We start from the raw sequence: 140,858 nt of genomic DNA, 5'->3' as shown, positions 1-140,858 counted from the left end.
GGTTTGCATGATAATGGGATCAGCCAGACACAAAAACCAGCTGCAGCAGCAATAGCTTTCCAGTTTCTCAGTCTGAGTTGCCAAGGTGGAAGGAGAATGCTCATGGGAAATCTCAGGTGTCCAGGCACTGTGTGACTTGGCAGGATGATGGCCTGGGAGATGATGCATTGCTCCATCCAAACCCAACATGAGATTTTGGGTTTCAACCAGATTTGCTTGTCTTTCTAACCCTGGACTTCTGGGTGTGACCTTCCTACATGCTGCTCTCTCTCTCTTCAGCAGCCATAGGGAAACCTAACCTGTCATGGACAGCATCAGCACTAGTCTTCATCCCAAGGACAGGAGAGCCGATGCTGCTCAGGGTATCACGAGTGTCCATTCAAGGCCCCTTGCCAGCCTGCCCATGTTTCTGAGTGCTGGTAGGATTTCTGGCAAGGCTGGCTGATGCAGGATGTCCTCTGGCTCCACTCTTTGTATTTCCCTGAGAAATGAACCAGGCCAACCTAACCTGCCACCTGGCTGGGACATCAGGCAGTTTTGTGCATCCTTTGGATACAAACAATGTACAAAGCTTCATGTGCTCTCCTGGCTCTCACAGCAGGTTTTGAGACAGGTGTTTGCACTGTTATCATTTTCCTGTGGTTTTTTAGGCAAGAACATATAAAAAGTCTCACTAGCTCAGTGCAATGACCCCTCCAGCCCAGCACCCTGTCCTCTGCAGTGACTACAGGAGATGGCATTTTGAGTGGACTCATGGACAGGGATCACCACCTGATGCCCATTCTCCTGGTATTCCCTAAGCACCTACAGCTGTCATCTTGGGGCATTGAAGGGCACACCCATAGGGAATCAGAGCCTTTTAGAAGCAGCAACAACTTTTACAACTGGAACAAGGGTTGCAGCCTGGCCCCTGTAAAGCATGTGTCACTTCACACTGACTGCTTTGTGCTTTAATTGTAGCCCATTCTTTCCAACAAGCCTGGCTTTGAAGATTCCCATGATGGAGAACAGTAGTATCTCCTGCTAAGTTCTTGCAAAGATTATTTATCTTCACCACTAGTGTTTTTATCATATTTTCAGACTGAATAATTTTCCTGCGTGAGCTTCTGAATTCAGAAAGTCATTGTGCTTTCCCTCACCGAGCTGGGACAGTCTCTGCCATCACAGACTTTCTCCATGTGAAGACCCAGTTTTTGCCCAAAACTCCTCCACCAAACCCAATAGACAGGTAGTGTTTCTTTTGCAAAGCACTTTTCTTGCCCAAGGTCACGTCACTCTTGCAGCTTCTCTGTGCATTTTCTCTACCTCCTCCTCCTCTCTTCTTGACCCTGATCTGCTTCTCACCATCAATGAGTACAGAACAAAGAGACATCAGGGTGCTCTGGTTACAAGCATGACCTGTCCACTCCTTTGGGTCTCAATTCCACACCTCCACTTTGCTTGCAGGGCAGATTTAACACCAGTGCAGCTACAAGGAAGCCAGAGCTGCCTGTGAGCATGGAGGAGAATCACAGATCTCCCCCAAAAATGGAGGGTGGTACTCCCTCCTCTCATCTTCTTGGGTGACTACAGTGAAGGGAGGTGAGAATATAAGCAGATTTTTTTCCTGTTATTTAATAAACATCTGTCTTTTTTCAAAAGCATAGTGTTGTCAGAAGGTGGTTGCTTTACCAAAGTTCTTTATCTGTGGTGAATTATTTTGTCAAATAGGTTTTCAGAAATCCATTTTGACTCCATTCATTGACATAAGCAATAGCTACACTGGAATTGTATGCACGCTTTAAGCAGAAACTGATCCTAAATGCCTCAACAGTTTTTCTTTTCTCAGAAGAACAGCTTTCATTGGGCAAGAATTATCAAAAGCAGCCTTTTAAGCAGCTAAATATCACACCAATTAAGATATCAGTGATAAATGCCACAGACAATCTTACAAAATTTGGGAGAAAAGAGAATTTGCTGAACTGTAACCAATTTTGCAGTTCTGAGGTTCTTCCCAGTATTTCCTGAGCCGTTCTGCTCCTTCTGAGCAGGGTCACTGCCCTCAGAGCTGCTTTTCAGCACTGCAATCCAACACCATCACTGGAATAACTGGGGATGCATGCTGCCATGTTTTACACACTTGGGCCACGTCTCCCCCATCTGTCACAGAGCAAAAGTCATTTCTGCACCCCTTGGCCACCTGCAGAGCATCATCACTGCACAGCTGCTGAGCTGGTCTGCTCCCTGGTAATCTTTCCTTCCACAGAAACTCAGATTTCTCGCTGGTATTGGAGAGCACTGACATAGCAAGATGTGTTTTTCTTTTATTCCTTTCAAAGCCATCCTTCCTATATTAATATTAGCACTACATGAGTTTCCTCGTTGTTGGGTCAAGAGGGAAATTCTTCATTTCTCCTTGGGGTACATCTGCTGCCGAGGGAAAAATGTTGCTGCTTCTACAATCTTAATTTTGTCCTTTCACACAGCTGCATTAGGTATTCTCTGCCTTCCTCTGCTCGCTTATTAACGGGGGAGTTTATGGCAGTATCTCATGCCACTTCTCTGCAAATGTTATACCCGAGAGAGCACCTCCTCTAACTCTCACCAGCAAGCCAGCAGCTCAATAAAGGCACTTCACATTTTCCTGCTGTTCCTGGATGAAGCAGCTGCCATCATTTCCTATTCACAGCGCTTGCCTGGTGCCCCCATTACCATAAAGACCTATTGCTCTCAATTGCCAGCCTAACAGCTCAGAGGAGGCTCCAGCAGCCCTGGGCCTGCCTCAGCCACCCTCTGCTGGAGAGAGAATCTCCTGGAGCCAGGAGTGATGGATGGACGAGGCTGCTTCTCCTGGAGCCCTGATGGACCAGGCACTGCTGCTCCTGACTCCCCCACTAAGGAGAAGGGCATGGAGAAAAAGAGGTGGAGGGCTGCATCCAAACAGCAAGACAGAATGCTGAGTCCCTGCTCTTCTGGGCCAAAAGAATGACAAATTATTCAGGCTGGGAATGGTTGGACAAGTGTCTAAATTTCAAACCACTTTTCATGCCAGTCTCTAGGACAGATTACAGCAGTATCTTCCCTTGTGGTGCTGGTGAGACCAGGGGCCACCTTTGCTATCAGAGGGTCTCACCAGCATCCTGCTCACAGATCCACAGATGACACTGGCCAAGAGGCACATGCAGCCTTTCCAAATCTGTATTTAGTAATTTGAAAAATGTGCCTGCCAAAGCCAGTGTTTCTGAGGCTTTGCTGCAAAGCTCAATTAGCTAATGGCACAGAGACTGGGGAGCAATGAGCATGAGAGGCAGTGCTCAGTGCCAAGTGCTGTTAAGATGATTGCCATGTCCCAGCATGTCACCAGAAGTGCCCATCCTGCACGAGCTGCACCCAGGAACAGCTTGCTTGGAATGTGTCCTTTCACATCTGCACAAGTACCAAAGGCATCCTGGCAGCTGGTGGCATTTTTCCAGCCTACAGATAGCTTAGGTTGAGCCCACAGAGGTCAGAGATGCTGCAGGGACTCATCTACCCAGAAACTGTTCACAAAAAAAAGATACTGAAGAAGAAGGGCCTCACATGGAGGACCAGATCCTCTTCCTGTGCTCACATGTGGTGCTCCCATGAAACCAGTGGCATCTGTAGGCAGCTATCTAATGGCAAAATTTCACTCTAAGACTATTTATTTCACCCTCAGGATAATCTTAGGAGGAAAAAACCAAGGTGGCTCCCCTCTGAAATAAATTCTGGATCTGTCCTTCAGGTCAATATTCCCTTGTGATTATGCTGAATGGAGATGAAGCAGACCAGTAACTGCCATCACCCAGGACAGTGAAAGCCACCCAGCTTCCTCTGAGCTACATCCTGCAGGGACTGTGTCTTCCTGTGCTCCTGGATCAGCATCTCACAAGTCATCCACAGGCTGAGGTGTCCAGGATCCACAACACACAGCCCATCTGGCCTTGGATAACGTAGCAAATGCCACAGAGGGAAATGCTGGGGAGGGTTTTCCAAAGATGACCTCTTTTTACCTCTGCTTTGCATCCCAGGGGAAAGAGCAATGCTGTGCTGTGCTTTGGGCATGGCTGGAATCATGGACAGGGCAAAGGATGTTGGTAAAGCAGTGGAGAGAGGCAGAAGATGGGAGTTAGGGGGGCAGGAATTCTGCCTATAAATAATTCACTTTCCTTGTGTGGTAGCAGGAGATATATCTGGAGTTATTAAACTTGCTTATAAACCCTTAATTCACTATTTCTGTGGAGCAAGACAGCACAACTTCCCTTTGTGCTGGTGGGCATGTCACCCAGAGTCCCTGTGGGCAGGTAATTCCTCACCATTATAGGCTTTCAACAGTGCTTGAAGTAAATTTAAAATATGTAGCACTGGAAATGACAACAACCAAATGAATACTTGCAGCCACATCACATTCTTGGTTTCCCTGGGGAGAGCAGTTTCAATACTGACAGTGTTGCCTGGTTTGGGGCACAGCCACATGACAGACCTTATTGCTTTTCTTCCTGTGTTTGTAAATTTAACTAAATTAATTTGATTTATATAGTCAATAAACAGGTGCTTCTGCCCCATGCTGTCAGACACAATTGTCAAGTGGACTGCTCCTGCAGCCACTTCCCCACCAATAGTAACAACATCTTTTAGTGGACAATAATAATTTTAAGGGGCACTGGTCCTAATTGCATAATGTCTTGATGGTGGCTCTGTTTTCCAGAGAACAACGGATGTTTTTCACAATGTGATCAGTTATCATCCCTGGGGATACAGCCACCTCCTCCCTGGAATGCTTTTGGATGCTCATTGAAACCGAGGGCGATACTGTCAGCGCAGCACGCGCTCCTGGCTGTGACACAGCCAGCTCCCCAGGGGTGAGCAGAGCCTGGCCTTGGGCAGCCAGCAGACACCCAGGCTGAAAGCTCCCAGCCTGGGGTATGGCTCTGCTGCTTTCTGCTGGAGGAGGATTCCCAGAGCCTGCTCTCCAAGGCTTTTCCAGCAGAGCGACTCCTTCGAGTGAAATGTCTCGATGTGCAAACTTCCCTCTGCTGGCAGAAACAGCTGAGGGAGCCTTCCCAGTGTGATCTGTGTGCAGGAGCACTGGGACAAGAGCTATGTGTGTTATTCCTCATGGCACACCACACTCAGGCAGTAATTCAAAGCCTGATTTCCTTTCTTTGGGGACTCAGCGCTTCAGCTGCTTTTCTTACCAGAAATCAAAACCCTCAGTAAAACTGAGCATCCAGGTGGCTCAACACAAAACCCTAACGCAAGTTCTCAAGACTATCCTGGCTCTGTCTTGACCTCCTGCAGATCTCTTGCCAGTAATTAGCCAGCAGACACCAACCTGCTCCTCAAGCCCCTGCAGCTCTGCCCCTTTCCCCTGCCCTGTCGCCCTCAATCAGGGAAAGCCTCTGTGAGCAGATGAGCCCTGACCTCTGGCCTTGGGGTCACCGTGCTCCAGCTCAGGGTCTCTCGGGAGGCTTCCTTCCAGGATCCACATCAGTTTGCATTTTAAATGGCAATTGAAAAACCGTGATACAGCCAGCACTGAAAACACGACTTGTTTGCAAGCAGTCCCTGTCACACAGCATAACAATGGCATGCCTCAGGGCTTGCCTTGTTCTCTCTTTTTCTTTTAATGTAAAGATATTAAATGATCAGCTGACTCTCATGGTGTTATTTCACCTCTCCATATGAAGCAAGCCCATCAAACACACTTTTCTTAATTACTCGGCAATCCCACTGAGATTCATTTATCTCCAAGGTTAAAATATGCCAGGCATTTAAAGTATGAACCAAATGATTGTATTAAAAGTTTGCCAGAAGGAGTATCAGCCTTTTATGGGTGTAAACTTCCCTGTTTGAATGATTCAGAAAGGTGGCTGTGATATATTCGGTTTAATTATTTCTTTCAATGGCTTTATAAATGTCTTCTCTACTATCTACAAGCAGTGTACATCTCAATTATATATGACATGTTTGTTTTTAACCAAAAGCAAATCAATAAAGGGACTCCACTTTTTATTTAATGTTACTGTTGGATGGCTGCACACAACCAAAAACCCCATGAATACAAGTTGAATCATAAAAATCCAAACAGCTACTTAACAAAGCATAAAAAATAGATGCCAAGCCTTTGTTTTTTTTTGGAATTGGGTTATAAACCATGTCCCTGCATCTGAAATGCAAAGTAGCAGAAGTGGAAGATAAGGCATGAAGCAGCATCTTCCTGGCATGGTGGCTTTGAATCAGAGTCCAAGAGGAGTCACTGCCTCAGAGAGCACCTACCAGCTGTCCTGGCCCATGGCCCATCATAAGAAAGGAGGAGCTGGGGTGAATTGTAGTCTCAAAGTTCAGATTGGGAATTTTTTTTCCCTTGAATTTTTATTTTTAATTTTTTTAAAATCCCAATACAATTCAGTCCCTGATCCAGTGTGCAGCCCTGGGAGGTTGCCACCTTGTCTGCATTCTGCTGTACTGCTGAGGGTGAGATGTTCCAGTGCACAAGAACAAGTGGGACAAAGTCATGAGGGAGAGCCTCACTCGCTTGGTGACCTTGGCTCCTGAATACATTTCCTTTTAGCAAAGAAAATAAACATATTTTTGTTCCTCCACTGGAGCAGGCTTGGCCACCCTGTCTCCCTTGGCCCTTTGGTGCCTGGCTGAGCCTGCCTGGGCTGGAGCCATTCAGCAGGAGGGCAGAGCTGAGGGCTTGGGGACAGCACGGTCACATCCCCATGACAAGACTTGCATGGAGCGAGTCTGGGTGCTCCAGGGTGAGGCAGGGGTGGGAGGCACCCAGGGCACCCTAATCTCACCTGCAGGAGCACTCAGGCCACACACAGGTGTCCTCAAGCCCCCTGGGAACTGCAACTTTTCCCAGCCTGTGTGTTTTTCCTATCACAGTCCCCTCCATCTCCTACTGCCAGTCCTGGAGTGGTGATTTCTTGTTTCCTGTCGCTTGTCTGGCTGTGGCCACATCCATGGGTGAGAGGGGCTTCTCTACCTCAAAGGCCAGGGCAGGAGGAGCACAGCACCCAGATTAATTCACACTTAGCAGCTGTTGATAGTATTATTGGTTTCCATCATGAGAAAGGTGAGCAAAGAACTTCAATGGCTTTTGCTTCTTGTACATCTGATTTTTCCACTGTTTGCAGATCCCATAAACTAATTTTTCCTGAAGAAGAGAAAGTCCTTATAGATGGTTTTCCAAGGCTTTGTTATTAATGTAATCGGAGCCCCGACGAGTTGATTTGTTAGAATATTAATCTCATTTGCTGGTAACCTGGGACAGACCCACTCCACTTCACTTTGCTGGGCTGTAGCACAGTCAGATCTGCTCGAGATGCATTTTGTTACTGGCAGAGGTGCCCTCAGGCCACTACATCTATTCGCAAGTACTTAGTCACTGCTCCCTCTTAACCCTCTGACTACCAGGACAGTTGCACGTTGTAAGTTAAATAAACTGCATTCAGTGGCTGACTGGGGTAAAAAGCTATTTCTTTAGCTAGTGGATCCTAATCAACCAGGTGCTCTATTCCCGTCTCCAGCTCCAGCCTTCTCCTCCTTCCTAGAGTCGACTGACCCTTGGACCACAGCACCATTCCTGTTGCTGGCAGAGAGGGAGAGGGGCATCTGGAATTGGCATTGGAAGGAGGCAAAACAAATGGAAATGAAACAGGGAGCTGAGGCTTATGTGTGACTAGATCTGCCAACGTGGTGAAGAAAATTGTCCCTGATGTTTCCCAGTGAAAAACAGCTTTTGCACTCAATACATGTTTTCTAGTACATGATTACTTTAATGATTTTTCATGGTCTGAGAAGTTTTGATTGCCAAGAAACTCCCAAATGTTTCCGTTTTGTAATCTATGGGTTGCTCACGGAGAAACATGAAAATCAGCACAGACAAAAAAAGTCTTTAATTCCATGGGGAAAAACGACCCCCATCAGCTCTGGCTGCAGCCTAGAATCAGCCCTGCAGACAGTACCCAGGGACAAGCTCCCATCCTATTAGCTCAAGTCAGTGTCAAGGAAAACCTTTCCCTTGTTTAGGGCTGCAGAGCAGAGTTCCTCCTGCCTCAGCACAAGAGGGAGGAGCTGCTACAGCACTAGCAAAGGGAAGGGGCAATGACACCATGTCCTATGTCAAGGTCAGCCTTCTTTTAGACTCTTACAGAAAATATTGGAAGAGGAGAGAAATGGACTCCCCTTGCAAGAGCTTTCAACCCATTTTTCTGCTTGAATCACATTTCCATGACAGTTGGGTCAGGAAAAGCCCAGAAGAGGGGGGCAGTAAAACTGGGATGTGTAGCAAATCCCAACAAGAGAGCACATTAAGAGGGTTTAAATGGGCAGCTTACACACAAAGCGTTTTAAATCCGATGGTAAATGGCAACTGTGTTCCTTTGTGCCTAATTATTAAATCGTGTTGGATTAATTCCACATTAAGTGATATTTCTGTCTCTGCATCATTCCAGTGAAACACTGCTTCACTTGTGCCTCAACAAGCAGAGTGGGACTAGCTCCTGTTTGCAGAGGTAAGAAGTGGTTTCCTCTTCCCACTGCTCTCATGGACTGTTTTTCTTGATACTATATGGTGAAAAAAGAAGTCTGCAAAATGGGGATATTGACTATTCAGATTCAGCTTCTGTTCTTCCTAATCAAAATCTGACTATCTTGGAGAAATATTCTCATATTCTGCTCATGAAGATTGCAGTGTGCTGTTACCAGGGAGAATAATGATGCTCCACCTTGGAGAGCACAACAATTAAGAGACAGCTCTTCAGGACACATTTTCTCAGGGATGTCTTGGTATATAAGGAATGATGGGCCTCAGCTGCTCACAGAAAGAAATGTCCCTTAAGAAAGTCCACTTTTATTAGAGCCACACTGAAGAGTGAAAGGACCAGCCCTGAGAGCTGTGTTGCTCCTTTGAAAGTGGCCCTGGGACTGTAAACCAAAAGTTATGGGTTCCCTGCAAAATTTTCCATTCATCTCAGTGATTTGGACAACTTTCAATTGTTCTGTTCTAGACCTCAAAGCTGGACTAAAATTAATAATAAAAAAAAGAAAGTTAAAATAGCAGCAATTCCTGGAAATTCTCCTGAGCTTTCTGGTATGGTCCTAGTAACATGTATCAGGAAGCAGAGAACAACTGCATAAAGCACTTGACATTGATTGAATATATAGATTGGTGGTGTCTCAACCCCTGTTTTAATCTTTCCATTACCTACGACATTTTTTTACAGAGAAAGTCTTATTATTTAGAAAACAATTTCTTGTAGCTTTCAAATGGACGAGAAGCTGCAGCATCTTAATGGAAGGTAAATTACTGGTGCTTTCACAGCCAGAGCCTCTCCCTGGTCTGATGGAAAGGTTAACCATTTAGCACTTCCTCTGCCTGAACATTACTCTCCATGATCACGAATTTGGCAGAATTTGTCACAGTGTATTCCGTGCTGGGGAAAGCTTCTCCACTTTTCTGTGAGGGGTAGTTATTTCGTGCCAAAGGGAACTAAATTTTTAGCAGTGGGGAAATCCCATATGGGGAGAGCATCAGCTAAGGGAACAACTTGCAGGGAGCCAATAGCCCCAGTCCCATGGTTGCCAGATGACCACTCAAATTCAGGTGTGCCCTCCCCATCTCCCTCCCTGAAGCAAGTGAGCAATCACACTTGAGCGCCAAAATCGGATTCCAGCCGAGGTGTCTAGGTAGGGAAGGCAATTCCTCTAATCCACTAAGCTACTTTAGCTCCCTGTCTTTATCTGAAACTCACAGACAGAAAGAGTCACTGGGAACTTGTGGACTGAACTACTTAATGCAATCAGCATTTCGGGGTGCAAATTGGGGGTTCTTGGTTACCTCGTTAAAAGGAAAACAGCCAAAAAAAAAAAAAAAAAGAAAAACATTTTCCTACAACACTCCACTGGAGGTTGGAGGCAGATTGGAACCAAATGGTTGAGGATTTTGGAACCAAATCCTCATCAGACAATCTGTGCAGGTCAAAAATGCATTTCAGTATAGGATTTCCACATGAAAGTCACAGAGGTACTAATGAGAGCTTGGGAAAGGATGAGGAGCTGGCACTAAAAGGGGCAGGGGGCTCTCAGCTGAAACTGCTGCAGCAGCACCCTGACTCCAGGGCTGAGCCCTGGGATGTCACATTCCCCCCCCAGGCCCCTGCTCAAAGACATCTCAAAGCCTTGGCCCAATGTCCCAAAGCCCCCCTTTCCCACCCCCACCACACCAGTCAGCTTGATACAAAACTTAAAATGCTTCATTACCCTTCATGAGGTTATTAAAGGCAATAAAGTGGGGAACTCTGGGAGGAGAAGGTTACTTGCAATGCCTCTAAAGCAGGGAGGGGTGTAAGAGCTGAACAACGTGCCCTCATAAGGCTTTCAAAGACAAAGGGGCACCAGGAAGATTTGTTGTTATATTTGCACTTGCAATCCACTGAGGCATTTTAATCCATAAATAATCCATTCTACATTTTGCTCTGACACCCTGACCATGGGGAGCCAGGGCTCCCCATTCTTTCTCTTTCTCAGGATGAGAGACCACAACCATTGGAGAGCAATTTCCTGGTTTTGGAGCCCTGAGTCTGGCTCCAGACCTGAGGACAGCACAGCTCTCCCTGTGCTTCTCTCCTCACCCTTACAGGGGTCTCCAGCTGTTTCCTAACCTTGTGGCTTGTTACAGTCATCCCCCCAAAACTGAGATGTACCACAGTTTAGAGGGACTTCATTCCACAGCCCTTCCCAGGGGATGCAGGGCACTGCTGACTGATGGTTAATGGCAACAGCCATTCACCCTGGGTGAGAACAAGGAGTAAATTGAAGGCCCCCTTGAAAACAGGGGAAACAGATGTTTGGAAGGCTCACACTCCTCATCATCAGCTTCAGAATGTAAATGCCTGATAATTCCTCTTTTTATTGCCCAGCCTCGTGCTTAGTGTCAGGGGATTTTACAGGGATGCTTCATCCATCAGTTCTGAAGGTCACAGCAGTTCTGGGAGAGGGAAAAGGGAGCAGGGGACCACTATTGCAGTGGTTGGGCTGTGGTTGGAAACAAGAGCAACAAGAGTGTCCTGAGCAACTGAGAAAATGAAATATCAAGGTCTGAAAGCAGAGGGAAAGGGGGAGGCCTGTCCTGGACAAACAGGGCTACTGGAATTGAAGATTATCCTCAGCTGGACTCCTAATCATGGTGTTCAGATTTTTATCAGTCAAAAGACACACCATTTTTTTGCTTAAAAAGAATCTTGTAAAAGACAAGTCCCTGAATCCAACATGACTTTGTTGGGAGCTAGGTCTGTGGTGGAAAACAAATTATTTTTCTCTGCATAGATTTTTACTACCTGATGAATAGAAATTTCACAATATCTGCTCTATAATTTTCTAATGCTTCCTTTTTTCTGACATTTGTTTGTACTCTTGTTACTTGTTTTTCCTTTTCATCTTCCCTATTCTCTCTTCCCAAGCACTTTCACTGTTCAGACCCAGCTGACAGTGGTTAGGATCACATGTTAGGATGTGGTGGTGAGCTGGGAGGGGTGAGGATGACAAGTCTCTCTAACCTTGTCACTTAGACCCCCACACTGAAGCTCACACTCTCTTGGGATCTAACTCCTTCTGTACAGAAAAGATCCTGCAAGAATAACATTGATAAGGAGATTTTACTGAGGACAATTTTGTGGTGCTGTGTCTGGAAGGTTTCTGCACTTAGTGCAGCAGCTCAGCTGGCCTCCACTGCAGAGAGGGACCTGGTATTGCTCATGGAAGAAGATGCACTGGAAGGCAAGAGCCTAGAAGACACAGGACATGCAACGGGTCCCACAGCCCACAGCATGAAGGAGTGGCTTACTGGACCTTGATGCACAGTGGGAAACACTGGACCTTGGTGCACAGCTGGAAGAAGATCTGCTGATAATATTAAAGCTGGATTTACAATGCAAAGGCTTAACTAGTGAGCTGTATTTCCATGCAAATGGATTTCTATGGATGCATGTATGGAAGAACAGCAGCATGGGTGAGTGGAGTGGAGCTGAGGCAGGCAGGCACATCCAGCAGGAGCAATTTACATTGTTAGCTGGGAGACCAGTGCAAACTCCTCTCATGTTCTCTTAATGTCCAGAGTTTTGCTTAATAAGCATAGAAAACATGCATATTTATTCTAACCTTCAGCAGTGCTTGCTGAGGATAGGTCAAATATATCTTTGAAGACAGCATGACCACAGCAGTATTCCTCAGGGATCTGAGTAATACGAAGGCACCTCTAAGTTTTCCACTTAACAGACCTCTGTACATCACCATGGACACTTGTCCACACTTGAAATGTGGCCGTTTAATAACCATGAAGCAACTGGAGATAATAAATGAGAAAATGTCTGACTAGAGCAATATTAATTATTTGTAACAAACCCAATGTTTGCATTGCAGACAATATGATGTTGTACGTGTAACATTAGCTTTGGTTACTGCATTAAAAGGTCAGCATGAAATGAGGGGTAGAAAAACATCTCTGCTTTGTGAACATGTGCTGTAGACAGTCAGGAGTGAGTTATTACAGCCCTCATCCTGATGTTTAAAAAAGCACAGGGGTATGTTATTCTAATCACTCACCATTTATGCATTTCAGCTCAAACTGACCAAACAGAAATCATGTGCACATGTACAGACTACTTTTGATTAACAGCTAAGGCCCATTCCCAAAAAGACCACAGGCACAGAGAGACTGCAGCTGTGCCTACAACCAGGATAATGTCTTGGCTGGGAAGAAACCTCCATTATCCTTGAGGAATAAAATACACACAGTAATCAGGCCAAGGGAGATGTCCAATGTACAGTTAATTTTGGTGAGGCATATTGATCATTTTGCAGTAGTAATGAAGTGAGGCAATATTTAGAGGTCTCCAAGGGTTTGCTAATCAAGAAGGTTTTGCCTTGGTGCTTCAATGTGATGCATTAGAGACAACACAGACAACAGAGAGAAACCAGGCCACGGACCACTAAGCAATGATCTCTGCTGTGACCACATTCCCAAAGTGCAAGACTCTTATCAGTATTCAAGTGTGCCTGGCAAAAGACCAAGAAAGAAACCTGTGAGATGTCAAAGGCTGATCACAGAGGAGTCAGGCACACAAGGATTTTGTCTCTCCTAGACACGCCCAGGCTTTGCCAAGGGAGTGTGTGCAGTATATTAAACACGAAGCCAGCGAGAATTCAGGCAAGATAAAACCCAAACATCAAAAACAGGTGTGCATGAATGCATTTTTGTCATATTGCCACTTTCATGTAATGAATTCTCTGCCTAGTCCTTTTTGAGATCATTTCATACAAAACAAATGTAATCACATATTGAGTGTGATATTCAGATCGTGGGATGCAGGCACACACAGAGTCAACACCTCTGAGTGGGGAAGTGACTCTAGTGACAGACTGATATCCTTTCTGAATTACTAACACCAGATATTCAAGGACAAATTATTCCTTTCAAACCTTTCTTTTATGGAATATTTCTCTTCTCCCACAAGATGCAACGTGTGTGTTAAAAGGGAGCTCAAGGCAGTAGGTAACTTCTCATGCAGGGAATTATAATGCCTTCCAAAACAAATGTTTAATATTAAGTATGGGCACCTTGCTCCATGGCTAAAACCTGAGCATTCACTGCTAAAAATGCTGTGAAGCACAAGGGCAATCTGGTCACACTGCCTTTTACTGTGGCATCAAATTGCATCAAGCAGAGGGTTTATCCAGTTCATTAATATGAAGAGATTTTTGATCTTGTTTGTCTTTTTAGGATAAGCAGATGACATTAGAGTTTGTGTCAGATTCTGCCTTCCTGATCAGCAGAACCTGCCTCCTTCAGATAAGTGTGACAAGTTTAATTTATGCCACAACAGAACAGTGATGAAAAACACTGAATCTAAATAAGATTTTTGACAAAGCTTTCTTACCAGAAGAGGAAAGAGCACAGTAATTCATACACACACATACACTCAGTCCTACATGCACAGCTACTGAATCTTACAGCATTATTAATGGAGATGTTTGGCTTTGTTATTTTTAATGCCTGAAATATCTTCTTTGTTGGATGGCTAACTTTAATGTCATATTGGCCTCAGATTTCCCCACAAGGGAACTTGCAATCTGTACTAACAACCCAGTTCAACAGAGAGGCCCATTTAACATTCTTATTAGCTCAGTACAAAGATTAATTAAGCAATGATCTCTTCCAAACAGCTCCTCATCAGTGGTTAATAACATGTTTGTTAGTTAACTTCCTAAGGCTAGATCTATGATGGGGAATGTTCTAGTGTGCTGTTTTTAACTGTTTTAGCAATTTTTAAGGGTTTTATTGTCAATGTAAATTGTACTTCAGGATTTGTAACAGGAGCAGCGTTCATAAATTTTTATCTGGAAAAAAAAAAAAAAAGTAAATTTAACCATGTAGATAGAAAGTCAGTCATTTAACCAGTAGGGGTCTAAGACGCAATTAGAAGGAAAGCCATATTGAAGATAACTATATCTCTATAATGGTCTTTGCAATATTCTTTACCATGTATTTTAAGACATGCTAAGACTTCTGCTGGCTTTTTGAGTGTTTTTGTTTACAATAGCTTTCCATTGCCATCTAATAACCCTTCCATGACTCCTTTTCCAGCAAGCTTCTGTGCAGCTGCCAACCCACAAACAGCACTGGAGGGATAGAGCAGGCCAGTGGTGACAGCTAAGAAATAATTGGAATCGGGCTACATATTGCTCTGTCCACCACTAATCCAGGTCAAGAGCTGCAGGAAATTTAATTTTGTAAGCCTGGAAAGAAAGTTTCACAAAGCTACCCTAGTCCTGAAAAAGGAAGAGATAAAAAATCCCAACAATTCAAATTAATTTAGGGTTACATTGATTTCTCTTCCATCCCTTTATGGGGCCATGTCAGCATTTATCAGATGAATGTCTGCAGATAAAATATTTCTTTTGTAGCTGCAGACCTTGTCCTTTTGTGCAGTGCTTACAAACAGTGACATCACATGAATCCTGCTAAAGATGCTGATTGCAAACACGTTTAGGATACCTCTGCCCAAAGGCAGCACAGGTGTGACAGTCCCCTGGGGCCATGGCCAACATGTTGGTGCTCCTCATGGGAGTGTGCATGGCCAGGAGCAGCACACTGAGCCCACCCAGACCACCACAGGAGCATCCCACAGGCTCAGGCATGATGGCAGTAACTCCACTGCTGTGTCCCACAGCCAGATCAGACAAACTACCTCTGGAAACTGCAGTTAAAAATATATATATATTCCAGTAACAATCAGTGGCAAAAGCCAAGAAAACTCCTGCTCTTTAAACTAATATTCCTTTTTGATATAGAAATCAATACTGCTGTGATTAGGCACTTTCAGAGCAACACAAAATACTTCTAATGAAAAAAATAACCCCACGTGATAAATCCTCCTCTGCTGTTCTCAGCTGAAGAGCTGAAAACCAATTTCTACGGTTCAGAAGCAAGCAGGGAAGGAAAACATCTTTCCAGATATTGGATTTATCACTTTGGTAGTACATCAATTTTATCATGTCATTCTCTTCACACTTCACATTGGTTTATACAGGTGAAAATTACAGTTGAATCTCCCATACATAAATGTGATATTTCCTTTCTACCTAGATGTGCATGGTTGAGCTGAGCCTAAAACTGATATATGCCTGTTGCCAGTAAAAAAGTCTGACTCTCAAACTCTATCCAGTAGCCTTATTTATTAACTACCCAATACATTTTGTTATAGGCATATTGTTATATAGCAATTTAGGCAAAAGCAGGCAGATTTATTCTCTCATTGAATTTGAGCAGGATTAAATTGCTTTTCCTAAAACAATGATGAAGTGGGACCCTAATTTGAGCATTTTCTTATGAACAAATCTTGTGGTTATGTTGCCCTCTCATGATGACATTTCAGTGTAAATGGTGATGCCACTGGTCCTGTGCTCCAGGAAAAGGCTCATGTGTCCATTCAAACCTGTTCAAGAGAGAGAACAGCAGAACAACTCTGTTTTTCACAGGTTTAGAAATGTTTTTAAAGCATTGTTTATCCCTCTGCTTCTTTTCTTTTGTCTTTTTTTCTTTTCTTTTTTTTTTTTTTCTTTTTGGTGGGGGGCATCTGGTTTTTTGGTTTTGGGTTTTTTGGGGGTTTTTTTGGTTTGTTTTTTTGGTTTTTTTTGTTTTTTGTTTTTTTTTTGGTGGTTTGTTTTTTTTTTTTCTTTTTTGATTTTTTTTTTTTTTGTTTGTTTGTTTGTTTTGTTTTAAGCTTCAGATCTGCTAAGGTTCCATGCTTCCACTTTGGCCAGAGGATGTCATGATTTACACCAAGCTGTCATCAGGCAGCACTCCCATTTTTTATGTGTAGTTATGAATGCAGCATTAACTACACCAAACAACAAGACAGGATTGTGCATCACACACTGCATGCACTTTAGACTCTACTGATGAATAGGCAAGGCCATATTCATAATTTGTGAACTAAGAAAGAAAAAAAAATAAGTGGGTGAGATTATAGCAATAAAAATGGAAATTAAAGGCATGAATACAGCAAATAGATTATGCTATCATTCCAGAGCAGACAGTAGAGAAGTCACAGTTGTCCATTTATGTTTTGACAGTTCATGCATCAGATGAGATTTTTAAAGAGGGGTACCACTGTTTAGGGAAGTGGAGAACAGAACAGTTGCTGCTAACTGTGGATCTAACAGTGCATTTATTATTTACACAACTTGCTTTTGGATAAGCTGGCAAAAAAAAAAAGCCATTTCCCTAAAGAAAAAATATAGAAATTCAGATCATGCAGGAAGAATGTCACAGTCAGGCACGTTATCTTTCAATTTATCTCTCTCTTACAGTGGTCCTAACCAGACACCTCAAAGGGAAATTCAAAAGCCATCAGGCAGAGTCTCCTGTTTTCTACCAGAGTTAGACACAGGCTGACATAGCCTGCTCAGCAGCTCTCACAGCCTCCAAGAGATGAGCTGTTTGAGCCCCCTCATGTGACATCCTGAAAGATTCAAACATGCCCAGGATGGTTTCCAAGCACAGGAACGTCTGACTCTGAATGACTGTGTGATGGAATCTGGCTCACCCCAACATGAATTTTTCCCAAGTAAATGTCCTATGTGATTTGGCAGCTGGGTCAGGGACTTTTCCCAACAGGCAGTTATCCCATTTCAGGAGTTAGGACAGCTTGCTCACACAGAGACAAACTGCTGGATACCAGGAGCTCACAACTCCTGACAGCCTTCCCCACTTTGTAAAAGTCCATGTAATAGGAGATGGTTTAGATACAGTCTTAGTTTACCTCCCAGAAACAGCTGTATATGCTCACAGCATGCTTAGACCTTTTGAAAATTTTGGTAAGTTTTAGCTTCTGCCACGTCCTACAGCTGGAACTCTAAATCCAATTAGGTACTGTGAGGAAAACAAGAATTTCTATTTCATTGTGCAGTTCTGCCAGTCTTCATTTTTACTGAATGTCAACTGAGCTTTGTCATAAGGAGCAGAAAAAAAAGTAACTTCCATGCTTCTTTTTCTGGACCACTACTTCACATAATTTAATAATATCTACTATTACTCCTTTCCTTTCTAAGGACACAGTCCCAAGAATTTTAATATCCTTGATCTTTCATGCCTTCCCCAAGTTCTCACCTGCTTTGCAATAAACTTTCTTACATTATAAACCTACTCATTGGGCAGTTTCTACCTCTGCATACATAATTTTTTCTGTATATTATTCTGTTTCTGGATTTACACATATCTCTCTACAGCAGACTGAAGTTTTCTGTGAACTGCAAGTTTCCTTCTGGCACCAATACCATAAAGTCATGGCAATAAGAGGTAGAGACATTGATTAAATTTTCTGCTTCAGTGTTATGTCAATATGGTGGGTTGACCCTGGCTGGACACCAGGTGCCCACCAAAGCCACTCAGTTCACTTCCCTCAGCTGGACAGCAGAGAGGAAATACAATGAAAGGCTTGTGGGACAAGATAATTACAGAGAGATCACTCACCCATTCCTGTCATGGGCAAAACAGGCTCAAGTTGGAGAAATTTATTTAACCTACTATCAGAGTAGAGTAATGAGAAATAAAGCCAAAGTCTTAAAACACTTTTCCCTTGCTCTTCCCTTCATCCTGGGCTTAACTTTACTCCTGAATTTTCTATCTCCCCCACCTCAGTGGCACCAATGAATGGAGAATGGGAGCTGTGGTCAGTTCATCACTTGTTGTCTCTGCTGCTTCTTCCTCCTCCTCTTCAGGACTCACATTCTTCCCCTGCTCCAGTGTGAGGCCCTCCTATGGAAGACAGTCCTCTATGAATTCCTCCCTGAGAACTTCCCATGGGTGTGGGTGCCCACAAGGTCACAAGCCTGCAAGCCTGTTCCAGTGTGGGCTCCTTTCTGCACAGAACCTGCCAGGAGGCTGCTCCAGCATGGACTTCCCACAGGATCACAGCCTTCTTTGGGCATGCCTTGGCTCTAGTGTGGGTTCTTCCACAGGCTGCAAGTGGATCTCTGCATCCCCATGGATCCTGCATGGGCTGCACCAGGGGCTGCAGGGGAATCCCAGCTCTGGCACCTGGAGCACCTCCTGCCCCTCCTTCCTCACTGATATTGGTGACTGCAGAGTTGCTCCTCTCACATATTCCCACTCCACTCTCCATCTACAAAAGTACAGACTTTGTTATTCCAGGGGCTCTACCACTGTCACTGCTGGGCTCAGCCTTGGCCAGCAGAGGGTCAGCCCTGGAGTCAGCTGGCACTGGCTCTGCTGGATACAGGGGAAGCTTCTGGCTGCTTCTCACAGAACCCATCCCTGTGGCCCCTTGTGACCAAACTATGCCGAGCAAGCGAGCTAAAGTCACTTTTGGGCATCTTGATGCTGATTGGCAGAAGGACTTGAAATGAGCTGAAAGAAAAGACCTTCAGTTTTTTCTCCTCATTTCTCACTTTCTCAATTTTTCAGAAGTCAGAATTCATATTCCATGCTTCTCCTCATTTTCACAGCTCTTTGAGTCTGTAGGTTGAATTCAGCTTCTGAAAGCACAGGGAAGCAGACCAGGGCATACCAGGTGAGAACCTGCAGGTACTACAGAGTAGTAAAACCACTCCTCCTGCTGGAAACACCCATCTGGAACCATGTTACAGCCCCACAGCCTGTTTCCAGAGCTTTTTCAGTGCTCCATGTACTCACTTAGCACACCTAGATCCTAATGCCTCCATCATTCTGATGAGTGAGCTCTGGGTTCTTGGAGTGTGAAACCACACTCTCAGGCTGAAAACTACAACCTATGCTACTCAAATTGTGCCCCTTTCTGTTACTCCCTTCCTCAAGTACTTTCCAGGCAGTGCCCCACTCCTCATACCCATAATATATCCAAACAACGACCTGAATCATTAATTTGATGAAAAAGAACGGTTTCTGTTCCACCCAAAGCTGTGAGCTTTCTTCAAATCCTCATCCAAAACCCGTTGCTTCAGTCTTCCCTGTTAAGGAACTGCATGCTTGCAACCATCACAGCCCTTTTACACATGAACATACACTTAAAATTGGCAGCACATTGCTTTGTGCCTCAGCAGTTTGTGCTAACATTTATTCTGACACTTCAGTCTTTATAGGTAATACCTCAACTTCTGCACTAATGAGAGCAAGCAAGCCTGTGGTAGATGCATCCCCAGCAGTGAAAGCAGATATTAAGAAAATAAGCTTTCCCAGAAGATGTTTATCTTCCCCCTTTCATCAATTGATCCCTGCTGTTAGGGCAGAGGCAATACTAGTGGCTGTTCAGTATGCAAACAGTCTTCTTTCATAAGACTCTGGGCATTTGGTCACTACATTTTAGCACTCATCTCTCCCACATGATTGGTCTTCTTTATAGAGTTTGATGGGACAAATTTTCAAATTTTCTAGAGGCTAGTTGTTGAAGAAACTCCTCACATCTTGATGTTTGGTCATACTGCTTTACTTTGGAGTTTAGGGCTTTGTTCAGAGCTTTTAATTATTATTTTTATAATTAATTTGCCATTTTCAATTGCATCCAAATGCAAATTGCATCCAAAAACACCTTGGACACCCATACTGCCCACAATCCCTTATTCACTTTACAATGTGTGCATCGAGACAAACATTTGGTACTATATCTTTGGGCCTCCAATTGGCATTAAAGCAAAGACCTGTACAGTAAAAACACCTGCTTTGTAAAAGGACCCTTTGAAAAACAGACTTTGACTGCTACTGTGAAACAAGAGGCTCCTGGACTCTTTTAGCTGGTAGCAAATTCTGGAATTGAACACACAGGCTGTGTCCAGCTCCAGCCAGCCTGTTCCCTGCTGAAGGGCATCCCTACAGCAGGAAAAGGAGAATGCAACTGTGTCAAGGCAATTCAAATAAAAGCCTTAATCTAGCAAAATTGTTTAAACTCTGCCTTTTGAGCAAGCTGTGCAGATGGCCCACTGTCAAAATCCCTATCTCCCTCCACGAGCTGAAGCAGCAATAGCCCTAAAGTACTGTTTGGGATAATGAATGTGACACTACCCCAAGACATAGCTCAAAGTCCCGTTTGTGCCTCGAGGCTCTAAAAATCTGCTCTGCCTGTGAATCTGTTCCGGTTGCAGGAGCTGGGCCCAGCATTTCACTGGGACAAAAGCCTGGTTCATCCACCAGCACAGGCTCAGCTCGTTGTTCTGCAGAGCCACGTGCCAGTGGCACCTCAGGGATGCTTAAAACTAATTTATCATCCAACTAGGCACAGCATGGGCTTAGCAGCAGAGAGGGCAGACGTCTCTAATCTGGTTCAGGGACTGCTTTAAAGTCACTGCCATAGCTCAAAAGGAGAAATTGAGCAGGGAAAGATGCCTCTCCATGTTTTCAGACTTGAAGCCAGAGCACCAAAGGGCACCCAAGGCACACACAGCCCCACTGCCCAAAACATTACAGGCTCTTGTGTATCCTCCTGCAGCCTTGCAAAATGTGAAATGGACTAAAATTCTTCCACCCATTCTTTTTCCACACAAAATCAAGCTAGGAGAGAAATGCGAAGGAAAAGATGCAAGAAGACCCATCACAGAAATGATGATCAACACAGAGAAGGTGTGGAGGGTCCAAAGATGGGAGGTCCTAAAGCAAGGTCTGCATTTCAGAGAAGTTTCATGCCTTTTCTCTGAAATTGGGATGTGGGCAATTCTTTTCTTAAAGCTATTGTAAAACTACCTGATGACAGTTTTAAACTCATATTCCCTGCAAACTAAACATTACTTTTAGTTGAAATTATGGAGACAAAAATACTCATACACAGGAACTTTACACTTACTGGACTCTACCTGTACAGTAATTCCTGTCAGGTGAAGGGAAATGCTTGAAAAAAAATCTAGTGCTTTCCACAGGAGCACGTTTTCTGCCAGTACTGTAACACACTTCTACATAAGTGCTGCAAATTGAATTAAAGCAAAGGTGAGTAAGAGGAAATATCATCACTGTTCTTTGTATAATCCCAACAAATGATGGCACTGGCTCTAATGGGACACTATCACTTCAGGAGATACTCATTGTACCCATCAAACCTACTTCATTTTGCATTTCCTAGGCTAATGTGAAATACTTTTCTCCAAACTAAGTACATATATACACCTTGACTGTTTTATAGGAAGATGGTTTAAAGCACAGTGTAATTAAATGCCGTACCATTAATCTACTTTGTGTACTGTGGTCTTAGATAAGGCTGTTTCTAGCTATCAAACATTTTTATGTCTTTTAGACACAGAGGTTAAAATAGGATTTAACATAATTGGCAGCAATGATCTAACACTTTCAGCTTAAGGGCAGCATTATTGTAGCTATAAAACAGGAGAGAATGCATTTAAATGCCAAACAGAATTGGTTTGTTAACTCTTGCTCAGGCACTACAGTGTTTAAAACACTTTTTTTAGTAAATGTATGTAAAATCATCAATGACACCACAAATAATAGTTAGCAAGCTAAAAATGTCCAGCAAGTGAAAAACATAAAATGCAGTTTTGCCTGAGTCACATAGTTTAATAAGAATAAAAAAAAAATAATGGCAGAGATTTCTGACATAATTTATATTTGATACGAGTACTATATACTGCTGTGTGGGCACTTAAAAATAGAACTAAAAACAGAAATAAAAACTTCTTCATGCCTTCTTCAACAATTTTTTAAATGTAGTGTAAGAACATTTTACTGAACCCTAAGGTACTAGGTGTTACAGAAAGCATTATAGTAAGAAATTTCTGTATTTGAACTGCATTGCTGTTCATAGTTGAGCCTGTGCCTGAAGCCAATACAACTGTCAGCAATCACAGGAGATGAGACACAGACCTGCTGCTAGCACACTCAACATCCCACCACAGTGTGCTGGTTCCAAGTGGAGAAAAAGGATAAGAAACTGATACAAACCAACTTGTCAAAAAATTCAGTGGTTCCTAACTCATTTTCAACCTGAGTGAGAACAATGAAAGCAAGTTGCTCTGCAGCAACCCAGTATCAAGTTATGGATTTTTTTTTTTTTCAATCCTCTATGAGCAGAATTCAAAGAAACAGTTCAAGTTTTAACACCAGGAAAAGTATAGAGGTGTACACAGAGACTTAGTCTGAGGTTTTAAAAGTCTTTCATATGGAGGACAACACAGACTACCTAAAGTTACCTTACTGGTATGATCCAAAAATCCCTCACCAATTTTGTAACAAAACAATTCTTAAAAATTGAGCCCAGGCTTTGACAAGTCCCAAATATGCCTCTGAAATTTTAATAACCAGCAAAAATATCATTGGTTACTGCCTCCACAGCTAACATACAAAACCTCCTGAAATTCAGCAACTGTGAAACACCCTCAGGCTGCTGCATGAGATTAATCTGCCCTGATAATTAACAGAATTGTCAAATTCATCACAGAACCTCCTCAGTTGGAAGGCACTCACAGGAATCATCAAAGTCGGACCCCTGGCCCTGCAGAGAACACCCAGGAATCACACTATATGCCTGAAAGCATTGTCCAAATGCTTCTTGAATTCTGTCATGCTAGTGCTGTGACCACTTTCCTGGGGAGCTGTTCAGTGCCCAAACACCCTCTGGCTGAAGAACCTCTCCCTGATATCCAACCTACACCTCTCCTGACTCAGCTTCATACTGTTTTCTCTGGTCCTGTCAGTGGTCACCACAGAAAAGAGATCAGTATCTGCCCCTCCTCTTCCCCTTGTGAGGATGTTGAAGACAACAATGAGGTCTCTGCTCTCCTCCAGACTGAACAGACCAAGTGACCTCAGCTGCTCCTCCTATGGCATCCCCTCAAGTCCCTTCACTATCCTCACTGCCCTCTTTTGGACACTCTCAAACAGTTAAATGTCTTGTTTATATTGTGGCACCCAAAACTGTGCCCAGCACTCGAGGTGCCTCAGCTCAGAGCACTGCAGGACAATCCCCTCCCTTGTCTAGCTGTGATGCTGTGTCCAATGCAACCCAGGACAGGGCTGGCCCTCATGGCTGCCAGGTCACTCATGTTGAATTTGCCATTGACCAAGACCCTCAGGTCGCTTTCCATGGGACTCCTTTTAAACCTCTCATTCCTTAGTCTGTACATACATCCAGGGTTGTCCCATCCCAATTGCAGAATCTGGCACTTGCCCTTGTTGAACCTCAACAAAAAAAACCTCTGGTTTTTTTTTTTTTTTTTTTTTTTTTTTCTGTTTTTGTTGCTGTTTTTTAAACTTTCTCTTTAATCAGCAAGAAAGGAAGCCTTAACTGATCGGACTAGGCTTTTGTGTTCAGAAATAACATTAAAGGAAATCTAGTTAAAGATGGAAAAGAGCTAGAGTTTGATCCAAATCCACACCAGACACTACTGTGATAAGAAAGGGATTTAGAAAAAAGAAGGCAAACAGACTCACAGCTATTTAACAAATTTCAGAAGTGTACTGAGGTACCAAGGTGGGGGTGGAAATACCCATTCAAAATAAGGAAAAAGATACATAGACGGTTTTCCTCAGTTTAATATCAGTCGATGTTATAAACTGCTAAACCAAAACATCTTCACATTATTACACTTGATGCACCATAAAACAGGTTTATGTTACAATGTAAGGTTCAATATTATAAAAGTTGCAGAGACCCCCACACAGAAGTCTTAATTTTTCATTCCTATACACATCTAAAACAAATATTCTTAACTGTGTACAAATGGAGTATTGCCTTTCATCTTCTAGAGCTGCTTTACAACCACCAAACAGCAACACCAACACTGGTAGCGAGAAATCAACTCAAAATCAAGGAAGTGCTACAGCAGCCATCTCCTCAAGTCACACACACTTCTTGCTGGAGAGCTGGCTGTGGAATTTTGCTGTCCTCTGTCTTTTCCTGCCCAGGAACTTGGCACACAGTCTTTCGTTTGAATAACCGTAGACTCAACCGTAACAAGTCGCTGTCCATTGCTGCGGAATTTGTGTAAGTTTGTTTTGTTGCACCCTGTTGAAATTGGAAATGGAATTTTAAAAAGGAAGAACTGAAAACAATGTCTTTTAACATGCAAGCTGGGAAATTAACCTTAAGTACTCTCAGTAATTAGAGCTTTAATCATACTAATCATACCACTAAAAAAGACTTGAGAATGATTTTTCTACAAGCATACAGAATTATAAAACGTACTGCAGAAGTTTTAGTTCTAACTTGGATTCTTACAATTCTTATAAAAGCACATGGAATCCTAAGCAGGAAAGTTATTTAACAGTTACCTTTGAAATAATATTTTACCTAATTATTTTTATTATGCATTCTCTAAATATATAAAATGTATCTCCAGAATTTAAACCCCAAAATTGTAAGAAACAGGACCTAGCTCTGGTCTCAAAAATAAACACCCTACAACCTCTCTAAATAAAAGTCAGTTTGTTATTCAAAGGACCAGATCTGCCTCAGAACAACAAACACCAAAATTATCTCCCAAGACAAAAGCTCTGCTTAGGGGCATCTGTGTTTGCACACTTTGACCCAGCTCTGTAAGCAGACCACTTGCCTTTTCATTCTTCATGAGCTGCTTACGAATTGCAGAATCCCTGCGGAAGCACAGCGCTTTGCAGCAAGGGCCCAGATTGCTGAGAAGACCTGCTCTCTCCTCCTTCCGCCGAAGGGCAGCCATGTTCAGTGCTCCCAGCTCGTGCTCAAAAAGGTTTTCTGCATCTAGAAAGAATTGAGATTTGCAGAGATCAATATATACATGGTATTTTTGAACAGCAACATACAGTTATATGAATTTTCTTAACGTTTTACTATTTGTATTTCCACCTTCTAAACAATATCTAGGTTTGGGGGAAAAAAAGAGTATTTGAGTTTATAAAATAACATGAATAAATCCTTCACCATTCAATGAGAAGGATGGATACCCTAGCATTTAGTTTCAGCACTGGAAAGCAACATTGAGACAGCAATCACTGGGAAGCCTAAAAATCAAGTGACAGCTTTGGACAGAAGACAGGGTATGATTTATGGTCAGACATGTGATGAACAAAAGGTGTTTGTTTACCACTTGCATTAATCATAAAGTAGCCCAAGTTTAACTTCTTTGCAAGATATCAGGTAACCATGCCATGTATTGTATGGCATGCAGAAGTGAAATGCAACTATCCAGAATAACTTTTTCATTTGTGGTGGATGAACCTGGAGAACAAGACAGCAGTTGCCAATGGACTACCCCTGCCTACTGGCTCACCTAAAGGATTTACAGAACTCAAAGTGACAGGGCCAGTCCTTCAATACATTTACCAGAAGAAACAGTGAGCAGAAAGAACACTTTTAGAAAAGATGGATTCTGAGGTGAATCTTGTTCTGCAACAAGTCTGTTTCTATGAAATACAAAGGCAAAAAGAGCACAGAGAGCTCACTGATTTATAACCCTCTTGCAATAAATAGGAAGATTATCCTGTAACAGAAAAAAACCTGGAAAGATACGTGGCTGAGTTCAATCCAGCTGCCTCTATATAGCAAAGCTGGGTGCTCAGCAGAGAATTTAACATCTCATTCAAGATGTGAAGAGCCTTGGGGAAAACAGCATTTAAAAAGCAAAGACTGCTCCAGTAGTTTGGCAGTATGAACACAGAAGAGGACAAAGATGCATTTTTTAAGCCACTCAGAACTTGGATGAAATTCAGTAGTTTTTAAACAAGTTTTTAAACAACGTGAAAAGACACAAGAAATTTACATGAAATGAAGGGCAGATTAAAGAGAACTGCACTAAAGTCAAAGACAATCTCAATGGACAATCAAAAAATGGAAATAAGTGACAAGACACAAAAAGGCCACTTCAAAGGTAACATGGACAGCTTGCAGAGTTTTCTCAGGTGCCAGATGCTTGCTGAGCATATCTGGCAAGTAAGCAAGTTCCTTCTTAGAGGAACAACTGTATATAATAGAGGGCAAGTCAGCTAAAAATCTCAATACCATCACATACTACAGATTTTCGAAAGAAAAAATAATTTAAAAGAGCACACCCTGAAACAAGGTATAATTTCCCTACTTTCTGCATTTAATAGCATACCAGAAATATTTCCATTTGTTCCTCAGCAAGAACAAAGACTTGAACACCAACATCAAGACTAAGACAGGGAAACAAATTATACCACCATGAAGTCCAGAGTGAAAATGCTACTTTTTCACTGTTACACACACTGAGTACATGTATCTCAGATTCATTCAGTTTTCATATTTGTATTTGTGCCTTTCTTTAGAATATATGTGCTGTGGCACAAACACAGAGAACATTCACCTGGCAGACTGCAGAGGAAGTGCATACACTTGAAAGCCTACTGGCAGTGTAGGAACTCTTATGTGTGAGAGAACTGCTCACACACACCAAAGGAAAATCAAGAGGCACTTCAAATCCCCTGTCCCCTCCAGAGCAAGGTTCTGCTGAATCCAAGTATACTTAAGACTGTCCAGAGGCAGTGCTGGAGAGCCTCCTATTATCACTAAGGACTTTATTTCTAGGGAAGCATGCAAGGAGTGCTGAGATTATTTCAGGTATCATTTTACACAGCCTGGTGGAATGATCCTGCAGTGCAGTTGCTATTGCAAGGAATCTCTGGTAAGAACTGTTGAAGTATACAGTAAAATTAAAGCTCACAGGGAGAGAGACACAGTTCACACCTTGACTATATCAGTTTGTACTCAGGAATACTCAATATTTTATTTGACTCAAAAAAAAAAGTAAGAGCAGTAGTAACAGCTCACAATTCATACAATTTAAATGGCTCAAGCAAACAGAGACACTGATGGAGATTAGCATAACTAAAAGAAGTTCTGGAATTTTTTCCCCCCCAGTTATCTGAGACTGTGAGGTTAACAAGACAATTGCATAAAGAATAATATAAAGTGAAAGGTATTGTTTCAAATTAAGAACTAGAATTTACAGAGTAAAAAAAACATGAGCTCCACAGATGCTATTATTCATAAGCCACAATTTTCTAACATTTGCATCCTGCAAAAATTTCAATAGAGGTCTTAGAGAAAGCAAATGTTTCATAGTCCCAAAAGAATCATTCTACCACACAAGTTGTTACAAAGAGTTCGACTGGATCCTGGGATGTGAAAGAGAAAAATTAGCATTCTTTCTCAGGGAAAACCCTGCTAACACTCAGAACTGTAGTAAACAGCACAAGTACCATTGATCCCATTTATCATGCATGTCTTATGACATTTACTTTCTCCAAATTCCAAACCTGTAAATTATTATATTTCCCACTTTTAGTAGAGATATAATATATATATTTCACTTAGTGCCTTCATTCTGATCCAAACCCCCTATCTATGAATTCTAGAAAGGATCCTTAGAATGAAAATAAGAAATCTTATTTCTTTCTCGAAATACTACTTCTAGTTCACTGGAAAAGATTCTAGCTAGGAACTGCTAACACATTTTAGGCTAGGACAGCATGAATGGTCTCATCAAAAGAATATTCCATTAAGATAAAAGCAATTTTGTTTTGTTTATTAGTCTAGACCTCCTCACCATTGCTGGAATCAAAACACTAATCTGACTAACATGCTGCTGTATCACACTTCTGTAATTTTCACACAATACTCATTATATACTTCCTGTGGTCTTTGAAACCTAAAACAATGAACTAAAGCACATTGCATAAGGACTTTTTCACTACACACAAAAGACAGTTTAATCCCTGCACAAGTTACCTTTAGGTTTTTCTAACACTCTCTGGCATGTCTCTTTTATTTTGGTGAAGAGCTCTGGTCCCGCCAATCGCTTGGAAATGCCAACTCTCAACATAACAGCACCTGGTGTGAATTTTAAGAGCGCAGCCCCAGGCTCACGTGGTTCTTTTGGCTGCTTTGGCATAAGACTGGACCAGTCCACATCTATAACATCCACTGGATCTGCAAAAACATTGACAGAGAATGAGTTTTCACATCAGCACCCTCACACACCACATTACCATCACATGCTGTGCACACGGCTGTCTCCTGAGAGCAATATATATATATATATATATATATATATTAGATGAATATTGCTCTGCAATCCTCTTGGACCCTTCAAGTAAGAATGTCAAAACTCACTTGGTTGGGTGGAAAACAGGAGAAATACAAAAAGAAATATAAATAAAAAACTATATGGATTTAAAAAACCAACCCATACCTAATATTCTGCTTTATTTTTATTGCAATCCCTTTGTGAAAGGTCCTGCTTAGCCAATAGGTTTGGACACATTACTTATGCATTCAGAAAAGTCACAGTACAACTGAACATGCTAAGAGGGATTCAAATTAAATGCTCAGAAAGCTAGTTCACAAAGTTCAGATTACCCAACTGAACTTAGGACAATTAGGCAATTCCATTCTTCCCAATGCACTTGGAAAGCATTCAAGCACAGACAGAATCTGTCACAGACTGCACTCCTAATTCAGAAACACTGTTAACATCACAACAGCATTATATGCACACTGCTCTAATCTTTATATTCAAATAATCACAAAGGGGGGTTGCTATACTTTTACCAGGCATCTTCTCATCCTCCTGTTGGTCCTCACGCTTTTCAGCATCACCTGCCAGAATTTCATCCAGTTCATCATCACTGATTGGCTCGTATTCTCCAGCACCAGACCCCAGTGACTGCACGTCATTAGTCTTTGTTTCATCCTCTCCTCCTACAGAGACAGATACAAACTGTAGCTTTAAAGCAATCATGTTTGTTTTCTAAACATGCTCTATACTGCCTAAAGACAAAATGGTTTAACAAACTAAAGTGCTAGCTTTTAGGAACAAGTATATTCAACATAAAAACTGGTATTAACCCACAGAAACAGAGAAGTTATTCCTCCCATACACAATGTGGCAGTTAAGAATTTTACATACACTGGTCAATATTTTGGTGCAGTATTAGTCAAACTGCTCAGAGAAGGCCATTTTCACAACATACGTGTTGATTATCTGATATCTGACACGTAGTTTATAATAATAAATAGTTTATAAAAATCTAAGTTAATGCTACAGAGTCTTTCAGATGCTTTAGCACATTAATCTATAATCTGGATTCAGACCAAAGGTCCTAAAAGAAGTAACAAAACTCCGAAATAGAAAAAGGTAACAGGTATCCTGAATGAAAGAATTATGTACAGAATTTTAGACTCCTTGAAGCAGTCACAAGAAGAGCTTTTAGAAAACCATTACCTCCGATCCACCCACATACTATCTGCGTACACAAATACACGTGCTGTATGTGGAAACATATTCCTTAGGACACAAGACGATCAAACACTGAATTTTACAGCTCACAAAAGACTGACAGATCTGACTTAAGCATTTAAAAATGTCATTGCTCTAAACTCAGGCTTTATTACAGCTCTCGACCACGGGTACCAGCAATGAATTGTGTCACACAAAATGGACAGAATTTACAGGGATCCTCCTCTGTGGATGACTACTCTGATACCTTCCAGCTCCCTCAGCCAGAGTGAAACTGCGACCATTTTAAATTTCCCCCCTGTTCTTTTGGGTTTTTCTTTTGGCTTGCCTTTGCCGGGGAAGAAAAAATAATCACCTCAACTAACCTAAAAATCAGCCAGGAAAAAGCAAGGAAAAGACAAGCCAGTAGAGCATAAACAAACTACTCAGACTATCTGGCAATGTTTTGGAAGAAGCATATAGCATCTTAGGCATTATTAAAGCCCACTCCTAAAGAAAACATATTATGTTCAAAACATTAAGATAATTTAATAATATCCTGACATATTATGTTATGAAAATAAACAACAGCAATTTACTCAAGTAAATACCAGATACCTCCCTAACATCATCACATCTGGAAATTGTACTTAAGTTTTCTAACACGTTTTTCCTTTTTAGAAAGGAGAATGGGGTGATCTGTACTAGATTTCATTTTGTGTCTTCCAACCTTAAATATTCACTGCCTCTAAGCTCCATCTGCTGCATCCACACTGATGTACCAGATACATTAGTTCACCAGTACTCCATGCCTGGACCCATTAAAAACTTACTGTATTAAGAAATTTAAAATAATACAATTCATAGTTATCAATACATAATTTAAAAATTGCTTTATTTTTGAATTTTGAGTAAAAATTAGATAATTTCTAGACTATCTTTCACCACTCTTATGTGAAAGTGTACTTTTATATTAATTCTGCATTAAAAACTAAACACACTCATCAGCTGAGTGGACCAATGTAGAGGAGTTACAAAGTAATGAAAGACAATTAAGTATACTAAACCTTAGAAAATCATAACCATGCTATATAGAGTATGCTTTAATAAAACAGAATGCCATCTAATATTTTACAAAATAGATTTTTCCTAAAAAAATTAAGAAATCCTAAATATGCCTTAACTCCCTACAGATGATAACCTGCAGGGAATTTACAACACAACCTCTGAAAAACAGGCAAGAAAATACTCATTAAAACAAATATGCTGAAAGTCTAGACCTAAGAACACATTTAACATGCACAGTCTGTATGTTTATAGGTGCCCTGTTGGAAACAGGCAATGTACCCAAGTATGGCCTTTCATTATCTCTTTTCTCAAGTTACCACATGGTAGTCTGAGATTTATTGCACCATGCTTTTCCCATCGTTTAAAAATAGTTCATTCTGTCTATTGTAGGAAAAACTGACTTTTCCAGGTTCACTTCAAATACTATCTTTGTCAAGTGCTTCCACTTGACAATCTCTTTAAATGAAACTTTCCCAATAGGATCTCTCAACTCTAAAAAACACTTTGTGAGTAATCAGGTAGGAGATGTAAGTACTAAATATTCCTCACCACCCTCTTGAGACAGCATTTGATTTAGCTGCTCAAATTAACAATGAACACTACAAGCAATTCTTAGTAAGAATGGCAAACACAATGAGCACAACCATAACACACACCAGTTACTCTGGACTTAGACTCTTGTTCCTTTCATATAAAAGCACTTATCAATTCCATATTCTTGCAAAGATCAAGCTTCCATCCATGTGACCAACTGTTAGGAGTTTGTCAGTGTTTGCCACTTACTGACTTTACAAACTCTAAGCACGCTTCCCCCATTAGGAGGGCACCATTAGGGCCATCAAAATGAAGCTGGATTTTCAGCTGATACTACTGAGATCACATCAGATAAGGTAAGATCAGGAAAGACTCATAAGATTACCTCAGGAAAGCTATTTCTGGACTAATGTGTCAAGCCATACATATGTTACACCTACTAATCAGACAAACAGTTCTATGATAATTGGGCTCTGGCAGAAAAAAATCCCAAGAAACAGTTCCAAGTCCACACTTTTTTTTTTTCACTCATTACCTGTCACTCCCAAAATAAGAAATAGATCTTACAATGATATAACAAGGCAATCAAATGTTGGTGTTATCTTTTAGTAACTGCCTATTCAGAAACACTGCATTTTGGTGAAATTATCTCAGATTAATTATGTTTCTTTGCCTCAAGACTTCTCTACAAATTAAGAAACAGCACTAACACAGTTAACAATAAGGAAGATGCTAATCAGATTTTTCACATTGTCTGCTTCCACAGCAGAGAAGCTGAAGCCAATAAGCCTTTCAGTAGAAAATTACTCCAATACAGCTCAGTTCAGCACTATGCTACAAGAGAAAGAATAAAATACTTGTTAGTCCAGATTGTTTCCCAGAATAGCTCACCTTCCAAACTGTCTACCTTTTCGGCTTCATTTCCATCTTCAAAGCCTTGTAAGGGTCCTAAATCTTTGTCTGTTTTTTCCTTCTCTGAAGCCGCTGAGTCCCGGCAAACACCTTCCAACTCCTTTTCGTGATCTCTGTCCAGTTTTGTTTCACTGTGCTTTGCTGATTCCTTTTGAGAGCTGTCAAGCGCTCTCTCTCTGTCTCTCTCTCTCTCAGCAGTATCAGGCAGCTGTCGGTCTCTCTCTCTCTCCAGCTCCCGTCTTTTCTCCCGCTCCCTCTCTCGCTCCCTGAGTCTCTCCCGCTCCCGGCTCCTGGGCCAGTCTTTGTCCACATCTCGGTCCCAGTCTCTCTGCCTCCCCTCTCTCCTGTCTCTCTCTCGCTCTCGATCGTGTTCATGCCGATCTCTCTCCTGAAGCCTTTCCCTGCTGTCGAAGGACCCGGATCTGGAATGAACCTGACGATCTGACTCAGGGGAACTTCTTCTTGAACTGTGGCTTCTTGAATCTTGACGATCTGGATAAAAGATTATATATATAAGCATGACTATGACACATAAATGTAATACCATTTTATTAGACCAAGGCACTTTAACATTCAAGTATGAAAATATACTTCTCAAAAGCATCATCTTCTAATTAATAATGCTTTCAGATTACCTTAGAAAAAATGTGTCTATTCTGGTTTGCAATGAAGATGATTTCCATGTGCATTAAAAGTATGCCCAACAGGTACCATAAAAAATTTACCTCATTTTGCATAATTTCAGGAATTTCCATACCAAAATTAACACTAATAATGAATTTAAGAACATTATTTAGATGATAAAAACTACCTCAATGTTCTGTTTGCACAAGCATTTTCTCTATGAGGTTTTTCTGTCCTTTATATTACTTTATTCCCCAGACAGCACAAACCAAATCCAACTGAATGTTTTGGTGTAAACAAAATGAGAGTCCTGTCCATTGAGAATCAGGTTTTCAAACATGTTAGCATGTGCAGGAATCTTAATTCATTCTGGTTTTACAATGAAAGGCAGAAAGCACCTCCCTCTCCTGCCACACTAATTAGAGCCATGAAGAACAATGTGGGACTTGTACACAGAACGATGGGTCAGTCACACTAAAACAGATCTTATTACCTGAAGATGTGCTGCGACTGGGTTCCCCTCGTTTCAACTGATCAATTCGGGACTTCCTTTCAGTAATTTCCAAGCTTTTCTTCTCCCTGTCCCTGTCCCTATCCCTGTCCCTAGAGCTACTGTGCAGGATCCTCTTCCGCCCAGTCTGATCATCTCCACTGCGATGTGCTGAGTCATTGGAGGGGGATCTAAGCCTGCTGGAGGCATGGCTCCGATTGCTACCGAGGCTGCTACTGCGCTTCTGGTCCACAGGCTTACGGTGTGGTCCATCCTCTATAGTGACATGAGGGGCTTCCACCTTTTCTCCCCTCGTCCTGTGACTTTTTCTATGGGAATCCTCAGTGGCTCTTTCTGGAACAACAATGTCACCACGCTCAGGAACATCTTCATCTGACCAGTCACTAAACGTTGTATCTTCTCTTTTTGTGGGGACTTCTGCCACTGCTTTCTCAGGTGGTGCTTCAACCAATTCTTCTTTAGTTACAGGAGGGGTTCTTGGGCCTTTTTTCTTCTTATGATGTGGAACAATTTCTTCATCAGAAACTTCAGAATCACCCTTGGATCTCTTCCGCTTTTTCTCCACATTTTTCCTTTTTTGACCTTTCTTAGGGGAAAAGACCTGGCTTTCCTCAGTTGCTGGCTCATTAGTGTACCTTTCCACCCCAGTGTCATCATCTTTCTTCTTCTTCGTGGCCTTTTTCTGTATCTTAGATTTCTTTTTGCTATCATCATGCATTCTATCAGAAGCATCTCTTTCTTCAGAAGGACGGTGTCCAAGATTTTCCTGAACTCTGGACCGAGAACCTTCTGAAGCCTCTGGCTGCTCTCTTTGCTTATCTGCTGAAGAAACCCTCTCTTTAAACTCTGGCTCTTCATAGCGCCGGGAACTTTCCTTCCTGTCCGATTTGCGCTCTTCTTCCTTCCAGCGGCTCTGCCGCTCCTCTGTGACGTGAGAAGGGCTCAGTGACCGGGATTCCTGCGGCCGCACAACCTGGCTCAGGAGTCTGTGCTTTTCATCTGCAAAATGCAAAAAGTAACGTGCCTTATTGTGTAGGAAGGGGAAGGTGTGAGCATTCACGGTCTTCTGCATGCCAAAAAAAGTGTCCATTAAAACACATAACTCGTTACTTCAGTTAGATTTCTTAGGTTTTTCTATTGCTGAAACAGCAAAAGACAATTTCCAATCTAGTAAACATGCATCTTAAACAGGAGATGTGGAAGTCACTATCACTTGGCAGACATAATACACAGCGACAAAACAAAGATAAACAATAAAGATGAAGAAAAACAGTAGTGCTCGTAAAAATATGGAGAACACTTACAAAACTTTCCCCATGCTTTTTCTATTTAAAATTGCAAGTTATTTTCCACAGACAGGATAATCTGAGTCCAGCTGCAGAGATAGCCCACTCCCACTTACTTTTGTCATCTCCACTGTTGTAAGCATCACTGTCAGGAGAATGATCACGGCGGCGTTTGGGTGACTGACGGGGACTTGGACTGCTTTCATTTCTGTGACGCTTCCTGCAAAAGGAACATGCACCATCGAATTTCTTCAGGATGCTTTGAGTTTATCATCAATACAATCCCGGAAGTCTAAGTACCTCACACAGAAGACATTTAAAGGTGTCATGAAGTTCTGCAGTTTTCTAAGCTGCCATTCCAAGTAACAGCTATGCACTTAATGGAAGCACATACATACTGGGATATTTTTCATGCCTTCACTGGTACCCGTCTGGTGCTGGAAATTTGGTAGTGCAAAGGGTAATGCATGTTCCAAAGAAATTTAATTTAAAAAGTCAAAAACCCTGATCTAGATAGCTGCTATTTGAATTTCAGACTTCATAATGTACCACAATTTTCTATTATGTTTCCATTAATGACTGTATTATTAAAGGCAAGACAATGTAAGCATACATAAAAGGGAAAATTACATCCTCCCACTCAACTCAGCTCATGAGTAGTTCCATGATTCAACACCAACAAAACACTGGAATAACTTCACCACCACAGAAAAAATTTGGGGGCTACCAGCATGTACCACAGAGATGCAGAAGAGACAGCCCCAGACCAAGCCTACGTATAAACAGGATGTCTTCTTCCTTAAGATCCTCCCCTGCCTACTAACTTACCAAATTCAACAGTAAAAGACTCCCTTTTTTTTCTTTTTTTTTCTCTGACTGAAGTAACATTTAGATCCACTCACTTGGATTTTCTTTCCTCGTGGACATCTCTTGAGCTTCTTTCTTCTCGAATATCTTCTCTCTTATCCCGGCGGTCTTCCCTTCCTTTGTCTTTGTCATCCCAGTCTCTCTGGCGCTCTCTTTCTTTGTCTCTGTCCCGGCCTCTCTCCCTTTCGCGCTCCCGCTCCCGATCTCTCTCTCGTTCTCGCTCCCTTTCTCGTTCCTCCCGCTCTCGCTCCCGCTCCTTCTCCCTCTCCCTCTCTCGCTCCCTCTCCCTGTCGTGGTCTCTGTCTCGGTCCCGCTCACGGTCCCTGTCTTTGTCCCGCTCTCTGTCCCTCTCCCGTTCCCGAGCACGATCTCGTTCCAGCTCTCTCTCTTTCTCTCTCTCTCTTTCCCGGTCTCTCTCTCTTTCTCTCTCCCGGTCCCTCTCCCTTTCCCGCTCTCTCTCCCGGGCCCTGTCATCCCTCCTGTCATCAGACCGATCCACCCTTCGCTCCTCTCTCCTCTCATCCCGCTCGAGATCATCACTCCGTCCTTGGTGTCGTACCGGTGAGCTTGCTCTCTGATCTGCAAACACAAGAGGCTTGATTACCAATTGCTAAATAGATATACACTGCTTCCACTACACTAATAAAAAAAGAGCCTTTGTCTTGACAATTTAGATTTTGGTTTGCACTACATGAAAAGCAACTCCCTGCAGAAACTTGAATATTCCCTTTGGGCAGAAAGGAAGACAAAAAGCAGAACTAACTTCGAAAGAATTTTTCAACATTCAGGAAGTGGGCTTTCCTTACTTAACCAAAAGTTGCCAAAAACTTCTTTCATTTTCTACCAGATTTTTCTGAATGGCTTCAAAAGACAAATGTATGCCTCACAATGTAGCTATTTCTATTGCATTACCCAGTGATTCCAAATCTGGTATAAAATCTTAAAAATCTGGGAATGGCATGCAAAAAAAATGTTAAGACTTTTGTACAAAGGTTTTACTTCCTAAATCTACTAGGAGTCAAGTGCTTTACAAGGACTCAAGCTATTTACAACACAGAGTAAAAGCTTCTGCAAAATTAGAAATGTTGGCCTGTCTCATCACAGCTATGCACTTAACACAGGAACATATAACCAAATCTACAAGACAGAGAGAGGAAAGGATGAGATAGAGGAAGCAGAGCTGCCAGAAGTTTTCATTTGTGTTCATTGCAGAGTTCACAGTCTAGAATCTGAGTTTATTGTTGTTGTTCAGACAGTGGATTAGAGACAAGGGAAAACTAAACATGTAGAAAATGAATGATCCAGAAGGACAGTGAAATCTGATTTATCCCATTATATTTATTCTCCACAGACTTATCTAAATATTCCTCATTGTATTTTGGATATTTTTTGAGTATTTGTATGTTTTGACTACTTCATAGCAATTTCTATGCTCATGTTAGTAGTATTTAAGCTACAACAAATCAATAAAACTATTTTCCTACAACATATATATAAACATACTATACAAAAGAGAAAAAAAATGGTATAAACATAGGTTGGTATTTTTCAGTCCATTACTCTGAGGCTAAGTGCGCTTGGCTGTAAATTGAGACAATGTCCAGTAGGCATCAGCAGGCAGAATTCGGACAGAACTAAATCAATAAAATGTGCATTTCCATCAGTTTAATCAATTTTCATTTCTGAGTGAATTAGCAATGATTTAGTGCTCCCCTGCTCCCATGTAAAATTAAAAGCAAAGCTGAGTGACATTTTTGCCTTTTTAAAAAGGTAAACCATCAATCCATGCAATTGGTCCGTGAACAGGTTTCACATTCCTTTAATGGGGCCTACAACACTGTAATATGATTTACTGTGCATACCAAATATTAGATTTTATAAAGAAGTTCTGTAACTCCTATTTCTTATGTCAGTTTTGGTGACAAAACATCCACATGAAAGTCTTATGTAAATCAAATACTGCAAGTGTATTAGACAATTAAATGCGGACAGTCAGCACTTCTTAGATGTGATTTCATTTTTGAAGTACTGTTCCAGTGGTTGTTTGGAACACCCCCATATTTGCCTTAGCTGAATAAAGACAGCTCAAATTTGCAAGCTTTGAATGCTTTGCATTCTAAAATCATACTCCTTGCATATCACAGCACCAAAATCTATCTCAATTTTACTCAGAATGACAGATACTAAAACCGTAGTCTATTACAAAAAGTGATCTAAATTTTTAAGGAAGAAGACAATAAATCTCGAATTCACACTCTATATTTTCCCCCCAAAGGGAAACACAACCCATTCAAAGCAACTTCCCTCCTAGAAATCAATTTTGTTGTGATTACATGATTTTATTTCCAAGGTATTATATTATATTATATTATATTATATTATATTATATTATATTATATTATATTATATTATATTATATTATATTATATTATATTATATTATATTATATTATATTATATTATATTATATTATATTATATTATATTATATTATATTATATTATATTAATTTGGGCTGGGGAATTGAAAGACATGAAAGCTAGACTGCAAAAGCCAACCTCTAAGACACATTCAGTCTTCAGGATTTTTCATCTGACATGAAAAAGGAAGCCTGGAGTTTAGGTTTGTTGAAATCCTGCCTTGAAGATGAGAAAGAACCCAAAGGAGCCTTTCACAAGAACAAGCAACAACAGATCTGTTTCAATAGACTAAAAAGTATCTTTCGAAGTGGCATACAAAATATCTCTTAGAAAAACTGAAATTACAGAGTAGCTAGAATGTATCTGTCACCAGTAAATCAAAACTCAGACAGAAAAGAACCCACTGTAATTTTATGTTTAGTTTTCACAGCTTCTCTTTTAATTTTCATGCTATTTTCATTTCCCTGAGTCCTGTTCTCTTAATTGGTGAGCAGTACAAACACATTCCAGAGTGTAAGCTGGTACTAAGTTCCTTCAAACCAACACAGTACACTTTCTGGTACAGAAGCCTGACATCTTGCATACTATGTCAAAATAAGTCTTGAATGCTGTTTTCATGATCACTGGTATCTTATCAATGCTTACTAGTTAATTAATATTGACAATAGCAAAGCACTCATCACTATTAAACTCCCTAGACAATAAATTTTTGAATTAAGCATAAATTTAAACTGTCACTTATTTTAGTGACAGTCTGTAACTGTCAGTCTAGTTTAGGCCTTCCCCAAAACACACTTAAGCAATTTACAGTAGAAAAGCATAATGTTTCTACACAGACAAATAGAACCAGTAAAGAAAGACAATCATGACTCTAAGCTTATATGGACTCCAAGCTTAACATGCTTATGTACCATGAAGTGGAGAAGGAGGCAAAAACATTTTACAATGAAGTTGCACAATGAAATCCCTTGAAGTTTAGCTTGTTTAAATAATACTTGTATGAATAAACAGAAGATGCCAGAACCTAGCCATAGGGCTGAAGAAAAGCTGACAGCATTTTTGCATACAATGCCAACGAATGATCTTTCAAGATATCAAGGATAGGAGTAATGTCAGTGTGTAGTGTCAGATGAGCTATTTATGAATTGGTGTGGGGGCAGAACAAGGTAGAAAAAGGAGGAACACACACACATTCATGCATTTGAGTATAGATGTATGAGTAAAAATAGACATTAAAATACCTCTTTCTCTATTGTCACGTCTATCCCGTTCACCGTGTCTTCTTTCAAAGGAGGAATCCCTTGCTTGATCCCGACTGTCATAGCGGTCCCGATCAGCGTAGCTGCTCCTTGATTCCCAGCTGTCATGGTAGTTTCCACTACTGCTGTGACCATCCACCTGGGATCCTCTAGTCCCTCGACTTCCTAAAGGAGATGTAGCAACACAAAACATGAGCTTCCACAAGTAAGGAAATCCACTGATATTTTATACCAACTGATATATTAACATCTAATAAATGCGAATTAGCCCTTCATGGGCTTAAGACTGCAACATCGAACTCTACTTAACCAACAACTCAAATTTCATATGTTTTTAACTGTAAAGTTATTTATTATTTGCAAACTGCAAAATCAAGACTTTCTAAATCCTCAGCTTCTGGTCATAGTATGAGGTCTTCTGACTGGAAATATCAGTCCAAAAGCAGTTCATAACTGTTCTGAGTAGGCTGTAAGCTAATAAACAGTGCAACAAGAATAGGCAGAGAAAGCAGAGATCATTCTCCTTGTAAAAACTGTATGTAATTTCCCTAACAAAAATGTCACAATAAGCCTGAAAAAGCAAAAGAAATTACAGATTATTTAAAGTTAAGTATTATTATTATTAATGCATCAGACTTCAAAAACCATTTTAAAGTCACACTTTTTGGAAATCAGATGGGACGGGGTGGTGAGGCAGGGAGAGATGGGTGTGTGTGAAAGATGGTTTTCAGGCACCTAAGACTTGCAGTTGTTTTTGAAAGAGCATAAGAAACCTGCTGCCAATGCTTTGAGACACACTACCCACTATGAATTTTCCACTACACATCAGCCTCTTATTGTGTTTGTAGCAAATGGAAAATCTAGAGTTGGAGAAACATCAGGGTGATGTAAGGGTTAGGCTTTGTTTTAAAATGGGATGGCAGAATACCAATGTTATGCCACTTTAATGAATGCAGAACACCAAAGTGCTATAAATTTCAACAACAGTTTTAATTTAACGACAATAGAATTGAACACAGCTTTAAAAGAATGAACTATTTGGCAGTACTTGCACATCAAATATCAAACAAGGCAGTATGAATGCAAATATTCTATCTTCAACGATAAAGACACATGAATTTTTAAAATTACACAATACCTTTGTCAGATAATTCTGGACCTCTGCCTCGACTTCTGCCAGTTCTATCACTCCTGCTCTCATTTCTGGAGTCACTTCTGGAGTCATTCCTTGTTTCCGTACGAGAGCTCTCCTCTCTGCCGTGGGACCTTCCATAGCTGCGCAAGTCATCTTGGTACTGGTCATCCTTTTTATGGGTGTCACGACTCTCTCTGTCTCTGTAGTCATGGGAGTCCCGTGTGGAACGTGAGTCTCTCTGGTCACGACTGTCTTTGTTATCCCTGCTATAATCCCGGGTGTCTCTGGAGTCTCGAGTATCTCTGGATTCCCGTGGCTCCCGCCGATCTCTGGTGTCTCTCGTGTCCCTCCGGTCTCTTCCATCACGAGACTCTCTGTCATCCCTATGGTCCCTGGAGCTACTCTGCTCTTGGTCATAATCACGATCATCTCTTGTTTCTCTTTCTTTTTCTCTTTTCCCTCTTGTTTCTGTAAAATGTTCACAAGAATGTTATATACCTCGCTTAATCAGAGCAAGCAAACATTTAGCACACAAGCAACACTAAACTAACATACTCAAAATACACTTAGTGCATCAAAATTAATACATAAGTAGGACAAGATCGTGTTGAATTATCTATCTATACATTTTCTAAGTTTAAAGATCCTATTCTGAGTACAAATCTCTACAGATATTTACCTGTTCAAAACACAGTAAGTATAATAAAAATAAATGTCAAATATACTAAAGAGTAAGCCCACTTCAATAATTTTAAGGTAGGGTCATTACTCCTCCAATCACAGATTCCTCTTATTTTCTACACACACTTCCAAAACATCTGTGGTATATATTCAGACCACTTGTAAGGCCCCAATGCCCTGCTAAAATCTGTTGGTTTGAGTTTGGGGGTCTGTTTTGTTTAGGGGTTTTTCTATTACATATTTATAATATTACTGCTACGGAAGGTAAGTTTACAGCCAGTCTAAAATAGAGCTGACATATGTACTCTTTGTAATCTGTCTCTCGAGGCAAACAGCATGTTTGCTCATCACGTACTGCCAAACAGAGGGAATGACTGTTTCTTTGCACACACCTCACTTAATGTCAATTACAAAGACAACAGACAGCAATCAGTGGGGACTGGATTTGGGCATTTTACAGGAAAGAGTAATAGTTACTTAGGTGTAGCCTGCTGTGAAAATCACTTTCCTCCTGACACCACCATTGCATTACACAAAGAACACCTACACAGAAACCTACAAGCACCTTTCACAATCAGATGAGCCTACATAAGCAGTTCTGCCAGAGGTACTCTAATACACACTATCTGCAAACAGCACCACCAGCACAGGCAGAGTAAACACCGCCAGCATTTTCTTCCCCACCAGCCATTTGGATGGGTGCACACACACAATGCCACAATTTGAAAATCAAGTTTCATAATGCAATTTGCAAAAAAACTAAAAATGGTTCCCAAGTGCTATATTCACCCATACCGTCCCGCCTCTCGTGGCGCCTGTCATGAGACTGTGAAGTGCGGTCACGATCGTGCCTTCCCTTGTCTCTTCCAGGAGATCGGTGTCTCGACGGACTTCGCTTCCTCTGAGCTGGAGAGGAAGAGTGTGGGGGATAGGGGGAAGATGACCGCCTGGCAGGCGGGGAAGCTGTCCTTTGGTAGGATGGAGAAGGAGTTCTTTTGCGGTGTGGGGAAGGAGAATGTCTTTGAACAGAGGAGCCTGACTGCGAGGAGGAGGAGTGATGCCTGGAGGATATGGGAGAATGATGCTGACCTGATGGAGAAGCAGATCTGCAAGGAAGAGTTAAAACAGGCACATGTATAATAATTCGGCTTGGAAGGTTCTTAACATACCAGACAGAAAAGCAATTAAAATAATTTTTGTATTCTCTACCCACTGACTGCTAAAATTATGTGCTGTTTCTATAAAGCATCAAACTTGGCTTCCCTCCAGGGTGCCAAGTATATGTTTTCAAAATGCGCTTATCTTTAAATGATTATTATTTATTTAAAGCCCAAGAAATTGTTTTCTGATCAAAACTGTATTACATAGCTACCAGAACGTAGGAGAAGGGAAGGAAGAGTCAGAAAAAAAATCATTATCTTCTCTCCCATCCCCAAATGAGAACCATTGTTTTCTTCAATATAAAATCATTTTTGGAGTTCACAATAAAATTACACAGATAATTTTTACAAGGTGTAACTAAGATTTTTTGTTTACAACAATAATGAATTTTTTTACAAAGCAATAGTGTCTCCTTCTTATACACTTCTAACACCTTTTATTGTAAGGATTGGTCTTTAAACAATTCTTGGATCCAGAAAAACCATGCCTACTTAAAATGTTAGCAAATGTGAATGTTTACACAAACATGGAAAACTCACATCTGAGAGAATAAGAAAACGTATACAAAATATTTCTGATCTTCAGAATTCTATCACCAACTAAAGGTAATTTACCCAACAGTAAAAATGACCTAATATGACTAATGTGGACAGAAACACACTTCGTCTTTAGTCTCAGTAGAGGGGTGTTTTTCCCCTTATCAGCATTAAAATAACTTGCAAGTATCTTTTTTCATGAAATATGTACTGTCCTTAACTCCCGACTTCCTTCTACTTCACGAAACTCCAGAGATGACAAGGAAAAGAGTGGGAGTCAAAATGACACACTTGGACAACGTATCTTCAAAAATCTCACTGTTCCTGAGGAAACAAGCAACCTGCATGCCTCTAAGATGACAATTCACACACAAACGAAACAGATGACCTGGAATTAGCAGCAAAATTTCCAAAGCATTCAATGTAAAATTCTGTCAGGGCTAGATACGACTGACAGAATTCAAAAGACTTTCATGACTCTCTGTCTTTAAGCTAAGACTACATTTATTTTTCCCTGTGAAACCATTATTTTGAAACACAGGGTTACCAAAATTGGCTTGCATGGAAGGCTTCAATGGAATGGAGACAAAATATTTCAAATATCCTGCCCTGCTTCTAGTAGAAGGCCAATTTATCTTCCTTGCTTAACATTCCCTTGCACAACATTTGATACAAGCAGACAATGATGAGCAAAAGACTGGATGCCATGCTTTAACCCAGCCAGCAACTAAATAGCACACAGCTGCTTGCTTACCCTACACCCACCCCCAGAAGGGTGGGGAGGAGAATGGGAAAAAGTAAAGTCTGTGGGTTGAGATAAGAACAGTATAAAAACTGAAATAAAGTAAAATATAATCATGATGGTAACAATGATAGAGATGAAAAGGGACATAAAAAGAGAGAGAAAAAGAAAAAAAACAAAATAAATGGTGATGCACAACATACATGCCCACCTCAGCTAATGCCCAGCCTGTCCTGAGCAGCCATTGGATGCTCCTGGCCAACTCTCCCAGTTTATACACTGAACATGATGTTCTATGGTATGGAATGCCTTTTGGCCAGTTCAGGTCAGCTATCCTGGCCATGCTCCCTCCCAGTGTTTTGTGCACCTGCTCACTGGCAGGCTGTGGGAAACTGTGGTAAGCATTACTTAGCCATAACTAAAACATCTGTGGGTTATCAGTATTATTCTCATGCTAAATCCAAAACACAGCACTGCAGTAGCTACTAGAAAGAAAATTAACTCTATCCCAGGTGAAACCAGGACACTGGAGTAAGTTGAAAAACAGGGAAGAGTACAGAAGAGGTATTTTGCAGACTCTGTACTACTGCTCCAGGAGGAACTCTCTTCCCTATGAAGAATCCAATATAGCAAAAATGTTCATCAATGACATCTACCATAAAACAATCCTATGTTGTTCCAGCTGAATTGAGTCACCACAAAAGTTTTGCATACAGCTCTTTGGATTGCTGAATGGATTAATTTGCTTGTTTTATGAGCATGCAGAAATATGTATGACATCTGGAACTTCACCCACCCTTCAACAGAGGTGCAGAAAATAAGAATGCCTTGCTTTCCATTATACAAACATGGGACTTACCTGAGCTTACACTCTTTCAGACCAAAATAAGGAGCCTAATTCATTTCTAATGAGCGGTAAGACATTTTTTTCAAAGCCTCAAGAGCTAAGAGATACGATACCTTCCCTAAAGCTTCCTGCAAGAAGCTTTGTACAGCCTTGTTTAGCCAGTTGTGCCTGCTTCTCAAGAAGGATGTGCAGAACCAGAACCTGTGTATCCCTTTACTCATTCTAGAATGGAGAAACCATGCCCTTTTCCTATCTCAAATATAAAAGATTTTTCGATGTTCCACTTTCTAAAAAGGGAAAGGTTAGGGCAGAAGAAAGTTCCTGAAGGCTCACAGACTGACTGTATCTCATACGAGATTTCTGAGGTTCTACTTGAAAAAACATTTGAGAGGAACTGATAAACAGAAACTTCTACTGTGACTTGTGTTCTTGATGTGACAGGTACCCTCAATGTTGTAACTTGGGACAAAAATAGTCTCAGAGCCCACGTGTTTGAGGCACAAACATATTCACAACAGACACATTAACAAGTAGTCAATCCAAGAGAGGAAGTTTTCAAACTAGAACTATTGAAGAATTGCCCTCCCACCTGCGAGAGGGTGAGAAGTTATGTTTGTGAGTGGTTGACTTGGCTGGAGCTCGGGAGGTTTGCCTTCGCCTTGCAGCAGGCGGTGAGTACTCCCTGGACGGGGAAGAATTACTGCCAGAGTGATCTGCAGGACTAGGAGAGCGTTTCTGTCTACGGGAGCTTTCTGATGGATCCCTAGGAAACACAAACAACAGCTTGTTTAACAGGGCTAATATGGCATTAGCACATTTCTAAGAAATTGCAAAGACCTCCAAGACAGAATCTGTGATTACTATATTAAGAGCTATGTCATACAATCATTTGTTCCACCTATGATTTCACATATGAAATTACCTTAAGCTAGCAAAACTCAAGAATGCAAGATATGCACTAAATTTCTTGCTACACTGGACTGTAAAAACTAGAACATGGTAAAACCAAGAAGACCTTCTTGTAATTTTACCTAACATTTCATGTGGTGGGAAAACAGAATTCTTATCAATGGAGAAATATTTTCCTACCTTATAAAAAATTTCTGTAATATCAAAACTTTATTTAAGCAGCTTCAAACTCAGATACATTTTTAAAAGCTAATCCCAGAAGCAAGTGTATGAAAGTAATCTGTCAAAACCTTCAACTATTTCACTGACTGTACCTCACAGAGATTTGACATTACAACTTCATTTTTATTATGTAGAGAAAAAAAGAGACAAAAATCCAATAGTGAAATATAGGCCTGTAGTCATGACAGCAATACCTGGTTATAGTACAATAAGACAAGTACTGTCTTGATCTTTTCAGCACTACCTAGAATGTTCTTTTCCGCTCCTTACAACTTCCTCCCAGTAATAGAGTGTACAACCATGAGGGAAATAAAATATTTTCAAATAAATATGGTGGAATTTATTTAATGAGTTAAAAATTATTAACTGCTCTTCCAATCCTTAGTCTGCTATGCCAGTTACAAAGACATAACATGTACCCAACTTTCATCAATACAGGACATAAAAATGCAGATCATGTATCTTTCAGCTTAAGTGGATATGTATGCTCCAGGAAATAACAGTCACAGTAGTCCACCATTTTTTTAATACATAAATATGTATATATGCAAAAGTGAAGCAATTCTAAAATGTCAGTAGTCTTTGACTACTTCAAAAACATTTTAACCTATTGAAGGTTACGGAGAGTTTAAATGCACACTACCACCTTATAAAGGCATTAGTCCTTTAAGCTTTCAAAAAAGAATGCAATCAGAGTAGTGACTGACTTCAATAAAGATTTTGGCAAACAACCTGTTCCACTGGTGAGGATCCAAATTCTTGAGAAGTAATGAATCTTTCAAAGGGGCATTTTACAAACTTAATAAGTTATGCAATTAAAACCTACCAATCTGTTAGTTATAGTCTATCAATCCATCTGTATAAAACATTGAAAATACTTCATTAAGTACTGAAAAGGTTGTTGGCAAAGAAATACCACCCTTATTATTCCGTGTTCTATAAAAGATAACTTTAAAAGCAAGATTATGGTTAAAAGCTAATAATACAACATAACTTACCTCTGCTTCTCTTTTTTCTCCTTGTGCCTTTCAAAGTCACGCCCTCTCTCTTTCACCTCCCTTGCCTTTTCTTCTGAACGTTCTTTTGCTTTATGTTTTTCTTTGTGTTTTTTCCCCAGGGGAGTTTCCTCTTGTACTGGAGGAGGAGGGCTAGGGGTACGAGGACCTTTCTTTTTGCTCTGGTTACTTTTAGAACTCCTAGAGAGAAATTAACAGGGGGAAGGGGGGGGGGGGGAGGTATAAAAATGAAGAGTTGACAACTCTGTCAAACAATGACTTCTCAGACGTTGTCAGGAAAGTTGTAACATAAAAGGCCTTGAAGCTTTTAGGATGGGATTTACCAACTCCCTTAGCAAGCACCATTCAGTACCAGAACTTGACAGAAAGGTGAATAGAGATGGTAAAATTTTATGTTGAGCTCTTCAATTTATAGCCTTTTTTCTGAAGGAAGTGAACAAAAATAGGAATTCCTATTGCTCAGGCAGAACCATTTTCAAAGATAAAATGCCCTTACATGAACTGTGTACATCTTAAGACAAAAACCATACAATACCTTGTCTGTTTAGGCTCCCATTTCTACAATGCAATACCCCAATCATAAACATGAAATTACTTGAACTACTCATGTTCTCAATTTAATGTTAACTACCTGACAGGATGAAGCATCTAAACATTTTTGAATATTTTCCACATAATTTACCACTAAGATAAATCCTATCAACTAGGTATCACTGCATATGTCAGCATACCAGCATATGCTATACCATTCCTGTAGTAGAAACAATGTTGCTCTGCCCATATTTTAAAGGGGATTTTAACAAACAGGTTAAATAGGGGATTTTAGCAAACACAGATGTGTCTGGCTGCACTGCTGCTTTCCTATCTAAAAGCTGCAAACAACAATTCAAAATATCTTGTGACCAGCAAGAACTTTAGAAGTAGGTTTTGAAGATTGACTTTGGTGGCACTGTACCCACACAGTTAAAATCCCATTATTTTTACGTATTTTTTCCTTAATTCTTCCCTGCCCCCCACATCCCTCACTTCTTATTCTCTCCTGAAATCTGAGAAATTCCCTTCTCGAAAGTCACGCATAATATAATGAACAGTAATATGCAATACCAATAGAATGTGCAGTTGGTCAAATTTTAAACACTTCAGTTTAGACAGGCTGCTTCACAGGCTGCAGCATTTCAAACAAAAGTGTTTTCCACTTTCCAATGGTTTATATTTTCTCACCACTTCACAAAGATCTGCTTGTAAACCATGAAAATACTCAACTTACAACTACATCCATATAATATTTTCTGCATAACATGATTCACAACACACAATCTAGAGATCTTCTCCTGAATTTATATAATCAAGGAAAATGGAAAACATTATTTATGAAAACTCCAGAAATGAATGTAAATGTGGTTCTCTGTTCTCACTCTCTTGCAAAATGCATCTACATACTGACCTCTGCTGCTCCAAAAGTGGTGAAGAGACAGTAGAAGTTTTCTTGTCTTTCTTACTAGCTGAAGATGATGATTTTGGACTGGATCTTCGTTTTGGAGATTTGCTAGACTTTCGTGGTGATGGCGATGGTGATAATTTAGATCTAACCACCTCTGGAGAAATCTTGAGGGAAAGAACACAAACAATAAGATTTTGATGCTCAAAAGTGCAACTGTATGCCGATATGTGTGTCAAATAAGTAAACTGAACAAGTGAGAATGAGAACCATGCACATCTCTACTTCAACCTCATCACATTGTTTGCAAAGAACACCATAAAAAGAAGACAATAGATAAAGTGTGGAGGAAGATATGGTGATGCACTCTGCAATACATTACAAAAACCATAACTTAAAAGTTTAGAATCAGTATGCTCACAATTAACACTCACATTTGTCTGAAAGACATCCTTAGAGGATTTTTTTTTAATCTTTCCCAAAATTTTAGAGTTTCTAACACCTACAGCTTTGTCACTCTACTCTGTTACTACAAGGCAAGCTGAAAAATGAGATTGGGAAATGCCTTGTGTTCTCTTTTACGTATCTTTTCTGTTACAGATATTACTAGTTCTGTATCACTAAAATACATTAAATCCTACTAATTTAATAGCTGACTTCACAGAGGAGAAAACTTGGTCACGGTGCTGGATGACTGATCAGATACTCACTTCTAATACTCAAGTCACATACTATAATTACATAGGTGCCAGTTTTTATTATCATGTAACACAATGGTGCACTTGTAGCCCAAAAACTTTAAGTCTTCTGGTAAACAATTAGAAGCCTATGAAGTGGCTGATGACTTGTCTTTTTTATTTCACATTTATATAATACAAACCTCTTTTTTAATTACTATTTCTTCTCGTTTCTCCATGTTTTCCTGTTCCAATTTCATGAGTTCTCTCTGAATCTTTTGGCGCTTCATTTCCAAAGACAGCTCATGATCATAATCATAATTAACATCTCCATTATCAGAGTCTTTATTTGAAGAAAAAAAAAGGGAAGTGGATTAGTAGACAATTTCTTATGAAAAATATAACAATAGCATTTAGCATACCAGATGCCAACCACAAATATTTCCATTATTTTTAAGCAAAATTCCAAAGAAAGAATGAATGCCAAATTTCTTCTCCAATTATGTGTGCAAACCTGAAGCAATTTCAGTTAGTTCCTGAAGTTGAACCTGAAGCTCAACTCTTAAACCCTATTAAAAAGAACATCTTAACTTCTTTGGTGGACTTTCATCTGAGGTAGTAAAGGAAACACAGTTAACCACTTATTTATATTTAAATAACAAAAGAAATTAAAACTGTGTGTCTTCACAAGAAGCAAAAATATGTAGAGCACTACTTAACTGGGGAACTCACATGAAACAGATTCATATATTGATGCATGATACTAGAGGGGTTTATTTAATACAGCATCTTACAAATAAATTTATACACTTAATTACATGTAAACATTGATTTTAAAATAAGAATTCTGTATGAACCCTTTCATTGGATAAAGATACACTTCAAGAGTTTACGTCTGATTTTACAGCATCATCACTGTTTGGTTTTCACATTAGAAAAAGTGCTATTTCTCTCACTTTTTCATTAAGTCATGGACAGATAATATCTTAAGCTCCCAACCTGGCAACTGAAACCTTACTGAAAATTGAGTTTACTTACTCTGTTTATACTCATTTCATTTATGGCTATTAAGTCTAATACTCAAAAGGCATTTTGGAAAAATATATGTCAGAGACAAGACCACTTCATTAAAAAGTTATTAGTTTACACTCCCTTCCTACATATAGGAACTATATAAAAGGTTTTACAATAACTACACTCAGTCTACAAATCACCTTCATGTCTCATGAATGCATGGGAACAGTTCAGAGAAAGATGCAGTTCCTAACAGCATAAGTTCTTTCCCAGTCTATCCATCTACTTATGGAGCACTGACTAGAAATTAACAGACAGTAATTCTCCTTCATCCATATACTGACAATTGGCACTATCTTGAAAAAAAAGCTGAATTCTTTGAGATGAAAATCTCAGTGTCTAATACTTAAGACATTCATACCATATGTTTATATAGACCTTGTGGTTTCTATTCCAAACCTTTTTGAGTCAGGCTTTATTTCCATGTATACATGTCAATTTTCATGATCAATTTTTTAGAAGTGTGTAAAACACAAAAAAAAAAGTCTACAAAAGAGTGAATATATATAATGACTACTTTTCCACTCCACAATACATTCCATTTATTGTGCTTAAGATGCAGCAAAAGAGGACCTGCAACACTTTCAGCAAACAGTATTGAAAAATTCTGTAGCTATTGACATTTCCAAGGAGCTCCATCCTACAACTTGCAGTGAACTTCATTGCAAATACATTAATTATATCTGAATTCCCTCAGATGGGATCAGAATTGCCATTTTTTTCTTGCAACGCTGTAACTAATTCTGAAACACAGACGCTTAGAAAACTACAGAAACACTACAGTTCAGTAGAAGCTCCTGTAACACCACAATCAGGTGAACTTGGACTCTAACAAAAGTGAAACTTAGGAGAGAAGAAAACTGCCCACAGCAACAGTGAAACCACCTAGTAAGTACTAAAAAACCTCCAAACCCAAAAACTCACATCCACCAACTCATATAGAAGTGACTACAGAAGCTATTGGAAGACACTTAGCATTTCAAGTATTTTTGGAACATAAATATTTCACCAATGTCGACCTTTAACTGCTGTTATTCTAATGGAGACCTTGTCAATGACAGTTTACACTATTACAAATTATGCAACAAAAATGGCTGACTGAATTCAAAGGAGTTACACTTCCTTATCAGACTGACAAGTTCCAAAATTACTTTAGATGCAACTTGGATTCATCTAGTGACCTTAATGTAAAAGATTCACCATGGAGTAGACTGTACCTAAATTCCTTGTCGCCTGAGTAGTCAAAAAAGAAAATAAAAAGTCTGTGTTTTTAAAGCTAGTTGATTTAACCACTGTAGCAGTCCAACTCAGGTAACTTCTTAGCTCTCCTCATAAAAAAATTAATGGCTACTGCATTCTAAGAAAGTATTCTGCTTAGAAACCAAATCTTGAAGCATTCCACTTGACACACAGGCCAGAAATCTCACAGTTCTTTGAGGCATCAGGGGATTGTCAGTTCAATACCTTATACATACCTTCTCTATTTGTTTCCCAACCCCCATTTTCCTCTTCACTTTCTGGTGTTCGCTCCTTTGTAATTTTGATATCCTCCTTTTCTCTATGTCTTCCTCGTGAAGACTCTTTCTATAAAGGGAAAAATGCCACATTAGAGTAAACAACTTTACTTTAAAAGAAGCCTGAAGAAGCAGGTGTATTTTACATGGCATTTTGGCTGGGGTTTTTTCATAGCACAAAAAGCATTTTCCCTTTTAGCCTGTTAGACAAATACCTTTCTAAACAAGCAGAGATTCCACAGGCTACATGTTCTAATGCAATTTCATATAATCAGAATGCACATAGCAGATGAGGAAAAGAGAAGAAAGGATTCATAAAATGAGAAGGCTTAACGGCAGGGCAAGAGTCAAGCACACATCAGAGAATAAAGTTTAAAATAGGCACTAAAAGAAGATATTAAGTTCTAAAGACCAGAAGTTTAATGAACATTTAAAGAGTGTAATTTTAACAGTCTGAGCAAGAATTCTCAGCTGTAAATAAGAATATTTATAAGCAAGGCAGATGAGCCTCAGAAGTGGAACCATTTAACTCTTCAGAGGATAAAGAATGTGGAGAGGGAGGACAGTAAAATGAATAAACCTAGAGACCCCTGGCTGGCAGAAGGGGAAAAAATTCTAAAGCAAAACAATCAAATTAAGTTCCATTAGCCTTGTGTTTGACTTTCACTGTCTCCAAGACAAGCCTAACTACTGCAGTAGCACCCATTTCCCATGTGGCAGATGGTCCTGTGAACACTTAAGAAAGCCAGAGTCATCTTTACAAGAAAAAAGATAATTTCAGGTCAATTGATGCTGTGCTGTTCTTATGCCCCTGCTAAATTCCAGTATAAAGCTAAATAGTTTCGCCTCTGCATCTGCTGAAGCAACATTCACTTAATGATCTACCTGGGCTCAAGTGGAATACAGGACAAAGTTTCTCCACTACTAGCAAAAGAAGAAAATTCAAGCTTAGAAGTATCTCAGGTTAATTTGTTAAACAGGAAACCAGAACAGCAAAGTCCATCCCATAGCCCTGTTGTTCTCACCTCACACAGCGCCCTCTTTTATTTTTTGGGGGATTCTTTCATGTTGGTATGTGGGAAAAACACCAAGAAAAGGAGATGCCTTAGAATTTCACTAGCTATTCCTTATCAAGACCTAGATCTTGATTTAATTTAAAACCTTAACATCACCTTAGAAACACTTTATGGAAGCAACATAAAATTGCAGACAGTTACCCAAAAATGAGTGAAATTCAACTACTTCTTTTTATTCAGTAACAATGTTAAAAACCTATCTCTAGTTTAATGACGTAAATCTCTAAAATGATGCAGAAGGTCATAATTTACTGAGTCATGTTGGTTGCTGACATCCACTACACCATCGTCTCAACATGTACTAAAGGCATTCAGTCCAAGAGCCAGAAATCTACTATGCCCCAAAGCAAATTACTTTAAAAGAAAACTACTCTAATGAGATCTAAAAATCTCTAAGTATAACAAGCCTTCTCTGCAACCATTCTTTTCTTGTATAACACTGTTCTTATGTTTCTAGCCCACCCTCCATGAAGGCCACATCCGTTCCACTAAGCTGTATATTTCTGCTATATACTTCAACTAAGTCCTACAACATAAACTAACAAAACCATAATCTCTTAAATATTATTTTAGAATAGAAACTAGAATGCTAGTTTCTATTAATTCAACACTGCCTATTACTAGCAAACTGAAATATAAACACTAGGACAATCTCTCTATGCCAATTAAAAAAAAAACTTCTCAAAGACAATTCATCAAATAACTTGTCATCAAAGAACGTGCAGCAAGTCAATGCTTCAAGTCCAATTTAATAACCCATGTTAATAATACTACAAAACCTGTATGTATCATGCCTACCTCCTCAAACTTACAAGCCAATACAAGCATCTTGAAAGAGCATATATTTTTCTCCTTTCAGGGGAAAGATTCGGTAGTGACAATCATATCTCTACAGAAGAACTGAGAACAAAAACAGCTATCAAACTGAAATGTGGAACACAGGGGAAGCATGGTATTTTACACTAATGTTGTTTAGTTGTCAAAGAAAAAGATTTTGACAACATTGCATCTTGAAAAAAAAAATCAGTTTAGAAATTGAGTATTATTTTTCCTGAGCCATGCAAATCAAGAATTTAAGTTATAATGGTTTAGAACACATACTTAATTTTTCTCACTGAAAAATCTTCAACATATTCCTTTTATTTTAGTTGTTACATATGTAACATTTGATTCCCTCATACTATGGGAATGAAATACTTTCCTTCATATCCTTACAGACTTTTTTTGCCTCTCCCTTGACAAGCCAAGAATAAAGTAAGTTAAGTGCCTAAAAGCCAATAGCATGTCTTTCACTTGGACTTGAAGATGCTGTATACCCACTTAAGTCACTCTTGTTAACTATGCCTCTGCAGACGCTGAAAAATACCACTACTAGATGAGAAACATTACACTCTCATAATTACTTATTTATTTACTAAAAAAATTATTGTAGCTTGTCCTAAGAGGAAACAACTGTTTAGTAGATTTTGTCTACACTGTTTTCAGGTACATGTTCACAGCTAAACATAGGTGTTGGATAGATGTTTAGTTTCATGCTGATGTTCAGGAGAGATGTCACACAAGAAAGGGAAAAACAGATGACATTATTGCTGACTTCTGTGAGATTTTATTTAATTTAATGTCTATTCAGGTTGAAGTTCTATATCCCATGTGCTCAGCACTCTACAGCCCGAGACTTGATGTCTACTTGAATAAATTTCTCACTACTGCCAGAAAAGCCTGGCCAAGCACAAAACGACTCATCCAATCTGTAAAACATGCTTCTAGCCAAGAAGTGTTACTTTGTCAACACCAATGGAAAGAATAGAAGACTCATACAACCTACAATTCTTGCATTGCAGAATACTTGGTTTCAACCTTATCAGGTTGCACACATACATGCAGCAGCAAAATAAACCCATTCAAAGCACAGATTCCTTTAAACCTACAGTAATCTATGTGTATTACAGCTACAACCTTTTGGGCAGGCACAGTACTACTGTGGTCTAGGTACAATATCTTTATAGTGTAAACTACTACCACGCTACAGAAACATAAGAAAATGAATCTGAAGTTCCCCTGACACTAAGAGGTATTTGTTTCCATTTCAGAGATGGAAGACAATGCTGAGTCCTATTTCCAGTGGAAATAGTTAAAAACTACAGTGACAAAACCCACAGATATGAAACAAGTGATACACATTCCTTACAAAAACCTTCCAAAATGTACATTAAGTTCCTCCCACTGTTTCTCCCAAATCATACACACCTTCCAGGTTAAGACTTCATACACACCAATAACTGTCTTCTCATAAAACGGTGAAAAACTCAAAATAAAAATTTCCAACTGAATACAGTAACAGCAGGAACCTCATCTAATTATTTGTATAATAATTCATACGCTAACGTACAGTGCTGAAGTAATTCCAAAAACAAATCCAAGAAACACAAAAACAACTGAGTTCAATGTAGGTGTCCACATAACACAGCGTATTGTCTCTCCAAATAATAGTACAAAGCATGAAAAAAATAAAAATGGATATAGTCTAAAAACTGCCCATATACGAAGTTTCTTCCTGAATACATACAGATTGTACTAGTTATGTCTCCAAAGAAAAAAAAAAAAATCTCTTCTGAAAAGATTTTATACTAGTTATACTGTCTTAGCTTCTTGTGGAACTTATTCAGCTTCATGTGTCTATTTCCTGGCAACCAGGTAGAATTGTTATATATAATGTAAATAGCATTTCCCCTTGTCATTTTGAAATTTGCCACTCTTTCTACAGGGATAAAGTATGAATATGGCGCATCTAACTTACATTCTCTCAAACATACATTATATGCATTCATCCCATGTCCTTTCTTCTCTCCAGTTTATTTCTCACCTCTTTGCCCACTTCAAGAAGACCTTTGACTGTATTTTCTTGCATACAGATGATGATAACCAAACAGCATTCCAAATTAATTTCTACAGCATATTATTGATCATTTTCTATTTCATTTTTATACACCTGAATGTTTCCTTCTACAACTGTGACTTCACTTTGAACACATGGTTTCATTGAGCTGTCCACAACAACTTATTTTTCTACTGCATGGTTTCATTTACTTAAAAAATAATTCATTTTTTGTTTTATTTTACATACTTTCTTCATTGTGCATTACCTTGCACTTGCCAACACAAAGCTTCATCTGCCATTGTACTATCTTTCCCAACCTCTGTAGCATAGCATTCCTCAGACTTCAGTAATCTTAAGTACTGTCTTCAAATCTTCTGCGAAGTTTGACATTTGGGATGTCCAACATTTTTTCTACATTCTTTAAAGTTATTGTTCTTTAAATGAATTACAATAGCATTCTGTGTAATTCAATTGCAAATTAACCTAAAATTTTCTCATTAGCTGGCTTCTAAACCTAAAATATTATATCTGCTATTCTTTGACTATCTATACATACGCATTGAAAGCCTTGCTTCAAAACAAGGTTTAACCTATGTAAGGCAGTTGTCTCTTAACCCCTACTCTCCATCAAAGCTTCGGTCTAGGAGTCTGGTGAAGCACAGATTTTGTCTGCAGGAATGTTTCTTTTTGGTTTCTTTCTTTTTTTATTTAATTTTTAATCAAAATTATGAAACTTCTTATGGAACAAACTACCTTTATTTCAAAGTTTTCTTATCGAGCTCTGCTGTTACCCCAAAAGCTTTAATAAAATATTGAAACATCACATATTAGATCTCCACATAACAGCAGCTCTACTGATGGAGCAAGATTTTTCTTAGCAGTTCAGTCACTTCAGTCTTCTGTCCTTTTAGATATCCTGGTTCTTTGCAAAGCAACTCTTGACGACTGTCCCTCTTCATCTACTTGTTCCAGAATATTTTCTTTGATATCCTCTATTTTGAGAGTTGCCTCCATGGAACTAAAACGAAAGTTCAGCTGTTTCCTCAATCTTCCATTTTATGAGACTGAAGCAGAGCATTTTTTACTCTGCTGTGTGCTTAATCTATAAATAATTGATACTTTAACACTAATTCTCCAATTGCTTTAGATTCTTGCTTCCAGTTCACTTTCACTTGGGTTTTAGTTGTTTAAGAGTATTTTATTATTATATTAAGAGAACACTATAAAAAGCAAAGTTAACTAACCAAAAGTAAGAATTACATCAAAATTAGAGTTGCATCAGGACAGAAGTTACATCAAATTTTTAATGACGGTTGGAAAAAAAAATTTTCCCACCAACCATGTACTCAATAACTGAACAGTTTATTCAAACTATTAGAAAATAAGAGAAACACATTTCAGTAAAAAGACTGAGAGTTTACACAAATTAACAGCAACTGAAAACATGATTGGAAGGTAAGCCATTCTGTTAAATTTAATGATAGCAGCTGCTGCTGATTTATTTACAGCTGACATAAAAAAATTCATTTTACACAGCAAGTAGGAACAGACCAAGAGGAAATGATAGAACATTGTTAATACCTGCAGAAGCAAAACTGATTTTTTACAAATAAAGCCTTTAAAAAATTATTCATATGAAGATGGTCTTAAACATGGTGCAGGAACACAGTGGTGCTATTACTACACAGGGTCACACTACGAACTCTATCCCTATTTGTTTGTAACATTAGAAATGGGTAACACAATTTAAAAATAAAATTCCAGTATTTGAGGGCCACAGGGGTGAAAAAGATGTTTACAAAACAAGAACAATAATGAATTTTTTGCAAAATCCATAAAGTGAGGAGTTGGGGTGCCTGATGAGTATATGAGGAGGAAGGCAAAATGAACCAGCACAATAGTAACTGCATGGTTTCATCAAAAGCAAATTTGGGGTGAACAACTTAAGTCAGGATGCATGTATACAAGGGATATGAATAAGTGTTGGGGAAAAATAGTGGATGACTGAAACAATGGTTAATATACTTTCTTGGTAATAATCAATTATGTTATTAAATACCTGTTTATCAGTATTTATGACACATTTTAAGTCTGTGGGATTTATAAAATCTTTGGGAACCACAAGACCAGAAAGCACTATAAAATTGCAAAACAGTACAAATGTTAAGACACTTCATAACAAAAAATGTGATATGCTATGTACAAAATCATCAGCTCCTTAAAACATTTTCAATATTACAAGTCACAACAATAAGATTTCTAGGACACACTGCCCAATTGCTACTGAGGGATTCTGGAGTTCTGCAAACTCCACTCTTACCCTAACAGGAGAGGATGATTCCTCTGTACTTCGTTTCTGTGGCTCTGCCTCAACATCTTGACGTTTGTTCTTCATTCTTTCCCGAAGATCTCCAGTGGGTCTTTCTGGTGACCTGTGTAATACAGAAACATAATATAACCAGCTCTATGGGACTTTTTTAAAGGAATATTATCTGTCTTTTAATTATTATTTTATTAGTATATCCAGAAAAATCTAAACCTCCCACCCAGAGGCAAGGTGGACTAGTAAGAAAATATTCCGTTCTAAAGGGCTTAAGCATTACAAAAACCCCAATTCTTTCAGAAAGCCAAGGAAGACTTGACTCTAAGAAGAAAAATTACTTCTATGTATATATATGGCATGACTCAGTTACTACTCTATATCAGCTTCAGGTGATCCCATCCAGAATAAATAACCTTTTTTCTGACCAGCATGCAAATGTGCTTCACAATCACTCCTACCAAATATTTCAAGGTAAGATGTAACAATTTTCATAGATATTACATAAATACAAATGTCTCTTTCTATATATTACATATATATATATATATATATATTTAAAACCACAATTAATGCAGAATCAAACTACTGTAGAGTAGCAATGACAGTCACAGAGAAGCACAACTCTGAATGTGGATGAAGTCTGCAAGCAGAGAGAACATAACCTAGGCACCATCCTCCCACAGTCTAGGTGAGGCTGCCACATAGGAAAACACTGCTGCAAGACCATGAACCAGAAATGAACTCTTGGAGGCATCTTCCATTTTCCATCTTGCAGTAATACAATTATTTCACTACCTAATTACAAAATTCTGGATGAACTTTACTAGTCGTGCACCTTTATGATACAATTTCTGTAAAAGATATTACTGTGATGTGGAATGAGAGGAGGAACATCCTGTACTACACTACAATTTTGTCACCTCTTAGTATGGATTAATGAGTTCATTCACCCCTAAAGGGTTAAAAGAGAACAACCACTGCATCGGTGGGCATTGTCACAGGTTGCCCAGAGAAGCTGTGGATACCCCATCCCTGGCAGTGTTCCAGGCCAGGCTGGATGGGGCTCTGAGCTACCTGGTGTAGTGGAAGGTGTCCCTGCCTATGGCAGGGGCTTGGAACCTGATGGTCTTTAAGGTCCCTTCCAACCCAAAGCATTCTGTGATTCTATGATTTAAACAAATTCCAAAGCTAAGGGAATGCAAATTTTCTCTTCATACGCATTTGGCCTGATACTGAGTTTAGTACTTCTGTGATGGCTTAGTTGTACTTATAGACTCTTCTGAAATGGCTCTATATAAGTACTACATCGGTGCCTATCATAAAAAGATTCTAATGCTGTCTTTTGATTAGAAAACTTATATGTAATATATGAAAAATGAAATTGGCATTTCTCTTTTTTCAGATTGAAAGTTTCCATTGAGAAAGTAATTTCTCCCAAACTTCCTGTCACATTATACGTAAAGGGTAAGACTGTCTTTCACAGTCAATGCATACAAAAATTTAATTTAATACCACTACATTTTCAATCTGCACATATTTGAAAGTAATTTTTTCCATTTTGTCCTCTGCACTGTTTCCTATATTTAATTCTCTAAACTGTATCACAGGGTTAAATGTATGAGGACCTACAAAGACCAGTGACTGCTCTCATTTTTTAATGCATTGAATTCTCCAAGAAATTATAAGTACATGTCAATCTAAATCAGAGGAAATGTACAGAAGAGTAGAGCTCTGCATTTTTCATTGCTAAGGATCAAATAATAGCCAGCATACAAGTATAAATAAGTTATCTTCTTTGCATGCATGACTATATGATCTTTAAAGTGTCTGGATTTAGCAAAGGTTATGATTCAAAGAATTTTTCCGCTCCCCCACATTAAAAGGGTAATTCTTCACATTACCATAACTCTCTGAAGCATTCCAACCATCAGCTACCTCAACAAATAAATTGTGTTTCAGCATTAAAGTACAAATCAACATCTTAATTTTTAATAATATTTAAGCTACAAATACAAAGGACTTGGATTAGTGAAACTGAAAATTAAGTTAAAAGGCAGAAAGATTATCAATAATGTATTTGTAAGATTGTTCCTTGAGAGGAATATTTTCAGGAAAAAATCCCAATAGCTGAAGAAGGCAAGAGAACTTGCACTGAATGCATGCAGCTCATGTACCTTACAGAGCGACACCTGATATTTTATTATTTCTTTTTCTAAAGTTATAGGCTGGAGTAATAAACGAAAATATCCAAGCCATTTTTCCCTCCCTCCACACTGAGAAAAGGTATTTTGCTAAAGCAATACCCAAATTACTTAAATATTATAAAAGTTATGAAAAAGCTACAGAAATTTAAAAGCTACACATTCAGGGCTGGGGTTTTTTGGTCAATTTTTTCTTTTTCTTTTTTATTTCTTGGTTTTGCTGTTGCTGGGTCGGCTTTTTTCAGCTTTAGAACACCAAAGCAAAGTCATGGTACTCACCCTATCTCTCCTTCCCCAAAGACATCATAACCCTCCAAAAACTCTTAACAAAATAACACTGACAATTAGTCAAATTTTAAGAAATAATTATTCAGGAAGCCATGACTGTTTTCAGATGCCTTGGCTAAATGAACAGAAAAACAAGCTGATCTACTAGCTGATTTTTCTTTTACGTGTATCACAGCTTCATTTCTACATAACTTTCCCCCAGCCCTCTCCAAAATGGATTTTTGGTTATTCCACATCATGCCCACTGTTGAACTTCAACAGATCATGACAACTGACCTCTGCAATTTAAGATGATGTGGCTAAACTGCAACTTCCAGAACCTTTCAACAAAAGGCATTTTGCAATTTCTTTTTCAATATTTTGAGCTGGACTCATCTTCTAAATAAGGCCTAAAATGCAGAATTTCCTCCTTTCAAATTTGAAGGCAGTTAAGTGATTTTAAACAGCATTACTTTCTGCAACAGTTCAGTTCTCCATGTACAACAGCATTTAAGAAATGCACACTCATAATAGTGCCTTCATTTGCCCCTGTACTTACTTACAGTATCAGGAACAAGTATCCAGCAACAGGCACAGCTTGCAACACACCTACCTGAGAATATCTCTGTGTACCTGTGTGAGAGCACATGTAGGCACAGAGGCAGATGACCAGTATTTGTGTATTGTGTACACATTATAACTGCTCAAGAAACACTGTCCCATTTTCCAGTTTCCCATATTACAATATTTGAAACTTTCAAAATCCATACATTCTTTCTTAATGAGTGCTGACTTGGTTGGGTTTTTAAATGCAATGTGATGATCCCAAATATAGAGGATCAGTCAGACTAAGAAAAGGGCCCAGCAATGGAATAGATCCTGACAATCACATGAAAGAGCCAAACAGGAAGATGCCAGGCAGCTAACCAATAATCTACAAGTGCAGAAAGAGCAAAACTCCTCAAGGGATAGCATATTTACAGACAGCTCTTAGCTTTTCCTTAATTCTGATGCTGGGAAGACTGGCAGGCCTAATACTGAATTCCTCATGCTATCATCAGCTAAGCTTCATGTAAAAACATGTTGGGTTTTATTTCTATAACAAGATTCAAATTCATGGTGTAAGAGGCAGCATTAGTGCTAAAATGGAACAACCTTTTTCACACTTTAGAGTCAAGTTTTCCTACTGTCTGGTGGTGTTTTGAACTATGGGAGGCATTATGGTCAGATAAAACCATTAGCAGGATTTACTGCAGACATGTATGGAACTTGAGGCAGAAGGTATGCAGACAGAAAAGCAGCAAGACATGCTTTGTCCTACCCAACTCCTTGCAAAGTATATGAGACTTCCTTGGTAGGCATGGCTGAACGTGTGCAGACACACTGCCATTTTGTTATCCCAGATATTTGAAAAAGAGAATTGTTTTAACTGAACTGATGTGGAAGCAGCATTAGTTTGGGTTGCCTGAAGCTACTAAAATTGCATTTGAAGTGCTGGGATAACATTTGTGAAAAATTCTCTAATGTTAAATGGCATGAAAATGCCAACATTTTATCATGTATATATTATGTACTAGCTTTTTCTATGCCTGGCCAAGAGCTATTAGTGGAAACTTTTGAAGATAGGCACAGTTCTTTCATTTGTCTGTTTTGGGGGGCGTGTGGGGGTGGAGGGCTTCCTCCCCTATTTTACTTTTAAGAATACATTTATAAAATGCTGAATGTGCCAAGCAAATAAGCAGGAAGATTTTCCTAGGACTATATGAAAAGTCAAAGGACAAAAGTTAGCAATAAGAAGAAAGAAATCAACGCTTTTCTTAAATGTCAAGTGGTGACAGTGAAGCAGAAACACAGCCTTAATCATTAAAAGAAATGTCACTTTGACCAAGCAGAACTACACACTGAGTGTTCCAAACACTGAAAGCAAGGAGAAAGTGACATTATAACAGTTTTAAAATTTAATCTTTAACAGTAAATCACTAACTTTATTCATTTAGAACATTCAGTGCAGAACAGAGTAAAATCTTTTACACACCAAAAGAAACATTAAACTCAGTGATGTATTTTGTATCCCAACTGTTACCACCTTAGAAGCAATGGAAGATCAAACAAGCAAAGTCAAGATCATTCCAAGAGCATGTCACAAGAATAGGAAAAAGAACCAGACATAGAACCCTAACCTCATGCCAACCTTCCTGTTGTTGCTTTACTCTTTGATTCTTCATTGTGTCCATTCATAATCTATAGGTAACATTTGCATCATGAAGGACCGCTGTTTGTAAATTGTGAAGCCTTCACAGAAACACATAGATACTATGCTAAAACCATAAAATACTTCTGTCCTTTATAGCAAGAATACTACAAGAAGGACAGTTGAAAAAAATAAATTAAATTTTATTAACATATAAAGAGACATACAATAAAAAACATTCTATTTTGAAAAATGAGGTATCTTTTTGCATCTCCCCCTATGGTATAGGACATTTTTCTGACAGATAAAGTCACAAAGCCATGTTCTGAGGAGAAGTATTTTCTCACAACAGGAGAGAAAGGACAAACATTCATCAAGCAACACAGCAAAGGCAGAAGGGCTGTGAGTATGAGCACTGCTGTAAGTAATTGCAAACCAGCATTTTAGCACAGGACAGAAAAGTATACCAGAAAGCTGCAGTGACACTATGCCAAAACAAAAAAAGTACTAAGGTACTTGAACTTCCCATTTCAAGTAATATATATTTAATCTGCAACCAGTCGACTCTACTCATTTTTTAAAGCTATATACACACAAAAATCCTGCACATTGCCAAAATAATTGTTTTAAGCAGCTTCATAAGGCAATTGGTTATTGATACAACATACAACTAGGCACACCACAGCATTTCACTTTAAAAAAAAACCAACAAAACAAAAGACAGAGTTGCAAAAGCTATTTTCCTACAGCATGTGAAGAATTCAAAGTGAGTTCTTGATTTACCTTCTATAACTGCTGCTATAGCCTTTACCTCGTGGTGAAGGGCCATGTACGAATCTACATGTGTTCCCATAGAGGCAGTTGCCAGTCTTCAGCCAGTTACGGCACTGTGTCTAAGAGACAGACATTACTGGGTGAATTTCACACTCCTTTCTGGAAATACCATTGGTGTGAGTGTGGCAGAACAAACAAATGACTCCACATTAAGTCCCATTTATCTATAATTTCTGTCCACCAGTAATATAATCGATTAAAAAAATAATTAACAAAGAGCATCAGGCCTGGCAGACAAAATTTTAGGTTGGTGGAAATATTAATATTCATAGTACTACTGCTCCATCCAGAAGCTGGCACAACACACGGTATTTGAAAATTCTAGTATTAGCATGTTGAACAGCCATGCGTTAAAGAGTTCTTTTCACCTTTACTTAACCTCAATAACATCTGAGCATTTGGTGCTTGTGAACTACTCTTTCCCACCACATAAATCCTGGAAAAGAAGATGCTGGGGTGGGGAGGAAAAGAAGAACACTTTTACAACTCACCTCTGCAGTACTTCCAGTGCTGGGTCCAAGCCTTTCAAACACACTGGGTCTTCTGGATGTGCTATCGGATATGGTCTTGGTATTTTCCACTGTGACCTTCCTTCTAATTTTTGACATTTTGTACTACTTCAACCAAAAAAAAAAGCAAAACTGTAAAATCCTTCAGTTTGGGGCTATTGACACTGAACTCACATGAATAAAATAGTATGATATACGTTGCAAGAGTTGCTGCAGAGGCGATGAAGAAAGAAAAGAAGTCATAAATGAGTGAAATGTATCTAATAACACAGACTGCTTCTCACTTGAACTAGTCAGCTGAACACCAGTAATGATAAGTTTTCATTTTATTTCATAACCTGCTTTGCATTCTTCAGCTTCCCCTTGGGAAAGATCATATGACATGTTATTCATTTAGGCAGCAAACACCACACAGGACAGATGCTTTCTTTCATCATGTATTTTTGACGCACAAACTCAAGTGACTTAAAATGAACGGAACCTTTAATGTTATTTCACCAACCTCTCAGAAACCAGTTCCAACCACTAAAAATGCCTCCCACTTTTGAAACAAGTTTCAAGAAATGAGAGCTTTATCTTTTTTCTCCTCTTGTTGTGTTTGACAACCTACTGAAAAACATCTTGCTACTATCCACAGGCTGTGTTTGTTACCAGTCTGATTCCTACAACTATTTGGAATTACATGACTTTAGGAGAAAGAAAAACCAAACAACTCCATAATGATGATGCACCTCCTAAGCTGATCAAAAAGTAGTTCCTTCTCATTAAGAAAAACTGGTTTAACTGTTTAGTATAACTTTGATAAACAAGAAGCCACAATTTATCTCACCTGAGAAAGGAAGGAGTTATAAAAAATAATAAAAACCTATTTAAAGAAAAAAAATATATTCGACACTACAGATAGATTGTACAAAAAGGGGAAAATGAGCCTTAAAAACTATTGTCCATTCTTTACATTCTTTTACATTCTACTTGATCTACGAAAAAAAAAAAAAAAAAGAAGTTTGGGAACACCTGCCAGGTGCTCAACCATTTATTATACCTCTTTGTTGTACTGCAATGTGCCATCACCCTCATTAATCAGTGGATCATGATTAGCCAAACACTAATCTCCTACCCTTCTGCTGCTGTCTCTTCTGCTCCTAAGCACGTCACCGCATTTACAACACACACACACACTTAAACTATCTCACACGCAAACAGGTTACAAATGACAAAGTTTGTCCATAAAGCCAGAATAATACACATTTAAACTAACATCCAGCCAGAGAGGATTAATACATTTTCACTCTTTGATCAGTAATATGTTCCCACTGTATCCATATGGTAAGGTTACATTTCACAGAAACAAAATATTATAATGTGTAGACATGAGACACTTCATTATCTGAACCCTACAGTTATTTCCACAACAAGAGTTCCTAGGAGTCTGACACCTGTGCATTTTCTACAAACAAAATGCTGTGCTGAAGCTCCTGTGAAGCATTTTTGCTCCATTATAAACAATGGAAGAAAGAAAGCTTACATTGTGTATTTGAGATTTCTCAGCAGACCTCTGCTGTACTGACTCCTTCTCCAAACCTCTGATTATCTGAAGAATTTTATCTCAAAAATAAGGTTCAGATAATCAAGACATTAATCAAGACGTTCAGGGAGGGTAGAAGTTAACCATATGGTGTATACCAAACATTAAAAACAATGGTTAACATCAATTAGTGGAAGCAGACAGTCAAACAGTAGAATTTCCAGTAGTATGAAATTATTTGCGTTAGTGAGAACTGTGGAGAATAGAGATTTCCAGAAAGATCTAATCGAGTTAAGAGAATTGAGTAATAATACAACAGCAGATGAAATGCAAATAAGTATAATGCAATGCACACAAGGAGAAATGATTTTGTCTAAATATTTGATGAGACCAAATTAGTCCAGTCTTCTGAGAAAAATAATTAGGAGTCATTGTGGACAGCTCAATGTGCAGCAATAGTTAAAAAGTCTGATAGGATAAACCATTAAAGTTAGAAAGCAAAACAATACCACATCTCACCTAGCTGAGTACCCTTCCATTTCAGGATTCTCACAGAATTTCAGAAAAAAAGTACTAAATTTCTACAGCTTCACGCAGTCACACCCTTTCAATAGGAGATATAAAAATCACACATGCAAAAGCATTTTTAATAAGACAATAATATAACAAATGCCTAATTTGGATTAAACATTTACAGCTAAAAAAGTTGTATCTGAAATAAAAATGGTTAAATAAACGACACTGGCAATGGCAGAGGGAGAGGGTTCAACACATGAAGGACAGATGAGTCTATCTAATACGCAAGTACAGTACACACTGACATCGTAGCAGCATACAGAAAAATCATGTTCATTCTGCCTCAATTCCAATGTAGTTTTATTTTCAAGGAAACAGAGGCAAAACTTTCATTTTAAATGTTAATTTTTACCCAACACTTAGTACCTTTTTGGAATTAACTCGTATAGAAATTATGATGATGACTAGGTTTAAAAGGATAGTTATAAACATGGAGAGGATGAAGGCGGCATCATCATCATAACTGAACAGATAATTTAATTCCAACTGCCTTTTTCCCTGGATTTTGGCATAAGGAAATTAAGAATATAATTCAACCCTTAATTTTCTAAGGTTTGTAAAACCCCCTATTTAAAAAAGCCAAAACAACAACTTACAATGAGAAACAAAAACCTGTGCTATTTCAGGTAGCAATCTGTCACTTCCATCCTCATAGGCTGGCCCATATCTACCAGTTTGTAATTGAGAACAGATCCTTTACTAACAGAAGAGATATTTCATGATAAATTACTCTAAGGAAACAAACCCAGCATGTTATGAGTGCACAGCATATTACTTTCTGCATGCACATATAATCACGAGGGCCTCGCTCATGTAACAAGGATTGCAAGACATTCCAATGCTAAGTGAAGTTATACATACATATACATATGTATGCATATATATACACACATATGTATATATGTATATGTTATCAAAGGCTGCAGGATTAGAGTCCAGACACATTATTCTGAGGCAAACTGAGGAATTTCACTTTGTCCAACATTGCATTTGAGAGGCTGCGTTTGCAAACACAGTCAGTCCCATTTTCATTCTTTAAAGACCAAGTCAGTTGGAAAAATAAAGAGACTATTAAAACAGTATTGAAAAATCTCAGATAGATAATGGGCAGGTTTGGTGTTTCTAAGAAGGTTCCTTGCTCATAAACAAGCACCATAAGGGGAAAAAGTTATGTGTTTTATTTCCAAATTTCTCAGATTGCACATTAATGGACAACCAAGAACAATTTAAACAGAATATCCCATAAAGATTCCCCTTCTCAAACATTTTCACCTTCTGCTGTTTTACCACTGATGACCACAGTCCTGCTATCAATCCCATGCTGATGGCCAGTGCAGTGACTTTCCATCAGATGTCTGTGCCTCTGAATTACCATCTCCTTATCAAACACTAATGTGGGATTAGACAGCCGTGGGTACCAGTGTGGACTGAGCCTTAAGCACTCCTAACATTTTAAATAATTACTACCAGGATTTAAAAAAAAAAAAAAAATTTCTAAGCAGAATATTAAGTACTTCTCTTTTTCAGATATATGACATTGAATTCCTGACTCAGGGGCACTGAGCTTTCTTCTACTTCTGAAACAGAATGAAGTTTCTGAAACTAAGCAAAGTTAACTTCATCCTCCTAAAATAAATTCTATACCTAATATTTTAACTGTAAATTATTACTTTTACACACATAAATAAGATTCATGGCAACCTTTACAATAAATTAGAAATATTATAACGCTAGTATAAGTCATTCACGGATGCATCTACATTATTCTTTAAATGCAGTAACTTTCCCAGGGTGAGAGACAACCTGTTAATGACACTGGTTACACTACCAGTTGAAGGAGAACATATCACAGAGTGTTATTTACATGAATCATCTAAAATGACAGACTTGAGAGGAGTGCACCTAGCATCACTGACCAATGAACTGAAATCAATGAGGCATGATATGATTGACACAGCATTCACTGAATTTCTCTATTTTTTTATTACCAGCATTCCTATGTTTTGTTGTCAAGCACACTTAACGTTTTTCTTCAAAATCAGTGTGATACTACATAAGTCATAATAAAGAGATCTGAAATGCCTGGTTTTCTGTTAGAAAAACCTAATCCAGCCCCCAGAAAAAACGAATCCTGACGGATTCTACAGCAAAACTTGAAACTGAGATGTGACAGAACAAAAGCAAAAGTCAAAACCAAGGAAACATTTAAGGAGATAAAAATCTCTTTAGGAAGTCCAAGACATCACTCATGAGCATGTCAATGTCTGCGCATGCACACCACACACAAGCTAAGCATAACATCACTTCAGAAAATCCTACCTGTGAAGAGATAAATAATATGCCATTTCAAATAACAAGCAAAACAACTTCAAAGTCCTACAGAAGTTCAGATACAAACTCATTATTAACACTTCTTGATAAACTAAATACGTGTTGAAAACTAAGTAACAGCTTTACAAATGGTTCCCTTCACTTTTTAAAATGAAGATCTTTTACCTGAAAACATTTCGGGACCTAGTACAATGTTAACACTTCCATGTCACATTGCTAATAAAATAGCAATATATGAAGAAGTTCCATGGGTATAATACCTAAAAATATTACTAGAAATCGTAAAATGCATTCATAATGAACCTTGCAAAAGAGCAGCCAAATACACAGCCTGTCTGACACAAAACTAGAAATTAATCCAAATTTAAAAACTCCTTGTTGATAACCCATCACCATAGGAACTTGAACCTATCTCTCTAATTTCACATATGGTACTTCTCCACTAGTGGCAAGAAGCAACTGCTAATTATGTTTGCACAAGTACAAAATCATGGTTGGCTTTCTACGGGCAAATAAAAACATCAGGCCCCAGAATGCTATCAGGAAGGATAGAGTATTCCATGCCTTGTCTAACAAAGTCTTCATACTCAAAGAAGATGATTCCCCAGACTAAGGGACAGTCTGTGCAGACTGGCGTGGACAGGTTCAGGTTCACTCTGTCTTAGAGTGAACTCTAATTACCTCTAATCGGTGAGCTGGATCAGCACATTAGCGTGCTGCCACTCTCAGCAAACACGTTGAGAAGCAGGGTGTATTATCTGGGGCACAGCCACATAAAGCCACACTTCTTTAGTTTTCAGGGACGTTGGCTGAGTCTGTCCACTCCCGTCTGCACAGAGGAGCTCACAGTGCGCTTCATCAGCAGCCCAAGATCCCTCAAAGCGCTGGCTGCTAACACACTGAGAGCCAAACACCTGATCTTCAAACAGTCTTGCAGAAGGTTGACAAGAAATCAATGGTGGAGTGAGAATCCATGGAGAAGTCCAAGGCCAGGCCCTCAGCAGACCACCCACAGCACACTAACCCAACCTGCCGGCTACAAGTTCTGGAAGGGATTGCAGTGAGCTTAGCTGCTACCTGAAGAAATGGTGATGACTGAATTTGTACAAGAGAAATTAGCATTCCCTCTTGAGCACATAAAGCAGAAACTATTCTACTGCCAGAAAGTGGGAGAAGAGCACTACAGAAGTGGGAGAAAAAAATCCCAAACAAACCCAAAATACGCCCACGAGCAGGGAATATCCGAGTACACGGGAAGCAGACTGCAGCCCGACCAGCGCCCGACGGAACGGCACCCCGGGCACACGGCGGGCTGGGCTCACCCCCTCTCCTCGGGGCGCCCCCCGTGCGCCCCGGCCCTTCCCCGCCGCTGCGGCCCTTCCCCGCCGCAGCGCCCCGCAGGCCGCGGGCCAGCACCGGGGCCGGGCGGGGGGAAGGGAACGCGGCGGCCCGGCCCGGCCCGCCTCTCCGGCCCATCCTCCGCGCCCGCGGCCGCCCCGCCGCACTCACCTGCTCCTTGCGCTGCCGCGCCGCTCCCCGCCGCCTCCTCCGCCGCCGCCCGGGGCGGAGAGGGTGGGAGGGGGCGAGGGGGGGGTCCGTCCTCCCGGGCCTGAGCGCGGAGCGGCGCGGGCAGGAGGGGGAGGAGCGCGCGGAGCGGCGCGCGCCCCCGCGGACCCGCCGCTCCCGCCCCGCGCGCCGGGACAGCCGTCGTGGGAGCGCCGCCGCCGCCACCGCCTCCGCGCGCCCTTCCCGGCGGCCCTCGCGCCGCCCGCGCCGCCGCCGATGATGACGGCGGTGACGACAGCGGTGACGTCGCAGTTGGGAGGGCGGTGGCGGGAAGGGCGGAAGCGGCGGCGCCGCCATCTTGGGGAGGGCGGGGTAGGGCCCGGCTCCGCCTCCCGGGCGGGGCAATGGGGCTGGCGGGGGCTCTGCAGGAGAAATTCCGTGGGGAGCGGCTGACGGAGCTGGGGGTGTTCAGCTCGGGGGTGACCTAATCGCTGCCTACAAGCACCTGAAAGGAGATTTAGCTACGTGCGGCCCGCCTGATCTCCCTGGCAACAACTGACGGGACGAGAAGACCTAGGATCAAGCTTCACCAATGGAGGTTCAAGTTGAACATTAGCAAGAAATTCTTCTCAGAAATGTGCTAATTGATAAAAGATTGGTGTTAATCATGGAAGTTTTGCAGTTTGTGTAAACCAGAATACTTAGAAAAAATCAGACTTCCCACTTCTTCTGTTTTTTATCTACCAAGACCAGATGATTACTTGACCAATTGTCCGAAGAGCTGTCCCATGGAAGTTTGGAAGTTTCTTTGACCACTGCTGCTTACTTGGCAGAATTATGACAACAAAAAAATAACAATTATTGATTACTACAAGGAAAACCATACTATAAAAAGGGAGCTGCAAACCAGGTTCAGTAGAAGCGTGGAGTGGGCGGTGACCCCCTCACGTTTTCCCCAGCGCACTGTTTCTCTGTCTGTATAAAATAAAGCAATCTAAATTTTGCTGAATATTGAGACTTTTATTTCTCATTTATAACTGAAAGGATGATTAAACATTGGAATGGATGCCTAGGGGGGTGGTGGAATCACTGTAGCTGGAGGTGTTTAAGGAAATACTGTACATGACACTCAGTGCCCTGGTCTAATTGACACGGTGGTGTTGGGGTGTGGATTGGAATCAGTGATCTCAGAGGTCTTTTCCTGCCTCAATGAATCTGTGTTTCCTTGATCTTCAACTCAACAAGGTTACACAGAGCCCTATCCAACCCATCTATAAATGTTTCCAGGGATGGAGAATGAATAAATGTTTCCAGGGACGTTTCCATCCACCACCTCTCTGGGCACCCTGTGCCAGTGCTGCATCTACTGGGATGTGTACTTTTTTCGCCATTTATACTGTGCTCTCTCTATTATACTTGTAGTGCAGTGAGCTACCACTCACTGTGGATATAGGTATAAAAGTATGGCTGGAAAAAAACAATGTGTTCTAAAATGCAGGAGGTGCAGTCATTCTGGGCTTTTGCCTATGTGGAAAGAATTTCAATAAAGGACCAAAGTTTTTTTATTACATTTTTGTAAGTGCAGTCATGCTGGAATAAATTACATTCAACATCACAAATTTTGTAGAACATGTTTAGCTATCTCTTTGACAGCAGAAAGTGCCTCTAAGCACGTTGGCTTGATTTCTCGAGAAGGAAGCAGAAATCCATGGGTTCCTGTGTCACGAAGCTCAAAGGTAAAAGAATACTTAATGCCAAGATCATAAGCCCAGTCATCAGACCCTCCAGGAGCTAGATCTATGTGAGGAAGGAAAAACAGAAAAATTTCCTGAAACCAGAACATTTTCTGATCAAAAGCTGTCTTCTGATGCTAGCAAGGATATACTGTCATGCCTTTCATTGCAGTCAAGTCATACTTACAGATTGTTTGTGCACCAGCACCAGGTTTGTAAGTTTTCCAAGTTGTCCTCTTTATAGCTTTAGCTGCTTTCTGTGCCAGACTTTCCTGAAATTAAATAAAACATTGTTACCTTTAAGGCCTTGTGACTGTAGATAATATGTATGCAGTTGGAATTTACTTACAGTGTGCTCAAAATTTCACTTTAGTTAAATAATCATATAAAAGGTTCTAGAAACCCACTGAATGTGGTACAAGTTTTCAGCATATGCCCATGCTACAGAGTGCATTTCTGCTGTAGCAGATAAAAAGTATAGATGGGACCTTATCCCCACTTTCAGCAGTAAACTATTGTTAAACCATTTGTTCTCATTCATCTCATATTCTTTTCTTTTCTGCCAGAGTATTTAAATTACTCTTTATTTGAGTAATATTGACAAATATGGCAGAAAAATATTTTAATTGAGAGAACCCTACTCTTAAGTCATGAAGAAGGCTGAAATTCCCAGAATCAGTGCACCTCTCTCTGCTTTACAGAGAAAGAGTAACTGTTCTGTTTAGAACTTTGCTCTTTTCAGTGAGAGTTTGTACTGTGTCATTTGGTGGCTCAAGAAAGTAAATTCCACATATGCATGATATATTTTCCATCCTGCCACTAAGACAATTTTAAAAAAGTATCCCAAGCAAAAGCCTTAATAAAAATATTAAGTGTCCACCAGAATAACTCATTGCTTAGATATTGTAAAGGGTGTTTACAAGAGTAACACACCCAATTAATTTCAGAGTTTATATAAACCATACAACATAATGAAGAATTTGCATATATATATCTTTTCAAGATGTCCAGAACAATAGGACTGCTCTTTTAGCAGGAGCTTCAACACATTAGGTGTTGTTGATGTATAATCAATCTGGAATAAATATTTTCATTTTTCTGTAGCCTTCAGAAGCAGCTTGCTGATTTACACACTACTAGACCATCCCAGACTTTTTAAAGTTGTTAAGAACATCAACAAACATTTCCTAATTCTTGATCCTCACAGCACAGTGATTCCCTCATTATCAGACTAACCAGGCTGGGTGAATAGCTCTGAAATGTGTGAAACTTCAGGAGGTGGGAAGACTTACCAGTTCCTCATGGTCTTTGCTTTTGTTCATGGTGTAAGAATATGGAAACAGCACCAACTGGGAGTAGGAGTGCATGGTTACGTAGGCTTTAATGATGTCTTTGTGGTCTCTGACAAAGCGAGCCACTGCTTTCACTTCAGGCTCAGACTCTGGGTAGGGTCCACAGTATGTCTCCTGACATTCAAAGTGAGATGCTCCTGGACCTTTAGCCAAAAAAAAGTGCACAGTTTTACTCCTTTACTTCTTTCCTTCTGCATTTCTGTTCATGAAAAATTAAAGAGTTTAAAATGAAAGAGCAGACTATGATGCTAATACACAAGAAATCATGGATTCCACCATGCTATGGAAAGAACTTGCATGCTTGTAGAAATCTCTGCAAGCCTACCAGGATTTCTCACCTATTATGCTCTTAAAAACAATCAACGAGATGCAGGAAAAGAGTATTCAAAGACTAGATAAGAAGTCTTAGAGGAGAGGATTAATATGCTTAATTTAAAATCATCACATGATTGTGAGGTCACGTCTTAAAATCTAAAAGTACTACAGAAAAAAGGCAATTCTATATGATTTTTTTATCTTGTGGGAAAGCAAACTCCCAATGGGAAGCTGAGGAAACAAATTAAAATGAAATTTTTTAAGAAAAATTGACCCTGGAACAAATTATCAAGAAGATAAATAGGATTCACCACTTCTGTCTTCAGAATAAGATCAAATAACTTTCTAGAATCAGTCAGGATCTTTGGTGTGTAAGAAAAAAAATGTATCTTTTTCATGCATGGTGTGCATGATATAACAGCCATGGATGGTTTAGCAATGGGCTAGAATGATTGAAATCCATGTAAGACTCAGTGTCTGCCCTGAGTGAAGTCAGATCTGGTCTTCAGGGTAACATTTTAAGGCAGCTATTCTGCAGATACAAAAAAAAACTTGTCAAGTTCTAAAGTGCCTGCAGTAATTAAATATATAGTCTTCATAAGAATCACTGAGGGCCAAACAATCTTGGTCAGCTAGGCATTGTGGTAGGATGACTGAGCTGATCAGTTTGTACACCACAGTGGAGCATCTACTCAGCTGGGTAGTGCAACAGGCCTTGGGTGGCATGGGAAGGGCCACCTCTTCCCTCATTCTTTCTTCCCACCAACAGCCTCCCCCAGGTGTGTCATATTGTGATGTGAGGGGCTCTGTTGTCCTGGGAAGAGGTTATTCCATGGTGTGTCATCTGGGGATGAAAAATCCTGAGTCCCAAAAAGAGTTATCTAAAGCTGGGAAAGTTTTCACCAGTTCATAACAGATACTCAGCTGCATTTGTCTTTGTATTAACTTTGCAGAACGGTAGATAAAAATGTTTTCAAAATAAAAAAATTTAGAGGCCAAAAGTGAGGCAGGGGTACAATAAGAAGGAATTTATGCCCTACCACACCAGTGTGCATCAAAATTCCTGTTCATGTCAGTACCAATGCACTTGCTGTTACCATGCGAGGAGCGGCTTTTTCTCCACAGCCGATTCTGTGGAAAGAGACACACAAGCCACGTTCAGGGAAAAATGCTGGAAAAGGCAATGTGCCACCTCACTGGTTAGTTAAATGTGACTTCCCACTTGTGCCTCTACAGTCCTCTACTAGTGAAGACTAAGGAAGATTCTAAAACCACAGTCTGCTTGCCAGCAAGGCGGTGATAAAAGGAAATGTTGGGTAGGATCAGAAGTGATCACATTCTGATTTCAATGGAATTTGGACTGTGGAAGGAGGGCTGAAGACATACAGTTTGGCCAGGTATGTGTGTTTAGGAGCACAAATCCAACTTTCTGTGGGCAAAGATGCAGAAATTCCAAGCACAGAATAAGAGTTTGGGGTGTGCAGTTCCAGGATGAAAACTGTGTCCTAACCATGCACAATGATAATTCCCATAAATAGCAAATCAGTACCTTGCACAACCTGTCAAAAAAGGTCTACATACAGAGGGGTGGCTCCACGTGTACTCATAGCCATCCACATTTATCACAGGCATGATGTAGAAATCAAAGTGCTCCAGAAGGGTTGTCATGGTCCGATCCCTCTCACGCACATGGATTGCCTATAAAGCACAGGGGAAACATATTAAAAGCATTTGTACTGGTTATTTTTCTTACCTTCATACAAAGGTACCTGGTGGTATGTGTAAAATAATTGTGCGATTGTCAGAGCAGTCTACCTGAGTCTGATAAAGCTCGTTACATAATGAAAATGGTGAAATAGCAAAGTAGCTCTCTGCTCAGAAGTGCCAAGAGGAGAAATTGATACAGTCAGTCAGATACACTGCAGTCCTTTAGAGTTAGTGGGTGATCATGAGACAGAAATGAAGCCTATTAATAGGAAGGTTTGAGCTTTTGCTGCCTGTGTAAGTAGTAGAAACCCTCCTTCCTGCTCAAAATGCAGCAAGCCCAAAAATAACAAGAAACATTTCAAATGGCTGCTGTACATAACATTATTTATTCTGGTTGCATTGTGAGTTTAGTGCAACTGTATGACAGGAGTCAGTAAGATCTACATTGGTAATTTTGCCTCACAGCTTATTTTGAAGGCTTTAGTGATACTGAGCCTGGTTGTTGGTCCATAACAAAGAAATAAATTTTAATCTAGATAAATGAGTTTGTTACTATTAGAATAGACTAAGTCCTTCATCATCCTTTTTTTTCTTTCATGCCTTACTTAGATCACTTCTTTCATTGTAAATCCTTCCTAGTTATCCTCAGGCAATAGACTTCCCTTGACTAAATGAGAAATGTCAATCTTTCTACAATCTTAATGACAAAATTAAATTATAAAAAGTGGACCCATTATAAAGAATGCCTAGGATTTGCTAGGGAGAGCTGATGATTTTAGTGCATCTGTGCAGATGTGTATTAATGTCAGATTTTAAAAAGTTGCTTCACGAAGAGATATAGAAACAAAATTTGAATTTAAACCATATAGATTAGATCAAAGGAATGGAGAACCTAAACGTTCAGCTTGTTACTTCTGAAAAATGCTGCAGGGACGTGTCACTGGCAAAATGACAGCTCAGTTGGTAATTATTTGGAGCAGCATGAAAAGGGCAAATGCATTTCTATCCAGTGGAACCTTGAAAGCTGGGTTTATCAGTGGGTCACAAGGTACATTCAGCTATATCTGTCCCTAACTCCTGCAATATCCTTTCAAATGTTTTAGGCATTGAGATTTTATAATTGTGACTGATGACAAAAATCAATTATTTTTTTATTTTTATAATTATCACCATCATCATCCACATTATATAGTTCCATCATGGCCAAATCATAATTCACATTTCAAGGACTCATCTATGTTGTTTCTCTGACTGCAGTACGGTGGCTTTAAAGTCTCAGTGTCATCTAGTTTATTTTTACTATGAACTTTGCTTTTGTGACAAAGTAATAATAATAAACCTCATAACATTAACTAAAAAAGATGGGCAACCTTGTCTGGGCCAAAAGGGCCTCAAAAACCTTTTCCTGGTCCATACCAGGGACTGGGTCTGCAGCTCAGCATAAGGAGTTAAACAGAGATGCCTTAAATTCAAAAAGACCAAGGCAATGTGTTTTAAAATCCAGTTGTAAACTGTGGATGTTGTTTCTTCTGCTGCACCTTTGTTCCCTTTCCTGAGCAGTGTAGATAATAAAGATGCTAAAGATTATGTCTGTTTGTCTATGGCTACACATCAAGGCTGGTTAATCTAAGCCCATCCCATCAGTGATTAATCTACAGGCTCAACCCATCAGTGATTTTCTAGTTCCCATGAACTGGTATTACAGCTGGACGTTGTTGGCCATATTCTGGAGGGCTGACATGGGGGTGTCACTAGCAGGGTAATACCTTTAGAAGAAGGTGGCTTATGTGGCTGTAGATCCAGAAAAAAAGCCAGGAGCACAGATGAAAAACATGGAATCAGGAGGAGCAGTAGCAACAGACATGGGAGTAGGTGATGCAGCACAGCCAGTGGATTGCTGGTGCCATATCTGGAGCAGGAAGGAGTGAGGTACCTATTGCTCTAGGAAGGCATGTAGGGAAGAGCCAAGGGTTGTAGGACAGCTTGAGCTTACCCTGTGTGTCTTCTGACCTGCTCCAGGCAGTGCCAGTTGCAGTAATATGGACACAAGTCACCATGTGCTGCGTGACTCGGAGCCAAGACCACTCCTGGTGTCCACATGGCAGTGCAGACATGGCCCTAGCAGATTACCAAACACGTGCTTTTTCTGGCATGCCCTCTCCATCCCTGACCATTCATAACAATAAATGTCTCTGTTGAATTTGCTGCACATACTTTGAGGTACGTGATAATACATTTGAGCTCCTTTGCATTCACTCCCAATGGCTTTTGCTTTCTCTCTCACACACACACACCTTTATCTACTGATATGCACACACATGCACACATACTGCTATGCTTGCAGCTTAGACACAAATATCATTTGGTGGTGTTGTGGGAGTAAAGAGATTAAAGCTTTATGGATCATAGAATGCAGTTGGACAAAGGTAAATGGCATCAAGATTTCTTGCTTTGCTTTGAAAACAGCAATCAGATCTGATTATGTACTCACATGACCTATGAACCACAGGCAAAAAGCAGGAGAAATCCATTCTCTAGCATGGATACCACAGTCAATCCATATGGCATTTTTTGATTTTTCCATGCTTTTAGAAATCTGACAAAAGAGAGAGTGCATTCAAATGTCACCATTGTACAGGGTACCATATAAAAGTGGAAGTGAAAAGGTAACCAAGACAGAAGAAGAAGCGTCTGTTTTGTAAGGAGAGCTCAGACTGATCCTGGGCCAGGATGCAGCCATTGGTTAGATTTGCATACAGCCAGAGAGCCACATTCAGGCTGCTAGCAAAGTTCTAACACAGGCACCAAGACTACAGCAAGATCTGAGTTCAGGTGAGTCTGCCATCAACTGTGCAGGGCAACATACTAGATTGGCTTCATTGTCAGCAGAGGAGGGTATCCACTGTGCCAGTATTTCATGCCTTTGGATGATGGCCTAGATGTGGTAACTTCCTTGTGACCCAGAAAAAAGCCTAATCTTGTCAAATGCATTAGCAGCAGGAGTGCATCTTACTAGAACAACTTAGGAAACTTCTAAAAAGCACAAAAAATAAGAATGTAGGTAAAGATTCAAGGAAATGTCCTGGCCAGACCCCATCATTTGCTTACAGTAATACTTGGAAAGTTTTTGCAGTAAGTCACAGGTGTACCTTCAGAACATAAAGTGGTCGCTTTTCATAGGATGATCCAATATATATTTTCTGGAGGAGATCAGAGTGGACTTTCACTACTTCCTCCATCCAACGATAGATCTGCAAGGGCAAAGCTAGTAAGTGGATCTTCTCTCTGTTGTTTTCCTTCATCCCTGAAAGTGGTCTAGACTTAAATTCATTCTACCTCCCAAATTTTTTATCTGATGGTTAGGAAAAATTAATAATACAACCCACTTACCACTTGCCTAACTAATTTTGTTAAACAGCAACATACAGTCACAACACAGTTCAAATGTAGCCCTGAAATTCCTGTTTAGTTCTATTTGTTTAAATTGTTATTGATTTAATGTTTTAAATATTTACATGTTTGTTTTATGACTTCATTTTGCTTCTGTATTTACTGCCTTTGAATGACAGTTTGAGGCAATACATGTATGAAAGATTTTGTCTGGTGCTTCTATCTCTATGAAAGCATTACAATAAATAGAACTCTTAATTGTTGAGCAATACAGTACTAGGTAATTATTAACTGCTGATGATTTCTTTCCCTTTATCTCCATTCTCAACCATGAGACAAATTTCACCCTTTGCATCTACAGATGTTCACAACAAAAATAGCTTACTTCTTTCATTGAATGGTAGTTTTCATAGTATGAGGTAGATCCACGAGGATTGACTGTGTCATTGAAAATCTGTTTTTCAATAATTCCTTGAACATCTTCCATCAAGACTCTGAATAACAAAGGAAGAGCACAACCTCCTGTTAAATAAATAATAAACAACTTTACAGAATCATTCATGACAACAAATAAAAAATACATACTTGTGTTGGATGGTCAGTTGCCTTAACTGAGCTTTTATGCTATTTGTGTTGGATGCCCTGACATAGAAATGGACTTCTCTGTCCTTCTTGATGTTTTCAACCACAACAGGTTGCCAGAGAATGACCTACAAAATTTCCAAAAACATTTTTTTTTTTGCTGAGGAAAGAAAAAATATTCTTACTAACATTTAATAAGCATTTTGAAAATAATCAAAGCATATTTTTTCAATTTAAGAGACTGCTCGTAACAAGCAGTTTAATGTTCTTTGTGATATGTAGCATTCTGCTACTTCTGGAAATGAAATGTGAGTATTTAAGCAAGGCTTATAATGACTTCTGCACAGAAATTCATAAATCAAGATCAAAGACAAGAACATAACCTTTTCTGAGACAGTATTTCTAGTATAATAGATATATTTAGATGGTTATTATGTTACATGTTTTCAAGTCTGCTGAGAGTTATTTTCCCTGAGGGTATTTGTAGAATTAATGATGATCAGACCTGTCTTTGTAGTTATTGTATTCTCTGATGACTTTGATCAAGGAGGAAATAAGTGCCAGAAGGGGTTTGAATGTAAGTCAAATTGAAGAAGAAATACAGATATTAGAAATTGGAGAAAAGTAAGAAAATAAAATTATTCTTGGTAAAATTAAATATTTTACAATAATAAAATCAGACGCCAACATATTCAATAAAAAACTGAACCTTCAGAACCAATAATACAAAAGATCTAGGGGTGACAGTTAGCAGTAAATTAAGCATAAAATTAGAGTGTGAAAAAGTCAGCATAATCCTTGGATGCATACAACTTGAAGTCACCAGACAGTAGGGTTTTAGTTTTTTTTTTTCTTTATGATTCAGTTGCACAATGAATATTGTTTGAATGATAAATGGTAACCATTAAAATTGGTTGGGAGGTACTGCTTGTGTCTACCCTTCCCCTTCCCCTTTCCCTTTCCTATTGCCTTCCCTTTTGCCATTCCCATTCTGTTTTTTTCTTATAGCTTGCTCAATTGCCAGTTTATAGCCCATGAAAAATATTTGGTTTGCATATTCCCATAAATGGCTTAGAAAAAACCACCACAAGCCTCTCTGCATTGAATGTGCTGCAGTTCTTCCTGACTCCTTGGGGCTCCTGTGTACAAGAAAGTGAAGAATTACAGTGAGGAGGAAGAGAGGTTTCAATTTAATTAAATACTCCTTTATCTAATGAAAGATAGAAGCAATAATAATTCAAAGTATTATTTAAGATATTTTTTTCTTCTAGATGCTACCTTAAAAAAATACCACAAAATTCCAATCCTGTTCTTCAAAGGTGTGCAAGCCATATAGGTCAAGATCACACTGGTCAAAAGTGCTGAAGTTCCCTAGCAAATGTATTTCTACTTACTGTGTGTTGGTGTTCTGTCAGTTTTGCAGTGCCTTAATACACAAAACCAATTGCAGAAATATGAGCTCCAATATAATTAATTACTGAAACATTATGGAGGGGTCTTCTTATGTAAATCAGAAGTAGTGAGAAATGAAAACCAGGCATTTCCTGAGTTTATGTATTACAATAAATGAATGGAAGTGAGAAAGATCTTTCTTGGGAGGGAGAAGCAGTATTAGGGCACTTGGGGGAAAATTTGGCCTAAAGTTCAGAGAGACAGAATAATCTGTTTACCTCAGTGGTGTTCAGTAAATCCTGAAGAGCTTCAACTTGTTCTTCAGTTTGTGGGAGAGCCCACAGAACTTCATCCCTGAAAAACATGGGTATTTAGGTAAAGCACAGGTACTTGAAACAGCTCCAGTTCATGCAAGAGTGAAGCAGGCTTGGCCTCTCATCTTCCCTGGCTTGGCTGCTGTGAACCCAAAGATGATCCAATAGTGAAGATGCTAAATCTGGTTCCAGCCTCTGCATCTGCCAGTCAGTAAAACCCATGGAAGAGATGGTGCAGGGCTTTGGTAGCCAATATTTACTGCTGAACACTGCTGGTGCTGGACCAGCACCACAGCCATCAGCCCCAGCTAATCCACAGTGCAGCAGCAGCAGCTGGAAGATGGCTCTCCTATTGTCCCCAAGTTTCTCAGTCGCCATTCAGCAGAGACATCAGTCTTCCCAGTCTGCCAAAAGCCCTCACAGGTTTGGCAAAAGCCAAACATGATGTTCTGTAGATGTGCATTCCTACTTCAGTCAAGTTTTTCTGGTGTCCTCATTTGTGTCCTTCTGCTGGTATTGTTTCAGATGGTCTGCACCACTATCCTCCCCATCTTTGCCCAGTAACTTACATTCCCCTTCTATTTGAGAACTGTAGTCTGGACATGCTGTACATGACATGGTGCTTCCCAGCTACTCCATGCCTGACCCCTCTGTTGGTGACAGAAGTGAAATTCACTTTCTGGAAAGAAAAATAGCGCTCTGCATTGAGTCCTGATCATCAGTGTCCTGCAAGTCATGTAGTTAAAAATTTCATTGGATAGATAATAAAAATAATTTGTGTATGTAGAAGAAGGAGACTCAGGGGAATGTCAGAGCCCTCTTTCCATTTCCTGGGCTGGGGTAGCTCTCAGCCATCTAAAAACGTGCTGAAACTGGTTGTACCATATAAATCAGGCATGAACAAAGTCCCTGCCAGCCCTGTCTGTAAAGACTGTCCTGAAAAGGAAACAGGTAGGGCTCCCAAAAAATAGGATTTTCAAGCAGCATAACATGATTGTCACAGCTTGTTGCTGTGACTGATTTCAAGCAGAAGCCTGACAGCATCTGGCTACCAGGTGATTCATATTTTCTTTTAGCCAGGCTCCAAGCAATTACTGTTGTTTCTCATGCAGAACCAACAGCATGCCAACCTTATTTTTGCCTCCACCATCATTTGACAGAACATCAAAAAACAATCTGGGATAGGCAAGGTGGGCAGTTTGCCTGTTTCTTTAGGTAAGTGCACTCTGACGTGTGTGTTTGAGGCTAGTTATAAATGAATGTCTTCTCATAGCTGAGGGAGCCTTTTCACACAGGAGCCAAGAAAAGCCCTTCTGCATCTGGTTTCATTGCATGATTCCCACAGCCTGAGAGCACCATGAGGAGCCCTCTTCCATCTGCCTTCTTCCCCTCTCTTTGTAGAAAACACCCAGACAAAAGCTTTATTACCCTTATACCAAGCTCTGAAACTACTCCCAGCTTCCTTACCTGCTGGACCTGGTCATCTTAAACACACCTCTTTTCTTTCTGTTCTCATGCCCTCCTTCCCTGATTGTTTCAGTCGGTCCTTGAAAAGATCCTTCTCATTCCCTTCTTCAGTCCCACTATCTGTGTCCCTGTTTCCCATATCTTTTCCCTTTTACCTCTTGGTAGCAGTCCAGCTGCCATCCCCACATTACAATACTCTGATCTTACCCTGTAAGCAAGTAAGATACACTTCAGTTAATTTTAGATGGGTTTTATATCTTCATCTGAGCTAGGAACCGTCTTACCAAAGAAACAGGCACTTTAGGGGTCAGGTTAACCTGAGCTAATTTAGATGTGTGAGCTAACCTGAAATGAATTGCCTTCTAAATACACATATTTTTCCCCACTAGCCCTACAGAAAGGTGAAGGTGACTTGTTCCTATGCAAAGCTGTGTAAAAATTCTATCTAGTCATATGAATCTTATCATTTTAGCCATTTTTGTAACTGGGACTGGGGGGAGGTTAGGCTCTTGCTTTCCAGTGGGAAACACCATATTCTTCTTCAAGAATCAGATATTCAGTTTTCTGTTTAAACATTAAATAAATAAATCTTCAAGTAGCACAGAGCAATATTGTTCCACTGAATTCACCTGAAACCACATTTGTTTCCCCCTACTTTAACCCTCCCACCTCCATAGCAATCCACAACAAAATATGATTGCAACACAAAAGGAGAGGAAAGATCCTCTTTTTAAGGCATGAACTCAGTGGTATTCATCTTTCACAGGTCTGCAGAGTGGTGCAAAATCACAGAAGGGATACAAGAAATAATTCACATTTTATTTGTGCAGATATTTTAGTTCTGGGAGCAGGTTGTATTTAATCCTAGGTTGTTCAGCTTTGCTTAAAATCACCACATGAGGAACTTGTCCTTTTGGTTCTACTTACTGAAACATTTAAGGTTTTTAAACCTTATATGCAGAAAATATGGTATATGCAGAAAATAAAAGCACTTTGCCTGTCTTCATCTCTGACATATGTTCTCATGTTTTAAGAAAGCATTTGGTTTCAGGGCATTTTGGAAGTTTATCAATAGGTAACAATAAAGCTGCTTCTGAAACATTGTACAAATACCAAATGGTTATTCAAAAGTGATTTATGCCTGGAAAAACCATCATAAAGGCTGCTTTGGAAAGAAAACAGATTGTTAGCACTTTCTGAAATGGTTTCTCTTTCTACCTCAAGAAGTAATTCATTTAAGATCTTGTTTTTAGGCAAATGAAGCAAATTATTTTTTCCCATTAGGTTTCAAAATGCCTTTTATTTGCATTCAAAAGTACTGAATGAACAGAATTGATTTGCACTTAGACCAAAAAGAGTAGTCTTAATATGATTAAAAACATAGGATTTATGGATGCAGAGAAGACTTAAAATAATTTCATTTCCCCCACCATCTTTATGTTAAATTGAACCACGTATCCAATTACAAGGGCAATAAATATATGTCAGCCTTTGACAAATGTTTTCTCATGCAACTTGGAATTATTTTGCATCACTTTCCCTGTCCCACACACCACACACTAGAACACCCAGCATCATCAGTAGATATTTACCTTGGAATAGTGAGGACATGCTTCTCTGGAACCAAGATAAAAAGGGTGAAAAAGAACAGGTAAAACTTCATCTTCATGGCATCCACAACAAAACCAAATGCAATAGGAAAGCAGAGGGTTCAGGACCCACATTATTGATTTTAAAAATGTTATTTAAAGAGTAGTTAAAATTTAATACTGCCTCTCACTTCAACCCCTAGCTCCTAGTGGCTAAGTCAATATGACAGAGCTCCCTGGGGAGGTGCTGCTCATATTGATGTTGTCCATGTACAGAGGATAAAATACATTTTGGACATTTTCATATTGACAAATCACTTTGTCATCTCAGCCTTTTGTTTTATTGCAGCTACAAACCACAGACATAAGAAAGAACAAGCACAAAGCTTTTTTAATCCTCTAATATTTGTTGATGTCCAGCAGCATGCTGTGCATCCAGCTCTCTTATAAAACATCACAGCCAAGCATGAATCTGATTCAATGCAGTGGGAATAAGGTTAAGTCCAAACAGAAAAATTCCAAACAGGAAAGCTTCTTTACCTGGCATTTGCTAGCAGAGAAAAAAAAGAGCAAGTGAGACTTCTGTTTTTGACATCCATGTATTTTCCTTAGTGATGTCATAAGGATTACTTTTCAAGAAAAAGTACAAGTGACTCTTCATCTCATTATTATTAATTTTCGCAAGTATGCTGGGGTTAATGTCTCTGTGAAAATACACCAACACTGAAAATCCCCAAACTGGAATTGAGCACAAACTGGACACCAAAAGGAAAGACAAAGAAAGGCTCATGGGAAGTGAAACCACTGATGCCTTACCTAGACATTTTAGTTCTTATTTTGTCTTTTCTAGATGTTGTTCAAACAAACAGGAAGTTCTGATAAGGTACAGAGGCCATTCCCAGCAAGGGCAGTGGGCAGCACTGTGCCAGAAGGGTTGATTTTTAAACCAGTGCTTCAGATGCTCTTTCCTCACACAGGCAAAAGGAAGCTGTCAAATGAAATAAAATATAGGAGACAAAACCTGCTCATCCAGACACTCTTTCATGTGAAAATGTTTCATGCACAGATATGAAGAAAAATTTGATCTGCTGAGCTGGGTTTAACAGAGGAGATTGAAAAGCTGATGGAGTTGGATTGCTCTTATTGAAGGAAAGGAAAGGATCCTATCTCTACATGTCTTAAGGTGTTAATTAAGTGGGAAAAGGGAACACCTTCTTCTGTCTACCCAAAAAGAAAGTTTTAGACAAACAGTAGTTGTAAGACATTTTTTTGGTGTTGGTTGCTTTTCCAGTAGATTCTCCAGTTTATTGCAAAGGGACTGTTCATGCAGTGTTTGAAAGCTACTGATTTCCTACTTGCTTTTGGCTTCTGGAATGCAGAGGAAATGTTTCATACCTAAAAGGGAAAAAAAAGTGTGTTTGAGGAAACTCTATCTGCTGCAGTAAATCTTTTAATATCCTCCAAGGACTTCTGAGAACTTGGGGAATATTTCCCAGATTATCTGTGAAGAAAAATGCAGTCTAGAAAAATGATGTGAAGGTCAACTATTAAAACAATTGAGTTAATAAAAACAATTCATTTTGAGAATTTTAACTGTTTCTTGATTTTTTAAGGCATTTTAATTATTTTATTGAAAATTAACTTGCATTTCTACAGTCTGTTTTGAAAACCTGGAGGAAATAGGTTGAATTTAGAAACTGTTGCAAGGTGAGGTTTTAGTTGAATTTGAGGAGATTTTTCTTTACCAAATTTATTTTTCACTAATTGGGAAATTAATCAAAACTGATCATTTCTGGCAACCCTTTTCACTTCTGCTGAGTCAGCATTTCCTGGTGAAGAGCTGCTAGGTCAAAAATTCTGTCAGAGTTCAAAGACTTTGCTGCACTTGGATTAATCATTCCTTCTCCACTGGGTAGTCCATGGACTGTGCTGACCTGATACTTGCAAGTGTGCCAGGGCCTTGTACTAATGGGGGGCATTTTCAGTTGTGTTGGTTTGTGTTAACTTTTAGGGTAGCTTTGGGAGATGCACAGCCTTTCATTTAAAGAGGAATGAGCAGGTCTTAGTTTCCAGAGCAGATAATTAACAAAGTATTCTCTTGATTTCTCTGGTCTGGAGCAGTTGCAGCAGTGCCACTGAGTTATCTCCAGGGACTCCCATAAGTGGCACCCCTGGTTTTCTGCAGCCCAAGTGTCAGGATATTTCCTTTACACTCAACTCTGACCTAAGTGTGGCTGTCCTCTTTGATCCTGGGGCTTGCACAGTATCCAGCAGCAAGATTTTAAATAACAAGTCTCATCAAGATTCTCAGATCTGAGTCTGTATTTCAGTGTGTGCTAAAGCCCACGCTAGGCTGGTGCTGTCTGTTTGTAACAGTAAACCTGTTAACAAGCACTCAGAAGGGGCAGGAGGAGCAGAGGTCAGCTGTTATCAGCAGCCACATCCCTCAGATCCTTTTCCTTGTTTGGGATTAGCATAGTCTGTTTTGGTTTTGATCCTCCAGAATCCTCTTGTTTCCAGTTAATCAGGGAGTCCCTCCAGGGATGGGTAATCATGCTGATGCATCTGTGTGACTGAAGCAGAACATAAAAGCCAAGTGGGACTGTGCTGTCCTTACTGGTTCTTTAAATTCAGATTCAAATGCAAAATAATCTCTTGAAAATTGCTGATAGGCTCTTGCCATTTTTTTTTTTGGTGCATCATTACTACTGATGAGGCCAAAGGTAACCAGTGAGCATCCTTCCCACATGAGGCAGAAGATGACTAAAATCTAACTAAACTCTGATCTCTGTTGCTCCCTATGTGATGCAGCTGAGTGCTGTTGCTCATGAGCCACACAAGGATGCAATTAGTGTAACAGCTCTTTATTATGAATGTGGCAGAACAGAATTAGAGCTCAATTTACAAGTCCCCCTTTCAAACCCATTCAGCCGTTAAGGCTGCATCATCTTTCAGTTTTCCAAGGCATATAATTGATAAATGATTTCTCCCTGCACACCTCAGCTCCTCATCTTTATTCATGAACCAATTAATCTCTGTAGGACACTGTGATCATTTGCATACATGGCCAATGTCACCAACCTCTGTTATTTCATTCAGGAAACAATTTTGCAGCCCATGAAACCACCAGGAGGGGAAAATCTGGACTATGTCTAAATTTCTGTAGTTCTGGCATTTCTCCCTCACATTATTCTCAAATATAAAAATCAGATGCTGCTTGTGCTAGAAAATGATGGATTAACCTGGGAGGAAACAGACCTCAGCAGTATGTTTCAATCATGGCTGATAGGTATGAGCATAGGCTGAAAATACATGTTTCCTTGGCATTTTTGAGGACTTGGTTGTGTCAATCTATTTTATTTATTAATTCTTTTGTTTTACTCTTTTTGCTAGTCAGCTCTCCTGTGTTAGCAGAGAGAAAGCTGCTGTGGTGTTTGCATGGTTTGGGGTAAATGGGGAGGTATCTGTACTATTTAAACACTTTCTTCATGAGCTCTGCTTCCTGAAGGTCTGTTATAAACTACCACCCAAACAACACATTGTCCAAGTGACTCAAGTTTTCTTTTTGCCAGCACATATTGACTTATTTACCAGTGCCTTAACAAAGAGCACTTGCAAGGCAAGTTTTATTTTGGTAAACAAAGGATTTCAAAGAGAATCCCAGGAGCACTCCAAGCAGAACTTCTGAGCACTGGAGGAAGGTGTCCAAGCCACCTACAGAGAGCACACTCTGGCCAAGTTGCAGGAGAATGGGTGCACACCCATCTCCATCTCTATGTACAAAGGTTATGTGTGCACATATCCAGATTGCAATTAGACTGGAGTAGTGATGTGTTCTGCCTGTCTCTGGCTGGATCAACAGACTTTTCTTCTTTGCACTCCTTGCACTTGCTCATGTTTCTTGCATGACATTTGGCAGAGATTAGAAGGGTGGACCCTTCCATTGGGCTTTTGGAGAATGCTGGGACCTGTTTGAAAGATGCCAGGGGCTGTCTGAGGATGCTGGTGAAGAGAAAAGCTAAAGTCCTGCCCTCTTTCATTCACCCCTCTCAGCTGGTGTGTTCCCCACCACTATCAGTCCATGCAAGCAGATCCACCCTGCAGAGACACCCATCACTGCTCTAGAATCTGGCTCCGACCGCAAATTTGGGGAGTTTCTACAAATTTAGAAATTTTCTAGTGGCATTTGACTCTATGCAAGATATGCATAGGTATGCAAGGTCTGATCACTGCATGGACAGCATCACCCCAGGTAGGTCTGAGGAGCATTATGGGACACTGAGGCCACATTTCCCTAATGCCAATTGTGATTTGAGAGTGCAGCAAGCAGTGGATGTAGGACTGGTGGGCAGGGCCTGCATCCCTCCTCAGAAATCTCTGTTTTCCCTGCTGCTCTCTGTGCTTTATGCATTTGCAGATATTCATTGCTGTATTTCCTTAGATCCTTCACAAGTGCACTAAATAAGTGCCTGTCCTGAGGGAGTTCAGTGTGTCTGGGTGTGATTGGTTATGTAGCTTTCTGCTCTTTTCACAAATTTCAGACATAGCCTTACCTGTGAGTGTGTAGCCTGTGTGAATTCTGGCCTTTCCAGCTTTGGAAAATATATCATGGATCTGGAACAGTAGTTTGCACTCTGGGAACAAATTAGGTTTCCCATAAAGCATGGGTGCTTTTGAAAAGTTATTAGGGCATAAAAAATTAATAAGGTGCTATGAAAAACAGTCCTTTATAAATATAGTAATTTTACTGGGTGAGAACTCAGAGCTATGTGTTACTTTCAGAGCAGCAAAGGAATTGTCAGGGGAATGACACTGTTTTCCTTTTGGCAGAAGAGAGCTGCTGCCAAGCACTGAATGACAATTAAAAAAATTGAGAGCATTACAATGTGAGCTTGGCCCTAATTCACAGTTTTCTCACATTAAGTACAAAGTCCACAGATGCCACCTTACCAGTACACAGTGCTCTTCTGATTCATGTCCTGCTGAATGGATGAACAGCTTCCTAGGTTTGTGGATAGTTTTAGCTCCAGATTGGCTCAGCACACAGCAGACAATGAGAGTCAGGCATTCAGTGGTGCTACTCCCTGCTGCTTGCCTTGTCTGCTTGCTTGAAAAGTACTGGGCCTAAGTGGCTGAGCAGCCTGAAGGAAAATGCTCCCAAATTCTTGACAAGTCTGTTCCTCATATGGTGGATGAGGCTGCCAGAAGTGGGAGAAGACAGAGAGCTGACTCTAAGCAACTCAGCATATGAGTTTGCAAGGTCAGAGGCACCAGGATCCCTTCCTCCATCAAGCTGAAAGCAGCAATTGCTGGTACTTGCTGTAGGACCAGTGCTGCTCATGTGCTGTTTGAAGCCAGCTGACAGAGACAGGGTCCTGTTTTCCAAGCAGAAGTCAGATCAAAGCTGCTGCTGCTCATTTAGGCAGCAGTGGACGACCAAGACCTGTAGTTTGTGATTAGGCTCATAACAGAATTAGGCTGCACTCAGAAGGATGAGTGAGGTCAGGTTGAGGTTTTGTTTCAGTTCCAGTTCTGGAGGAAATAGAAGAACATTACCTCTACAAGAGTACAGCAGCCAGCCATTCTGCTTGCTCTCCCTTTCTAAGGCTAGAACAGATGATTTCTAGTGAGAGTAGGTGATTTACAGCAAGGTGTAAAATCCTCATCATACACCTAATTATGCTTTACAACTCCGTGGGGGGACATTTCCTTCTAAGTCCATCTGGTGATCAGACTGTACCCTGAGGCATGTGGATTGATTGCCCTCATGGTTGTTTCTCCTTGTTAGTCTAAATGCTGATGCTTTATTTTTATTCGTGTGAATGTCTAAGCCTTTATGAAGCTTTGAAAATTATGATTAATTGTGCAATGAAAATCAATAATGGGAGTGCTTACAAAGCCAGCTTGATTTGGGAGTGAATCCCAAAGACAGCTGCTTTCTCTAAGAGGGATGGAAAAAGTTCGAGGAAAGCAGCAGCAAAAAATTCCAAATCCTGGTTGGTATTTTTGGTGATGTTTGTCACAGGCTTAACCCCTTCAGCATCTGCTGAGAGAGACCTTTATTAGCAGTTCATGAAAGAAAACCTCAAATCCATCAAATAAGTAAGAATACTCGATTAAACAGAATGCACTGAGAAGTGGAACTATTTATACTCCTCTACCAGAATGCAGCTATTCCCACACCTTCGGGGCCATGACAGACTCGTTTTTCAAGTGCGATTCCAGAGGCAGGGCTCTGGTCGGCATTTGCTGTAGCATCCCTGCCAGCAGCACTTACTCCCTTTCGCGCACTGGCTGTTGAGCGCTGGCTTTGTGCCGAGAGCTCATACCCAATTTTTTCTCCATTTCTCAGAGGTTGGCAGCACTGGCGGTCTCAGGGGCTGCGGGTGCAGTGAGTGCCATCTCGTGGTTACCTGTGCCTGCTGCAGAGCTGTCCGAAATTCAGCCGAGGTGATCCCAAAAGCAGCCCGCGGGCAGAGCCGGGGTACCCGGCTCCGGCGCTGGGATGCTGAGAAGCAGGAAAAGCATCCCCTTCCATAAATCATGGTTCAAATAACACCGTGCATCACCTGGCCCCTCTCCAGAGCCTGAGGCACAGGCAGCTTTCAGTCTCCAGAGCCCCTGAAGTCCTACACCTTACCTAGTGGAAATGCGTGATGTATCCTCTCTCTGCCGATCTCAGGAGACTCCTCTAAAAATCCTACCCCTATGCAAAAAGCTGGGTTGCTAAGAGGTGGTGAATGGGAAATGGCTGAAAATCCCTTCCACCCTCTAGAGGTGGCAAATGCCTGCATTCGTTTGGGGTCAAGGGAAAAGCCATCCTTCTCACCCTGGTCCTGCTGCCAATTCCAATCTGTCATCTACGTCATCCTTCACGACTGCCCCTGAGCCTGGGGTGAGAGCATCTCCCTGAAACAAGGAACCTGAAGCAGGGTTTACCTAGTTCTTCAGGCAAGTTCTTTCAGATCTACACCACTTATCCAACAAAAAATGGCCCCTTCATTTTGCAAAGGCATACACATGCATGTGACTCACACAATACATGGTCATCCCACCTGAGAGAAGCTCTGCAGTCACAGTTTCCCCTCTCTGGTTTGCCTCTGAAGGTTTGCCTCCCAAGTCACCCACAAGGGGAAAGGAGCCTTTCCAGTGCCACCTCTCTTTTCTGGCAACAACAGATCCTACACCTGAAAAGAGGAGGAGTGGTGTGGGGGCCATGGTCTCATAACTCCCCCTTCCTGGGCAATCAGGTGGGGTGACAACTCCATTGTATAACACTTTGGATGTTCTCCTCCTCTGCCAGCACTGGGAAATACCAGGACCAGCCAGAATGGGTTTTAGAATGCTGTACTTTTCCCATCTGGTATTAAGTTCTTAAGAGGAACAGGGCAGCCAGATCTGATCAGGAACAGGATCTGGCCATTTCTTCAGAAACAAAACAGCATATTTGCATTTCAGAATGCTCAAAGAAGCAAAATTTATGGGTAGCTGGGCAGTGCATCAAATGGAGAAATCATACTGGAAGTCCAGCCAGAACAATGTCCCATCTTTGGCAGTGTCTCAGAGTGGAATTTTCAGAAATGGCCTAGAAAATAATTCTTTCCATTCTCTGTAATCTGTGGTTTCAATAACAATACAGAAGACACATTCTCAGCGAGCCCACAGATTATTTTTACCTCTGTTCCCATTTCAGCTCTACGACACACACCAACTAGCATATCCACCACTAAAAGCAAGGACTACACATTTGGCTTTATAGAACATTTTATTTGGAGAGACATGTCATAGAATATTGGTTCTTTAAGGCAGTTCTGAAGGGCTGGAGGAAAGGGAGAGGGAGAAAACGGAGACTGTGTCAACGGGATTGCATTAAGGCAAAATTCCCTCCTTCTGCATTTCACCACAGTAAAATCCACATAAAGGCCAGTAAATGTCTCATGCCAAGGAAGAGATTCAGTGCAAATATATCCCACTGACTACCCATAGACAGGGCTAGGTCCTCAACTGGGGCAAATTTACAGTGCCTTGTTAGCTGCAAAGCAAAGCTGATTTAGCTCTGTTGAGGATCCCAGCCTGGGTTCAGGGGAGCATTTCAGTATGTGTTTCTTATGCAAGCACAGGTATAAATGCTCTCCTGAATCAGAGCCACAGCCCCTCGAGTGCAAGTCTGTGAAGTTAAGAGAGTTTAATTTTTATTTTCTACATAAATATGTCATCCTTCGTCCCTTTGTTCACTTCTCATTGTATTGCTACTAACTGGGTACATTCCCTTAGTTTCTTTAACATGGTTTTCATTTCTATCATGCTTTGCAATCTTTTTAGAGTGTATTATGACATAAAAATGAATTATCCCTTGAAGAATGTTCATTGCAAAGGTTCCAGAGTTTGGGTGTTTTTGGAGGACCAGGCTGCAATGTGGTTTTTTCAGTGAGCAGTGATGTAATCTGTGAGTAATGCCATGGATGGCAGAGGCACAACTTACAGGGAAAAGTACTGCTCAGTTTACACACCAGTAAGACATCACAGACACCAAACACTTCTTTCTTTCCACAAGAATTTCCTCAGAGGATCCTACCTTTCCAAAAATATAGTCACTACTTGCATTGGTTTGGGGAAACCTGTTCTATTATCCCAGGTGCAAACTGAAGGTAAGTATGGCAGAAATGCTGCAAAAAGCATGATGACATTTTCAGGCAGAAGCAGAGTATAACATTTCATAGTCCTAAAAGCTGTCTGTCACTGGATGACCTCTCACAGAGAACCCTGGTATCCATTAATGAAAGGATATGCTTAGGCCCCAGTGTCAAAAATTTGTTTAGGAATATGAAATGGTTATAGCTAGCAAAGTGGAAAATAAGGCAAAGAAATCAAGCACATATTACTGTTCCAAACAAAATATTTCCCGGATACATATGAATACACAACTTCTGTATGACCTGGAACCATGTATAAGATTCATGCCTTAAAAGCATGAGCACCCTGCATATTTCTTTGATACAGAGAAGTGTATCCAGTTTGAAGGAATCTAAAGGGAGAATAACAGGCATCAGTGCAAGTCTTTTGTGCTTTAAACTTTCTTCATGCCTTTTCCCATCAGGCAAGCAAACACTGTCATGACCATTTTGGGTTTTACTTCAACCAGATCTTCTGGGAGGGCATAGACTCTGGCTCCAATTTTTCTTGCCATAGAGATGGCATATCTGCATTGCAAAGGTGTGGAAAAAAAAGAAAAAATGAAGACAGAAGTTAGTGCAGTAGCATTATTTTTCCCCGTTAAGTGTTTTACATGATCAATAACAGAATGGATTTCACTGATTCACCAAAGTCAAACTTTTCTATAGGAATGTATGAGACAGGTTCATAAAGAACTACATTTCTAATAAAAGGCAGAGTGCATTTCCTGATGGTTGGAGCACTGATTGCCTGCAGGATGGGAGACTGCAGGTCAGATCCTGGAAACATTTAATCTTCCATCCCCTGAAAGACTGTCCTTACAACTAGCCATTCTAGTCTTGCTCCCCCTCAATCTCTGAGACCCAGACTTTGCACATAAACAAACTTGCAAGGATGGAAACAGAAGGCTGGTATCAGTAGAGATAAATGTTGTTTGAAATAAACATTTTGGGACTTGTTTCAGTCATACCCAGAATGTACAAGTTGATACTCCCATCTCACTGCTCAGAGCCACTGGCTGTTCTCCAGTGGACTTGTCACTTCTCTCTATTTTTTCATTAAAAAAGCTAGAAAATTCCAGGTTCTTCCTTCTTCAGAGCATATATATTTGTGAAATTTTCCCCAAAATGCAGAAAAACATTGGAAGCATGGGGGAATGGGGGTGGGAAAAGAGGAAAAGCACAGCAAAGGAATGAAGAAATAAAGTACAGAGAAAAGTACACATAGGATTGTAAGAAAAGAAAGAGAACAGATGGTAGGAAATGGAAGGGGAAGAGTAATAGTGGGAAAAGTCTTTACGAAAATAATGGCAGCTCTGACTGCTTTACAGTCATCTTTTTCTCCTTTGTAGTTACTGCAAAGAAAAGGAGAAGTTAAAGTGATGATCAGACCAGAAGGTGATCTGTGTAATTCTGAAAGGAGAGGGAGATGCCCCCAGAATTGACTCTCTGCTAGTAAATCATTTGCATTCAGGCAAAAAAAAATCAATATACACATCTACAGAGCCAGTTTTTCAGGTGTGAATCCTGTCCTCCCCTTTCTCTCTTAAATATCCCCTTGTTCCACCTGTAGGTGACTAAAGAGCTGTCATCCCCGTTTTCTATGACTCACTAGTGTTGGCATTGTTCTCTGATCTCTGAAAGAATTTTAAATTTAATATGAGAAAATAGGAGCTTGTGAAACCATGTGATTTCAATCCTTTCAAGGGATTTATAAAGCAGGAACTACAACATTACACACTCCATTTGCATTGATAGTCTTTTTACTACCTAACTCCCACCCTCATGCTTCTAACTCAGATGGTATTTCTCACATGAGGTTGTGCCAGATGAGAATGACAGAAGAGTAGTTTTTAAAGACAAAGTTAGGCAAATCTGACCAGGTAACTCATGCTAAATGCCACTTGGCAGAAACATACTTAGCATTATTTAGTTTCTCCTCATCATTCAGGTCCTTTGTTTTCAAGAGGTCATACTTGATTGACTCTGGTTGAATGGCATCAATGAGATCAAGGACTGGCATGCTGGTGCTGATTTTGCTATCCTGCATAAATGAAAAAAAAAAAAAAATTAAATCCAAGAACAGGATGACAGAACTCCCACGAAACAAGATCTAAACTCAAGATCAATGGCCAGTTCAGTCAAATGCCATTTAGATCTTCACAAAGGGCTGCTTAGAATAATTTTTATCTAAGGCAGACTGAGAACTCTTTCAAGGATTTTTTTTTTACCCAAGGGATGAAACATCATAGAATTGTTTAGATTGGAAAAGACTTTTATGATCAAGTCCACCCTTAATTTAGTACTTCCCAGTCCACCACTAAATCATGACCCCAAGCACCACATCCATACATTTTTAAAATCCTCTAGTAATGGTGATTCACTTTGCTATACAGCCTGTTCCAGGGCTTGAAAACTCTTTGAGGGAAGAAATTTCCCCTAATATCCAATTTAACTTCTCCTGGCCATTTCCAAACTCAAGTCCATTTCCTCCTATCCTGTCACTTGTTACCTGGGAGAGAGACTGGCCCCCACTTGGCTACAACCCTCCTTTGAGGCAGTTGTAGAGAGTGACAAGGTATTCCTTGAGTCTCCTTTTCTCCAGGATCAGCACTGCCAGTCCCTCAGCCACTCCTCATAGGATTTATTCCAGACTCCCTCCCAGCTTTGTTGCCTTTTAGATGCACTCCAGCACCTCAGTGAACTCCTCACAGTGAGGGGCCCAGAACTGGACACAGGACTGATTCCAGGTGTGGCCAAGCACAGGGGGACAATCCCTGTCCTGGTCCTGCTGGCCACACCATTGCTGATCCAGGCCAGGATGCCACTGGCCTTCTTGGCCACATGGGCACACTCTGGCTCATGTTCAGCTGCTGTTGACCAGCACCCCCAGGTCCTGTCTTGCTGGGCAGCTTTCCATATACTCTTCTCCAAGTCTGCAGCACTGCCAGGGTTGTTGTGACACAAGTGCAGGATGTGGCACTTGGTCTCATTGAGCCTCATACACCTTGGCCCATCACTCCAGCCTGTGCAGATCCCTCTGCAGAGCCTTCCTGCCTTTCAGCAGATCAACATTCCCACCCAGCTTGGTGTCCTCTGCAAACTGACTGAGGATGCACTTGATCCACTTGTCCAGACCATTAATAAAGATGTTAAATGGCCCCAAAACTTTGCCTTGGAACACCACTGGTGACAGGCTGCCAGCTGGATGTAACTCTGCTCACCACCACTCTCTGGGCCTGGCCATCCAGATTTTACCCAGCAAACAGTGCACCATGTGCAGCCAGGAGAATGTTGTGGTACACAGTGTCAGAGGCTTCTCTAAAATCCAGGCAGACAACATCCACAGCCTTTCCCTCACCCATGAAGCAGGTCACCTTGTCATAGAAGCATTAAAGCAAAAGATGGGATGCAGGGTACTGCATTTGCTTCCTGTGGGGAGATGACACTGATCGACACCTACTGATGGGAGGTGTGAGGGGGAACAGCTGTGTGATCCATGAACTCATTATGTGAAGTTTGATGGATCTGTTCTCTCCTGGTAAAAACTGCTGATTTATATCCACTGGGTGTTCCCTAGCTTGGGAAGTGTCATAGATATATTAGTGGAATTGGAAGTGCTCTAGAACTGGTCCATCTCTGTGTATGTATGGTACCTTGCAAAATGGGGCAAGGTACCCCGGATGGTACTACCAGGTTATGAATGTTTTGCTATTGTTCCTTTTAATACTGTCATTTTAATTGCTGTTGATTCATAACCAACAGCACAGCAGTTCTTTCTTAATTCCAGTCATCATTCCTGTCTCCATCCTTTGATTTCCCATGCCAAACTGGAATTCAGGATGTTTTCTGTAGAGTTCATATTGTATTTCTATTACTTTTTCACAATAAATAAAATCCATGTATTTGAGCAAGCTTTTTAAAAGGGAATGAAAAATAACCAAGCTACGTAGTGAGTTATATCATAATGTAGAGTGTGCATATATATGCATACACACATCTATATATCATATACACAAGCACACTGAATAAGAGATTCCTGAGCACAGACTTCTGAAAAAACCTGTACCTTGAAACTGGAGATGGTTGAATCCTTCCCAGCTGCAGTGAGTGTTTCATTGACCCAGCTGACAATGATTTCATCATTGACCTTCTCTCCACCACCAATGTCTTCAAGGATGTTCAGGGTGTACCTTAAGAGCGAAGTCAAGATGTTTGTTCAAAGTGTGCTGTAACCTCAGAACTGCCCTGTATGTGCACAGCTGCTCTGGGATCATCCTAATGATCTCATATTCCTCTGCCTCACACACACTCAACAGTGCATATCATTTATATTATAACACAATAATTAATCTAAGGAGTTTAATTTATCACCAATTCCTTAATCACTGTTTTGGGAATGTTAAAAGTTTTGGTTACTTAAAATTCCTGGAAGGTCCCTCTTAATGCATCTCATTGTAAATTACTCATTCACATAGTCCTTAAAAAATAATCACTGATTTGAGAGATAGAAGGGAATCCTCCTGCTCACTTAAGACTGACCTTCTGCATAAAAACAAGCCTGGAGTATTTTACTTATATGTCAGCATACACCTTGGAAAGGTATCCCAAACTGATGATAAGTAATCACTTCATCCCTATTTTAACTACCTTACTTATTTTCTCAATAGTCCAAATTTAGTTTGTATTCAGTTCCTAAATACTGGGGCTCTTTACTCTAGGTTATGGTGCTCTTAAACACAGAAACATGTACACAAAGAGAATTACATTAAAACAGGGAGAGGTACTGAGTTGTGCCCACTTCAAGGAGCAGCTTACACAATTCTGCATCAATTCCTTGTTTCTGGGACACTGTCCCCATTCCCTGACACTGTGACCATTTAACTTATTTTCCTCTCTTCTATGCAATAAACATTTCTTCTTGCTATGCAGATTGTGACAATAATAATCTTCTGCATGAGCTGACTGTGATGGCCTTGCCTGCAGGATGTGCTCTGATCACATGCTTAACTAGGAGTGAGCAGAAGGTCACTGTGCTTGGCACTGAAGTGCAAACAGAGGAGTGAGAAGGCTGTAGCCTGTAGAGCCTTCTCAGTGAGAGCATCAGGAAACTACTGCAATGCAAACTGAGCACACCAAAACTCTCTGAAGCCCGTGGCTGGCTGACCTACCTTCTCATCAGCTGCCAGACTAAGGCTAGCGTGAGTGTACGGTTTCCTTCATTCAGATCTTGCCCAGCAATGCCAACAAGGGAAAATTTGGCTTGATTCTTTCCCAGTTCCACTGCGTAGTTGCAGTTTTCCAGCTGTTAATGTCAGGGTCAATTGGTGAGGTTCAAAAAAAAAAAAAGAAGACAAGACACTGTTACTTTAAATTCTTTGGATCACTCAGCCCAGATCCTCCTGGGCAAACAGGAACTTTGGGGCTCTGTGATAAAACAGCTAATTGACTACCAGACTACCAGCAGGCAGATCCATCCCAAAAATACCATTCTAAACATTTAACATAGAAGACAATGCTATACTTCATTGTCAGAGCCTGTAAAGCAGATTATGCTGGAAAATAAAATGTATGGCTCAAGGGTACCTCCAGCATCATGGCATTGCACTGAGACAAAGGATTAATGTCCCAGCCAATAGTTTAGATTGGTTGATTGCTCTGGTCTAACTGGATGCAATTACTCATCCATACAATGGGGAGAAAGCTTTGTATTTAGCAGCAACTGTGTGATAGTTTCTTGATGCACCTGATCAAGAATGCTTATCATCACTGTCTTCATTTGGTGGGGAGGGCAGTGATCCAGACAGCTGCAATTAAGCTGGTGCCAGGCATCTCACGGTCCAGATTCATTGCAATCAGTGCCTAAAGCAGCAGCCAAAGGGATCTGCAAATACAGCTTCTAAATACTGATAAAAAGTTGTCTTTTTGCTTTATTTTTCACATGTCAACAGAGCAAGTGAGTCTAATGTATGTTTCTTTTCCAGAATGAAAAATTATCCACAGACTAGCAAAAAATTATTTAAGGTGCTGTCCTTGGGACTGGAGAGCAACATGTGTACCCATACTGCTGTTTGAAATTATAAAGGCATTCACTGAGGATAAGGCATCACTACTGGAGCTATTCTAGCTTTTTGTACCTTCTTCATGTTGCCACCCAGTTTAGGATATGGTGGTTTGTTCACCCTGTTCCAGTCTACTGGCACTTTGATCTTTTCATAGAGTTGGAAGATAACCAAGGCATCTGACAGGTCACTGAAAAACAAGAGAAAGGATATATCATTGTTCAAGGAACAGAGGAAGGAAACACAACTCAACTGTTAGCAGAAGTAAACTTAGTTTCCTGGAAAACACAAAGTATGTATTCTTATATGGCCCAAAAGTTTTTATGCTTTTGCAAACAACTTGCTGCCCATATTTACCATCTGAAGGAAGTGTAACACCTCATCTTACCTATACAAGTGATTTACACGTGGATTAACGCCAAGGGAGTTCATCCAGTTCCTAAATGTCCTTTCTTCCCTTGTCTCACCTAAAACAACACAACCAATCAAAGGCATGCAGAACACCACACTTCAGCAGTGCAAGTGTTTTGGGAAGAAACCCAAGCTGAATTTACGAAAGGAGACACGTGGGAAATACCACGGTGCGATATTTGCATTTCCCTGACCTTCAATGGAGCTCCAGTCGATGTCCTGGTTCTCTGGCTTGTGCAGGGCAGGGTATTTGTTGAACAAGTTGGCGATGAAGGCCAGGTTGAGCTTGGGGTTGCCGCGGACGACGTCGGTGGCGGTGACGAACTGGCGGCAGCCGAGGCGCTCGGCCTGCTGCAGCATGCACTCGGCTCGCTGCACGTCGTCCTTCTCCTGCCGCACACAGGGACATCAGCCTCGCCCAGCTTCACCCACACCCCTCCCCACGCGGGGATCTGGCTGCTGGAGCACCTCCTTGGTGGATTTACTGATATTCCCATCCCCACTTTTACTAAGGCAAGTCTGTTTCCAAATGGGCTTTGCCTACCTCAGCTACCTCACCGTATCCCAGATAAAAGGTGGTGGTTCGATGAAATTCACAGATAAATGTATTTAAATACACTTGTTACGTGCTAGTAGATTATCAGTGTGATTAAAGGGTTGCTGAAGTTTCAGAGTTATTATCTAACAAAAATTCAAACACATAATTTAATTCTTTGGAAGCTCTGATTTCCGTGTTGCAATGCAAGGAAGAATCTGCTGGTTCTGACATCCCAGTGCAGCCCTGTGTTGGCCAGCAGTGCAAGTAATGCACAGAAAATATTGGCATTTACTCCAAGCTTATCTCATCTTACCCTTAATCCTGACATGTCGATAGTAATAGCTGGAATGCCTTCTTCATCTCCCTTGGGGGCGACTTGGTTCAGCAAATGGTAATAAGCTCTTGAGTCCTGTGACAGACAGGGAAATTAAAGGGAAGAAAGATTACAGCTAAAGCTCAGCCTTTGCATGCCAGTGTTCCCTAGAACAACGTGCCTGCATGCTTTATTTTTATTACATCGATCATTGGGCTATATAATTAAATTAATTAAGCTGGAAGCACTTAGCAATTTCTACTTTATGCTGTGTTTGCCAGATCTGTTTCTTCCCTGAGCCAATATATGTGTGCTGCAGAATGCCTAACACATAAGACAAAAATGCTGTGTATTGAACTTACAGCAAGGACAGCAACAACAAAAAGATATCAGAATTTACTTAATCTGAACATAAAATTAGAGGTAAGAAAATGCATACCTTTATAATGCTGTAGAAGTCAGGCTGCTGAGCATTTAATAAAAGAAAATGCAGAAGGAGAAAGCAGATGTTTAAAGTGGATTTCAAAGCAAGGCTGGAACAGTTGTGGAGGAGAAAGCATAGTTTTCAAGGACAAAAGTTAACACTGACATTTTTCAGGCAAAAGGGCAGGAACAAGACAAGGACTTAACATGTTGTGTCTTTAATATTTTGTGAAATACAGTGGTGTTTCTGTATGTGGAAAATACTAACTCACTTCAAAAACAGCTCAAAGAACTGAAAATAAAGCTACATGTTAATGTCTAGGGACCTGACTAACTAACCCAACTGATGCTCTTCATAATACAAAGCAGACTACCTGAATTATTTTAAATATTTTAAATCTGCATTACTATGCACCATATCTAGGAAGTAATTATTTACAAAAGAATTGAGGTGAGGAGACAGACTTAGAAAATGTCATTAAACAGTAAAATCTTGTAAATGTGTGCCTTATTTTCCAACTGTAAACACTACAATTGTGATTTAGCTTTTACTTGTAGATAGGATTTAATCAGTTGCACCAGTCTTTTTGGCCACCACACAAAAAGATGGGTAAGATTCCATTCCCTTCCCTTTTCATGGATATTCTCCAGTCACTTCCACTCAGTCAACCAAAAATTGGTAATAATAAAAATTGTATTATCAAGTGTGACTCTTTACCCCTCCCACTGCCTTTCCTGTTTTGTTTTTTTTTATTTTATTTTTTTGTTTCTTTTTCCCCCTGAATTTCAAATAAATATGTGCTCCTGCTTCAGTCTCTAGTGAAGCCTACGACCAGGAACCTCTGGAGCCAGATAATTTTCTTGCTGTTCTGGGAGTAGGCAAGTCAGGTTGTGGCTGGTGGGGTTGGTGTGCTGGCCAGCCCCTGCTTTCTTGCAAGCAGCTCAGATAACCTCCCTTGTGCAACCTCTACAGCTCTGGGATGCTCTCTGGGCTTCACACTGGATTTTAGTGTCTGAAGTTCATCAGTGGGGACCACTGAGGTTCAGATACATCTGTCTGGGAACAACAAAGGTCCTACAGAGAAAGCTTTGCTGAAATCTGCACCCACAAACCCAAGAGGTCCTGAGTATGAGAAATAATGCTGCCCAGACTCCAGATTCATTCTTGTAAGTGTCTCCCAGTCTAGCTGTAGTATTTTCAATAGTTCCAGTGAATCAAAACTCACATATAACTGCATTCAGGGCTATAGCAGATGTTGAAGCAGAGTAGCACATAGCCCAGGTGAAGGAAAGATCAGGTGAGAGAACTGGAAATGCCCAATCATCTTTCTCTACATGTTTGAGTAAGGTCCAGACTTTTCCAAACAAAAGTCAAGTCAAGGGTTATTTAGGGAGATTTGGAAGGGAGGAGAGCAATAGAGGCAAGGAACTGAAAATACAGCATCCATATGCCCTGTCCAGAGCCAGCAGCCATTCTTTTCCCAGGCATCTGGTGTGCAAGAACTGGCAGTGATGACTGGGAGGTCAGGAGGAAGAGGAGGAATGCTACTGAGTACAAAGGTAAACCCCAATGAAAGCACTTTATGTACTTAGCTCCATGTGCTTGACAGCTGCTTGGAGGGTTTCAGTGCACAATCCCTCTGTGGAGGGCAGGAATTTGGGTGTAGAGATGCTGTTTTGCTTTTGTTGGTCAGTATTTCTCATACCTTGATGTCTGAGCTAAAGTTGTTGACTTTGTTGCATCCTGCATTTTCCAGGTGATAGTTTGCCCATCTCAGCAGCAGGTCCTCTGGAGACAACTTCATCAGATCCTCCAGGCTCTCTCCATCTCTCAGAAGAGCAATCAAGGCTAAGCAGGAATAAAAAATTTAAAAATAATTATGTGAATACTGGAAAATGTATAATTGTTTTCTCTCTTTTACATTTTCCTACCCTGGTTTCTAAATGTGAGTTGCCAAAATTGCCAAAACTCAAGCTGGGTTAATGGTCTCATCACTAAAATGAGTACAAGATCGTTTTTGTGTATCTAGTAGTGGATCATATTCAAGTAGAAGATAATTTCAGTGTGGTCTAAGAACTGCCCACGAGCTATAAAGGTCTGGTCAACCCTCCCTGCAGTGAGCAGGGACATCTGCAACTAAAGCAGTTTGCTCAGAGCCCCATTTGACATGACTTTGAATGTTGCCAGGAATGGGGCATCTACCCCTCTCTGGGGTGTTTCACCACCTTCATTGCAAAAAATTCCCTCCTCATATCCAGTCTATATCTACCCTCTTTTGTTTAAAACCATTAACCTTTGCTATTGCAACAAAAATAGCTGACAAAATTTGTTGTAATCTTTCTCATAAGCCCCTTCAGGTACTTGAAGGCTGCAATAAAGTCTCCCTGGAACCTTCTCTTCTCCAGGCTGAACAATCTCAGCTCTCTCAGCTCATCTTCATAGGAGTGCCCCAGAGCTCTGAGCCTTTTTGTGGCATTCCTCTGGACCCCCTCCAACAGGTCCAAGTCTTTCCTATGCTGAGAAGTGCAGAGCTGGACACAGTGATGCTGAGCACAGTGAAAGAAATCTCAGTGACTTTTACACTGAAACTGGATTCACACAGCCATCCTGGAATACTTGCACATGACCTCATGGGCTTGTGGGCCAGCAGGGCTAACTCATCTGCCAATTGAGCAGACACCCTATTTGGATAGAAAAATTGATATTATGTTCATAAGAGGAGGAACAGGCAGGATGGGGGATTGACCCTTGAAAATGCAGGGTGTTCAGCTGATCTCTGGACCATGAATGGCTTTAGAACTAGTTTTGAAAAGAAGAACTAACATGGAAACAAATTATTAATGTGGTAAAACAGGAGAGTGTGTTACATTGCTCTGATTTTCTTCCAGTACCTTTTGTCAGTCTTTGAAAGAATTATGGATTGGCTACATGAAGGAAACAGTGGAGACATACCATAACTGGGGTTACACAGATAATTTGATATAGGGTGCAATGGGGTTAAACTGGGGATAATAGAAGCATTTGAAAGTAGACAGAGGAGTTTATGAAGAGAGCAGTGTCAACAATGAGAAAAGGCTGGAAGAAGGATTCTTGTGGAGTTGATTGTGGATTGATTTTTGGATTAATGTTTTCTCCTTTTTTTTGCATCAATTACCTTGGCACAAATACTTGCAATGTGCTAAAAATGTGAGGATGACAGTGACTAGGTGGCATAGTCAATACAGAGGATGATCAGGAAATCAGACAGAACGAGCTAGATGACACTAATAAGAATGGAATGCAATTTAATAGTGCCATGTTCAAAGACATTCACTGGGGAATTAATATGAATAACTGCTACTAGCTAAAAGCTTACATGAACAAAGGATGAGAACTTGAGCATATCAGATGTCTTCCAAACTACTCTGAGCCACCATTTGATATGACATGGGGAAAATCCAACATGATATTAAGTGCATCCCAGGTAATTCCCATAGAGTTTGGGATGTATTACTGCCTTGATATTACATGCTCATGAAAGCTCACTGGAAATACATATCCCATGTTCAAGAAAGGGGGCTTTTATCTGAAACAGCTTCAGAGAAGGGCTATGAGGGAAAGAGAGAACCTGAAAATAAATCAGAATTTTTTTGGCTTTTCTAGTCTTATATGAGAAGTGAAGGAGAAAATACCAGAAAGGAAAAAAATAAGTAAGCAGGGCAAGGCTACCTACAAAGGAATGAGAACTGGTGGCTCAGGCAACAAAAGAGACAGAAATGTGAAAGGTGAGGCAATGAAGGTAACACCTGCACAGAAACTGAAGAAAAGAAGTGTCACTGTTGGGTGAGGGACTATCCAGAGGCATGGGGAACAAAGCAGTGAGATGAGGTGCTGTGTGCACTGCAGATACATCACAGCCTTCATGATGAAGCTGCTTCATGGAGAATTTTGGCATTGGTGAGACACACCTGGAATCCTGTGTCCAGTTTCTGGCTCCCCAATACAAAAGAGACATTGACAAGTTGAAGTGAGTTTAGTGGAAGGACACGAAAATGTTTGGATGGAAGTTTGTGAAATAAGGGAAGAGGATGAGAAAGCTGGGATTGTTTAGCCTGGGAAGAGGTTTGAGAGGGGAGCAAGTATTGTCTTCAACCATTAAAGAGGGGCCAGATCTGCATTTTGCCAGTATGCACAGGAAAAAGATGAGGAGCTGTGGACATGAGGTGCCAGAAGGGAAATTCCAACTTGATTCCAACTAGAAAAAAAATTCAGAGCACGAGTGCCTGGGCTCTGGAACAGGCTGCCCAGAAAACACTGAAAAAGGCCCTGAGCAACCTCATCTGACCTTAAAATGTTATACTCAAGATGTTATACTGCTGAAAGCAGGTAGCTGGATGGCTGAGTCAGATCTCCAAGGTGCACCTCCACAAGTTCCTTCCAGCCTAAATTATTCTATGATTCTATAATTATGATTTCACAAAGATGCAAGAAGGAAGCAAGTTTTATGAATGCAGATTTCCTTATCCCAGATTTAGTGCCAAAACACCAATTTACTTGAGTATAGACCACCATTCCTGACCCAATGAGCACTAAAAGGCTCTGAACACACAGCTCTGCAGAAAGCCTTGGACTTTTGAGTGCTGAAACTTGTGAAAAACAAGCAAAATTAGACCAGTCAAGAAAACAGACAACAAATACTTGAAGAAAAAAATTAAAATCAAGATTTTTTTTTTTTTCAAAGAGCTTTGTCCTGAGGACTCTGCAGTGGTAACAGTGGGGCACTGAAAGGAAGAGCCATACATACCTTCATTCCTGCTGATCTCTATGTCAGCAAAGAGTCCAATTTTGATGACTTGCCATAAAAGACCAAGAACCAGGTAAGGTTTCCCTTCTTTTAAGTCTTCAGCTCCAATGTTAACAACATGGCACCCAATGGCTGAAGCAGAGTTCAGGGCCAGGTTCAGATTTTCCTAGGGAAAGATGAGAACTTTTGAATGATGCAGAACTTGAGAGCTGAGGCTACAGGAAGGGAGCACAGCCAGCATGAGTGAAATCTGCAGGCAGCTTCTCTGTAAATGCATTTAAGGACACAGAACTGTGATCTTCCTGAGGCAGTGCTCCAGGTGGGTGCTCTGGGTGCTCACCAGAGTGGAATACAAGGACAGAACCACCTCCCTTGACCTGCTGGCCACAGTTCTTTGGATGCAGCCCAGGACATGTGCCTGGCCACAGGGGCAGGGGAATGCAGACTCTCCTGGGGATTACAGGCAGATTCTGGGTCTCAGCACAAAGACAGAAAGGACCTCTTCTTGGCAGAGATGGCAAATGTCCTGTCACAAGGCACTGGAGCTCAGAGTACATGTCTACATTCACAGTGATGTCCTGTTTCAGTCCTGGTTTCCAAGGCAGGCTCTCCCTAGAGCTCATGCTCAAGCACAGACGTAATTTCAGCACAGGGCAAACTCTCCTCTGCTCACGTGGAGGAAGAAAGGAGCTACAACCCCATCAGCTGGCAGATATTCCAGGCTTGCCTCTCCCTCAGCACTCTGCAGAAGCCCTGATACCTAAGAGACAAGTAAGTTGCTGGCTGGCAGTGTTTGCAAAGAGCACACTGTCCCAGGAATCAGTGTGAATAAACCCAATGAGTTTTCAGCCTTGTAGTTCAGCCAAGGTCAGAACTGGGAATATCTGGACATTTTCTTTTTGAATTTTGGAGTATGGACTCCTGGTTTGGGAATGTGCAGAGGCAGCTGAAGGATTCAGTGATTTACAGTGACAGGCAGAAATAAAAGTGGTATTTCAGGAACATTATGTTCCTTTGCCATTTTCTGTCCATTTAAAATTAAGGGAATAAGAAAATCTGATCCTCAGGTCTACACTGTGCTCTGTAAACAGAGGGCAAGAAGCCAGACAAAGAAGCCTGGAAAATATAATTTATCACACAGATTTACAATTTTTCACATGAATTTCAGTACAACTGTCATGACAGGGAGATCTGATTAGATACAAAATGCAGAGAGAGACATAGTGTAAATTCTCATCAGCTAGAAAAATTGGACTATCTCAAATTAATTACCTTTTCTCCAGCAGACAGCTGTAAAAGGGTTAAGTTAAAGTGGAAGCCATATTGATCAAATCATGTCTATGTGTGACAGGGATTGATCTGAGCTGCATCATTAAGTTATGCTGTGGACCAAAACAATTAGAACTGAAAAATGAGGTATACAGCATAAAAATCCAATTTAATGGATTCTGAGCTTACTTGAGTCTGGCTAATGTTCCATCAAAACAGACTAGCTGAGGGCTAAACTGGGTTAGGTTCATATCTATTCCATGTATCTATACTCTGTACCAGGTACATAGATGTTATTCATACAAAAATCTCTCTCTACATACTGCTGTGTGAGAAACACAATAAACTTTAAGCAGTGAAAATTAACACCCTTTTTGTCCATTTTAAAAATCATAAACATGTGCATGTGATAGAAATAAAGGAGGGATTCAGTATTGAGGGTGAAATACTGGCTTGAAAAAGGCATGAAACAGCAATGGTCCGACTTCAGGCATGTTGCACTGGTACTTCCAGGGTCACAGTTAATATTTTGTGAGGACATCAGACTGCAACAACAGCAGTTGTGAGTTCAAGTCCATTGTCATGCCTTCAAAGAGGGATTCAGCCTTCTGAGAGCTACTCCAACTGCAATTGCTCACTGTATTATCTCTGTGTTCTTGCATTCATATGGCATCTACCACAAAAAAAGCCTCTCTGATCTGGTGAACATTATTAATTGTGTTTTGTTAGTCAGGTTGCACATATGTTTGGAAAGAAATGTAAATATAAGTTTTTGTGTTTTTATGATATGGACCTGAGCATCTCACTGTGCCACAAACAGCTTTGCCTGACTGCATTGGGCAGAACCTGCCTTTCCTTTAAGTGATTACATGAAAGCATCCTAAGGGGAGAAGCAAAGAATTCTGAAGTGTTTTAGTACCTGTATTGTGAAGGGCGTGAGTTTCTTCTTGTTGATTGTTCTCTCATCAATGGTATCTGGCACTGAAAAGTTGATCATCTTACTGGAAATAAAAGAGAAAAAAATAACAAAAATTACACTAAGCTATGTGTGCACAAAATACAGGTATAGCTTTTGTATGTACATTGCAGGACAAGTCTAAGAGCTGGAATGTTGCTTAACAAAAACAGATAATCACCCTCTGCTTCTGCATATATACACAGAGGCACACACTCGACACTTAAGCAGTTATTTTGGGCTAATACAGATTGTACTATAGGTGTGAAGCCAAGAATGCCACAAGGTGAAGTTGTGTGAGAAGTTTATTGCTCAGGAAATGTCTGTGGAAACACTCACTACTTTGTGCTCTTTGTGTGAAACACCAAAAGTCCTTGGGCAAAAATAAAACCAAGCAGCTCCTCAAATTTCACTGACTTCATCTAATTGTAAGTGTCTAGAGGCAAGGAAAAATTCTCATTATGCATGAAACATGCTTTATATTTTTGAAGATAAAAGAAGCACAAAACCCCTAGTATTATCAAGGTCCTGGAGTCTGCAAATGCTCCTGAGCTTAATGTAAATTCAGCAGGTTCTGAATTCAGCAGGTTTAAACAGAAATGTGAGTTTTTGCAGACTCATGGTTCCCATTTGTGAGAAAGAAAGGTATTACTTACCAAAGCACTATGCCATCACCGACCGCCTGGAAGAGGTCATCTGTTTCTGGATTCATTGGCACCACGTGCTTGCAGTCAGGGTCCTTCTCAAGGGCTTTGTTAATCCAGTTGACAAAGGCATATTTTTCTTCCTCTGTGGACACAACATCAAATCCATTAGTGTGCTGTGCAGTACCTCTACCATCATTCATCTACAAAGGCAGAACTGGGGGAGCCTTTCCCACCAGTGTGACTGATCGACACAACCCCATGTGGAAGAGGCTCTCAGGAGACAAGCCAATGAGCTGAGGACAGCAATGGGCTGGTTAATAGTCCTTCAATACCCCTTCCCACTCACTGGGGTTGCCTGGGTCATGAGGGCAGGCATATCACAGAGACTGGTGATGAAGCTCATGTGATTCAAATGTGTGGTGCAGATGCAAAGCTCTGCAAGGAGTAATTTGTGCTTTCAGTGTAATTTGAATGCATCATTGCACCACTCTGCTAAATAAAAATCCCACATAACTTCAAACAATTCTGTATTGGACATTGCAGCCTCTTCATGGGGAATATCTAGAAAAGCCTGGCTCTGACAAGGAGCATTCAGAGGGTAATGGGTAGCTGTGCCTGTATTGAACAGGGCTAGAGCACAGCTATCCTGTACCAGCAGCAGCTCACATGGCTCTCAGGAGCTCAGAGGAGCTGCCTTCTGGGGTGAAGCTGGATGGAGCCCTTGGAAGCATCCTCTGAGAGAGTCAGTCCCCGCTTCTTGCCCCTGCAGAAGATAGCTAAGAGTAGGATCTCCTCCCCATGGAACTGCTTCAGAGTGGGCTGTTCCCAGGAGATGATAAAAGCAACCAACTCTCAGCTTGGAGAGAAGCCCTGATGGGGCTGTGCCCTCCATGGGGAAGGGGAGTTTACAGGATGAGTGTCTGTACAGGGCAGTGGGTTATCAGCAGTGGGTTATCAGCAGTGGGTTATCAGCCCTGGGAGCCGTGCCCTGCCTCCATGGCAGTGCTGGTGCTGCCAGCCGGGCTCGGGGCACTGCCCGTACCCGAGTAGGAGTGCTGCGTGCCGGCGCTGGACTGCTCCGAGGTGCCGCCGATGGCGCAGATCCCCTCCTTCTTGTTGATCTGCTTCCGGAACGACTTGGCAACATCATCGCTCTTCAGGTCTCGGAAAATCTTTCAGGCATGAGAGAGGATTTTAGAATTTTGGAGAATTAAACCAAGAGAAAACAGGGAGCTCTCGGGCCAGGGGGCACATTCTCTCTGCTTTGTAAATAGGGAAGGGCAGCTGGAGGTTTTTCAAGGTTTCTGTGTACAATCTGTGGATCTGATGAGGTACAACAGGACTATTTATACTCAGCTTTTGTACTTTCAAATCAGGGAATGAAGATCAGCTAAGTAACAAAAATGTTACTTTGGAGCAGAGCAGTTTGGGTTTGAAGAAAGAGCAAGTAAAAACCTACTTCTCCATCCCAAGGGAAGTTCCACTATTTTAGCATTTGCTTATGACCCAGTCCAGACCAGAAAAAGAAGAAGTTTTTTGATTAAAAAATGCTCCATGAAGTTTTCTGTTTTGATCTGCTTAAACTCTTTTGTAAACATCTAGCCAGAACACTATCTTTTTTGCAATGTATACTGAAAAACTTCATCTTGCTGCCATCAACCAAACGGAAAGATATGACATTTATGCAAGGAGCAGCTGTATTCACATAACTTGTCCCAGTTAATTGCAGAATTTCCAGCTTGGTTACTTTCTGCTTTCAACTTTTCTGGTGAGTAAACTCATTGGATTCATGAGATGCCCACGAGACCCTGTGCTTGTGCCTCTGCTGTGCCCTGGGGATCACCTTGAGTGACTGAAATAAATAACATCTTACTTACTGAAATAAATTCATCGAAACTGATCCTGCCATTCCCCGTGCTTGTCAGACTCTGAATGAGCTCTCTGGCTTTATATCCTGGGAGAGGCAGATTGGCAGCCTTCAACACCTCTGTTAAATCATTGGTATCGATGAAGCCATTCCCGCTGACATCTGCAAAGATTAAAGCAGCCTTTCACATTCTACATCAGCCCAATGACGTTTTCTGCACATAAAGGGTATTTTAATTTCACCCAGGGAAAGGTACATTATATACAAAGATGTGTTGCCTTGAAATCTGGTGTTTTCAATTTCTTTGGTGTTACTCACACCCAAGAAAGAATTACAATCACATTTTAACAAACAAAAACTCACAGTGACAAATTCACAATTTTGGACATATATATATCTTAACAAAGCTAGGTTTAAATGGGTATAATTACCATTCCAAGGTTTACACACTGGCAAATGTCATCTACAGAGGAAGCATCCTGTCTACAGAACAGCTAAAGAAAATAAAGTTGACACAATACACATATGCACTTATCCACAGGTATAATTTGTGATTTTGGCCTGCTTTCTGCATCTAATAACATAAGAAGTAAGCTGGGACTGCATATGGTCATCCTCAAAATAAAAATGTCTCAGTTTCTCTGTGATGATGCTAACATGAATATTCCCTGCTGAGCTTCCTGCAAGATCCTGGGTAGTATTTGATGAGAAGATCACCAACACAGGTTCATAGTCTTTTATTCTCCACTTAGTGAAAAACTCCACAGATAAAAAAGGAAACTGAGTTTGTTACGTGGAGAGTTTCTGTTAAAATACTGTGGTTATGACAGATAAATGTATATATAGTTACATATGGTTATTTGTATTTGGCTTTTATCTGTGTCTCTCTTTTTCCACAAAAGGCTCCTTTCCCCCATCCTGGAGGCTGGGGTGATTTCAAAGCAGTGTGTGCTGATTTCCTGCATAGTAAGTTGCAATATGAGTCACTGTTGCATGCTGCAAAAAGACACTCAGCTCTCAGCATCAGCAGCACAGATTAATATGGATTGCAAAGAGCATCCTATCCATTTCACCATGGCATACAACAAAAGGATCTGGAATTGGAGAGAGAAATGTCTGGGAGAGGAATGAGAGCTTCCTTCCAGCATTTGGGAGAGCAACTAGATCTGGTGGAAGGTGTCCCTGCCATGGCAGTGGGGTAGGAACTAGATAATCTTTAAGGTTTCTTCCAAGCCAAAGCATGCTAGGATTCTGTGATTTGCCTTGTCAGTGCATACAGGACACTCACAGGGACCAGATCTTTAAGATTGCCAGCCTAGACTATTGTGTGCTCAGAAATCAACCCCTGAATCAGCAAGGACAACTGCTGAGTGCATAATCCAGCGAGGCTGATAGATCTGCTGGTAGAAGTTAAGTGAGCTGTGAGAAGCACAAGGACCTTTTCTTAGAATTTGGGCAGACAGTGATGGGTCTGTGTGACTTTAAAGGAGAAAAAATAGATGAGATGTCTAAAGATTTGGAAAGAAAACACAGTAGAAATATGAGGCTTGAAAGGTCATTGTGGAGGGATTACAAATTTTTTATCTATTTGCATATTTGTCCTCTCCACACTCTTGCTTCCCATCAGGAATACTCAATTCACATTAAAATAAAACCTTTTTGCCTTCCAAAGAATTTGTCATGAATAAACAAGATTCTTGGGCAAACACTGGAGAATATTTCCAACATGGTTTGCTGTACAGCTTTTGAGGTTTTTTTTTTTTTGTAAACCCTGCTGGAGTCCCAGCACCTCCCCTGTAAGAGGCCAGCGAGCTGGTGTGGTTTCAACAGGGAGGCCTGCAGCAAGAAAAGGCTTTCTGTGGTTGCTGTGACAGAACAGATCAGTGCTGGAACAAACTCCATTTCCTTCTGGCTGGTCAGTCACACCCTGAGAAGTGAGCTGGCCGCAGTTTCACAGTGTCACACCTCAGCAGTGCCTCTGCTGCTGGCGGCACTCACCGACTTTGCCGAACGCCTCCTGGAGCTCTGCCATTTCCTCCTCGGAGAAGTGTGCTGCCGATGCCATTTCCTACCTCTGCGATGGCAGCTCTGCAAGAAGGAGACACTGGGCTTCATTTGGTGCTTTTTGGGTTTGCAACTGTGATGGAACAGAGAGGTTTTTAAAGTTCTGGAGCCATGGCTGAACACCCAGCTCCTCTCTGTATCCTGAGATCAAGGGAAGGGATAAAATCCTGTGCAGGTGAGACACAATTCCATGTCACTCCTGTTGTTTTGCCAGGCCCTGCTCAAAATTATGACAGTTTTATTTGTACTAATTTAACTGGAATTAAATCCTACCTCTGCTGACTTTCATTTCTCATGGAGAAAACTGACTAAAAAATTGTGCTGGTTCTTGTTATTCCCCCTTGGAAACACAATTCACCAGTCATTTCTCCAGCAGTCTGGCAGAGGAGCAGCCCTGGGTGCTTCCCAGGGCTCTGGGCTGGAGCCAGAGCCTCAGGGGACATTTGCACCACTCACCTTTGGGTACCTAATGAGGAGGCTGCTCGCCCTTACAAGGTGGAGGGATGGAGAGAAGCTCCTTCACAAGATGCTCAGAGCATCAGGTCTGGCTTCCCAAAAGTCACCTATTTCTCCTCCTGGATATGTGGGGAGTTTAGAGATTTTCCTTCCAAGGTGTCTAAGTTAGTGCCTGAGGCTGGGTGGCTTTAGGAATGTGTGGCCAGAAGCAGTTTTCCTGCCTTTCCTCTCATCAAAGATATAAAACAGGAGCAAGAATTAGGTTTTCACTTTACAGGCACTTTTCTCAATTACCAGGAAGGGAAATTTCACTTTCTTTTATGCCATCATTAAATACTCTGCCAGAAGATGCACATTATCCCCATCTGCTTTTCATGCACCTACTGTCCCTTGCATCTATTCATGAGGAAACTGTTCAGGAGACAGACTATCTATTATTCTATATTTGTGAGAATGACTATAGTGTCCCATGTCTCTTTAAGTATTAATTAACCAAACAATTATTTGAATAGAATAGAATGGAAACCCGAGTTGATCCTGGGAAGTGGTTGCTGTAGCTGCAATAATCAAATGAGGGGAAAAAAATCAGAAATATGCTATTCCCAAATTAAAATTCACACAGTATAATTTAAAAAAACCCCAAACCTAGATTTATTATAGCGCTCTGTAAAAACACAGTTATGTACAGCTTATCTGGGCTCCAGATTCAATGCTCTGCTGAACTAATGCATTGATTCCTTGTGTCTGTGAAAACCACTATGTACATGGCCTTGAAATAGCCCAAAAGCAATCTCATGTGGTTAACTTCTTGTCTGCTGTCTCCCAGTGGTATCATGCACCCTTTTCCTGCCTAATCACTGTGGTTTTAGGATGAGGACAGCAATAAAAACATCTGTTAATTCACTTCAACCTTCACAAACAGAGAAGTGCAGAAGATTCCATGATGCCATTTCTAACCACCATACTTTCAAGGATTACCTTTAAAAACCCCTATGATCCACTAGCAATCTGGGTTATGTATATTAGAGTAAAATTAAATCCACTGTCTTCCTCCAGTCTGTCCTGGTATCTTTCCTCCTTCTGATTCCTCACTACCAAACTTTTTCTGTTGCCTGTGTTTTTTACAGTTTTAATTGTGGGTTAACTACAATGCACCTGGACACATGAAAATCTTACACTATCAGGCAGCAAATCCATATTCCACTGCAAGATCATTCCTTCTAGTCCAGTCACTTGATCAAGCAATATCATTTGCAACACAACTTCCAATAGCGTGAAAATTGTTCTAGGCTTAAGAGGTAGGAAACACTGCAGGTTTTTGCCTGTAACATTACTTTTGCAAAGTAACCTTGAGAAAAAAGTATCACCAACATAAAATGGCCTCTTCCAGATTGCATAAGAAGTTATGACCTCTGATACATAATTAAGTAATCTGTTAAATACAGAGAATCCTATTAGCAGTATATATATTTATATATGTGGATATTTATACTAATAATAGGATGAAGGGCTTTGCTGTAATGACCCCTTTTGAGTCCTTTAGACGAGTATTCTCTATTGTTGTGAAGGTAACTACACTTATCTGAGCAATCAGATTCATCTCAGGTGCACACCAAGAATGAGGACTAGTTCTCACCTGGGGGGTGGCTGTCCTCAGGTGACAGAAGGATGGTCACTGCCTGCTCCAACACTCAACTGAGTTCTCCTACAGTTTCACCCTCATAGCACCTCTTTCAGCCTGTCAGTTCCAGCATCTAAATCCACTGGGTGTTGCTGATGAACATCTCACTATGACTTCACAACAGTGAACTTCAGAAAGGCAACAGAATTTCCAGATTAAAGGTTTCAGAGTTATTCCAAATGAAAAATCACTGTAATTTTTTTAAATTCTTCAAGTAGGAAAATCAAAGCATAAGGAAATCAAGTGAGTAAAAGTCCAAAGCCTCAGCAACACACAGCAAAAAAGGAGAAAATCCCCCTTCAAAAATCCACCTTTCATTATTTAAAATGCTTATTTTGCTTAGATCATTAAATGATAATATTTAGGCACACAGAGGTGTAAAATGCTTCTGGATAGTAGTGGGAGAGCTCAGGCCCAATATTTTGTTCTGATTTAACCAGCCTAGAGCAGAGCCATTTGCTTCTAGCATTCAACTACTTTCAGTACTTCACCGACCCCAGTGCAAACTGAAAATACTTTGGGCATCCCATCAAGAGGGCATCCAGCAATCCTGGGTGAATACTCCAATTACTGATAACTCACAAGGCATTGTAAGCACATGGTGCACTGCTCAGCTCCAAACAGTTTGCAAAATCAGTATGGCCAGGCAGATGCAGAGAAAAAAATGCAGAGGATGATAGAAGAGCAAAGGAGAATATGTGAATGAGCAATGATGAACAGCAATGTGAGCAAGTTGAAAGAGCTCCTTTGGAGGGAACATTTGTTGAGAAGCTATCTCAGGGAGGAGCAAAGGGAAAACCAGCTGGCAAGAACCAGGCAATGGCTTTGAGCAAAGTGATGCTTGGCCAGAAGCAAATAAAGCTGGCCAGGGGAGAGGTTTGGCAGGACAGAGGGGAGTTTGGTACAGGCTGAACACAAACAGCTTAGCTGTCAGCACAAATGAGATATTGAAGATCAGAAGCAGCTGGGAGGAAGGATCTTGGACTTGGTGTGATGGAAGATCAGTGAAAGAACTGAAGTGTCTTAGGGAGAATGAGGTCAAAGTCAGCACATGCTAAGATGCTGGGACAGGATGCTGAGGAGGGGAAGACAGCTCTCAGAGCAAGAAAGGCAACTAGAAATAAATGGAAGGATTTAAACATTCAGAAGGAAAGTAGAAAACTCCCTGAGACAGTCTGAGATTTGGGACATTCAGGTCACACCATTGCCTGGAAGTGACACTTCATTCTTGTTTGGCAAGAAGCATAAACCTGCTATTGCAAAAGCAAAACATAAAGTTGTGCAAATACACTCTTTCCTTCTCAGAAGACTGCAGAGTTACCAGTCAGTGTAAAAAAGGGAAGAGGTTCTCACCTAAGCTATTGAGAATACAAGCAAACTGATCCCAAAACAGCCTCCAACAAAGCACCCCCCTCCCTGCCATCATTTCCAAACCAATATGTCACAGCTGTGCCCTAAAGCCTCCTTTTATTTGACCTTATCCTCAGAAGAACCTATGACCACATTGATGTTTTAAGGGATCTAATAACAAACTCTTTTTAGACTGGAATATAAAGGAAGAACTAAAATAATCTCAAACCTGAACATAATTGCTAAATTGAAACACGGTGATATTGATGTTCTTTAATTTTCTTTTAGATTTTGAAGCCATAGTCAGAGGAGCTGCCTGGTTATGCATTGCTTGGCAAAGTGTACACCCACCATGTACTATAAATAACAAACAGCATAGCCATTAAAACCTCAAGGTTTCCAAAGCTTGTATTAAATGGTTACCTTGTTTGATCTTTTCTCCACTGCTGTGGTGTTTAAGCTTTGTTGTAAGGAAGGCAATGAAAAACTTGAAGATGTGAAATGGCACTTTATAGATAGACATAAAGTTGCACCTTCCCCCCCCCAAAAAAGCACATTTCATGGGACAACATTATCTTTCACAAACATATTTAGTCAGCAACAACATAACTGTGAATTTGGTGTCAAGAAAGTCAAAGAAACTACTAAAATTTACTCACTTCCTACCATCAGGGCTTTGTTAATGGACTAGTACTTTGCTAATCATATGATAACTTGCCTGGCTGTTGGAGAGTGACATGACAAATGTTCCCTGACATATATAAATTTCCTGTTATCTTCTCTTCAAACTTGCTTTTTTTTTCTGGAAGTGATGAAATCAGAGGCACTTGATGTTGCAAAACACAGCTGTCAGAGATTCAGGGGGTAATGAGGCTGTCCCCCTGCACACACAAAACTCTGCCTTTTTCTTTACCAGAGCTCATAGCTCTAGCTCCTTTTTTCTTTCTTATCTCACTCACAAATTCGATTCCCAAAGTCCAGCTGTCTGTGAGGGCTGGGGAATACTCCCCCAGCTTTCTTCTGCATTAGGCTTTTCCTCCCAGCTGACATCAAAGGGGCACCCCAGCAATCCTCCTTTGGTGGCACAGCCTACCACCAGCAGGGAGGACTGGGAGGAGGGTCTTTAGAATTGTGCAGAAACTCTTGTGATAGATCTGGAGTGTCCTGAAGACCAGAAAAAGTACAAGGGAAACCAGGAGTGTCTCATACATATTCCATCTTTGTCCCATATTTATTGCACCTTTGCATACCTGCCTATTCCTGGTCACTCTTCAGAATACCTCTGATAGGGTATTCCTCCACAGAAATATTTCCCTCTCCCTTTCTCTCTTAAGATACCATACATAAATCCATATATCCATATGCATTTCTGTTCAAATGATTTGTCTCAGCTGATTTCCTACATTGTGGAAGGGCTGAGGAGGAGACAAGAGAAGATGTTTGAGTTAGCTTTTGCTACTTTCCTTCTGGAGACAAATTTTTGCCATTTCCATTGTCTCTAAAGGGTGAGAAAAATATAAACCACATGATAGGTCTCATGTTGAAAGAAGAATCAATGCTACAAAACTACAGCAGTGTGGCCTGGAAGTTCCTCAATTTAAAAGTTTTGTCTTGTGCTCATCAGCAAAAACCTTCAACTAAAATGTAGCAGGCAAAGCCATCTTGATGATAAGCCAAATGTGTTCTTTTGCATAATCTAGAATAGTTTATCTCTCAATTAAACTTCAATCTCAGCATATTTGCTACTATCATGCTTTTCTCCTATATATTTATTAGTATTATATTTATTTCTCTTACAGTTCTGATCAAAATAATGTATATATATCCCTGCACCAGGAGGGTGATCCATACTGCACCCACAGCAAAATAGGATAGTAGCTTTAATGCTAAATTAAAGTGAGCTGCCAGTGATCATTTGCAGTGGTAGCTCTGGGGTATCCAGCCTTCTTAGACAAACAAACAATCCCATTGATGTCCTATATTCTTGTTTGGTGTCACAGCTTCCAGGCAGACTGAGTGGATATATTTTTGTGACAGCTTTTTTTTTCTGCTCATGATATAAGATAAAAACCAGATTTCATATCTCTCTTCCATGCTGCCGAGTTACTCAGAGAGCTGCTCACCATGGCTGACAAAACACAAACAGGTTTGGGACTGCATGCCCAATTTCTTACACAAGGATTTTAATTTAAAAAGCACAAATGGCAATATTTTCGACCAATATTTTCAAGGTGGTTCATTAAAAAAATGTTTATTTTTCAATGTTGTGCATTTTAGGCTATGACATTTTCCCTACTGAAATAACTACAGATGAATAAGAGTATTTTTAAAATTTCTTCATAGGTGCTGAGCTAAATTTTAAATCCTGAAGTAGACAGAAACATCCTTGGCTCTGTTAGCAATGAGTAACTTGGATCACAGTCCCTTCAGTTTGGGTGGGATCTTGCTGTTTAAATCAGCATTGAAGACACCAAGAGGAGTCTTTCTGAAGATATGGCAAATGCTTCCTCCCTAGTACATTACAAAGATTCATTATTCAGCCCACAATAAATTGCAATCTTTGCCTCAAAGGTTTTTTAAAAGACTGATGCCTGCAACAGCAAACCTTACCATATATGTAGGCAGTGGGATTATTAAAATGTTACAGTCTATCTGTTTCTTTTTCTTATACAATTTGGAAAAAAAATACAGAGAAAAGATATTTATCACTGTTCAGAAAGAACACAGCAATGCCCATGAGTTATTTGTTAATGTTCCATTTTATAAAGGACCTTATTTGTCAATGTGATGCCTTAGTCATAAATCAAATACTGGTCAACAGGGCTTAGGAAGGGAAAATCCACAGGGTCTGGAAAGAGATGGAGATCTCTTTCCAATATACCACTCAGTGGCAGGAAGGGCTAATCCTTCAAGGAAATTAAGACATTGAAAAAGCAGACCTCTGATGTGTCAGATACATTCTAAAAGAGACAGCATACAGGTGCATATTATTTTCCAATCAGAGTCTGTAGAATTTTTCTTAAAAAAAAAAAAAAAAAAAAAAAAAGAAAGAAAGAAAAAGAAAAATTGATCCAGTACACTACATATCTGGTTGGGTCACTGACCTTTTTCATCTCTTTATCAACACACACTAGCTAGCTTTAAAGTGAGAACACTTTTTCATAGATAAAAGAACCTTTTGATTCTCAGACTGGCAAACAGGTTCAGTCATTCAACAGGTGTCCCATTTGGCATGGAAATCCCTGTCCCACCCATCTTCACTAGCAGAGGTGGGGGAAGAGGAGCATCTGCAGGGTCTGCTTTAGATATTGGTATGAGAATCTATCCCAACTCTGCTCCATCTGGGGTGGCAGATGGGCATAAAACCCTGGACAGACAGATAAAATCTTCTCTTCTTACTCTTGTGTGCTTCAGCCTGATGGCAAGAGGTTGGGTCACAAAGTACTGACCAAATGTGCTGTGGAAGCCAAGTAACTAATGCAAGAAAAGGGGAAGACAGCCTCTGCTTCCAGCTCATTTGCAGAAAAACAGTTCCTCTGTGCATGGAAAATATTAAAAACATATTCCAGCTGTAAAAAGGAGATTTTTAGATACAAACACATATTTGCATTTGACTGGTTCCACAAGGATTTACAGATCTGCTGCTGTTGCTCCCATGCCAGGAACTAAATTCTGTCCTCAGTTTTGCAGGACACCTCAGTGATTCCAGCAGTGACCAGACCTTTCCCCCACAAAATCAAACCAGAAAAAGGAGATCACATCTGAACACAGCCCTCCTTACCAGCTGTGCTGTTGCTTGGACCCCCATCCTGCAATGGTGCCATACTGGGAGCTGTAGTGTGCAGTGGGAAGCCAAGCAGGACCTGGAGCAGCAGAAGGCACAGTTCTCCTGCTCCCCTTTCCCTGAAGGAAGATTTGGCTTTATGGTATGGTCCCCAAGCCTGCTCACTGGGCATCCCTCTCATGCCTCTCACATGCCACTCTCCTACATGTTGGCACAGCCTCCATGTCCAGGACACTCTACTTGTTTCATCAAGGGGCAGGAATTTATTTCCCATCCTACATCCTTCCCCTTGGATAACTTAGATAACTGCAAAAATGCACAGAGCATCCAACAGACCCTCTTGTACTCCATCCTGCAGGACCTGAATACTGTTTCAAAGTTTTTCTTAAATATTTTTCATTTTGATAAATATTTTACATTTTGTATCAGCATTTCATTGGAGTTTGCTGTTTTGCATGAAGGGGTATGAAAATGAGCTACATTTCTGAATGCATTGTACTCCCCTGATCTCCCCCATCTCCTTCCTTCCCCTTTACTCAATCTCTTCCTAGTCCTTTCATGCTTTATAAAAACCATACAGTAATGACTTCTACAGTAGGTTCTCTATCAAGATAACTCTGCTCCAAGCTACACAGCTGTGTTCTAAGCTGCTCATGACTGAAATCAGAAAGAAACAGGGTCAAAAGAATTGATAGTAAAATACAAGACAATGGAGTGCGTGGAGTCACTCCAGTTCAGTTGAGGAAGCAGATTCAAATCCAGTAATATAATGCTTCCCTTTTTTGACTTGAAGAGTGAACACTGTCTTCAGCTTCTGAGCTAGTTAAATCTGGCCCTTGTGGCCAGGATGGAAGCAGAAACTCCTGCTCATGTTACCAGAAAGCAGGCAGGTACTTCCCAGTCCCCCCTCCTGGATCTAACATCACTTCTCAGTGAAGTTTCCCACCACAGAGGGGGTTTCCACATCTCTTGTCTAGTCATGAGAGCTTCCCTCTCATCTCATTTCATCTCAGGAGACCAAACCGCTTCTCTGGGCAAGCAAAAGGGGAGGAAGGTGAAACATGCTGGAGTTTCTCTACAGAACGGGTTTCAGGGTGTGGTCTGCTTTTAGCAAGATGATCAAAGCCCATGGGCTGAACAGCCAGCTGCATTTGCTAGAGATCATCTTCACCTGACACCTGTAGCAGTACGAGATCAGTCAGCCAGCCTGGTCTGAGACTTTGGTCGGCATAACAATGACCTAACAAGTTTCACTTGGTCAGTGTTCAAACCAAATCCATGTGCCAAGGAAATCACTTTATGACAGAACCAGCAAGGTACTGGTCTTCCTGAGAAGACAGCTAAGCCTGGAGGCTCATGTTCACAATACTGCCACCTAAAATACCTGTAGATATTTGCAACTCAAAATTCATGCAGAGCCTGAGCTGAATTCCCAAAGAAGACAAGGGACAAGCCTGACCAGATTCATCAGTCAAGATATTATAAGGCAAATATAATGTTAGGACCACCCCATATCACTATTTTTAAAGCAGAAGTCCCTACTGCAATCAGGCTCTATCATGAATCAATTTATCCACTGGAAAGTAAAATTACATTTCTAAAAGCCTGATATAAATGTCCTAACACCCAGCAGATTACACTGCAAGCACTACAAGCCAAAATACATTATACTTATGAATCAGTGTTTCTCATCACTAGAATTCAAATTACCTTTTTACATGGAACCAGTCTGCAATCTAAATAATGGCTTCTTACTTTTCATGCCCTTCCAACCCAATGCCAACTCCAAGACTACTGTTCTACTCAGCCAAAAACCACTCTGCCAAATTAAATCCATCAAAGACTTTCCTGAAGGTCAGTAGAAATGCTGTGCACAAGACTACCGTAAAATGCTTCATACTAATACAGAACCTGCTGGTTTTTTACTGCAACCACAGTTTCCTGTGCAGTTAAACTGCTGGGGTCCTCAGCTTGCCAAAAAACCACCAGATGCTTTGATCTTACCTCCTGGGTTCGAGCAGTGGGTCCAAACTGTCAGAGCAAGGAACAGCTCAGCAGCTGCAAATCCAATGGGAAGGGCAGAACTTCTTAAATAAGCCCAACGCCCTGCAGGGTGGAGGAGCAGTTGTCACTGCAGACAAGGGAACTCTGCCTTTCCTGCCGCTCAACCAGGCAAGCCCAAAAGTGCAAGCCCACGACTGAGCCCAGAGAGGGAAGTGAGCTGTGACAAAACCCCATAGTGCACTAGATGTTTTGTCTTTATAAGGAAAACGAATCAGCCTCTGGTCTCTACCTCTTCACCTCACTTCTCCACTGAGGGCCATTTGCGCCGCCTCCTCTCCCCACCGCCCTCGCTCATGGAGAGCACACACACTCTAAATATTTCCTCTCCTCACTGCTAAGGGTGGAGCCACATTTGAGGCACAGCAAGTGCAGTGACACCTCATCCAAGACAGGCTGGGGCAGAGTCACCAGGCTTGGAAACTCCTCAGCATGGCCACACAACCTCTGCCAACGCTTGACTGCCCTCTCTGTGAAAACTTCCCTGCAAGTGGTTGGAATTTCCTCTGATGCAACTTGTGACCTTTTCCTTATCACTGACAAAAGGCTGGCTCCATCTTCTCTATAGGCTCTGATTGGGTTGATGTAGATGCCAAGGTCCCTCTCCAGGCTGAACAAGCTGAGCCCTCTCTCCCTGTTCTCTGATCTGTTGTGCTCCATCCCAGTACCATCCTGGTGTCTCCCTACAGTTTGTCCAAGCCTTCATTGAACAGGAAAGCCTGGGAAAGACACAGCACTCCTCACATCACCTCACAAGTGACACAGATTTCAAGGGCACATTTCCCAATGCACTGAGGGTCACATGTAAAATTACTTGATGGATGCAAATATGACCCATCACTCAAGCTCTGACACTGCAGCATTGCAGAAGCTTTAGATCTGAAAATATATCAAGAGAGAAAAGTTATTAATCAGCCCCACAGGGATTTTAAGAAATGTCTTGCCTTGACAAGATTCTTGCCACTTTCTGCAGGCTGAAGAATCATTCTCCAGCTTTTTCAACAACTTCTGTTCTGACTTTTACTTCTGAAAACAGGCGGGTGAAAGAAATCACCAAACTGCATGTCTTTAGTGAAAAAGCTGTCATTCACCAGACCAGCTGGACCATGAGCTACATGCTGTTGTATAGAGGTTCAAGGGAGCCTCTCATGAACAAATCTCCATAATTAAGATTCATCCAACATACATTTGCTCTATTCAGAAATATATTGAAACACATTCCAGGCATTTTTGATTACTCACTTCTATTTTAAAAATAGTTCCTCTATGGTATTTGATTATTTGACAGGCTGTGCCACAGCTCCTCTTCTTCATTTTCTAGGATATTTTACACCAGCCTGATGGTTTGTCCCAGCTTTTTCCTTACAGACCTTTTCCAAATCGTTAATTACCTTTGTTGGTCTCCATGACATCCCATTAAATGCTGCAATGTCTTTTCTGAGATAAGGAAGAAGGGCACCAAAGGGATGTGTGCTCTAAATCTAACATCTTACTTGCACAGGAAAACTGGGGTAGGTGTTTCCTTACCAGATAAGTTTGCTTAACACCCTTAGCACCCTCTCTTGAGCTGTTACAGCTTAGGCAGAAGGTAGGGGAGCACCTCAGAGTTTCCACCATGCTGTATGGTATTTTATATTCATGTGACCTAGGCTGAGCTCAACACTGTGTCCTCAGCAGTGACTCAATACCAGCACATCCCATAGGCACCAGCTGTGTCAAAGCAATGTTCAAACAAGCTTGGAAATACAAGGACAGCAAGGATGAGATTTGAAGTATGATGAATTTATGAGGCAGACATAAACAAAAATACATTTGCCATGTGGATCATGATCCTTTTTTCTGCCTCAATTCAAGACCTGCTGGATTGTCACTGCATCGCTAATAATGCTGCCTCACCAAATATTATTCAGCTTAAGTAGTCTTTACACACAACCCCAGCTGAAGCCCTGTCATGACACACTGTTTAAACCCTGCACTGTGCATCCTTGAAACACCACATGAACAACAATTTTACTGGGCAGCACTGAAACACATTTTATTAGGACAGTGTGATAATTATCTCCTACCTGTACCTGGTAAACTGGGTGGACATTTGTGTTATTGCTGACAATGTAGGATTCATGAGAATGATGTCTCTAAAGCAATTTCTTAAACAGGGCAGGATACTGCAGGCTATTGCTATAGCACTGGTTTCCTAGAAGGGTATTAAATTGTAATTCTACCATATTAATAGCTTGCATTTTGCCACAAAGTAACTTAGGGCTAGGAACAGGCCAACTGGTGTTAGGACAGGCTGTGCTGTGGGACTGAGTTAAATGCCCATTACTGTCCCACCTCAGAAAAACAATACACTTGACCTGCAGCTTCAGTCTCAGGGCCAAAATATCAATGCAGCTGCTTTGAGATTTATGTGCATGAAAGGTAAAAAAGTTAAAGGAGAGGTGGTCTCCCAATTACAGGAAAAGACATCAGGAAATATTAAAGATACTTGTCTATAAATAAGTACCATAAATTAGCATGCAGTGTATTCAACATCTTGCAGAGGAAGGACTATAATTGTGAACAGACCATGCCCCTGAGACACAGCTGAAAAGGTCAAAACCAATCTTTTCCCCCCTGTTGTCACCACTACAACACTTCAAAAGCCTTGCCCCTCGTTGTCCCTGTGCCTGAAGGACCTTTCTTTCCGAGTACTCTTTGCAGTGCTGGCACTCCCAGCCTGCTGCCTGTGCAATGCAGTCACAGCTTACTGCAGATCAGCCAGACTGTGGCACCACAGGCTTCAAACCCTTCCACGGCCCTTCTCCTCCTCCCCTCTGCCCCTGAGTCACCCCACAGCTCTGACAGAGCACTTTCACTTCAGCCTCACCAGCCAACAGCTTCTCACCTTGCTCCCCTTCAGCCCCAGGTGCCTTGGGGAGCCTTGGCAAGGGCAGAAACTTCCTGCCATGAGCCTTGGATGTTTGTGAGCAAGGTGAGTGACAATCCATATAAAACATGCAGGAACCAGCAATCCCACTTCCACCAATGAATGGGAATTGCATTTGAAGGATCTGTGGCATCTGCCTGAGAAGAGGTCCAGCAGCTTCATCTGCCTTGGCAGGGCTGTGTTGAGGCAGCCAGGAGGGGTTTGCAGGGATCCCCAGCCGGGCTCTGCTGTAGGTCAGTCATTGCCTTATGGGCACTAGGGAAGTGTTTTCCTGTGGGGGCCTTTCCTGGCACACCCACCTCTTGGCTCTCACAATTTTAACTGCCCACTGCAATCTCCCAAAAACTTTGCCTTTCTGCAGGCTGCTTCTGCTTCAGAAAATTACTTTCCCCAAGAGCCATTGCTTTGCAAAAATCACACTCATATAATGCAACGTGCTCCTTGCCACTGCTGATATGGTCTCAGGCTGTAGACCACACTCTGGGATGGTAAAAGTGTGGTAGGGAGCAGAGTGGGGACTGCAGCACAAATCTTCCAAATTGAATGAAAACTTCCTGTGGACCTTGCAAAGTGTCTTGGACTTAATGACAGCACAATTTTAAATGAACTCTTTGAGGGGAACATCCTGGTCCATGGAAAACTAGGGCAAATCAAAATAATGGAAATTATTTTAAAATTACCTCATTTTAACAAATTATATCTTGCTCATATGTAAGTACAGAGGACCTGATCTAACTCCTACTGCAGTTTGATAGTCTCTGAATTGCACCTGTATTTTGTGTGACTCTGTCCTTGTTCCTATGAAAGTCAGTGACACTCCCTGAAACCACTAGTGATTTAGGCACTGAACTGCCTCTGAATAGGGACCTGAGAACTTCAAAGCTGTTGAAAGGTAAATGAGTCTTTGTGAAGCAGGAGTCATTATTCTGATGGCATGTGCTCAGGTGCAAGTTGGTAATCTGACCCACTGCTGGGTCTATGTCAGCTGTGTACCCTGAAATGCCCCCTGTGATCTCTGCAGGAGAGAGAATACCACAGACTGGGGCTTTGCAGAGTGCATGTGGAACTCAGACCTTCTACACTGTGTTCTTCCTGCACTATACATGCCAGACAGAGCCTTGAGAATGCAAAGCAATGCTGGGTGATCCCACTGAACCTGTCCCAACATGGATACTGGGATCTGTCAGGGGTGCAGTCATGATACCATAAAATATCTCTTGGTGCAACAAGAGCATCTCATTCTTTGTCTAAATCTGTTCATGCAGGAAGGAGTGGGGCAGGTCTCCCCTGCCAGAGTTTTGCCTCCAGCTGGAGTCTGCCACCTGAGAAACGTGGTCTCCAACCTCATTCCACCACCACACTCCATGGCAGGACTCACCAACCCCATGGCCTCTTGTGTGGCATTCCCAGGGGCATCTTGCACAGATGCTGTATGGAGAAGGACAGGTAGGGTGCAGGGTGATGCCATGCCATGCACACAGGTGTGAATGAAGGCAAGCCTGTGCCACACTGCAAATCTGGCAGCCTCCAGTGCCCAGCAGCAGCAAGACATTTATGCTTGCTCAGGGAGGGACACCCAGGCTTGCATACTGGCAAGGCTGGATGGAGAAGGAGGAATGGAGAAAGAAGTTCTGTCATACTGAAAAGTGTGATTTTGGTAGGGTGATTCTCAGATCAGCAGCTCCCCAAACCTTTCCCCTGGATCTGGACACAGGAATGACCAGGAGGATAATTACCTGCTAAAGCTAACCTGGGAGAGTGGTTTATGATTTCACATGCTCGTGCAGCTTTCAGTTTTCAAGCCCTAAACTCTGAAATCTGTCTTAGAGTCTTCTGAGGAAACCTTTATTTCAATTTAACTACAATTTATCTTATGTGTAAATCAAGATGAGCCACAGAAATCAAATAAGCTATGAGTAGACTGTTTTCACAAAGCAAAGCAAAAGGCCACTTCTAACTAGAGGATACAACCTGCAGCCAGCCCAGAAAGATTTACACTCCCCAAAACCTGTGTGCAGGAGGGTTCCAACAGAACAGCCCCCACTGGCAAAGGAGAGGACAGGGCAACAACTGATTGCTGGTCTTGGAGCAGGTTGTACCCTCAGCAGAAGTAGCCAAATACCCCTGTGAAACAAAAAGCAGACAGCTCTGAGGCCATGGATGAGCTTTGAGTGGTTAGATTTGTTACCAAATTCCCCAAGTAATTTGTTCCAAAGAGATCTTCTGCACTGAAGTGACTGAGTGAGTCTGAAAGTTTTCTTTGTGGCTCAGCCTCATACTCTCCCAGAGAGCTCAGTCTTACTTAAAAGTCATAAGGCACAAGATTAATTTCCTGCAAGCAGGCTGAACTTTGAAGGAGAGGCATTTAAGCAAGTGAAAAATGAAATAGCAAGGGAAAAAACACCCTGTCAAATAAAAGCACTGATAAATAAATAACAGGAAAGTGTACACCCCGCTTCAAATTTAATAGGCTACGCCCAAGCATGAATAATTAATCAAAACCATCCATTTGCTGCAAAGGGGAGTACTAGTGAAATATTAATAACAGTGCATGAGCTAATCTTAGGTTTTACTTGGTGACAGAGTGACAAGAAGAGGTTGGAGAAGCCTGGCCACTGTCAGCTCCCAGGTCTGGCTGCACTGGGAGCAGGGCACACTCCAGGGCTCTCCCAGGAAAGCATGCAAGCCCCACATTTCCAGCAGAGAAACTGGAAATGCAGTTTCCTCCCAGTGACTGGCAGTGACTCCTCCAGCTGATAAACCCATTCCCAGATGGATATGAGTGTGGAAGTGTCATTCGTGGAGGCTGTTGTAACCACACTGTCTATCCTGTTGTGGTTGTCCTTTAAAACAAAGCCAGGGTCTTGGTTAGACCCTAACTCAGTTCAAAGTGTTCCCTAGTTCTCCTGGTTTTCTTTCAGGAAATAATTCAACTTTGTGATGGGAAGAAATACATGAAAATGTAACTTTGGTGGGTCAGCTGGCCAAAGGCTTACAAGAGTAAAAAGCATGAGAAACAGATGGGAAAAAATATATTTTAATTACACCTGTTATGCCAGTTACTTTTGCAAAACTGTGAGGAAACAAAGTAATGATTCTTGAGAATCTGATCTGGCAGAAGCTGACTCATGGTTAACCAACCTTCTTGTGCTCTCACCTCAACCTCACTTGGTTTTTGGTGAGTGAACCAGTCAGCTTTGAAAGTAGCAGGGGCCCTGCACAGGGTGGCTGCCACAGCCAAGATAAAGCTGTTCTGCTGCAAACTCAGGCACTGCCAGAATTTCAAACACCTGTCCTCTGCTGCAAACCATGGCAGGAGAAAAACCCCATGATTATAAATTACAGTACTCCCCTCAATTGCAGGCAGCTTTTTGCCAAGAAAGGAACAATTCCATTTCTTTTGGATCCAGATGAAAATTTGCTCACAAATACCTGTAGGACTGAACAAAATGTCATGTGCACATGGGTTCACTTGCATATGTGTCTTCTTGAACACTCTGACTTTATAGGGTTGGACTTCATAGATTTTTAAATGTTAGAAATTTTACATCCTAGACTCTCTGCTCTGTGTTTAGCTTAGTTTTCTTCTTTTCCTTCTCAGCTTTTTAAAAAGCTACATTCTTGTGTATCTTCCTTTTTCCTTGGCATGTTTCCCTTTATTATCTCATTTTTCCTTTGCATATATTCTCTTTTTTCCCTGCTTTTCCATCTACCTCTTGTCATTTCCTCACTCCTACCATGGCAGTTTCTGCTCGCTTGCTCTCAAGCTTTGAAGCCAGCATTCCTAAAAAAATTTGTAAGGGTGTTCAGATCAGAATCTCCACTATTTGCTTGCAGCCTCTCACATGCAAGCCTGGGCCCAAGCTTTGCACTGAAACTGCTGCTCAGAAACACTTACAAGCAGTTATTAGTTCCCTGTCAGGACGGGAAATTTTGCACAACACAGAAGGAACTTGCTCGGTTTCTACAGCACATCTGAAAAAAAGAAATAAATTCCCCCAGCACCTCCAAACTGAAGGTGTTTTGTTTCCAGCCTTGCCATGGTTGTGTTTGCAGAGCCAGTTCTGCTTCTGGAGCTGCATCAGGAGGACCTGCCACTCTCCTGCAGGTGAGGGGTGGAAGCCAGCACTGGGTTGTTCATGCCGTATGCTGGGTGTCAGCCTTTTGCTCAGAAGGAACACATCCTACATCTGCTGAAGCTGCAGGAAGATTTAAAAAATTTGCATTTTTTGAAAAAAAGAGGGGTTTCATTGTGAAGGCATCATATGGAAATCAAACACAGGAGGGATCTCTCTACAACTGTATGAAAGCAAGTGACAGGAGAAGAGTAAGTGACCTCAGGTTGTGCCAGGGGAGGTTAATATTGGTTATTAGGAAAAATTTCTTCCTTAGGCAGGAACAGGCTGCCTAGGGAAGTGGTTGAGCCACCATCCCTGGAGGTATTTAAAAGAGGGGTAAATGTGGCACTCAGGGACATGCTTTAGTGGTGGACTTGACAGTGCTTTGTTTACCACTGAACCTAATGTTATCTTAAGGGTCTTTTCCAGTCTGTGATTCTATTATTCTACTATTCTGTGATCTGAGGTTAGGCTTTTCACAAAGGTCCTGAATCTGACAAACTCTTACCTGTTACATCTCTATTTTTGTAAAGGAATGTGAATTAATCTAGTTTTCATAATGTTTTTCCATAGTGATTAATGAGACTTCTGAGTCAGAGCTTGTGTTGAGTATTAGTCTCTTGCATTACATATATAAATTAAAAATAAAAGAGGAAAAAGCTTTGGAAGGGAGAAACATTGCCCCCTCTAGCAATGAGAAACACTGGTTATAGCTGGCATCATGAAAAGCCAGTTATGATTCCTTCATATTGTCAATATCAGCACTGTTTATCTCAAGTAAGCAAAAAGAAGCTTTTCCTTGATTTTTTGTTTGTTTTTTTTTTTAAATTCATCTTCCTGGTCAAACACCTTCCTCTCCTAGTGGTCAGTGTTGACATTTCTTGGAAGATCCACTGAGATAAGACTAGAAGAGATGTGAATACAAAATCCCTGCAAGGCAACTGAAGGGTTTCCACCCAAAGGCATGCTTTTATTCTCAGTCTCTCTCTCAAGCAGTAGCCAGGCTTTGGCAGTAACAGTGGCCAAGACACACCTGAACAAAAATTTGAGGCGGCCTGAACAAGATTTAGCAAACAGCATATTTATCACCTGATTAAGAATATAGACGGGAAGACCCTTGGTATTGGGACAGTTGTTAAGTTAGAAATCCTACAGAAATCACATGTTATAAAAGAGAAGAGCAGACTTTAATCTTGCTCACTACTAGCAGTGAAAGATTTTTGAGGGAGCACAGAGAGATGGAAGATCCACCACTTGAAAGCAAATACCACAGTGAAGTGTCAGAAGTGTGTCAGGTGCATGAGTTTGATCCCAGAGGTGCTGCTTGTGTTGCTCCCTGTGGGTATCCTCCAGGAGCTGCCTGCACTGTGATGAACAGGCAGAGCACATCCACAGACAAGCAGAGGAGTTTCTGCACCCTCCCTGCTCCATTTTCTGTGCTGCTGTGGCCAGTGCCCACTGAAAGCTAATGAGGCAAAGACATCAGGTGTGTTTTCAAATGCCAGAACACTCAAAAGAGCCCCTAAAGGATTGTTCTTGAAAAAGAGAACAAAATTTTAACTGGAGCATTATATAAAATACAATCTTGAAACAAACACTAAGTGCTCTTTTGACAAGGTGTTCAAGAGGCACAGGGGAAACAGAAATGTTAAACAATTCATAGCAAACAAAAACTCCACAACTGTATTGATCTTGTGTGTCTGTCTGTCTGGGTGGGTGGGTGGGTGGTGTCAGAAATTTAGAAACCAAGGAGAAAAGCTCTGTACTTATCCAAGTGACACACACAGTAGTCACTTTGCTCTCTTTGCTGTCACAAAGCATGGAAAAAACCCCAAGCTGTTCCAGACAGCTGCCCAAAAGTCCCCTGTATAAACAGCAAAAGGAGCAAGTTTGGACCTATTCACCTCTGCATCCCACTAAATAAATGCACAGACTATGACATCTCTGCAGGTCACCCCCAAGTCATCAGTGAGTTCCATTTTGCCAGGCACTCACTGAGCAGAAGGGAACAGGTGCACACAACCCATCCCCTAAACCAAAACCCCAAAAGGGACAGTGTCACTAGCCCCAGTTTCCATTCCTCTTTGTACAGCTGGGTGAGTGAGCAGTATGGCTTTGGAGATGAGCTCAGGCAGACTGCTTAACCCCTTCCTGGATATTTATGTGTCTCATGCAATGAATGTCAAACCCCATCAACTCTGAGCTCAGCTGTTCTCAAACAGCAGAGGAACAGACCCCTGGACACACTGAAGATGAAGGAAATCTCTGCAGATTATACCACTGGCCAAGGTGACCTGCAGGTTGTGACCTGTAAGGGGACAACTGGCCTGTATGGACAACTGAGGCATGGCCACCATCCCTGCCCCTGGCCAGGCAGCTGGGGCTGTGCCAAGGACAGGACATGGGCATGCAGGGAGCCTGGGGCTGGGATTGCCCCAGTCCCATTCTGTTGGCCACATTCCCGCTGAATCACCTGGCAATATGCACAGGCTGGCTGAGGAGTGCACCCCAAAACTTGGGACCAGGGACAGGAAGCCACACTGCTGATTGGGTGAAGTGCAGGCCATTCTCCCTGGCACATAGAGGAATGTGTAATGCAGCTGAGAATTTTTTTCAGAATGCTTCTGTGTGCTCAGTTTTTCCTTCCCATCTTTCTGCCTTCTTTTTTCCTGCAGCTGATTTCTACAAAAGATCCTGGAGACTCCAGGCACTGTGGCTCCAGGAACTGAAGAAAGACAGAGGAGAAGAGAGTTCCCAAAGGTCTTGCACTCTGACAGATGACAGAGAGAGGAGGTAAGAGAATACATATACAGAAGAATGGTTTGCTCTACCACTATAATTCAGAGAGTTACAAAGCATGGGGGGAAAGGAAGTGGCTTCCTTAGTTTTTATTTCAAGCCACTTTGCTAGCCAGGGCTAAAGGTCAGGCACACAGGAGGGGTGAACTGAAAGGTCAGCACAAATCATGAGATAGCTCAAGGCAAAGAGGGCTCAGTGTCATGAACAGTCTGCCTGCTGGTTAAACTTGTTTTTTCTTGTTTAATGCTCCTTCAGGCATTTCTGTGTCTTTGGCCACCTGGTGAGTTATGAGATTCACATGAGCAGCAATGAGTTTCTGACAGGACAGGGACTCTAAGTCCTTTTCTAAGCATTACTCTGGAAAGTATCTAAGGTTTATGTTTAACTAGGTGTGTTCTTCAGCTCTTCCCAGCATTTCATATTACATGACTGAGTAGTTGAGTAATGAAATATCCATTTAGCTGTCAGAAACACTGGACAGAAACACTGAACTATAGCAGAGCCAGGCAAAGATCTCATACTGAAGAAAATCCCAAAAATTTGCCCAGTTCCTCTGTCTCCTGTGCATGTCAGCTGTTCCTGCAACTGCAGCAGGAAGAGGAAGAAAAACTGGGGTCTGGCTCTGATGACTTGCAACAATCCCCCACAGCCCCATCTCTTCCTGACTCCTGCTCAGAGCAGTAAGACCCACCAGGCTCCTGAGCAGCACAGTGACACTGAAATGGTGCACAGGGCACACTCTGGCTTGTAAACCACATTTAAACAAGAGGGTCTGCAGGTGCCTTTGAAAAGAGTAGATTTAGTTTTTGTTTACATTTCCACACTAGTCTCAGCTGTATGTTGCAACCTCTGTTTCCTCCATTGCTGAAGAGCTGTTGTCTCTAATCCTAAAAATAAGTGTACTTCCATATCCCAGTGGGATTCCAGCACTCTTAAAGCCCAGGGACACCTTTGCCAAGTTAATCTCTGGACACAGAACTATGAGGACAACAGGCATGATGCTACAGCTGCTCTATGCCCATGGGTATGTTCCTCCAGTGAGTGCAAGAGATGTAGACTCATGAATGAGAAAGAAATTACTGTGCACTTACTAAGATCCCATGCACCAGCTGCTCTGCAGCCTCACATCAAAACTTCATGGCCTCCCTTCCCAGCACACAGGTATCTGCATTCTCAAACCCCAGCTTTTACCAAAGGACATATTTTCACCAGGTCTTCCTACCTGCCCTTGCAAAAGATGTTGGCATTTAAGTAAAGGCTGTGTGCTTGTGGTTTGCATCAAAAGAAACATCAGGGGAGATGATACTCTCCCTCTACTCCACTGTTATGAGACCCTTAACTGCTGCTTCTGGAGCCAGGACCCCTACATTAGGGCATGAACTGCAGGAACAAATCCATCAGAGGGCTGCAGCACCTCTCCTATGAAGACAGGCTGAAAGAACTGGGGCTGTTCAGCCTGGAGAAGAGAAAGCTTCTAGCAGCCTTCCAGCACTTAACAAGACAGCTGGAGAAGGAATTTTCACAAGGGCATGCTTTAAGATTGGGTTTAGAGTAGACATTAGGAAGAAATTAATGACTGTGAGGGTGGTGTGGCCCTGGCACAAGATGCCAGAGAAGCTGTGGATACCATATCCCTGGAATTTTTCAGGGCCAGGCTGGATGAGCCTTTGAGCAACCTGGTCTAGTGGAAGGTGTCCGTGCCCATGGCAGGGGGGGTTGGAATGAGATGATGTTTAAATGTCCCTTCCAACCCAGACTAATCCATGATTCAAAATTTCTGGGACTGCACCTGAGCCAAGACAAGAGAGCCTGCACATCACACCACAAAGTCTCTGAGAGGAAGGATAAGAGAATAAATACACGGCAGATACATGGTGGTCAGCTACTAGGATTTCTGGTTACCCTTGGTTCCAAAAACCCCTTTAAATATATACATGTAGACAATGAAGGCACAGTAGTGCAGAAATTCTGAGATTCTGACAAAAATTGGATTCTGCTTAAAGAAGCTAGCTCAACTGTGGTGCTGCTAACTTATCTATTCTACTTCTCCCATTTAATAAAATAAAAATAAAAATAAAAATAAAAATAAAAATAAAAATAAAAATAAAAATAAAAATAAAAATAAAAATAAAAATAAAAATAAAAATTAAAAAAAAAGAGAGACACATATTTCTGAAACATTTGAAGAGACTTCTAACTGTGTGAAATAGTGGTCTAACTATTGGTTGGTTGTTCCTCTTCTGACCTTCTGCTTGTCTATCTTGGGTACATAATTCTGAAAGTGGATATTCACAAAGTCTGAACTTTGGGATTTAGATAAGAGCTGCATTCACAGGCAAATACTTGGGCACTCACAACTTCACAGCAAACAGGGGTTATCTCAAAACCAGTGTAAAATGACAGTTTTCATCTAAGGGCTGCTTTTGAATTTGCTTGAAAAATTGATCTCTCATTTAAGTGTGTAACATTCACACAAAATTACTGGGGCTCATTGGTATATCACAACATTAAGACTACTCTGCCTTTTTAATTGAATTAATGCCCAAAATGAAAAGAAGGAAGGAGTAGGATGCTACTTATTTTAAAAAAACAAAGAAAGGTGATTAATATTAACAAATATTTTGATTTCTTCTGATAGTAGAAACTCATTTATCCTGTTACTTACAGGAGGCTGAAGGTAGGTCTAAGGGATCTCTGGTAAGGACACTCTCTCTCTCTAATTGATTAGAAATCTCTTCCTCATTTTCTGGGAAATACCTCTCCTTTGGTATCTCTTTTATGAGCTAGCAATCTCTCTGAGGCAAACAGACAAGATAAGAACTGAATTTGCAATATAATTATCATTTGCAATATATTTATATATTTAAATATAAATATAAGAATAAAGAAACTGATAACTGTCTCAGCATGGAAAACACTTACCATTAGCAAGAAGCAAACTGTGCAAAATAGTATTTTTCTCTGGCAGGAACTTTTAAATTATTTGTCCCAAATGCCCCGTGCATACTGACACCTCCAATACTACCCAGCCCCCAGGCTTCCTACTGACACACACACTCAAAGACAGTTTCTTTTTAAAGAAAAGCTTTCTGAAGGTTGATGATGGTCTGAGACACACTCTTTCCCGAGCATGGGAGACCTTCAGTGCCATCATCCTGTCCTCATCAGGAAGGGAGCAGCATGGTGGTTCTTTTTCTGCCCCATTCCCCCCTGGCATCATCTGTCCATGTGATTCCATGTTAGCAGCAGATGCTCCCAGGATCAGCAGTTGATGGCACCTCAGGTCAGAGGTGGCTTCTTTGGAGGGACAGCCCCACCAGACACCTGGACAAGGCATTTGGCTTTGGGTACCTGGTGAGGGGGATTTCCTCTGATTCTTGTTCCTTCTGGCAAGAGGAGCCAGGAGTTATTCTGCCTAGCCTTACAACAGAGCAGTCAGTGAGGACTCCTCCTGATGAGCTGGTCCAAGATAAGAGCTGTTAAGGAAAACTAGGGGGTTTTCTTTAAGAACACATAAACTACTTCATTTTAATTCATAGGCAAAAAAAAAAAAAAAAAAAAAAAAGAACTGATGCTGCTGCTCACTGCTGTCCCTGCTCACACTTCTTGTGTTAATCATGTTAATCACAGTTCTGACTAACTTAGCTCATTAGAGCCAAGCTGATAAGGTCACTAACATGCAAATGGCCTCACTGTGCCTGCAAAATGCAATCCAAGGTATTTCCACTCATGCTGTGTTCCTTTGCTGCTTTCTCTAACCCTGGCTGAACTGAGATTCTAGAATGCCTGGATGCCTTAAACTGGGTAATCTGAAATCCAAATTTTACTTTGAAAGCTCTGACCTGGATACACAGGTGAAGAAATGGAAGAGTGAACTTTTGGCACCCACCTATACAAAAAGACAGCACAATTATGGGGAGGGGGAGAAGAGAAAAAAACTTCCCTTTACAGAATGTCATGCAAACAAGGACTGTATAGAAAACAACATGGCAAAAATGCTAGAACAGTTTGCTGATGCTTAGTACAGATCCTTCTGAATTTAAAAGTTGAGTAAAAGATGTTTAGTTTATTATATTTTGACTTAGGTCATAAATTATTTTTTTTTTTTTGTAAATGCAGAGAAGAATTTGTCTGTAATATACACTGAAATCTCATCTTTGGAGTTCTTTCCATAAGCAAAAGAAAAATTACATTGACAACTTCCTAAAGTCAGTCATTCAGAACTTTTTCTATATAAAAATCAGAGAATATCCTCAAGTTTTTTCACATAATCATGAAACAAAGAAGTTGCATCTAAAGATACTATTTTAAGGTATGTTTTCAGTGATTCAACTTGAAACTTCTGCTTAAGAGCAGACATTGGGTTTTGTTTCCTTGTCACCTAAAACAATGACCATATAAAACTATTATAACAAACAAAAAAAGGCAGTGACTGGCTTCTTTTTCAGATTTTTTCCCCATTCAGTTCCTCTTTTACCCAGCACACTGGGCTCCCTTTTACCAGTACACAAAAAAATGAAACTTCTTGGGTTTTTCTATCTGCCCTGAGAGGGATAGGCAATTCAATCCCAACAGGGCAATGAGCATTTGTAAAAAGTTAACAAAACTGCTTTCATTTCAAGGTTAGGAAGCATAACAGCATGGTGACAGGAACTATAATGAGGAAAGAAATTCCACTATTATAAGAAATATGGCTATTTCTGTCTGGAGGAACGAACACATTTTGTAAAGTACTCAGGTCTCAAAAACAAATATTTTTACCACTGCATTTACAGTGCTTTATCTTTGGGAAAATCAATTCCAGAATGATGCTGACCTCCTTTTCCAAAAGCATTTGGAATTGCCAATTAAAATGGGACATAGATGTTAAATGTGTTGCCACACAATTCTCCCCAAATATTTTGACACTAGAGTTTTAACCATGCTTTTCCATCTTGTGGTACACAGTTTAAGTACACTGAGAAGAAAAGACTGTGTACATGTAGGTGGGATGGAAACTTTGGAGTTCATCTACCCAAGCCTCATACTCAGTGAGTCACATTAAAATTCAATGCAAAGAGGAAGGAAACTTTTCTGATGTAAATGCATGCTTACTTAGCTCATTCCTATGAGTGTTCCCAGCTAAAATGGTCCACTTTCTGCAGGAAAGGGTTTGCAAGAGCAAAATGAGATGTGTTGACCTTCTTTTGAGACTTTCCTTAAAGAAAAAGCCCTGCAAACAACTCCAGTGGCTTCCTGAAACAGTCAAGGGCATACAGTCACAATCTAATAAAGGACTACTAGTGCTAAAATGTCACAACAGGAAAGTAAGAGTAAATATTGAAGGTTCAATAATGAAAACCAACAAAGACACATCAGTTTTAAACTAGGGAAATATGTTAAATATTGATTCAGGGCAAAACCCTGGGGGAAAAATGTATAAGGATGCTCACCATAGAAACAGATTAAATACAAGTAAAGCAGACTAAAATACAAATTAGGGTTTATTTAAAACACTGATTAAGTAGCTTGCTTTCTTCCCATAAGAAATAAATGGACTAGAGGTTTTCTTGTAAGTGAAAAGGAAGAGAATGCACTGCAAGTACTCAGAGTCACCAGGTTACAAGGTAAGGGAGAAAGCAAAAGAGGAAGTCTACAGGCTGCAGATGTGTGCATGAGGACTATTCCCCATTTCACTCAGACTTTAAAGCCTGTGTGCAGTGGGACCAACATCAGGGCTCTTGGCTGGGTCAGGGGCTCTGCCTACAGGCACCACAAGGATAGCCTGAAAAAAAGCAAAATACTGAGAGAAAAGAAGTATGTTTTCTTTGCAGAGTCCACAATCAATTTAGAAATCCAACCCTTGAGTCCAACTTGTAATGCTGTTACCTATTTGTCAGTCTTCCAATTGTGTGCTCCCTGTGTTGTCAGTGCTAAAGGTCAGCAGGAAGACCAGCAGCATGGTTCTAGCTTCTGGGGTAAATTAATTCCATTTTGGTAACCCACAGCATTACAACTGATACTTATTTCTTCCACCCCTAACAACTGAAATGTGGATTTTCTAATAACAAGAAAGAGACCACAGTTTTGGATGAATTTTTGTATTTTCCTGAGAAAAACCCACTGATTATCTGTAAAATAAATAAATCTGATCATTTAGCAGTAGTACAAGTTACACATCTTAACAGTTGTTAGAGGAATACAGGGAGTCACTTTGGAAGCAGCTGAGGGCAGCAGCAGCATCCCAGCAGTCACCCAAGACAGATCTCCAGTGGAGACCAATGACAGAGACTGCTGGGGACCAGGCCACAGACCCTTCCATGGGTCTTGTCACACCAGACCCCTGCTCAGATGGCAGTGCCATCATCCAGCTGCTCTTATGGCCTCTGCCATTACTGTGGGAAGGCTCTGGAAGAGAAAGTGGAAAAGGGCTCCTTTCCCACCAGGAAAAACTCACACAAGCCCTTGAGTGAGATGGTGGTTTAAGCACAGCTCTTGTAATTATCTTTTATGCTGAAACAAAAAGAGATGGCTTTGATCTTGCAAACACAAAGGCCACCTTATTCCTCTCATCTGAAAGGAAAAAAAATCCAATCCCACAGCAGCCTGGAGATGTTTGGCCAGAAATCCCTATAAGAGCGAAATTTCATTCTCCTTGTAAAATATAGGATGTAAAAGTTCTTCAGGAAAGGAAGTGTAAGTCACACTCCTGTATTCAATTCTACATTTACCTCCAAGGGAAGCCTGCATTTCACTGTCAATGGCAGTGCAATATGTTTCATGCAGTATGTTTCAGCAGGAGGATTCTGGTACCCTTTGGGTATCCTCCTAGCTTTCCTGAGGCTGTCATCCTCAGTGCATGCACCTACATCTGACCAGGGCACTCAGGAGTGTGCCTGGGCTCCCAGGTTTGGATGCTCCCCCTAGCTGTGCCCTAAGTCCAAACCCAGAGGCAAACAGCATGCCCTATTCCACCTCCCAGAGACAGGGGTGTCAGGGTGGGCAGTGAGGTGTCCCACCTGCCCCAAGCACCACACAGGGGAGAGCAGCTCCAGAATCCACACACAGCCATTGCTTCTCCTGCCCAAAAGAGCTCACAGCCCAGCAGGGGAGAGCCCTCCACATGGCACACAGATAATGTGTTGTACTTGTTTGTGGTGACGTTTCCTTTCAACTTTGCACTGCTAAGCACAAAAGCCAATGATGAAATAAATCACTCGGGCACTGTATTGATCCTTGAATGACGATTACATAAAGAAAAATGTAAATGCTTTGGTGCATTAAATAATCCCTCTCTGGCACCTATTATGCATGTTGCAGCCATGCCTTTAATTTCATTTATGCAGCTTCTTTTGGAAAGACATCCAAATTTTCCCCTCAGTCTATTCCACTCATTTTACTCAGTGGAATACATGCAAAGAAAGGAGAGAAGCACAAGAGAGAGAAAAATTGATTGCTGCCAGCATGGTAGGGAAACGCTAACCTTGCAGGCAGGAGACAAACAGCAGAGTCATCTGCAACATGCAAACCAGCTTCTTCATTTCCATAGTGAGGCACAGGAAGTGCCCTTCAGAAATTTTCAAAACTATTACAACTATAAAGAAGTTGTCCTTAGTAGACCCTGTGGATAAAAGCAAATTTAAAAAATAAATACTTTGATTAAATCTATGAGTGAGGCATTTTTTGACAGAGAAAACCGTGGTGGGTGGTCAGTGTTCACAGAACAGAGATGCAGACTACTCATCAGTCCCTAAATGCAACCTCAAGAGGCTTTTCAGTTATCAGAGATCCAAAAACTGTCTCCACTTCAGCGTCCCACACTCACCCTTGCTCTGTCCTGTCTCTCTCCGCCCTATCCCACATTTGTAAGTCACTCTCAAAAGACTTTGTACCCAGCTAAAATTTCTATCACACTGTATCAAATGGGACTCGCTTGAATCAGGACTGCGGTGCCGGGCCTATTTCTCAAAGTAATTATACAGCCGGGATTAATTTGAAAAGGTTTGGCTGGTTTGCACGAAGAAATACCAGCTTTGCACCTGCTACCCCATCCAGCACAGTCAGCGGCACTGCTGCGCTAGGGCAGAGTGTGACACCGACAGCAGAGCCCCACTTTTCGCTCTTCCCCCACTTCCTTCACTCCTCGGTACCCCCGCACCGCTCCCCACAGCCGGCAGCATCATCCCGGGATACCCGCACCGCTCCCCGCAGCATCATCCCGGGATACCCGCACCGCTCCCCGCAGCCGGCAGCATCATCCCGGGATACCCGCACCGCTCCCGGCAGCATCATCCCGGGATACCCGCACCGCTCCCCGCAGCATCATCCCGGGATACCCGCACCGCTCCCGGCAGCATCATCCCGGGATACCCGCACCGCTCCCCGCAGCATCATCCCGGTACCCCCGCACCGCTCCCCGCAGCATCATCCCGGGACCCCCGCAACGCTCCCCGCAGCCGGCAGCATCATCCCGGGATGCCCGCACCGCTCCCGGCAGCATCATCCCGGGATACCCGCACCGCTCTCCCGGTCCCCACAGCCCCCGCACCGCCGCCACTCCCCCCGACAGAGCGGTAACTGCTCCCGGAGGAGTCCGCTTCATAGTTACTTTAATTTCAATGTTTTTTTCGTAAGCACCGAGGGGGAAATAGTAATAATAATAATAATAATAATAATAATAATAATAATAATAATAATAATAATAATAATAATAAGGACCACCATCCATCAGCACCTCCAGTCCATCCAGAAGCACATTACAGAGGATAGTTACCAGCCAGAGCGGCGCAGCAACAGGCGATGCCGGGCCGGGGGCGGGCGCGCTCCCGCAGCCGCAGCCCCTCCGCGCGCTCCCGCCGCCGCCCGTGCCCCGCCCGTGCCCCGCCCGTGCCCCGCCCGTGCCCCGCCCCGCCCCTGCGGACACGCCCCGGACACGCCCCTTCACCGGGACCGTCCCCAGAGGCGGCCCGGGTGTGACACCGGGCGGTCGCTGCGTTGTAAAGAGTGCCTCTGTAAGGAGTTCTGCTGCACAGAGCAGCTGCTTTCTGCTCCGGTTCTGATACTCTGCAGCAGAAAGTTCCTGGCACCTGTGCATGCTTAGAGCAGAATACAGCTGTATCCAGGTTTCTCCTGATCCACATATGTTTGTTGGGAATTGTTTTTCCCCCTTCTTCAGACGCAGACTTTGCTCTTCTCCCATAGTAAGGAGCAGCCAGCAGACACATCCTTCCTTTGCTCCTGCATCCTTCACCTCACTCAATTTCCTCACTGCATTTTATTGTTTTCCCTTCTGCAGCAATGATGAGTCTTGGTGGCTCAGCTGCCTGGTGCCCTGAACTAGATTGCACCTACAACAGTTACTACAGACATGGTTTTGTGGCACCAAGATCATGGGTTCAAACCCTGTATGGGGCCCTTTCAACTCAGATTATTCTGTGATTCTCTTCTGATTTCATTTTGATTTTTACCTAAAATCTCACCAAATATAATAGTCAGTTTTATCTCATGAGAAAATCATGTTCCCTCTCCCTCTGATGTGCTTTCATCCTTTCTGTCTCTAGTAGCTTGAACACTTCTACTTTTTTTACCCTGCCAGAAGCACTAGGGTTTCTTGTCTACGTTGCATTTCCCCTACTCCTCCCACTAAGTCTTGTTTTCTTCTCATCAGCCTCTGTAACTTCAGATTTCCTGTTGTGTTTTTACATCCTTCCCTGTCTCTGAGCTGTGCTGTGCTGAGAAATAGGCATTTCTCTATTTTACTCTTCCTCCTTTGGCTCAGAGATTAAAAACTCTAATTGCCTCACCTTTTGTGACAGAGGTCATAGAACTATAGAATTATACTCACTTCTGCAATTCTTCCACTCCAGTTCCATCCTGGGCCCTCATTTCTTTCCAGTCTGTTCTTCCTCCTGGAATTTTGCAGGCAGTGCTCCTCAGGGCTTGGTAACCAATTCTGCAACCATTTCTCACCTTGATCTGTCAGCCAGTTTCAACAGAGGTTACCTATCCATGAGAGAAAACCAGCACACTTATCTTTAGATGTGTGCCCTAGCTGGGGGTGCACTCTATGTTTTGGTTTTTATCAGTGTTGGAAGGAGACCCAGAGGCTGCCCAGAAGGTTTTGGGGTCTCCATCCTTGAGTATAGATCTGAGTAATCTGCTCAGAGCTTATAGTTCAACCCTGCTGTGAGCAGGAGCTTGGAGTAGAGACCTCCTGAGGTATCTTCCAAGCTGAATTACTCCCTGTGCAATATCCATTTGGCAGGTGCCAGAAATGTTATCCTGAAGAGGAAAAGACTGGAATGCTAAGCTGGAGTGTATCAAGTACAAACATAATTACAGAGTTTTGTTCCTGTTCCTCAAATTCAACTTCTTTGGCTCTTTAAGAGGTCTTGCATTGGGAGAGGGAGGAGAGTTATTGTTGTTATTGGGTTGTTTGGTGTTTGTTGGTTTGTAGTTTTATTTTTAAATATTATATATTCTTCCTCCTGTG

At 41.0% G+C, this 140,858-nt stretch overlaps 3 protein-coding genes across 6 annotated transcripts; all 3 read right to left on the bottom strand.

Annotated features, from left to right (window-relative positions):
- Positions 1-24,019: 24,019 nt before the first annotated feature.
- ZC3H13 (zinc finger CCCH-type containing 13) lies at positions 24,020-69,630 on the bottom strand. 3 transcript variants are annotated; one of them, XM_056484561.1, is made up of 20 exons: positions 69,367-69,630; positions 63,408-63,533; positions 62,866-62,975; positions 57,421-57,532; positions 51,108-51,216; positions 48,762-48,901; positions 47,888-48,048; positions 46,426-46,623; positions 44,886-45,059; positions 41,806-42,116; positions 40,333-40,797; positions 39,177-39,359; positions 35,553-36,096; positions 34,767-34,870; positions 33,347-34,363; positions 32,209-32,721; positions 29,043-29,198; positions 28,227-28,427; positions 25,057-25,220; positions 24,020-24,509 (listed from the first exon to the last, which is right to left on the bottom strand). In XM_056484561.1, exons 2-20 carry the CDS (start codon positions 63,522-63,524, stop codon positions 24,339-24,341), a joined length of 4,950 nt encoding a protein of 1,649 aa, XP_056340536.1. In that variant the 5' UTR covers positions 63,525-63,533; positions 69,367-69,630; the 3' UTR covers positions 24,020-24,338. The 3 variants fall into 3 exon arrangements, with proteins under 3 accessions (XP_056340536.1, XP_056340545.1, XP_056340526.1); XM_056484570.1 differs by having other exon boundaries at positions 29,049-29,198; XM_056484551.1 differs by having other exon boundaries at positions 63,408-63,530.
- A 1,277-nt stretch (positions 69,631-70,907) lies between these two features.
- Positions 70,908-83,340, bottom strand: CPB2 (carboxypeptidase B2). The gene is made up of 11 exons (XM_056495921.1): positions 83,208-83,340; positions 80,113-80,188; positions 78,446-78,570; positions 78,246-78,354; positions 77,620-77,721; positions 76,962-77,066; positions 74,345-74,461; positions 73,804-73,894; positions 72,389-72,591; positions 71,284-71,368; positions 70,908-71,160 (listed from the first exon to the last, which is right to left on the bottom strand). The coding sequence occupies exons 1-11, from the start codon at positions 83,282-83,284 to the stop codon at positions 70,976-70,978; spliced, it is 1,275 nt and encodes a 424-aa protein (XP_056351896.1). The 5' UTR covers positions 83,285-83,340; the 3' UTR covers positions 70,908-70,975.
- A 7,610-nt stretch (positions 83,341-90,950) lies between these two features.
- LCP1 (lymphocyte cytosolic protein 1) lies at positions 90,951-139,230 on the bottom strand. 2 transcript variants are annotated; one of them, XM_056495836.1, is made up of 16 exons: positions 139,140-139,230; positions 111,144-111,233; positions 109,156-109,307; positions 108,321-108,450; positions 107,288-107,420; positions 106,596-106,677; positions 104,408-104,573; positions 101,330-101,472; positions 99,201-99,296; positions 98,544-98,739; positions 98,327-98,405; positions 98,014-98,128; positions 97,048-97,181; positions 95,946-96,069; positions 93,796-93,920; positions 90,951-92,404 (listed from the first exon to the last, which is right to left on the bottom strand). In XM_056495836.1, exons 2-16 carry the CDS (start codon positions 111,208-111,210, stop codon positions 92,272-92,274), a joined length of 1,875 nt encoding a protein of 624 aa, XP_056351811.1. In that variant the 5' UTR covers positions 111,211-111,233; positions 139,140-139,230; the 3' UTR covers positions 90,951-92,271. The 2 variants fall into 2 exon arrangements, with proteins under 2 accessions (XP_056351811.1, XP_056351802.1); XM_056495827.1 differs by lacking the exon at positions 139,140-139,230 and adding an exon at positions 120,485-120,784.
- Positions 139,231-140,858: the final 1,628 nt, after the last annotated feature.

The sequence above is a fragment of the Oenanthe melanoleuca genome, chromosome 1 (genome assembly GCF_029582105.1).
Source record: "Oenanthe melanoleuca isolate GR-GAL-2019-014 chromosome 1, OMel1.0, whole genome shotgun sequence".
Classification (NCBI taxonomy): domain Eukaryota; kingdom Metazoa; phylum Chordata; class Aves; order Passeriformes; family Muscicapidae; genus Oenanthe; species Oenanthe melanoleuca.
This window is presented reverse-complemented; position numbering and strand designations above follow the sequence as displayed.

What these genes read in the sequence shown, in the direction of transcription:
- ZC3H13 (XM_056484561.1), bottom strand. Translation starts at nt 63,524, where the DNA reads ATGTCAAAAATTAGAAGGAAGGTCACAGTGGAAAATACCAAGACCATA. An exon ending in GAGAAAAAAGAGAAGCAGAG is followed by an intron (nt 45,060 to 46,425) that starts GTAAGTTATGTT and finishes TGTGTTTCCTAG; the next exon opens with GGATCCATCAGAAAGCTCCC. An exon ending in TGAGAAGATGCCTGGTAAAA is followed by an intron (nt 28,428 to 29,042) that starts GTATAGCAACCC and finishes ATGTTTTTGCAG; the next exon opens with ATCCAGTGGATGTTATAGAT.
- CPB2 (XM_056495921.1), bottom strand. Translation starts at nt 83,284, where the DNA reads ATGAAGATGAAGTTTTACCTGTTCTTTTTCACCCTTTTTATCTTGGTT. An exon ending in CATGTCCTCACTATTCCAAG is followed by an intron (nt 80,189 to 83,207) that starts GTAAATATCTAC and finishes CATGTTTTTCAG; the next exon opens with GGATGAAGTTCTGTGGGCTC. An exon ending in TTTTGATGCACACTGGTGTG is followed by an intron (nt 72,592 to 73,803) that starts GTAGGGCATAAA and finishes TTTTGGCTAAAG; the next exon opens with GTCCAGGAGCATCTCACTTT.
- LCP1 (XM_056495836.1), bottom strand. Translation starts at nt 111,210, where the DNA reads ATGGCATCGGCAGCACACTTCTCCGAGGAGGAAATGGCAGAGCTCCAG. An exon ending in AGAGATCAGCAGGAATGAAG is followed by an intron (nt 101,473 to 104,407) that starts GTATGTATGGCT and finishes ATTCCTGCTTAG; the next exon opens with CCTTGATTGCTCTTCTGAGA. An exon ending in GAGAAACTAAATAATGCTAA is followed by an intron (nt 92,405 to 93,795) that starts GTATGTTTCTGC and finishes TTTGCAATGCAG; the next exon opens with ATATGCCATCTCTATGGCAA.